The 142,541-nt window shown below is 45.0% G+C and overlaps 5 protein-coding genes and 1 long non-coding RNA gene across 7 annotated transcripts in view; 2 read left to right on the top strand and 4 right to left on the bottom strand.

Annotated features, from left to right (window-relative positions):
- Mgat4b (alpha-1,3-mannosyl-glycoprotein 4-beta-N-acetylglucosaminyltransferase B) overlaps positions 1-8,719 on the top strand; it is a 9,836-nt gene extending 1,117 nt beyond the window's left edge. Inside the window, exons 2-15 of the mRNA XM_020164209.2 lie at positions 4,193-4,378; positions 4,462-4,602; positions 4,690-4,823; positions 5,263-5,309; positions 5,575-5,688; positions 5,926-6,001; positions 6,121-6,235; positions 6,479-6,609; positions 6,724-6,831; positions 6,925-7,118; positions 7,702-7,780; positions 7,863-7,950; positions 8,046-8,158; positions 8,242-8,719. Of these exons, the coding sequence (XP_020019798.1) occupies positions 4,193-4,378; positions 4,462-4,602; positions 4,690-4,823; positions 5,263-5,309; positions 5,575-5,688; positions 5,926-6,001; positions 6,121-6,235; positions 6,479-6,609; positions 6,724-6,831; positions 6,925-7,118; positions 7,702-7,780; positions 7,863-7,950; positions 8,046-8,158; positions 8,242-8,265 (1,550 nt within the window). The 3' untranslated portion in view covers positions 8,266-8,719. The remainder of the gene's footprint in view (positions 1-4,192; positions 4,379-4,461; positions 4,603-4,689; positions 4,824-5,262; positions 5,310-5,574; positions 5,689-5,925; positions 6,002-6,120; positions 6,236-6,478; positions 6,610-6,723; positions 6,832-6,924; positions 7,119-7,701; positions 7,781-7,862; positions 7,951-8,045; positions 8,159-8,241) is intronic.
- A 1,459-nt stretch (positions 8,720-10,178) lies between these two features.
- On the bottom strand, positions 10,179-13,269 carry Ltc4s (leukotriene C4 synthase). Its single transcript, XM_020164190.2, has 5 exons — positions 12,776-13,269; positions 11,030-11,129; positions 10,863-10,933; positions 10,694-10,775; positions 10,179-10,431 (listed from the first exon to the last, which is right to left on the bottom strand). Exons 1-5 carry the CDS (start codon positions 12,831-12,833, stop codon positions 10,290-10,292), a joined length of 453 nt encoding a protein of 150 aa, XP_020019779.2. The 5' UTR covers positions 12,834-13,269; the 3' UTR covers positions 10,179-10,289.
- A 14,371-nt stretch (positions 13,270-27,640) lies between these two features.
- Positions 27,641-73,308, bottom strand: Maml1 (mastermind like transcriptional coactivator 1). Its single transcript, XM_020164210.2, has 5 exons — positions 72,851-73,308; positions 35,744-37,156; positions 34,159-34,404; positions 33,250-33,346; positions 27,641-31,059 (listed from the first exon to the last, which is right to left on the bottom strand). The coding sequence occupies exons 1-5, from the start codon at positions 73,172-73,174 to the stop codon at positions 30,080-30,082; spliced, it is 3,060 nt and encodes a 1,019-aa protein (XP_020019799.2). The 5' UTR covers positions 73,175-73,308; the 3' UTR covers positions 27,641-30,079.
- A 3,058-nt stretch (positions 73,309-76,366) lies between these two features.
- On the bottom strand, positions 76,367-105,585 carry Canx (calnexin). 2 transcript variants are annotated; one of them, XM_020164214.2, is made up of 16 exons: positions 105,419-105,585; positions 104,725-104,828; positions 91,683-91,859; positions 91,110-91,183; positions 90,672-90,730; positions 90,022-90,163; positions 89,480-89,561; positions 88,723-88,915; positions 87,672-87,861; positions 83,224-83,337; positions 82,816-82,972; positions 81,638-81,853; positions 80,829-80,948; positions 79,671-79,797; positions 79,437-79,516; positions 76,367-77,746 (listed from the first exon to the last, which is right to left on the bottom strand). In XM_020164214.2, the coding sequence occupies exons 3-16, from the start codon at positions 91,854-91,856 to the stop codon at positions 77,693-77,695; spliced, it is 1,782 nt and encodes a 593-aa protein (XP_020019803.1). In that variant the 5' UTR covers positions 91,857-91,859; positions 104,725-104,828; positions 105,419-105,585; the 3' UTR covers positions 76,367-77,692. The 2 variants fall into 2 exon arrangements, with proteins under 2 accessions (XP_020019803.1, XP_020019802.1); XM_020164213.2 differs by lacking the exon at positions 104,725-104,828.
- A 7,009-nt stretch (positions 105,586-112,594) lies between these two features.
- Positions 112,595-137,833, bottom strand: LOC141417964 (uncharacterized). The gene is made up of 2 exons (XR_012442563.1): positions 130,650-137,833; positions 112,595-113,383 (listed from the first exon to the last, which is right to left on the bottom strand). It is a non-coding gene; the product is annotated as an uncharacterized lncRNA (long non-coding RNA).
- On the top strand, positions 119,502-120,016 carry Cby3 (chibby family member 3). Its single transcript, XM_020164221.2, has one exon. It carries the CDS (start codon positions 119,588-119,590, stop codon positions 120,014-120,016), a length of 429 nt encoding a protein of 142 aa, XP_020019810.2. The 5' UTR covers positions 119,502-119,587.
- Positions 137,834-142,541: the final 4,708 nt, after the last annotated feature.

Here is a 142,541-nt window from a genome sequence, read left to right as displayed (position 1 = left end):
ACCAGGAAAGCGGCTTCCTTCCGGCCTCCTGGTCTTCCTGCAGGATCAGACTGTGGCCAGCCAGCCCTCTGCTTCCCTCCACTTCCTTCCTACCAACTACTTCCCTGTTCCCCAACAGTGCACTAGATGAAGCTGGGGGAGGAGGTATGATGGGGGAGCTGGAGGCTTCCAACTGTCCCCACCAGGTTACCACCAGCCCAGCCCAGCCTAGCCTTCTGGACTTGTCTCATTTGGGTGGAAGCCTGAACTCCCTTGGGGCTCCAGGATGAAAGTCCATGACCCTGAAGAGAGATCCCCTAGAGTCTAACCCAGATTGGAGACAGCCAGGGCAGAGGCTGTGGGGGTGGGAAGAGCATGGCAGGGCAGAATTCTCTGTAGGTCACCCGGGGGAGGATATTTTGAGTCCTTGGGAGAGTGGCCACAAAAGCAGACTGGCCTGGAGGCCTCGGTAGGCTCATTCGTCTGATTATGGGCCGGGAGATGAGCCCTTGCCCCTAACTCTCAGCAAGGTCACAGTTCCTGTGCACCTCCTGCAGTAGCCTTATGCCTGTTACTCTCGGGGCCCTAGCTTCAAGCAGGAAGCAGAATGAGAGGGACACAGGTGGCTTCACCTAGGGCCAGCTGTGCCTAAAGGGCTTTCAGGAGGCTGGCACTCTCAGGACCTAGAGAGTGTGAGATCATCCCCAGCTAGAGCAAGGTGGGGGCTCAGAGGCAGGGGATCTTCCTTCTGGGACACAGAAGCGCAGGAGCCTGTGGAGCATGGAGAGGACAGTCACCAGGCCTGCTCTTTCCAGGGGCTGTCTCTATTTCTGCAGGGGGCCAGTTTTTGAAGGTCTTGATGGAAGCCAGAAATCTAAACTAGTCTGTGAACTCTTCTTGATCTTCCATGCACAGAGCTCTGTAGTAAGCCTACAGTGGAGCCACACTCAGCCAGTCTGAGGCCACACTGGATCGTAGCTTCCAGTTCGCAGATGTGTGCTCAGAAGAGGGCTCAGTTCTTAGCAAGGAACTGGAATCAGCAGGGAAGGGAGGAGGTAGGAAGTCAGAGAGGAAGGGGGCAGCAGGAATGGATCCATCCTGGAAGCCTGAGTCAAATGCAGGAAGGACTCAGAACTTGGAAGGAAGAAGGTCAGGGGTCTCATTTCATATCCAGCCTTGGTCACATTTGCAAAGCAGCTCTGAAGGGCACAAATGCAGTTCTCAGCCAGGCACTTGATGAGGACCCATCTCTGGGGAGGGATGACCCTGGGCCAAAGCCACACAGTCTTCCCATGTCCAGACTTTAGCAACAATGGACATCCCCTCTGACTCCTGGAAGGGTGCAATTTGCAGCCCTGAGAGGAGGTGGATGCCTGACACTCTCCACAGCCCTGGCACCTGCCTGTGATCCTCTGAGCCTTTCCTCTTCCCCAAGTACAAGGGCTAGACCCAACTTGGCTCGGAAATCTGTTTCCTCGGCCAAGAGGGAACAAGGTAGAATGGTGTGGTATGTGGGCCTCAGGCCATCCTGGTCATTCTGCCTTCAGGGAGGGATGTGCAATCCTGGAGGCCTTATACTGCCTAGAGTGGTCAACATCGATCACAATACTGTGGTCACGCCATAGCCCTTCCCTGGGGCCAGCCCCACCTGCAGTAGGAAGGAAGACATGGGTGAGAATAGAAGCCAAAGTCCTCCAGGTCTCTGGAGCCTCTGCCCTACTTGCTCCACCCTCCCAGAGAAACCAAAGGCTCCCCAGACCTTGCCACCCTCACCACCAGAGCTGCCTCTCACCCTATTCACCATGCAGCGCATGAAGGTTGTGGGGTGCCCAATAGCTTGGCAGAGCCCCATAGTAAGAGAAGGCAGTCACAGAGCTTGAGTTTCTGTCTTTGTGGACAAGGACAGAGTGGACCCCAATCAGAGAAGCTGGGGACGAGGGTCAATCAAGGATCTTGGAGGCGAGGAGCAGGGTTGGGCTGCTGAGGGACAGGAAAATGACAGCAGGTGTGGGTAGGAGCCAGACCCAGAAACTCAAGGGGCCCATTACCTGCTGATAAATAGAGGAAGGTCAGGACCTGGGGAGAAGGGAGGCCCCCAAGGAAGGGAGGCCAGGGCAGGGAACAGCTGTTTCCAGGCCTAAATGTTTAGGGTGGTTCAGAGCATGCCTGGCTGACTGTCCACCTAGGGCAGTTCAATGTGGGTCAGAGCTCAGTAGCCTTAAAGATCAAGGAAGGTCAGGATCTGGGAACCAGGCAGGAATTCAGAGTGGCATGTTCCTACCCTTTCAGAGTAGCCCCACCTCAGGGGGGCCAGTGGCACAAAGCTGCCCCTTAGCCACAGGATCCCTTAGGCACAGGGTGGCCTGGGGGAGGGCAGGGACCCAGCTGCATCCAGACCAAGGGAGACCACTGTCCTGCTAGGCAGCTCTGAACTCCCTCCTGGGGGCTCTGAGGACCTTGCACCGCCAGTTTGTCCTGGCTGTCTGCTATTACTGAGAAGAGGACAGTCCCAGTGCTGCCAGCAGAGCGGTGTTGGGGGTGGCCACTCTGTGTTCTAGGGGTCAGGTTTCCCGGGTAACCTGGCCTAAGAGCCCAGCAGAGAGCCTCACAGATCCGGTAACCTGACTCCCACTCCCCCCCCCCGCCGCCTCCCCCAGGGCTGTCCCAGGAGCAAGGTGAGGCAGGGTGTGGGAAGACTGGGGGGGGGGCTGGCTGCTAGGGTGAGGGGTGCCTCAGGAGCATCCCACTTGGCTTCCCTGTCCCCCAACCCCTCCCTCCAGCCAGCTGTTGCACTGGGGAAGGTGTGTCCTGAAGTGACCCAACTGGCTTTGGCCTATAGGGCTGGAGAGGAGGAAGGCAGCACCATTCCAGGGCGCCCTGGGATCTGTGAACCCACCAGAGGTCAGGCAACAACAACGGAAGGGCCTCCGGGATAGGAGAGGAATTCTGGAAGTCTTCCTAGACATGCAGACTTGGAAACAAGGCTTCCAAAGGCTACATACTCTTTCATTAGGCCCCACGAAAAAAGGAGACTCAGGCAGAAAAAGCAGCATGCACAGAAGCTCAGCATTAGCCAAGGAAGAGGAGGTGTAGGTGACGGACAAATAAAGAGGCCAAAAGCCAGACTAACAAAGGCCTTGAGTGCTTGGGCTGGCAGAGCAGCTGGCACCCAGCCATAGAGATGTTGTTTATCATTCTGGCTCTGCCAGACCAGTGGAGCCAGGTGCTTGACACCCCGGGGATTCCTCTCCACTGTCAGGGCTGCTCCCAGCCTGCCTCCACCTCTCCTGTCTGAGCTTAGCCACTGCCAGCTGGGGTCCAGCTGGAGGTTCTGCCGTGCATCCCCTGGGGTGGCACACAGCCCTTTGAGGTAGCCCAGGCTTAGCACAGGTCCTCAGAGACACAGGCATGAGGCCATTCAGGCTTGTCCCAGGCTGTTGACTGGTTGAGCAACCCCTGGGGTAGTTTCTCAACTTCATTTGCTTATCTGAGCACAGGGGTGGAGTGGAATGTCGGGGGTGGGGGGAGGAGGGCTGAAAATCTGTAGCAGCTGCACCTCCCACCATCTCCCACCCCCTACAGAATCCATTGCAGAGTGAGCAACTAGTACCCACCATGAGGTCAGTGAAGAACAGGTTCCCTAGGGCACACTGTTGCAGACTCTGAACCTAGGCTCAGCCCCACTTGGAGGGTGGGAGTAAGAATCCAAGGAGGCAGACTGTCCCTAGGGTCCATAGAGGTGGCCTGAGGGAGAAGGAAAGCTGGGACTTAGGAGCCCCTGGAGGAAGGGTTGAGTCCTTGCACACTGGATGGGACCTTGAGTGTCCTGCTCCAGGAGCACTGCTGCAAGAAGCAAGAAGGAGCTTTGGGGAATGAAAGCACACCAGAATTCAGTCTGAGGCTGTTCACCGCTGGCTTAGGATTCCCTGTCAGGACTGGAAGTGACTCACCGCCTGCCCACTTCAGATGCCTCCTCAAGGAGAACATAACTGAAGTTGAGAGACAGTACTGAGAGAAGGCTAGGTCACCTGCTGGGGCTTTTCTATCCCAAGCGTGAGCATCATTGTGACCTTACACGGACCTTCCCGTAACCCCAGATAGCTTGTGCGCTGCAGGCAGGAGAACAGATGTAGACATGCTCTTGCACAGATGGGCACTCATCTGTATTTTTTCGCGACCGCCCCCTGGTGACGGCTTGCGTGTGGCCCCGCAGGCGACGTGGTGGACATTTACCAGCGGGAGTTTCTGGCGCTGCGCGACCGTTTGCACGCTGCTGAGCAGGAGAGCCTTAAGCGCTCCAAGGAGCTCAACCTGGTGCTGGACGAGATCAAGAGGGCCGTGTCGGAGAGGCAGGCGCTGCGAGACGGAGAGGGCAATCGCACCTGGGGTCGTCTAACAGGTGAGCTCTCGGGCGGAACACGCCTGCGGCACGGGCCGATTGCAAGCCGTTCTGACTGACTCGTCCCTTTCCGACCCACCCAGAGGACCCCCGACTGAAGCCGTGGAACGTCTCCCACAGGCACGTGCTGCACCTGCCCACCGTCTTCCACCACCTGCCGCACCTACTGGCCAAGGAGAGCAGTCTGCAGCCTGCGGTGCGCGTGGGCCAGGGCCGCACTGGAGGTAGGGGTGTGGCCTGGGAGGGGCGAGAGGCAGGCAGTGAGGCAGCCCCTGGCGCCCTGCCCAGTGTCACCCTCCGCGCCCCTGTAGTGTCCGTGGTGATGGGCATTCCGAGCGTGCGACGCGAGGTGCACTCGTACCTGACAGACACGCTGCGCTCACTCATCTCCGAGCTGAGTCCCCAGGAGAAGGAAGACTCGGTCATCGTGGTGCTGATCGCCGAGGCGAGTGGTCCAGGGCGTGGGAATGGGGTAGGGGACATAGGGGTAAGACCCGCCACGCAGATTAACCGGGAGGAGAAGTAAAAACAACATTCCAGAGGAAAAAACAATCAGAAGTGCAATCGTCAGTTTCATTCACAAATTTTTGAAGACAAAGTTAAAAAGAAAGAAGCATTAGCGCCCCCTCATGGAGATGCCAGTTATCTGGTCCCAGTTACCCTCTCCCCCGAACTCCCTACCCCCATACCTGGCCAGGGTTCTATGTATTCCAAAGGGCTTTTTCTGACATACCTGTGACCCAGCAGGCCCAGCCTTACTGGGCTGTCAGGACGAGAGGCTCACTCCCTCCACATGTGGGGATACTTGAAGCCTGTGCTCCTCTCCCTCTTCAGCCATTTGGGGTGGCAGCTGGGCTAAGAGAGGGTGCTTGGTCTTCCCACAGACTGACCCACAGTACACGTCAGCAGTGACGGAGAACATCAAAGCCCTGTGAGTACGGGCAGCCTGAGAAAGCTGGTGGAGGAAGGGCTGTCAGTTGGGTGTTGGGCAGGCAGGGACTTGCCTCCCCAGGGTGGTGTCCTGTCTCTGGGGGAAAGAGGCTCAGAGCCCCAGTGCCTCGGTAGACTGGTTGTGGGGGTGGGAGGACGTCTGTCTGGTGAGCCTCCAGAAAGGGGCAGGGAGGGTCTGATCAGCTTGGCACCCCTCTTTTGCCTTAGCCACACAAGCCCCTGAGCCTTCCTGCTCCTCCCCCCAGGTTCCCCACAGAGATCCATTCTGGGCTCCTGGAAGTCATCTCACCTTCCCCCCACTTCTACCCTGACTTCTCCCGCCTCCGAGAGTCCTTTGGGGACCCCAAGGAAAGAGTCAGGTACTTGTACCCCACCCCACCACCCCAACCCCCAGCAATCAACACCTAGGCTGAGAAGCCACAGTTGGTGTCTGAGTGCAGGGCACTTGCCTACAGTGCCTCTGGTTTTCCCTTGGAGGCACCCCCTGCTCCACATGTGGGTGGAAGGCAGGTCCTGCCCACTCAGTGGCTTTGCTGTGGTGGTCACACTGGAGTTGGAGAGGTTTTAACTGCTGAAGCCCCTGCCCCGGCCCACAGGTGGAGGACCAAACAGAACCTCGACTACTGTTTCCTCATGATGTATGCGCAGTCCAAAGGCATCTACTACGTGCAGGTCAGCCCCAAGGCCCTGCTCTGCCCCTGCCCACCGAGGACCAGCTGGGCCTGGGTGAGGCACCCTGTCTTGCCCTGCACCCATCCTGAGTCTCAACCCCTCCCACCTGCCCCATGCAGCTAGAGGACGACATCGTAGCCAAGCCCAACTACCTGAGCACCATGAAGAACTTCGCCCTCCAGCAGCCCTCGGAGGACTGGATGATCCTGGAGTTCTCACAGCTGGGCTTCATTGGTGGGCCCCACCCCGCGGATCTGCCCTCAGCCCCATCCTCACCCACCCCTCTGCCGCCATCTGTCAGCCCGCTCCCCACCCCAGCATGGGATGTCCGTGCTCACCAGCGCTGTCTTGACATTCACCTGCGAGAAGCCCCCCTCAGGGTTTGCTGTGGGCCCCTCCCCATGACCCCAGAAGAATTCAGAGGAAGTAGTGTCCAGCAGTGTCCCCACTCAGAGCCCCTGTCCCCTCCTCCCCCAGGGAAGATGTTCAAGTCGCTGGACCTCAGCCTCATTGTGGAGTTCGTCCTCATGTTCTACCGGGACAAGCCCATCGACTGGCTCCTGGACCACATTCTGTGGGTGAAGGTCTGCAACCCCGAGAAGGATGCGGTGAGCAGGGGATGCAGAGGTCACAGAGGAGGTGGCTGATCTTCCGTGGGAAGCCCCTGGTTGTCCTTGGAGGCCGGGTTGAGCTGAGCCCTAAAGTGTCACCTCCCTTCACAGAAGCATTGTGACCGGCAGAAGGCCAACCTTCGGATCCGCTTCAAACCCTCCCTCTTCCAGCATGTGGGCACACATTCCTCGCTGGCGGGCAAGATACAGAAACTGAAGGTGGGGTGCAGCGGCGGGGCTTAGGCAGAACCCGCCGGCCTGGGGCGGAGGGCGGGGCTCACGCTCGCTGCGGCTCCTGTGCTGCCTGCTCAGGACAAGGACTTTGGGAAACAAGCCCTGCGGAAGGAGCATGTGAACCCGCCAGCGGAGGTGAGCACGAGCCTCAAGACGTACCAGCACTTCACCCTGGAGAAGGCCTATCTGCGCGAGGACTTCTTCTGGGCCTTCACGCCCGCCGCGGGGGACTTCATCCGCTTCCGCTTTTTCCAGCCACTGCGCCTTGAGCGGTCAGTGCTCCTGGGGGAGGGGGAGGGGGACCACCCGGGTACAAGGCCCGGAGCAGATTTCTGGGCCCCTAGGAAATTGGCTAACCTCACCATTATCTAACCCCACCGTGCCTCAGGTTCCTTATTTGAAAAGGGGCTCACAGCGCGTGTTCCCACCTACCAGCCGAGGTATAAGTAGGAGGAGGCCGCCCAGGCAGAAAACGGGAGCCCCTATCCAAAAAGCAACGCAAAAAAGGGCTGGGGCGTGGCTCGAGTTGTAGCGGGCCTGCCTAGCATGCGCAAAGGTCTGAGTTAAAACCCTCCCATTCCACCCCCCTCCTCCAAAAAGCCGGGCTGGTAGTGGTACCGTACTACCTTATAAGGACTGTCAGGCAGGCCCATCACCATTGTCCCAGGCAAGGCCCGGCTGCCTCGCACATCACATAAACATCACACGCTGGTGCCCGGCCTCCCCCACCCGGCATCTGCGGCTCGCCAGTACTTTCCTGGACCTGGCCTAGCCTTTTCTCTGCTGGTCCTGGGCAGTGTGCCTGGCAGTGCCCCACCCTTGCATTAACTCACTCGCCTGCCTGGCGGTCTGTAGGTTCTTCTTCCGCAGCGGAAACATCGAGCACCCAGAGGACAAGCTCTTCAACACATCCGTGGAGGTGCTGCCCTTTGACGTGAGTGTGGCAGGGTGTGGGTGCACCCCAAGGCCTCCCTCTGCTGGCCACCTGCTCTAGCCCCTTGATTTTTGTCCTCCAGAACCCACAGTCGGAGAAGGAGGCCCTACAGGAGGGTCGCTCAGCCACTCTACGGTACCCCCGGAGCCCTGATGGCTACCTCCAGATAGGTGAGTGGGAGAGCCAGGCTGGGCTGAGCGGCTGGTCAGGTTGGGCTGGACACTTGGCTTTGGCTGTTTTACCTCTTGGCACTGCCCTCCCATAGGCTCCTTCTACAAGGGTGTTGCAGAAGGTGAGGTGGACCCTGCCTTTGGCCCCCTGGAAGCACTGCGCCTCTCCATCCAGACTGACTCCCCGGTGTGGGTCATTCTGAGCGAGGTGAGGTGGGCAGGGTGCAGGGAGCAGCCTGCTAGACCATGGCCGGGCAGGACCTGGGCTGACACCGAGTTCAACTTTTCCAGATCTTCCTGAAAAAGGCAGACTAAGTGGAGGGTTTCCGAGGGTGCTCTGTGGCCAACTCTGAAGCCCACGATCCGGAGGATGTCTTTGCTGCTGCCCCTGGAGGGCCAGGCGCATCCACTCTGCCCAGAGGGTTCAGCCGGCCTGGGGTCCGCCGCTGGCCCGGAGGCCCCAGGAGCTGGTGCTGCCCCCGCCTGCCCGGCCGCAGGAGGAGGCAGGCGGCCCCCACACTGTGCCTGAGGGCCGGCCCGCTGCCGCCCGAACCGAGAACCGAGAACGAACCGTTCGCACCGGCTGGCTTGAGCCAGGCCGTTTTAGAAGAGCTTTTTCTTGGGCGTCTGCTGTCTCTGGCGCGAACACTGGAATGCATATACTACTTTATGTGCTGTGTTTTTTATTCTTGGATACATTTGATTTTTTCACTTAAGTCCACATATACTTCTATAAGAGCGTGACTTGTAATAAAGGGTTAATGAAGTATGTGCTTCTAATGGGCAGGCACCTTCTCGTCTGTCTCTGCCCTTGGCCTAGCCCCAGGAGGCCCTTAAACCTTTGGATTGTAAATTGGGGGTGTCCCCAGTGGGAGACCCCCCCCAACAGTGTCTGCTGAGCAGTGGCTGCAGTGACTGTGACCCTGCCTTCTTTAGGCTAATCTAAGGACCCAGACTGGCCTTCCATGTGTGTGTGCCAGTGCTCCTATGACTCAGATCAGCATGTCTTCACCCCCACTTTGAGGAAGGGACCTGGCCACCCACTCACTAACTCAGAAACCATGTCCAGGTGCCCAAAGTTTTTCCCACCCTAAGCATGCCCCTTCCTACCTATATACATGGGCTGGCCTCACCCGCCCCAGATGCCTTCCAGCCTTCCCTCCTTCCCTTCATGCCTCAAAGTCCCAAATCTCCCTGTTCCCCCACCTTCATGGTTCTCTGTCCTTATCATGGGTCCCCCAGGTTCCTGCTCACCTCTCTTCGCTGGTTTCCTGACACATAATAGGGTCCTCTTCCCTAAAACAAATGCCATCTCTACCCACTTCAGAGCCTTTGCACACATTCTTGGCCCTGCTGGAAAGCTTTTTCCTCCCTCTGTCAACTAGGTTAAAAGGCATTTAGCGATGTATTGTCAATAGGTCTTCTGTGTGTCTGGTCTCCTTCAAGGCACTCTTACATTTACTTTCAATTTTTTTTTTGGTAGTACTGGGGTTCGAACTCAGAACCTCACACTTGCTAGGCAGGGCACTCTACCACTTGAACCACTCTGCTAGACCTTCCCTTCCCCCTTTACATTTTCTTGAGAGAACCTATCAGGGGGCCCCGTGGACACCTATACTTTTCTTTTTTTTGTGACTAAGTCCCACTTATGTGAAGCTGACGATGAACGCACCATCTTTCCGAGTGCTAGGAACTACCTTGCCGGCCTACCTAGATTTACTGTTTTTGGTGTGGGTTTTTTTGTTTGGTTGGTTTTTGGCGGCACTGAGGTTTAAACTCAGGACTCAGGACCTCACGCTTGCAAGGCAGACGCTCTTACCACTTGAGCCATTCCTCCAGCCCCATACTGTTCTAGACGGCCGAAACTTGGGGAGACCAGCTCTGGTTGTAAAGGAGGATTGGGGGGTGCGAGGGGAAGGCTAGAGGCATGTGGGGGGAGGGGGAGACCAGATGGGATGAGGAATAGGGCAGCCGAGGATCAGAAAGGGGAAGGCCTGAGGGGGGAAGGAGGAGAGGGGTGGTCACCCCTGGCCAGAAACGGTCCACGCGAGCTGCCCCAGAGGCTGAGAGCAGGGCTGAGAAGAATGGGTCGAGCCCCGCCGTCTCCTTCGCGTCCCTACCCACGCCGCCTCCGGAAGCCCGGGTATCGGACTGCCAGGGTCCGGGGCTGGGCCCCTCCGGGCCACCTAACCCGCGGTGCACGACGCCCAACGACACCGACAATGCAGCCGGAAGCGGTCACGGGAACTTTTAATAGGGACTGGGAGGCAAGGGTGGGTACACCTCCCTTGTGCACCGGCTCTTCTTCCTCAGCTCCGCCAACCCGGCGGTCCTCGGTCTCAGGCTATCGGCAGCAGCGCCTGGAGCCATCTGAGGAGCGCGACGCGCAGCGTGGCGGGGAGGAAGTGGACGAGCAGGCCAAGCGCAGCCATTATCACGAGCAGCCAGAGCGCGCGCGCGCTCGCGTACATCGGAGCCAGCCTGCGGGCGGTGCTCAGCGGGGGCGGGCGGTGCTCAGCGGGGGCGAGCGGGGGCCCCGCCCCGGATCTCGGCCCCGCCCCCGCCGGGCTAGGACCGCCCACCAGCCCTACGAGGGCCCGCCCACCTGCTGCCTATCAAAGGTAGCCACTCGCAACCCGCCGCTCGCCGCCCGCTCTCTCCTGGGGACCCCGGCCGTCAGAGCCGCACTGACGAGAGACCCTTCCCCGGCCCCGCTTTGCCGGGAGTGTCGCCCGGTTCTCACCTGAGCTGCTCCGAGCGCGCGTAGCCCTGAAAGTAGCGGAGGCGCGCGAACAGGTAAACCAGACCGCACAGAGCCGACGCGCCTGCAGGGGTCGGGCAGGGCGGGGTGAGCAGGCTGGAGCTGGCACCCAAGGAGGCCCAGTGCTTGCGCCCCAGTCCTGCCCCCAGACCTTCGTGGAAGAAGATGCCAGCGACCCAGAGGCTGGAGAGAAACAGCGGGAAATACTCGCTGCAGTTCACCCTGCGGTGGAGGCGGGGAAGGGTGAGGGCGCCGGCCCGGCTGGTCCTCCGACCCTGACCCGCGTGGCACTCGTTCGCACCCTCCCGCCGGGCTCACTGGGCTCGGTAGACGCGCTCGAACCCCGGCGGGCCGGTGGTGAGCGGCGGCGACACGCGGAAGGCCCTGCGCGCGGAGATCACCTGCAGAGAGAAGTAGGCTGGGGCAGAGGGAAGGCGAGAGTCAGGTGGGGACACCCTGCAAACCTGGGGCGGGGCTCATCCTCCAGTCTGGCTCCACTCTTTCCCTTCTCTTCACTTCTCCACGCTAAACGACCCCTCTCTAACTCCCTCCTGACTCCTGTCCCGCCTGCCCTGTGTCAGCGATGCCAATGGCGAGGGCAGAGCTAAGCCCCTGGGCGCAGAGAGGCTCTGTCACCTGTGAGAGTGGAGGGAGGGTGATGCAGATAACAGACACCTGTTGAGACAAGGGCCCCTGTGACTTTGCAACTGGACCATTTGACTTGCAAAACACAGGCAAATCCTAGCTCCCAGTCTTGGAATGGACCTCAGCCTTTTAGTCCTTAGGTCGGTAGTGCCACAGGGCAAAATTGGCTGTATTTCTTACTCTGTGGCTAAGGGACTCTGGTTGCCCATCCACAGAGTCAGTCAAGAAGAACATCCTGACTCTGTCTTAGGCAAGCCTTGGGTTCCCAGGCCTCCAAACTGTGCCCTAGGTCTCAGCTTCTCTGTTCTCTGTTCAAACATAAGGAATTCAGCCTTACATCTGGCAGACATCTTTTCCCCTGCTCCTAAAGGGTTCATTTGGGACTCTCCCGCCCTAACCCAGTGCAGGGGCAGAGATGTGGGGCTCCAAAAGACCCTTCTCTTGGCCCTGAACATGCACACAACCCCACCTATCTTCCTGTAAGTTTTGTGGCCCTGGTACCTTTGATACTAGGCCCTCTGTACACATGTACCATTCCAAGTGCACTGTGGGTGCCAAGGGGTGGCCATGCCAGCACAGTGTAGGATCTGGAGCCAGGCCTGTGTCTACCTAAGGAGAAGCTGAGGGCCTTCCTTTCTAGGGTAGTTGCAGGACAAAGTTGCCCTGTCTGTTCAATCCCTTCTGGGCTCCCACCCACCAGCTGACTCATCCTGGCCCATACACTGGAGCACTGGTGTGCTCAAACAGTAGGAATGGCTGACCCAGGAATGTGTCCCTATGGCCTCCTGCGAAGGGCACAAGCAGGCACCTCTTAGTAGGCTAGGGGGCTAGGGTAGAAGGTTCCCACCCTGTCTAGTTCGACATTGTCTCAGGATGGAGAGTGACTTTGAAGGCAGGATCAGGGATGCAGGCTTTTCACTGAGCTGTCCAGAGAGGGGACAAGTGAAAAGGGCAGGGTCCAGCTGCCCCATGCTTATGACTGTCCCACAGTTCATTGGTTCATCTTGCATGTTCCCACCCCAACTCCACACAGCTGCATGCCAGACCTAGGTCCCAGAAAGCCCTTGTCCCTAGCCCCATGGCAAGTACCTGGCATACCTACCTCAAAGGTCCCTCAGCAGTCTTTGCTATCCTACTGCTTGTCCCCTTGCTCAATCACCCCTCTTAGCCTTGGTCCCTGCTCAGAGCTTTCGCTGCTCACCCTCCAGGGTTTCCCCTTCCCTGCTCCAGGAAAGTGCGAGCCCCGAATTGGTGCTCAAACCCTCGCCACACAGTCTCCAGTAGCCCTGGAAGACCTTAGGCCTTGACCCCAGGAACCAGGGCTGGAGGCCCACTTTGCCCTTCACCTGGGCCTGGAGGTCACAGAGCAAACTGCTTGCGTCTGAGGCCCACCCACCTCCCAGACAGGAGCCAGCCCACCTTGCAGCAGGACTCCTAGGAGGGTGACCGTAGCCAGAAGAGCCACCTCGTCCTTCATGGTGCCAGCAGTGCAGGGCTAGCTACAGAGTTCTTACCAGCCTGTCTGCTCAGAGGCCAGCCCAGGACAGGAAGAGCCTCAGTGCCCTCCCCACTGCTTCTTAGGGGGATGGCGGGGCGTGACTATGCCCACAGAGGCAGGGAGCCTGGGCAGGCTGGGAAGGCGGAAACCAGGGCTGGGGAGAGCCTGGCCACTTCCCCCTTGGGTTGTTCTTGCCCATTTAGAGCCTAGTTCTGTGCCCATAGAGCCCAAGCTCTCCAGCCAGGCCCACTCCTAGGTGTGTCTAGCTGCCCTGTGCCCCAGTCTCTCTCAGACCCTACACTCTTAGTAGGTTCCAGCTGACCCTTCAGACCTCCCTTGCATTCTGGGTTCAGTCCCAGGCTCTAGGCTCCTGGGCTTCCAGCCCAGATTCCCCCCAAGACACATACAGTTATCTATTTCCACGCCCCCCCTCCCCCAGCCAGGGCTATTCAATAACACAGCTCTGACTGAACGCTGCCCAGCTCTCTTTGGCCTCATGATGGAGTCCAAGTGCTCCTAGCTACACTAGGCCTGGCCACCTTCTCGCTCCTTCCAGGCAACATTAGGCACCAGCCTCCTAACCTCCATTCACAAGGGTCATCTTGTCTCAGGCTATAGAGGAGGCACCTGTCCCAAGGCCTCCTGGCTGGCAAGGTGGTCAACCTACTTGAGATGGCTGATCCCATCACTGTCAGGGTGTCTGACCCTGCAACAGTCACCTGGTATTTCTGCCTTCCCAGCATCCCACTTGGCTCAGGATAATGGTTCTTTTCCTGAGGCCCCAAACCGCCCCACACTTAGATCCTGTGGTCTAGATACAGCTGACTTCTACCCTTCCCCAGGCCTGTGGGATGGCCATAGGAGCCAAAATTGTGTGAGCCAAGGCTGACTCAAGATAGAGAGATGCAGTTCTGGAAAGTTCTTAGCAGCTTGGAAGGGAAGCTTAGAGTAGGGAGGGAGACTACTGGGGCACCTGAGAACTCATGGAGCCCTGGGGGTCCACCTTGCCTCGCACACTCCCCTGGGCTGTTCAGGGGACAGGACAGAACTTCCCCTTTAGGCTGATGGAGCTGGTTTGAGGTGAGTTTAGTCACCCAGTGGTAGAAGAATCTGGACTGATACAGATGCACCACAGGAACTGGTGGAGGCTAGGCTGTGGGAGAGAGGGGACAGAGCAACTGTCACTTGGCCCAGTCCTGGGCCACTAGGATGTCCTGCTCCCTCACTCTGCCTGGTCACATTAAGGGAGTCTGAACATGTCGGGGGTCAAGTGCTCTCAGGAACTGCACCCTGGCTACCCAGCCAGCCTCCTTCCTTGCTGCCCCAAGCTCAGGTTCCAGCCCCTACTGAGCTTCCCTAGATTCCCTTTCTTTCTTCATTGGCCCAGTGCCCAGTCCTCTTTGCTCATCATCGCCCCCAGGAACTGACCCGCCAGCCCTGCCTGGCCTGCCTGAGGAGTACTGCTACCCAGCACTGGTACAGGTGCTGGCAGGCCTTGCACCAGCGTGTCCATGTGACCTGTGCGGTTGTCTGCCACCTGTCAGTAGAGTGCTGCACACCCATGTCTCTGTGCTTGTATTGGAGCTTATCCCTGGGCCCACAGGCATGTCTGGGTGTCTGTACAAGTTCAGGCCCTCTCTGCCGAGCTCTCCTTTCCTCCAAGGTCTGGATGTCCTCCCGTCCAAGTTTCATTCTCTCTACCCTGGCAACAGGAAGCCAAGGCCTGACATCAGCAATTTCTGAGGAAGTCCCTAGGCAGATGTGCAGGGCAGGGACCCCGGTCTCAGCCCCCGAGTTCCTCCCTGGGTCCCTTAGTCCTCACCTCCTTTATTCTAAGCTTGCCCAGCCTCTCAGGGCCCTGACTGGACTTAGACATGCTCAGAGGGATAGAAGGACCAGCCTAAGGCCCTCCAGGCACCCTCCATCCTCCCGTCCGGCCCTGGAGGCACCACAAGGGAAGTGACAGATCCTGGCTCAGCTCTGCAGGATGTGTCTTCTGTGACTTTAGTTTCTACATAACCCTAAGGAACCTTCTGAATGCTGAACTCACCAAGAACCTGTCGCAGGTAGAAAGGGCAGCAGAACCATGAGACTGAAAAGAAATCACAACATAAGTACAATAGACACCAGCAGACCCTCAGCTTTAAAATATAAATATATGTAAATATATAAATATAAGGGCATGGTAGTGCACACCTTTTTACTGGAGAGGCTGAGAGGAGGACCTTTGGTTGGAGGCCAGCTTGGGAAACATAGAAAGAAAAAGGTACGAAGAAGGAAAGAAGGGCTCTACCCTTCAACTGACTTCCTCTAATGTGAAAACATTACGTGGCATAACCATAACACCATTATGCAAGCCAAGAGGAGTACCAGCATGCATCATCAAGCAGTTTTTCAGATGCTATCCGAGTGTCACCAAGCATCCCTCTGAGCTACTACAAAGACCTCGAAAATATGATGCTAAGTTGCACCAGACACAAAGGACCATAAACTGCAAAAGGCCAATCTATGGAGATGGCCGGGGACTGGGAGGGTAAGCAATCTTTTTTTTTTTTTTTTTTTGCCTAGCAAGCATGAAGCCCTAAGTTCAAACCCCAGTAACACCAAAAGAAAAAAAGAAAAGAAAAGGCAAATCAAATGTCAATATCATTTTTGTTGTGCGAGGGTGCTGAGGATCAAACCTCGAATGCTAGGCAAGTGCTCTACCACTGAGCTATACCTCCAGCCCTCAATATCCTATATAACAACAGTACAGTTATCAAAGCCAAAGATTAACACTGATACAAGACTCTGAACTAATCTACAGATTATTAGGCAGCTTTTCATTATGATCACAAAATACTCAAGGCAGGCTATTTTATAGAGAAAAGTTTATTTAGCTCACAGTTTTGGAGGCTGCAAGTCCAAACTGTGGCACAGGTTGGCGAGGGTCTCCCTGTTCACATCACATCACAGCAGGAGGGCATGTGTGTGTAGTCCCTGCCTCTTCTTTAAAGCCACTAGGATTCAGTCATGAAGGCACCCCCTCTAGAGAATGAATCTAGTCTGTTGCTTGCCAAAGCCCCCATCTCTGGACAACATAGTCTGATCAAGTTTCTGCACACTTCATACCTTTAATATGGGATTCAGGGAGTGGGGACAAAGTATACCCAAACCATAGCATAGACCGTACTCGCTTTTCCACAATTGTCCCTTAATATCTTTTCTCTGGCCCTTAGCATTCAGCTGTAACGTGCCCTTAATCTTTAGTGTGGGACACAGGTTCTCAAACTGCCTTTTTTTTTTTTTTCCCAGTGGTACTGGGGTTTGAACTCAGGGCCTTGAGCTTGCTAGGCAGGCACTCAACCACTTGAGCCACTCCACTAGCCCTTTTTTTTTTTTTTTTTTTTCATTTTTCTTTTATTATTCATATGTGCATACAAGGCTTGGTTCATTTCTCCCCCCTGCCCCCACCCCCTCCCTTACCACCCACTCCACCCCCTCCTTCTCCCCTCCCAATACCCAGCAGAAACTATTTTGCCCTTATTTCTAATTTTGTTGTAGAGAGAGTATAAGCAATAATAAGAAGGAACAAGGGTTTTTGCTGGTTGAGATAAGGATAGCTATACAGGGCATTGACTCACATTGATTTCCTGTGCATGGGTGTTACCTTCTAGGTTAATTCTTTTTGATCTAACCTTTTCTCTAGTTCCTGGTCCCCTTTTCCTATTGGCCTCAGTTGCTTTAAGGTATCCGCTTTAGTTTCTCTGCATTAAGGGCAACAAATGCTAGCTAGTTTTTTAGGTGTCTTACCTATCCTCACCCCTCCCTTGTGTGCTCTCGCTTTTATCATGTGCTCATAGTCCAATCCCCTTGTTGTGTTTGCCCTTGATCTAATGTCCACATATGAGGGAGAACATACGATTTTTGGTTTTTTGAGCCAGGCTAACCTCACTCAGAATGATGTTCTCCAATTCCATCCATTTACCAGCGAATGATAACATTTCGTTCTTCTTCATGCACTAGCCCTTTTTTTGTGATCGGTGTTTTCAAGATAGGGTCTCACAAACTATTTGCCCAGGCTGGCTTCAAATGGCGATCCTCCTGATCCCTGCCTCCTGAGCAGCTAGGATTACAGGCATGGGCCACGGGTGCCTGACTGTCAGTCTTCCTTTATCTTTCATCATCTTGACACTGTCTAGTGTCTTTATTAATACTGTGTACCACAATCATTGATTTTTTTGAATGTGGAATCAACTTGCCATTCCTGGTATAATTTCCACTTGGTCATGGTACATAAGCTTTTTTTTTGTTTTTGGTTGTCTGAGTTTGAACTCAGGGCCTCAAGATTGCTAGAGATGTGTTCTACTATTGGAGCCACTCCCCACCAGCTACATAATCGTATTTATATATTGCCACATTCAGTTTGTTAGTCTTGGTTGAGAATTTTTTTTTTTTTTTTTTAAGAAACGGTCTTGCTATGTAGCCTAGGCTAGCCTCAAACTTGAGGCCTCAACCTCCCATGTGCTGGGATTACAGGTGTGCACCTCCATAAACAGTTTGTTGAGGATTATTACCATTTTTTAAAAAATCTTTAAGGCAAACTTTGTCACTACCATTAAAACAGACCCAATATTATTTGTCACAAATATATAGCAAGGTAATTAAACCCTGCTTGGATATTTTTATTTGCCCATTTTATGCACAAGCACCTCCAGCATGGAGGGCACTCAGCACCTGACCTTGACCTCCCTGGCTCTGCTCAGTGAGGAGCTTGGTCATTGCTGAATCCTTTCATGTACTGAGAATTTTATTTTTTGGCAGTACTAGGGTTTGAACTCAGGGCCCTGTGCTTGCTAGGTAAGCGCTCAACCACTTGAGCCTCTCCACCAGCCCTTTTTTGTGATTTTTTTTTTTTTCCAAGATAGGATCTGGAGAACAATTTGTCTGGGGCTGGCTTTGAACTGCAATCCTCCTGATCTTCTCAAGTAGCTAGAATTACAGGTGTGAGCCACCAAATCCGAAGAAGCAACACCTAGTAAGAAGTGACTGGGTGACTGGTATATAACAAGAAAACTTGCACCCCACATTTTGCAATCCGTGATGACATCACAGATCTAGTGTGGGCCACTCACAGGTGCTTAGTCTAACAAGTGAGACTGGAAAAGGGACTTCCTGAGGGAGGGGCAGGCTGTCACCCCCTTACAGGATGAGCAGGAAGCCATCCTAGCCTGGGTTTTTTGGATCAAACTTCTGTTTACCGGAAACCTGGTAGAAGAAAGAACATCACAGGACGGGCAGACCCAGAGCTGGCTCTGTTTCAGTGTTACAGAGCCTGAGAGATAGCACGTACGACACATTCGGGCTAAGTGTCGCCATGTAAGGTGCATGTCACTGGCGTCTGTTTTGAAGAAACCACAGAGGGTCACACAGGAAGTTTGTGCCCAAGGTCACCAATGGGAACCCAGGGCGGAGGGGCTTCCCTGAGTTGGGGCTGTGTCATGTTCAGTGTGTGTGTGTTTGGCACTTGGGAGGTGCCTGGCACTTACACCATGCTCTGTGAATGAGTCATGGCCAGCTGTGGCTGTCATCCTCCTCCTTCCTCTCCTCCTTGCACTCATTCTCCTCTTCCTTCTCATTCTCTTCCTTCTGCTTCTCCTTTCCCTTCCTCTGAACCTCGCCTGACCCTTCTGCAAAGTAGGGCCTTGGGCATACCTAGCAAGGAAGCATAAAATGACTTAGTATACGACATACAGTGGCACTTGGCACAACAACATTTAGAAGTAATCAAAAGAGTCTGGTAGTTGGGTGTGGTGGTACGTGCCTGTAATCCCAGTCCTCAGGAGGCTGAGGCAGGAAGATTGAGAGTTTCAGCCAGCTTGGGCTACATACTAAATTCCTATATTATCTTTTGAGGCCTGATAACTGTGTTAGCTTACTGTTGCTATGAGAAAATCAACTTTAAAAGAGGAAAGGTTTGTTTTGGCTCATGGTTTCAGTGGTTTCAATCCATGGTCAGCTGGCTTCATTGCTTTTGGGCCTGTGGCAAGACAGAATGCCATGGCAGGGAGCATGTGATGGAGGAGAGCTGCTAGCCTCATTGGGGCCAGGAAGCAGAGAGAGAGAGCACGCGCACGAGAGAGAGAAGGACGAGGGTCCTAGTACCCCCTCCAAGGACATGCCCCAGTGACCTAACTTCCTTTCACTAGACCCTGCCTCCTAAATGTTCCTCCACCTCCCAGTGGTGCCACAGGCTGGAAACCAGACCTAAAGAGCCTTTGGGGGACTTGAACATCCAAAGTAAAACAGTAAGTTTTGCCTCACAGTCAGGTCTGTGATCCATGTGGAGATAATTTGCTTATGGTATCAGGATGGGGATGCATTTTTCCCTAAATGTCTTTTAGGGGTGCTGGGGATTGAACTTGCACATATTAGGCAAGTGCTCTACCACCAAGCTACACTACCAGCTTGCAGAGCTTTCAAAAAGCACATTCCAGACTTTGAATTCACAAGACTAGTGCAAAGAATTGTGTCTACCCTTCACCCAGGTTCTTATCATTGTAGCACATTTGATTTATATCTGATTCTGTTTGTCACAATATAAAGTACACACACCCACGCACACATACGCACATGTATGCACACTTTGTTTTTTGGAACCATTGGAGGGTGATGGGTGGATAAAATGCTCCTTTATTCAGCAATACTTTGTTGTATATTTCCTACAAATGAAGAAATTTTCTTCATTTGAACTCAGGGCTTTGCGCCTGCTAGGCAGATGCTCTACTGCTTGAAAACATATCTCCAGCCCTTTTTACTCTGGTCATTTTGGAGTTAGAGTCTCACTTTTTGCCCAGACCAGCCAGGACTGGGATTCTCCTGTTTTATGCTTCCTGCTGTTATGGGATGACAGGCACACTCCACCTCACCCAGCTATTGCTTGAGAAGGGGGTCTTGTGAACTACTTCCCTGGGCTGGCCTTGAACTGCGATCCTCCTGATCTTAGCATCCCAAGTAGCTAGGATTACAGGTGTGGGTCATTGGCGCCTGGTGACACTTTCTTATATAGATAGCTGGGGTATAGTTACCAAAATCAGTAGATAACACTGTCAGAACTTAATCAGCTATTACCAGCTGTCCCAGAACTGTTTGCATGGCACAGGAAATGCCAGGATTATACACTGTGTTTAGCTGTCAAGAAACTTTTTTAAAGCCAAGCACAGTGGCTCACACCTGTAATCCTAGCCTCTCAGGAGGAGGACATCAGGAGAATCAGGCTCAAGGCTACCTCAGGCAAAAAGTTCATGAGACCCCATCTTAACCAATAAAAAGCTGGGCAGGGTGGGACTTGCCTGTCATCTCAGCTACAAGGGAAGCATAAGTAGGAGGATCCAGGGGTGTAAACTCAAGACCCTGTTCTAAAAATAACCAAAGCAAATAGGCTTAAGTGATAGAGCAGCTGCCTGGCAAGTATAAGGCCTTGAGTTCAAATTCCAGTAACACCAAAAAAAGAAAAGAAGTTTTACTTACTTTCCCATGCTGGGAACCAAACCCAGGGCCTTGCTCATGCTAGACAAGTCTCCAGCCCTGAGCCGCTCCCAGAGCCTGAGTTCTGAAGCATCTCTAGCTCCTTCAGTCTGAAAAGCTGTGAGGAGGTGTCTTGCCTTCCAGGCCGGCCGTTTTGCAGAAGTGCATGGGTTTGGGTGGTCTGACTGATGGTGCACCTAGAGATGAGTGATGCTGGGCTCATCTGCTAGTGTGATGACGGGAGCTGTGATGGGGATGCTGGGTACTTGGTTGCTCCACTGTGAAGGAAGGACCTAAACACTGGGCAGAGAGGGCACCCCCAGACCCACGCCTGAAGGACTCAGTCTGTGCCTACTGCTGCTTCTTGTACCTGGGATGACCCAGCCCTGCTTATTTCACTGTCTGCAGAAAGCTCAAGGTTAAGAATTTAAGGGCTGGCGGAGTGGCTCAATGGTAGACTGCCTGCCTAGCAAACATGAAGCCCTGAGTTCAAACCCCAGTGCCACCCAAAAAAAAAAAAATGCCAGGCACCAGTGGCTCATGCCTGAAATCCTAGCTGCTCAGGAGTCAGAGATCCAGGGGAATCGAGGTTCGAAACCAGGTCAGGCAAATAATTCGCAAGACCCCTATCTCAAAAGAATAGGGTTGGAGGCTTGGGCAGTTTCTGGCCCGTTTTTCTAGCTGACTGTTATGGTAGATGATTTCTGTGAGACCCAGGGTCTGACACTGAAAGTGCCCTGTTTGGAAAAGGCTATGAATAATCCCCACAGAGGTGAGGCTCAAGTGGTAGAGAGGTTGCTTTGCAAGCTTATAAGCCCTAAATTCAAACCCCAGTCTCATGTACAAAAGAAAATCACCACATTACACTGATATTTTTAGTTTTAAATCTGAAACTACAGGTCCTTTCTACCCTTCCTCCTTCCCATATTTATAACTTGTTTCTCCAACAACAGTGGAGACGAAAATTTCAGGTGAAGGTATGTAATTACACTGGTTGATTATTACATAATGTCTACATTAATCAAAACATCACATTGTGCTTCATTATTGCCATTAAAAACAAGACTATACTACCCCAAAATATACTGCTGTGACATTCTGACAATTTTACCTTAAAGGAACTTAGAAAAACAGCAGGTTTAAGAAGTCCCTCTGACCTTCACTCTGTTTCTGAGAAGCAGGAGGTGAAACCCCACGTGAAACATCACCTTCCTACCAAGGGGAAAATGACTGTCCCAGTCAGGCCCCTTTGCCTGCTGCATGTCTCAGCTGACGTTCTTTGTACAAGTCAGGACAGACGTGATGGACTCCAATGCCCCTGGGGCCTTCATTTCCTTAGGAGTGCCCCTGTGCCACACAGAACTCACCTTACATGCATTTGTATGCTTTCCTGTGGCTAATTTTCCCCATACAGAGGGAACCCAGGACATGTCCCATGCTAAGCAGAGACTCTTTCACTGAGCTACACCCTTAGTCCCTCGTTTAATTCTTGTGCCTAGCCCGGACAGAGGTGGGAATCCCCCACCCCCAACATTCTTCTCCTCTCCTCCCCTCCCCTCCTACTGTCTCTTGGCATGAGGAGCTCCAAGGGACCAGGCATCAGCTGTCACTATTTTTCTTTGTGAGGGGGGAGGTTCTGGGGTTTGAATTCAGGGCCTCATGCTTGCTAGGCAAGTGCTCTACCACTTGAGCTCTGCCCCCCAGCTCCTTTTTAATTTAGCTATTTTTCAGGTAGGGTTTGCGCTTTTGCCCTGGGCAGCCTCAGATAGCCCTACTTCTGCCTCCCCCAGAGCTGGGATTATATGTGTGTACCATCACACCCTGCTTGTTGGTTGAGATTATGTCATGTTAACATTTTTCCAGGACTGGACTTCAACCATGACCTCCTGATCTCTACCTCCCAAGTAGCTGGGATTACAGGTGTGAGCCACTGTGCCACATATCCAACTCGTGTGCCAACGTTTTCTAAAGCATCAATCCAGATGTCTCCATCTAAAGTGTCAGGGTCCCACCTTGCTAACCAGGACAATGACCTTGGTGTGGGAGACTTGGCAGGGTTGGAAGTTCAACCTGCTTAGAGCTCTGATGCTCTTAGTAACAAGTCCTGGGCCTGCTCCCCTCCGCTGTATCCCGCTTCCTCTTTTTTTTTCAGTCCTGGGGTTTGAACTCAGGGCCTACCTCTTGAGCCACTCCATCAGCCCTATTTTTGTGAAGGGTCTCACGAACTATTTGCTCAGGCTGGCTTTGAACCTTGATTCTCCTGAGTAGCTAGGATTACAGGCGTAAGCACCCAGCTCCCAGAATTATATCCCCCTTCTTACTGATGGCCAAGAAGGCTCTCTGATTCACATTTTGCCTCTGGTGATTGACTCATCCTGGATGGCTCTTTCTTGTCTTTCTCCAGTGCACCAGTGGTAGCTCCCCCACCCCAGTCCTCAGATGCTACAGTTCTTAGGGCTACTACAGCCTAAGGTAATACCCTCACTTCTCTGTATCCTATCCTGGCGTTACCATGGTGAAAGTGCTAACAGTGTCCCTTTGCAGCGTGCCAGCTGCAATCCGAGTCCCTCCTGCCACTAGTGATCATGCCCAGCTGGCTGGCAGGAAGCCACCTCCAAGCTCCCAGTTGAAAGTTGGCTTTCTAAGACTACTCCTGCTACCCTGTTTTAGGTCCCGCTCCCCAGATGCAGGTTTCGATGGTGTCAGCATCACCCACGGTAACAAAGGCAGTTGCCCCGGTGGTGGGGGTGGGGGTGGTGAACTGAAAAGCAGTCACACTAGTCCATCCCACAGATGCAGTGGAACAGGAGTTGCCCTTTGGAGATGTCCCAGAATGAGCAAAAGGTCTGAGTCTGCCTACCCCATACTGAGCAGGCTCCAGATGTAAGCTGCCCCGGGAAGGAGCATCACCTTGGGCAAGGTGGCCTCTTCCGCAGAAGGCAGTTCCTGGAAAGACTCAGCCGTGACAGCTGGGGGCAGGGAGGGTGCCGGGTGCATCGCAGCCTCTACTACAAGTGTCACTGACTCAACCTCTCCACTTTGGGTCAGGAATGGAGGGTGGTTCTACAGCCCATCCACAGTGGCAGGCTGAGGTTTAGGCAAGCCCGATCCTGGAGGATTCCTATAATGCCCTGGGGTCGTCATAAAGGGGGCTGGGGAGAGGAGAGTCTGCAGAATCAGTTGGATAGGACCGGTTAAATACAAGGAATGACAAGAGGCAACTGCAGAGTTCAAGGCAAGGGAGTCACGTCATTGAAGGAGAAATGACTAATAAAGCAGATTTGAAATTTTCCTTAGGCCTCCAGCTGTAAGCATGGATGATAGGATGGTCCTATCTTGAACTTGAAGATGACTGCATGCTTCTGAGCTCTGTCTTGTTTTGTTGTTTGTTTGTGGCACTGGGGCTTAAACTCTGGGCCCCACGCTTGCTAGGCAGGCACTCTACCAGTTGATTCACTCTGCCAGTCTCATCTGTCTTGCTCTATAGAAGAGAATCTGGGTACTTAGGACAGCATAGACCCAACCCAGAATGTGACGAGGCCAGGCGATGGTGTCAGTGAGCCATCCAAAGGCAGGCAGCAAGCATTTCCCTCTGAGGTAGCCAACGTCTTAGTTCTCCTGACCTAAAGAATGTAAAAATCCCAGCTTTTTCTTTCCCTTAACCTTGCAAAGTTCTGCTTTTCCAAAGAAAACTGGAACCCTCTGCCTTGACTCCTTGTAGCAACCTGTTTTGAGCTGTAACCTGTGTGGTTAGCACTTGCTTGGTGTGGCCTGCGGTGCTGAAATCTGGCTTGGTGACATTCTGTGGAGCAGCTGCTGTATTCACATCTGTAATAGACAGCATCTCCCTTTTCCTGAGCTAGGCTCAGACTGCATTCCAGGAAAGAGAGAGCACTGGTTCTGTGAATTCTCTTTCTGCAACACTGGCTTCTACCTTGGGTGAGCCTTAAGTCGCTTTGTCCAACTTCTATGAAATGGTCCCCAGGCAGTGACCAGACAGATGCTGCAGCTCAGCTGACCACCACCATTCAGAGGGCAAGTTGTCCTTGAAGGGGGGGGTACAGCCAATGTGTTAAAGCGGTTGAAGACACGTTAAGAATGTGGACAGAAGGGAGGAGGTCCAGTAAGGTGAATGTGTCATGGCTGCCCATTGCTTGTGCTGGAATCCACTTTAGCCAACTTCACTCACTAGCCCTGGACCCAGATTGTAGGCAGCTGCCATGCTGCACCTTCTGATAGCTTTGCAGCCATATCCCCCGCTCCAGGCCATGTCAGGTGACTGGCCAGTTGTGACCTTACTGGTAGTGCTGCTGAAGATGGTGTGGCAGTCCCAGTGCACACTGGAGCATGAGACCCGAGCTTGCCTTCCCATACCTGGCCCAGGCCTGTACTGCAGGTGCTGGCACCCACAGGCACCTGGAGAGGACAAAAGCCCCTGGATGTGAGCGATATCCTTTGCTTTTTAAACTTAATGTGTGGAGTCAGCTGTAGTGGTATCTGCCTGTAATGCCAACACTCAGGAGGCCGATGCAGGAGGGTCACCATGAGTTCAAGGCAAGTCTGGGCTACACAGTGGGACCTGTCTCAAAAAAACAAAACAACAACAACAACAAAAAAAAACAGGGGAGGAGGGGATAGAGAAGGTGGAGGAGTCAATTCAAGTATGATGTATTTGATAGATTGTGAAAATCTTTGTAAATACCACAATGTGCCCCACCCAGCACAATAAAAAAAAAATTAAAAAAACAACAACAAAAACCCATGTGGAGTGGGAATCTGTTCATTTCGTCCTCTTAGCATCCTGTGCACCAGCTCCCCCACCCCCCAGAATTCCTCTATTTTTTTTGGCAGTACTAAGGCTTGAACTCAGGGTCTCCCACACACACTCTACTATTTATTTGAGCTATGCCCACATGCCCCCAGCGCAGCAGTCCTCTTCTTTTGGGAGAACTGTCTTTCCTGCTTCATGTGACCCCTGGGACTTTGCCTTTCATTACCTGCCCCTCCTCCGTCAGAGCTCTGGCTAAAGGGCTTCTTTCCAGCATTCAGCCTCAGTTAAATTTCACCTTCTTGGAGACCTGCCCTGACCACCATCTCTAAAGCAGTCTGTGGTCCTAGCACCCTCTACATTATCCTGCTTTAGTTTCCTCTCCAGAATGACCTTGGTGACCTGGGGACAGCCCATGGGACTGCTATCCCTGTGACATGCCCTGTCCAGAATCAGTGCCTGCACAGGTGCTCCATCACACTGCTGTTCAGTTGATTGTGACTTATGGAGCCCTCCACTACCCTGCTAGCCTGGCTGGTGACTTGTAACACAGGAAGGTGGCAGAGCTGTCACTTTGGAATCCTGATTCCCTCACCACTCCTGAAGTCCAGCTGTTGAACACCTCTTTTGATTCTGGAGTTACACCCAGTAACCTTAGAAAGGGCCAGGGGGAGGCAGTTTTTAGGGTTATAGTAGCCAACTGGCTTGCAATGTCAGAGCCACAGCAAAAGCTTTTTCTTTTGTTTTGTGGTTGAACTCAGGACCTCACGCTTGCTAGGCAAGGCATTCTTACTGCTTGAGCCACTCCGCCAGCCCTTTTTTGTGATGGGGTTTTTCAAGATAGGGAACTATTTGCCTGGGGCTGGCTTTGAACTTCAGTCCTCTTGATCTCTGCCTGAGTAGCTAGGATTACAGGTATGAGCGACCAGCACGTGATTCCAACAAAACCTTTAATCCAAGTTACCATGGTCAAACTGTCATAATTTTTATTTTATTTTTTATTTGTGGCATCAGGGTTTGAATTCAGGGTCTTGCTAGGTAGGCACTCTACCACTTAATCCATGTCTCCAGCCCTTTTTATCTTATTTTTCTGATATGGTCATGTGCATTTTAGACCGGGTTGGCCTGGACTGTGATTCTTCTACTTATGCCTCCCAAGTAGCTGGGATTACAGACAGGAGCCACCTTGCCCAGCCAAAACCTTCATAGCTCTTTTAAATAGCTGTATTCTATATCTTGTGAAGTGACAGCTATGTAGGTCACCCTAATTCTCTGCAGTTCTGAACAGGACTCCTATGAGCTCCACTAAGATCTGAGCTTTTCTTGTTTCTAGAATTGCTTTCAAGGGTGGCTTCTGAGAATCGGACTTGTGGGCCTGGATAGCATCAATATTTTAAGGAACTTGAGGGACACTTTTTACAAAACATCTTCCCATAAAAAAGTGCAGCAGCCTGCTCGCCATGCTGCAGTCAGCAATCAGTGCTGCTCGCTTGCTGAGCAGATCAGCTCCTGCTCACCGTGGGCCGTGTTCTCTGGTTACCACTCGTGCAGTGCCTTCCTAGCCGGCTTTCTGCACAGGATGGAGTTTTCCCTATTATTGCACCACGAGCAAGGCTGTGAACACAGTTCCATATTTGTCACAGATATGCCCCATTCTTGGTGTAATCTAGCTCACTTTTTCTTTTCTTTTTCTCTTTTTGAGACAGGGTCTTGCTCAGTAGGCCAGGCGACTTGGATTCATAGTTCTCCTGCCTCCACCTCTGCTAGGGTGACAGTGTGTGCCACCACGCCCAACTTGTAATCTAGCTTTCTGGTCCTACAATGGGACATGTTTCTCTTGCCAGCCTCCCTGCAGGCTGCTCTTCTCCACCTTTTCAGCCTTTCCCAGGTGGACAGAGCAGGGAAGAGGCCTGAGGGGACAGGGGCAACCCACCCTGCGGACCTTTCGCAGTGGGACGCTCGCAGCAGTGCAGTGGACTCACAGAGCACGCTGTTCTCACGGTGAAAAAGCCAAATCCTACCTGCAGACGGACTAAATAGGACCTGGAGAAGAAACACTTTGAGAGTATAGTGCAGTTTTAAATACAACACCAGGACCACTACGAACTTAAAATATCCTAGTTACCTACTCCTCCCTCCCTCTCGTCATACAGGAACATGGGAGTGCCAGAGAGGCAAGACAGCCCGATTTCTCTGAGCAGAGCTAGCACTAATTTAATACCTAGCATCATCAGAACAGTGAAACCTGTTGAGATTATTCTAAGAAGGGGGGAGGAGGAAAGAGGGAGAGTGATGGAAGGATGAATCAATTAAGATACGTTGTAAACACAAATGTAAGTGTCACAATGACCTCCCGTACAATACAGATCAATAATATCATCATCATCAAACAGATATTAGCCCCCTCAAACAATAACGTGCAAAGACAGCTAAGTTAAATCGGAGAAGAAAATCCATGACTATCAAACTTCCCTTGCTATCCTGCCCCATGGGAAGTTGAATACACAGGCAGTTTCCATACTAGCAAAATATCTTTATTACTTTTATAATGATAAAACAAGGAAAGTAAAGATTTCTTTTTGGTATATACCAGAGTCAAGGGAAATAGAAGAATAAGGGGATTAATAGCATTTTTATGTACTTTTGATGACATAAAAAGTTAACAATACCAACTGTTTGCCATAAAACTTATCATAGCTCCCCCAAAACACATATATAAAGGATCATAGTTTTAAAATCTATAAAAGTAAAAAATATACAGTGGGAAGCTCTAACGCTTATTCCATCTTCAATATAAAATTGTAAACATTTATTTACACAAAGCACGTGTGTATAACAGAAGTCCGAGCACCCTTTTCTTCTGAGTCTTGGCTCTGGGAAGATGGGGATGTGCACGGAAACAGTCATCTCCTCCCTGGACTCCCCAAAGCCAGATTCATAAATAAAGCCATGGGCAGCTCTGTGGGGGGACCCCAAGAATCACATTTTATTGCTATGACACTGCAGCAAGTAAGACGCCCACTGTTTGTGTAGCCAGCCGGGGACTAAGGCAGAGTGCTGGGGCCAGTGAGCGCCCTGGGGATGGATGGGGGCAGCAGCCGGGGAGACCACCAGAGGAGTGAGGACCCATAACCAGCCTTCAGCCCTATTTTTGGTAGAAAACCTGCTGAAGTCACCCTCTTCCCCTACAGATTGGGGAACTTGCTCAGAGGGCGGCATCTTCACTGGCTTTATAACTCACCCCCTTCTGTGAGAGCTGAGCATCTGAGTTGAACATCTGGGGAGGGCGGAGAGGGCAGGGAGGGCAGGGAGGGCGGTTAAAAGGGGAAGTGGCTCATGCACCACTGGTGGTAGCTAATGGCTATTAGGATCCGAGGGGCCCAGTACCCTCAGTGTAAAAGGCACTGCCGGTGCAAACTAATTAGCAATGTGTGGACAACCCTTTATCTCCTCAAGAACGACTCAGGCTAGTCACGTGAGCATTTTCCTTGTCTTAAATCTTTATACCTACCATACTCCTTGAATGATCCATCTGGAGACTCCAGGGAAATAGAGATGGGGTTGTGGTTTCTCTACAGACCATTCTGTACATAGCCACTCCTCAGTGAATTCCTTAACTCTTTTCCCTCCGCCATCCTGCATTAAGGGTCTTGCTCTGCGTCACCATCTTGCTTTGGATCTGGACAAGTGCTCTCTTCCTTGTCTCCCACAAATAGCCCACCTGCCACATTCTAGTCTGTGGGCTCTCAGCTCAGTCAAGTCCATTAACTAATAGACCTTCGGAGAAAGTCCACATGAATCTTTAGAAAGGGTATCTTAGTGTTATAAAGCAATCTTTAAAAGTGCAAGTCATCTGAGGAGGGAGTGGCAGAAGTCAGCAAACACAGAGGAATTCCTTGCCCTGGGCTGGCCTGCAGCCTTCTTCTCCTAAGCCTTTCCTGCTAGGGTTCCCTAAAGAATTTTAATGACTCCTTTTCCCTCTCCAATGTAGTAAATCGCTGTTTCCCATTTGGGCTGGAGAGAGGAAAAGAGGAAGCAGAAAGAAAGTTCATGGAAATGAAGCCTAGGTAGAGGAAAGCCATCTGTGCACACTGAACAACCACGCGCCTAACCATGTTAATACAAGTGTCAGAAACACTGCAGAAGGTGGGGGTCACTGAACCCCTGAATCTCCACCCTCAGCCTGGGGTCCTCAAGAGTGAGTGACAACCAGGAAGGACAGAGCTCCAGAAGGAGGAGGAGCTGCTAGGAGGACCCTATCTGAGTCACCAGATCCATTATCTCACGGCATCCTGTTCCTTTTTGGCATCTGCAGTCACAGCCTGTGCTTAGGGAAATAATTTTCCAGTGACCCTCCTTCTCCCCTGGAAATTGTTGACAGAGCAGAAAAAAAACGGCTCTGAATCAAAAGAGAACCTTAGATTCTCAACGCCACTTAATCAATACAAACCACCACCTAGCCTAATCTGCTTAAAAACCTTTCTTAAAAATTTTTTAAAAAATCTCTTCTATGCTACAAATTGCAAAAAATTCTGCTATTTAAAGTTTCAACAAAAACTTGTCCCCTGCACTGAAGCAAGTAGAGATACCTTGGATAATGTCAACATGATGGCACAGGTTTTTTATAAGCCTGACACCATGGGGTTTCACTGCTGCTACTGTTGGTTTTTTTTTGGTCATCTGGGTAGGAAACCACTTCAGAACCCTATCCTGCTGTCCCAACACCAGGCAGTGATGCCAGCAGAGGGGCTGGGGCCAGCCCAACAGACCACAACTGCTGGCCTGGGAGCCCTGCAGATCTGACCAGAGCTGGGCCTCAATGAGGCTCAGGCTCTACTTGCCCAGCTACTTCCCTGGGCATAGGCTTTTGGTCCAAAGTAGTTGCTCTTCCTTGAATCTGAGAACAAAAATACACGATGTCTGAACACTAAAAACACCAAAAACCCTTCAATTACTGAGACCCTAAAAGGTCATCCAAGTCATTCATCCATTCCTCAGAAGTCCTATTCTTCAGCAGGGAGTCGATCAGGTCGGCATGTCCAGCCACACTGGACAGCCCACTGCTGCTCGGCTGCCCACTGTAGGCAAAGGGCAGCTCCTGGCCCGAAGTCCGCACAGGGTAGGCCTGGGCGCAGTGCAGTCCCGTCCGGCCGCTTATCTGTGAGGTGGGGCTCTGGCTGAAGCTCCCTAGATCAGGCCCTGCTGGGCTCAGGCCAGGCAAGCCCTGCTGCGGGCCTGCCTGGGGTGGAGCGGGTGCTGGGGCACTGGTCCTCTGATGTGTACTCACTGGGGGCAGCATGGACCCTGCAGCAGCTGCAGAGCTCATGGGGGCCATGGGCCTGCTGGACATCGCCTGGGAGAACTGTGGACTGGACATCTTCAGGTGAGCCTGCTGCATGTGGAAACTGGAGGCTGCAGTGAAGGGGCTTACGTTGCTGTTCCCTGGCGTCTGGCTGCTCAGGTTCGCCATTCCCTGATGTTGCCATGAGGCATTCTGGCCTCCCATGGCTGCTGACATCCTTGGGACCTGTGGCTTAGTTAAACCAGAGGTCAGGGTTCCCTTATTGTGCTGCTGGGAGAGGCCAGAGCTCCCCAGAGAGTTCTGTCCATAGGCAGCTGGCACCGAGGTATTCTGACCCACACTGGTCTGCCGTGAAATGTGGGCATGTCCATTGGTGGCCTGCGGAGGGGGCTGGGCAACTATCTGGGTTATGCCAGAGGCCATGCCATAGAGGCTGCTCTGAGGCATGCTCTGGGAGCCGGTGAACTGGGCCACGCCCCGGTCCTGCTGGCCTGAGTTGGTGGGGAGAGAGGAAACGGAAGTGTGTCCAGGGCCCATTGGCATCAGATTCCCAGGCTGGGGGAACACTCGAGGGCAGCTGGAGTTGGATGGACCCAAGTTGTTCATGCCAGGCACAGCAGCAGAGGATCCTAGAAGACAGAAAAATCTGTTAATGAAGCTGGCGTTTTTTGGTTGGACTGGGGTTTGAACTCAGGGCTTCACACCTGCTAGGCAAGCACTCCACTACATGAACCATGTCCCTAGGCCGCTCCTTTTCCTTTTTTACCCCCAGGCTGGCACTTCTTGATCACCACTGTGGAGACACCTCTGAGACCCAAGTTGCAGGATGCAGTCCTTCTTTTCCACAGGCAAGAAAAACAACATCCTAACATGGACAGTGGTACACTGCCAACAAGAAAGTGCTGCAGGGGAGTGGGGGGAGGAGGGCTGAAGGGGCAGAAAGTCTCCCACAGAGTAGAATGGAAGCCATGTCTGGAACAGTGACTGGACTCAGAAAGACAAAGAGGAAAGAGGGAGAATCAGTTGGCTTGTCCATTCACCTTTCAAATACCCACCAAAGTTTTGCTCAGTGTGGGCCTATGCTGGGTACTGGGGATTTCAAAATGGATCTACCCTGGCATCTGCTTTTGGGAGGCAAAGTCACCACAGCGCCTGAGAGTTACAGCCTGAGCAGCAGGCTGCAGGAACGCAGGGGCCTAAAATCTTGGTAGCCAGGAAGATTTGGGGAAGGCTTCAGAAAGATGGTAATAAACCCACGGGGGTTTAGACGTAATATATGAAGGAGCTGGTAGCTTGCTCAAGCAGTAAGTACAGCACCTGCCTCCCAAGCCAGAGGCCCTAAATTCAACCCCCCAGTACTGTCCTCCAAAAAGTAGAAGCTTAGCAATTTTACAGTTTGGAAATAAAGAGCATTCTAGGCAGAAAAGAGTGAGAACACACAATGTTGTGAAAGGCGTCTACGTGGGGACGTTAACAGGGTAGCTGTGGTTGGACTGGGGGGACAGTGTTTAGCTAATTACTAATAAGACAGAAGAGCTAGAGCAGCTAGACTAGCAGACACTGAGGATGGTATGTGAAGAGCAGGACTGGAAAGCCAAAGGGGAGCTGGTCTGAGGTTGTGGTTCAGGCCCTGCTGGGGAGAGGCTATTCTGGCCATTTGCTGAGGCAGAGAAACACGGGAAGACACTTCACCAGACCCATTGTCCATGTCATAAAATCACAAAATGGTCAAGAGAGGGAGGAGCCCAGCATGGAATCACCAGGTGTTTACTGAGCATGGCTCTGCAGAAGGTGCCATGTTTAGGACAGCAGGGAAGGCTCTTATCCTTAGGAAACTTGCTGTCTAGGGCTTCTGATCTAAGCAACAGACACATAGTGACACCACTATTTACTAAGATAGGCTCTTCTGAGTATGAGAGTCACTAGTCAAGAATTGTTATAATTTAGTTTTTGTCTTTTCTCTTCCTCGCTACTAGCATATAAAAACTAGGTTGAGGAAAAGAGGAGAGTTGAAGCAATCTTTTATTCCTGTTAACAATCTATGACAACATGAGATGGAACTGAGGCAGGAAACATGCCAGACCTGGGCTCTGGGACATCTGCAGATGTCCCCATGTCCCCATGTCCCCAGCTAACACACACAGGAAAGCTCACTAATCTCCTCCAGAACATATGTAGGCTGTGGTCAGTTGCTCTGGGACACTTTATAGTGAGGGCCACTGACCAAGGAAGGAAATAGGTTTTTAAATCTCCCACGAATAGATAAATAGGCCCTATTTTACTCTGAAATCTCTGAAATCTCTATCCTCTTCTGGAGTCCAAGCAAGCTACCTAGCACATCTCAGAGGTGACAGCTGAGACTTTAGTATGCTTCCTGTCCTTTCCTGGCTAACTGTCCACTGCTGATGCTGCTGCCTGTGACACCAAAGTGAGAAGACAGGAGGAGAGAAACCAAGCAAAGTCCACACAAGTATAGTAAGTCTTTCCTCATCTGGAGAGTTACAGAGGGGTATTGTTTGAAAGGATACCTAAGGGAAGAAGCAAATAACTCTCTTAAGAACTACAGAAGTCATTTCCTGTTGACAAGATGTCCTCCAACTCAAAAGGCTGCATAGCCAGGACCAAGCAAATGCATTGTCAGCTGTCTGTCTCTGAGACCCTCTTCTCCAGGCTTCTTTGACAGACTAAGGCCTCTAAATCTAAGTAAATTCACTTTGCATCTAACACAGGCTAGGCAGGGAGCGAGAACTTGATCAGCACTGGATAATGACCAACAGGGAACTGAGATGGTATGTCTGGTCCCCACTTCATTCTCTTACCTGTGAACTGTCCAACCTGTTGTGGGAAGGTGCTTTGTGTCGGGTCTTGGTACTGAGGGGGCGGGCGGGTCAGATGACGCTGAAACTGCTGCTTCTCCTAGAAAAAGCCCAGAACAAAACAAAACAATAAAACCCACTCAAAGAGGAAAAACAAAAACAAATGAGCAGAGTCAGGTAAGATAAAAGCAAAGTACCCAAGTATGTTACTCACAAATGGGCTACTGTAGGTTGTACTGTGCTCAGGGTACAGGCTTTGTTCTAGGTGAGGAAAACACTCTAAAATTGATTGTGGTGATGGCTGCACAACTCTGTATAAACTATAAACCACTGACCTGTACTATTTAAATGGGTGAACTGTATGCTATGTAAATTATATCCTAATAAGGCAGGTATTTTTTTTTTTCTAAAGGTAGAACTGAGGCAGTGCTCATCCTGAATCAACTGCTCTCTCTGGAGTTGGTTCCTGAGTCTTACAGGCATAATTTAAAATCCTGAGAACTCTCAGTGGTAGTCTGGGGCCTGTACGATACACCTGGTAACCAAGTGAGTGAACTGTGCATCCTGAGTCTACAACCTCAGAACCTCAGGGACATCTTCCCTCTTTACATCTTTGTTTATAACACACTTCATTTACAATAAACCTGGGCCCCATGCAGACTGATGGAGTTCAGTGGTCTGGAAGCTGCCAACCAATAACGTGGAAAAATGTCCCTTATATGTGCAGTTTCGTTAATCCCCACTAAGGAACACCAAGTGGCTTCTGATATAGGCCACCTGTCTAAGAAATGTCACACTCCTGAAAAGAGAATTTGAAAGAACAAAGCACTTGACACCAAGCATGCGAACAAGTCAGTGCAAATCACAGGCACAAGTGGAGCCTGTGTGGTTTTCTTCTGTCTTTCTCATTACCTGCTCTGCCAGAAGGTGCTGCTGTCTCTGCAGGAACTGCTGCTGTTGCTGCTGCAGGTGTTTTTGCTGCTGCTCCCTCTGTTTCTGCTGGTCCAAGAGCAACTGATGCTGCTTCATCACAGCCACCTGCTGCTGGCTGCTGAGATATGGGGAGCTGGTGTGAGTGCTGGCCACGGACACAGAAGGTGGCTGGGTCCCCACACTGGTGGCCTGGGCTGGCACCGGGACACTGGAAGGGTTCTGCTCCTGTCAACACAAACAAACGGGACAGACAAGTCAGGTGGGACAGCTGATGTCTCTGGCTGATCAGGCCAGATGAGTTTCACCAGTGAGAGCCTTACTGGAGTCTGTCTTGATGCTGAGTCTCTACTTCCCTGTTGAGCAGAGGTGGAGCCCCAAACCCACACTGTCCAAGCATCCAGGCACCAAGCAATGAACAACACTTAACACTATAGTTTTACATCAAACATGTTCAAGCTCTCCTATTTGCACAATTCTTCCAGTAAGCAATGACAACTTACAAGTGCTTGCATACTGGAATCTTTGAGGGCAGGAGCCCGCATTCTAAAAGGGGGTCTGCTGGATGGAAATGCTATGTCCTGATGATGTGAACCTGGTTCCGGGGCTATCCCTGAACAGCTTGAGACTGTGTGTCCACCCACTGTGTAGTACAAGCACTTTTCTGGGGAGAAACTGGTTAGCTTTTGTCACAAATTTGTGCTAAAAAATACTGCATGTCAATGAGAACTTTAACAGGCATTCTGCTAATACATCAACCAAAAGTGAGAGTCCTGTTGTGAGCTAACACAATGTTATTCCAACATCATTACTTATAATTAGAAGAAAAGGAGAAAACTTAACACAAGAAAAAAGCAAAAAGCAATTGTTACATAAACAAGCTTAACTTTTCTGAGCTCCTTTGCAGTTATTTGTTTGTATATGTAATCAATATTCTAATCTTAGACCTTCAGATGGTGTAATTCCTTACCATGCCCCTAGAAGCTAAGGGTCTTCTGAGCGGGGGTCTGAAAAGTGCAAAGCAGTAATCACCATGCTACTCTTCCTTTCTTCGGGTCATGTTTACTAGCTGTGTAACTTTTTTTACTTGTGTCTGTCTTCTGAGACAGTCTTTCTATGTAGCTCAGGCCAGCTCTGACTTTGAGATCCTCCTGCCTCAGCCTCCCAAGCAGGTGGGACTACCTGTATAGCTCAAGAGATTTTGAACACAGATCTGAAAGGTGGCAAAAAAGCAAAGTCTCTAAAAACCACATTAAATGAGACCATTACCTGCAAAGCACAGCCACAAATGACTTAATTGTGTGGCAGGAAAGAGACACTGGACTAAACAAGATGATTCCTCAAATGTGCAGTTAAAAATCAAATTATACTAAGAATTTTCACAAGGTTTTTGCTTATTAAAAAGTCAACACTAGATTTATTTTATACATTGTCATTCCCAAAGGAATCAAAGGACAGCAGGAGCTGCTCCCTCCTCCACTGTTCCCACACGCCCTTGAACCCAATTAGCACGTTTACCTCACTAATGGCTGCAGCAGAAGAACAGCAAGGGAAGCCAGGCACTTACCTGGCCAGGTGGAACCAGTGAACGGAAAGGCATGTTTCCTGGCTTTGGTTTCATCAGAAACAAGGAGTTTTGCTCATTATTCAGATGAGGGAGCTGCTGGGGAAGATAGGCCATCAAGGCTGATTTGGTCTGGCCAGACCCAGGGCCAGCTTGCCCACAGTCTGCTTTGTAATGAGAAAGGGGTTTTGTATTGCCGTAGTCCAACACTGACCCTTGGTTATTGACGGAGCTCTGATTCAAGTTACTCGGTGACTGGTGACTCAGCAGGTTCACATGGCTGGGCTGGAGGTAGGGACCTCCAGGTCGGGGGGAACTCTTGGTCACACCAGACATCATGATCAGTTTGGAGTTGGGGAAGTCTTGCTTGTAGCCAGGAGGGCTGGCAGGCTTCTCCATGGGGTAAGGGACATCTAAGGGACTGTGGGATGGCCCTGTCTGCTGCCATGTGGCCATCTGGCCTGGGGCTGGTGCCACGGCCTGCTGTGGGTTCTGGAGCATCTGCTCACGCTTCTGCTTGGCAGCGATCTGCTGGAGCTGGTGGGCAGAGGAGAGCTCTGAGGCCCCTCCTGGGCCCTGGCTAGGCAACACCACACTTGGGAGGGCTCTTTGTGCATTCTGGGCCTGGGCTGATGCCAGCATCAGGTTCGAACTGGGATTGTCCGCCCCGGGCTGACCAGAGGTGTGGAACAGGGTCTGAGAGCCCCCAAGGCTGGAAGAATCTGTGCTCACAGGGGCGGATGAAGGCCCCAGAAAGGTCTGTCCTGCAGACCCGGCCCTCACTTGTGGAGAGCCTAACTGTTCTTGCTCAAAGGCTGCTGGAGAGAATTCTGTCTTAATATTAATGTCCTGGGTCAGAGGTGTTTGTGTGGCAGAGCCAGAAGGCTCTGGTTCCTTCTTCTCCTCAAAATCCTCAGTAAACAGGTCTTTCATGTCTTCATCGGGCACTGACCTGTTCAGCTCCTCGATGAGTTCCTTCCATTCCTGCTCATTAAGGTTGAGGTCTGGCATGAGGTTACTCTGTGATATAGAGCCTCCAGTCCCAGTAATCATGCATGGCAGGTCATCAACAGGTTCCTGCTTCAGTTCTTTATTCAGGCTCAGAGGAAATGACTCACTGGGGTTGCTGCCTCCATTCAAGTGGAGGCTGGAGTCTGCCAGACATTTTTTGTTGATGGAGTCTAGCCCCAGCGAGTGCTTCCCACTGGACTGCAGGGCATCTCCCCCAGGAGGCTTGTCAGGCTGACCAAGGGGCGAGGCTGGAGGCAGTCCATTAGCAGACACTGCAACACCCAGAGGAGCTTCCCGGCGGGTTTTCTTATGCCCAGGAAAGAGGTCTCCATAGCCATTTTGTTGATCTCCATTCTGAGGGGATGCAGTACTGTCAAGGTTCCTCTTCACTGTATCATGAAGATGCTGAAAAACATGGAAAACACAGACTTTGGTATACTGCTACCAATAGTGACTTAAACCAGGAGCCGAATTCTTGCAATGCTCTCCTGTGTTTATACCCCCACTTATAGGAACACACCCCCATTTCCCCTTATGGCACTGCCTGGTCAGTTCAAGTTTTATCTGACCCTGGACTTGTGCTGCCCCTTCTTTCTTTCTTTTTTTTTTTTTTGGCAGTACTGGGGTTTGAATTCAGGGCTTCGTGCTTGAGAGGCAAGCACTCTACCACATGAGGCATGCCTCCAGTCCCTCCCTGTCAAATCTTAAGCATCTTCCAATCAATAACTCCTACTCACCACCCTCACAAGTCTTACCACCATTTTTTTTTTGCGGGGGGGCAGTACTGGGGTTTGAACTCAGGGCCTCATGCTTGCTACACAGGCATTCTCCCACTTGAGCTACTCTGCCAGCCCTTTTTTGTGTTGGGTATTTTCGAGATAGGGTCTTGTGGACTACTTGCCCAGGCTCACCTTGAACCACGATCCTCCTGATCTCTGCCTCTTGAGTAGGTAGGATTACAGGTGTGCACCCGGCCCTTGCCACTTCTTACCAAGACCCTTCCATGAACACAATCGTGTCTGCTCTGGCACTGTTATTCTCTGCTTCCTTATTTTCTCAACTATTCATTCAATTAACTTCATTTAGAGTCCACCAGGGCCAGTGAGAAGGACTGTGGGGGAATACTAAAGACAAATAAGGTGTTCCTAGTTCTTAATGGGCATCCAATCTCCTAGAAGATGGGGTAAAAGCAGACATGGCTATAGAATAAGGCAAATGCCCTATGCAAACAATATAGCAGTAAATGCCCTGATAACTCAGGGGCAGGAATTTCACAAGAACATGACAGTAGGGTGGGGAGGAGAGGTGATATCTCTCCACTGCCTCCCTAGCTTCACCTTTAACTGTCAGGACCTGACTCCTCCCCTGCCCAAAGGAGGAACCAGCAAACAGCCTCAAATCTTGTGCTGCTTCTTTCCTATGTTTACCTTTATTATATTTTGTTCTCCATCCCTCACCCCTAATACCATCCCTTCCTCCCATTAACTGTAAGCACCTATAGTGTGCTGTTAAAAATGTTCATGCCAGGCATGCTGGCGTACACCTATAATCTCAGCAGTTGGGAGGCTGAGACAGGAAGATCATGAGTCCCAGGCCAGTCTGGGCTACACTGCAAGACTGTCCCTTAAAAAGAGTCGGGGTGGCATGTGGCAGTCCGTGTAGTTTCATACGTTGCAGAGAAGGGCTACACTGCCGCCACACTTGTCCTAGCAGAATGCAGATGTACTTTGACCTGGGTGTCCTACCGGAGGCAGCTCTCTGGCCCCACCTCCCAGAAGAGGTTATCTACTGGATACACCAAGGGTGGTTTTTTCAACCTCTTGGTCCCAAATCTAATGCCCCCATTTCTTTTGTCTATCATATCAAGCTTTTCTTACTTCTTAACTGTTCAAGTGAACTGTAGAGTTCTATACATCTCAATTGAACATTTCTCTTTTTTGGTTGTACTGGTATTTGAACAGAAGGCCTTGTGCTTCCTAGGCAGGCACTCTACCACTTACGACAAGTCTCCAGGCCTTTTTGCTTTAGGTATTGTTTGAATAGGGTTTCATGTCTATGCCTGAGCTGGCCTGGACTGCCATACTATTAATGATTCCCATGTAGCTGGGATGACAGGCATGTGCTGCCATGCTCAACTTTTATTGGTTGAGTCGGGGGTCTTGATAACTTTTTGCCTGGGCTGGCCTCAAACCGAGATCCTCCCAATCTCAGCTTCCTGAGTAGCTAGGATTACAGATGTGAGCCACCATGCCCGGCCCAGCTAAGCATTTTTAAATCTATACATGGGTACCTAAGTTTGTCTGGGAAAAAAAACTTAGGAACGCCTAACAAATGGAACTGTAGGGCAGAGGTAAGCAACAGTCTTAGCAACCAGTTTAACAACAGGGTCTTGGTCACTACAGGACATCTGCTTTGCTTTCAAAGCAAAGTAATTGGGTTTCTTTTTTTCCTTTCCCTTGCTTCCTACTGCCACCTATGGGTAGGCTCCTAGAGTACACTCCTTATAAAATCCATAGTTTGACATTTCCTTGGAGAAGGTAAATTCATCCCCCATTTAATAGGTCAGAGGAAATAAAAACAAACTGCTAGTACTTCTTTTGTTCCTTTGAAGAAAAGTCTCTATATGTGGTCTAAGATGGCCTCAAACTCTTGATCCTCCTGCCTCAGCCTCCCGAGTGCTGGAGTTACAAGGCATGTGCCACCACACCAGGCTATATTTCTTTTATTCTGTCTTTTCTATTATTTTCTTTTGTTCCATGGAGCCAGGTCTGGGCTGGTCTGTAAACTCAAGAGCTCAATTTTCCATTTTCCTAAGGGGGAAGATGGAAACGTGAGGGGTCAAGGCATTTGATGAGTCAGCTGGCTATCCCAGATTAGAAACAGAATCCCTCTTTGCCCTAACCATTATAAAGCATGCCACTCCCTCTTTCAATAGCCACATGCAAACAGCTGCAGACAAGTTCCAAAGGAACAACTCAATTTTGCAATACCAATTGCTTGTAGCCAAAGGAAACACTCGGTCTTACTCTCAACTAACAAAATTTAAGTGGAATGATGTAGGCGGGGATGGGAAGTGTGGAATGTGGTGGCTCTGGCAGATTTTTAGGCCTTGATCATTTGCAGGAGTGCCTGATATGTGCAGGGCACTGTAGGAGAGCAAAAATCAGTATGTCTTAAAGCCTGATCTCTAGGCATTTGCAACAGAGATGGGAAGACAGCCTGAAAAGGTTAAAAGTTATATAGGAACCAACAGTAGGTGTTATAAAGTAAACGAGTCCATGAGCCCGTGCTGTACATTTGGTACTTCTGGGTGCTCAGTTCGAAGGTTCCTGTGGAACACTGAATGGTCTCAGGAGCATGCAGGATTCTAAGAGGATCCAGTTCTGAGAGATGGCGCAAGCCCATGCTTGTGGTCTGCTGGAGAAGAGTGCATGCTCAGAGATGGCTCTCCACCAAGGCACTCTGCAGGCCCACCTCTCCTCCAGCTCTCTCATGAAGAGGCTTCAGCCTCTGGGTGTTACCTGCCATCTTCTGCTCTGGATCAAGCTGGAGCCAGCCACACCTTGGGGACAATAAATCACCATCCTGCCCTCTACCCTGACCGCACTAGCTTTTCACAATGGTTCCTTGCCTCGTTGCCACTTCCTCCTTCTTTAAACCACTCAGTGTGTATTGTGGTCAAGCTCACTGAAAGAAAATGACAACACCTACTTGCAGGAGGGGTTCTCTCTTATCAGTTTCCTTACAGACTCTGAGCCATCTGGGACAGCCGCCAGTGCTTCCTACCCCTCCGCACTGGGAGTTCACCTGTCCTCCTCCCTTGTCCTAGTCTCATCTGCCCCTACCCTATCAGCCAAACACCACCTATCTCATCCCTTCCAGCTAGGACCTCGGTCCTCTGCAATGTGGCTTCCATCCCTCACAAACTGAGAATGGACTGGATGTGGGGGAAAAGTAAGGCAGGAATTAAGACTGTCTCTACAGTCAACAATGGTCTGCTGTTAAACACAGGCCATGCTTTCAGTCCTTCCCTTCCATTCCCACACCATCTGCCAGTTAGTAATTCTACTTACTTGCTTCCATCTTTAAAGTTCCCTTCCTCACATTCCCTTTCCACTCTCTCTTGCCTTCTACTTCTCAGTTCCTCTGAGAACTATCCCTTTCTCCTGCCTTCCATTGAGCATTGTAGTCTTCTTTCCTCTACACACTCTTCCTCAATGTTCTCACCCATTTCCACATCCTCATGCTCCTAGGACTGAATAGTATACCCAGAACAAGCCCAACTGCCCAGGGACCAAATGCTCAGTTAGCCCTCGCCTCTCCAACCCCCTTGGTGCACCTCAGTCACCCCGACCTTACAGTTCCTCAAATGTGTGGCTCATTCCTGCACTAGGGCCCCAACCCTCACTCTTCTCTTTGCCCAGAACACTTCTTCACTCTGCTTGCTCCAGGATGACTCATATGTAATTCAGGTCATTTTTTACTCAGTCATTCTCCACCACCTGCTCCTCCCCAGTTACCCTCTCTCCTATTTCCTTGTTGATGCCCTACCAAGGCTCCCATTAGAATAAAGAGCAGAGGCCTCTTCCCTACAACAGTAGGTGACTGACTGTGCTGTCTCTAGTCCACTCACTACACAGCTCCTGACTCCTGTCTACCTACCTGGCATGATTCTACTCAGGGCCTTACTGATAATGAGAAGAAAATCTGTCTGAAGCTGGAGTCAGCTTCTCCCAGTCCTGTTTTTCTTTTTTTTTTTTTGCCCTTCCTTGTTCCTAATCTCAGAGAATGTACTACTAGCCACTCAGTCACATAAACAAGAAACCAGAGCCTCCCCACGCCTCTTCTTCCAGTGAGTACCCAGGCTCCTGCCTCATGTACTCATCAACCACCTTAACTTTGTTTTTTTTCTTTTATTCATATGTGCATACAATGTTTGGGTCATTTCTCCTCCTTCCCTCCGCCCCCTCCCTTACCTACTCCTTAACTTTGTTTTTTTGTTGTTATTTGTTTTGGTTTTGCTGGGACTGAACCCAGGGCCTCCCTCATGCTAGGCAAGCATTCTATTACTGAGTTATATCCCCAAACCTAACTTTTCTTTTTCTTTCTTTCTTTGAACTCAGGGCCTACACCTTGAGGCACTCCACCAGTTGTTGTTTTTTTTTTTTTTTTTTTTGTGATGGGCTTTTTCAAGATAGGGTCTAGAGAACTATTTGCCTGGGCTGGCTTTGAACCACCATCCTCCTGATCTCTGCCTCCTGAGTAGCTAGGATCACAGGCATGCGCCACTAGCACCTGGCTTCTAGTTTTTCTTGATTCCACCCACTTGTCCCCATCTACTTAACAACACTAGTTTCTCTTCCCTGGATTATTTTTAACTGTGTCTACAGTCAATCTTGTCACAGCCCCGACCCAACCCCCATCTACATTCCACACCATGGTCAAATAATGGTGCTAAAGAGCAAATCACATCATTCCATTTCTTAAAGCCCTTCAGCAGTTCCTGTGTTCATAGTCCCTGAGTTTAGCTCTGCTGTCCTTCGTGATTCTCCAACCATACCCAGGCTGTAATAGGGGTGTGGTCCCCTGGGACTCCCCAAAAATGTAGGCTGAAACATATAATCTGAATTTTGTTTATTAATTTTAATCTTTGCTTAAGATAGGATCTTGCTACATAGCCAGGCTGCCCTTGAAGTCCTCCTGCCTCAGGCTCCTGAGTGCTGGGAATACAGGTGTGTACCACCACACCCAGCCAGAATTTTTAAAGTAACAACTGCTAAATTGTCAATTTCAGCCTAACATCACGCTCCTTCTTCCACATCTCATGAGCTGTACTGGCACCCTGTATGTGTACTCAGAGGCTCCTCAGGAGTCCTGCTATTTCTAGATACAAGTCATTACTTACCAAGTGTGCCATGCTGACTACTCATTACCAGTTATGTAATTATTGTAACAACTGACCACTTCCAATTAGTTCAGTAAATCCCATTCAACCTTCACACCAAGCATGAGGATGAGGATTAATGTTCCTGTGTTATAGCTGATGAAGTTGGTTGTAGTAATTAGCTGTCTTGGGAGGATCCCTTGAGAATGTTGGGGGGTCCTGCCCAACCTAGTCACCTGTGTCAGAACAACAACTAGGCCTAGGAGGAGCTTAAGTGAAACACCAGCAGCTGAGTGGGGTGAGTCAGAGTTTCAGACTGCACAAACAAGGAGCACCTTTCCCAAAGCTAAGCGGGAAGAGCCCCATCAACGTGTCATTACCAGAAAAACGGGCTTTGTGTGATGAAATCCCACATACCAGGGCCACAGTGATTCTTTTTAAGGTAAAGAAAAACAATAAGAAACTGCCCATACCTATTGCTAAAAAGTCCCACTTTTACAATATTATTACAATATTAGTAATAGTTTAAAATAGTCATCAACTTAGAATGTGAACCCAGCTTGGGGAGCTCTAAAGATCTCTGTGGGCTCCACTCTGTTCACTGAATCCAGAAGAAGACGCACAAAAGATGGTGAGTTTGTTGTAGAATGATGCATTTTCCAGAAAACTTTATAGTTTGGGGACATAAACATTTTCATCACTTTCTATTTTTATTCTGAAACAGTTGCAGGTTATCAGGAGTTACAACGTAGTACCGAAAGGTCCTGCTTAACTTAAGCACCTCTACCACCAGCCCTGACTGGAGTTTATCTTTTTCTTCCCAGCACTGGGGGTTCAACACAGGTCCTTGTGCTTACTAGGCAGGCACCCTACCACTTGAGCCACTCTACCAGCCCTGTTAAAAGCTTTTTAAAAAGCTACTTTTAAAGTTGGGTGTGGTGGCACACATCTGTAATCCCAGCTACACAGGAGGAGGAGGCAGGACAGTCTTGAGTTTGAGGACAAACTTGAAAAAACAAAACAAAACTCAAACTCAAACAAACTCAAAAAACAAAAAACCCACAAAAACCCAAAAAAGGCTGGGGCATGCCATGTGCAAGTCCCTGGATTCAATCCCAACTGGGGGGTGGGGGGAGGTTAAAAAAGGCTATTTAAGAAAACAAGGCTGTAGGGTGTGTTGGATAATAACTAATCCCAGAATGTGGAAGGCTGAGGCAGGAGGATCACAAGTTGGGAGGAAAATCTAGTAAACACAGCAAACCCCTATCTCAAAAACAAATCAAGGGGCTTGATTTATAGCTCAAAGCCCTGAGTTCAAACCCTAGTACACCAAAAAAAAACAAGGCTGGGCGTGGTGGCTCATGCTTGTAATTCTAGCTACTTAGGAGGCAGAGATCAGGAGGATTTTGGTTTGAGGCTAGACCAAGCAAAAAGTTAGTGAGATCCCATCTCAAACAATGGTTGAGCATGGTTGTGGGTGAGCACCTGTCATCATCCCAGCTACGCAGGGAAGCACAAACCGGAGGACTGTGCTCCAGGCTGGTCTGGTGAATAAAGTGAGACCCTATCTCAAAAATAGCAAACACAAAAAGGACTGGCAAAATGGTGTAAGTGGTAGGGTTTATGCTTCACAAACACAAAGCCTTCAGTACTGCCAAAAAGAAAGAAAAGAAAAAAGAAAGGTTATGTAAGCATTTAATACAATATATTCTCCAGCATGATTATAAAGCAGAAAGCTCGAATTCACCGAGGAAACTATACTGATGTTTGTATTCGACAGGCAGTCAGTATATTCTCTTCACTATAGAAAAACCAACATGAGAAACCAAATTAGGCTCAGAAGCTTGCTTGACAAACGAGAAAACAAAGCAGGCTAACATTAACTGGCTGAGTGACCTTAGTTAAGACCTAAGCCACTTAGGATCTGCTTCTTGAACTTTAAAATGAAGATGCCAGGGAGGCTTAGATAATGCTATGCTTCTAGTATCAATTATTTCCTCCTATAGGGAAATGCTCTTAGGGGTTCATCAAGGTCCTACTACACACACAGACTGTGAGTATAATAATTTTAGAGAATACAGTAATTTAAAACAATCCATTATTCCTTTTCACTATGTTCTATGCAGGGCAGTAAGACTCCGGCATAAAAAGATCAGTAAGACACAGATCTTGTTTCCAACCCTCTGGGATGTGACAAAGAAGCTATAGAGGTGGCAACAGAGTACTAAAGGATGAAGAGAAGGGACAATAGGACAGTGTGGGGATGGCAGGGTGGTCTCAGAGAAGGGACACCTGAGTTAGATATTTAAAGATCAGGGAAGTCATTCAGAAGAGAGGAAGTCATCCCAGGATGAGAGGAAAGGTAAAGAACAAATGAATACCAAGTGGCAGTGAGCAGAAGGAGGCAAGTAGAAAATAAGAAGTAATTTAACGTTGCTGAGGACAATGGGTATGATAGGGAGTCCTGAAAGAGAAAGCCTGGCAATGGATCGCAATGGCAAGGTCATTTAAGGAGAACTTCAAAGTACACAAAACCACAGAGAACAGTGTGATAAACCCCCAAATAGCTAGCACCCAACTTAAATCAGTACTTGAATAATTTTGTTTCATTTTTACCTAACCTCACAAAAAGGATTATGTAGAAGACAAATCTTAGCATCATTTAATCCACAATCTATCTTAGTGTACATATATATATGTCTTCTAAAAAAACTCTGAGTATCCCTCCATGCTATAAAAAAACTCATGTGTAGATACATATGTATATAAAAACACAACATCCTTATCACACCTAAAGTACTAACAGTTATTTATTATGCTGCATCCTGTCCGCCATGAAGAAGCTCCTCCACCACCCTCTCCCGCCGTCACGATGTTCTTTCTGCCCAAACACAAAGCCAAGCGACCACAGATTGAACCCTCTGAAACCCTGACACACAAAATGACTTTGGGGCTACACCTAGGATTGGTAAAGTCTCAGAAATAGAGGGCATACCACTACAGGCAACACATGGCAAGTGGGAGAAATGGTCACCAGCAGCGCTCATGTCAGTACTTAGAAGTGGAAGTGCTGGGACATGTGAGAGAGGGCATGCAACAGGGGTCTGAATCTGCTTTATTTCGTTTGGCATGATCTCCAGTTTGACCCATTTTCCTACAGGTGACGTGATTTGGGGTTGTTTTGTTTTTTGGTGATACTAGGGATTGAACTCAGTGCCTCATGTTTGCTAAGCAAGTCCTCCATCACTGAGTCACAACCCCAGTCCTTTTGCTTTGTTTTTCAGATAGGGTCTCTTGTGTTATCCTCCTACCTTCATTTCCCAAGTAGCTGGGATTACAGCCATGAATCATCACATCAAGCTCGGGTCTCACTAATTTTTTTGTTGGGGCTGGGCTCAAACACTGATCCTCCTATCTCTGCCTTCCAAGTAGCTGGGATTACAGGAGTGTTCCACTATGACCAGCTTGTTTTTTCTTTTCTTCTCTTTTTTTTTGCAGTACTGGGGCTTGAACTCAGGGCCTACACCTTTAGCCACTACACCAGCCCGTTTTTTGTGATGGGTGTTTTCGAGATAGTGTCTCACGAACTATTTGCCCAGGGTGGTTTTGAACCGCAATCCTCCTGATCTCTGCCTCCTGAGTTACTAGGATTACAGGCATGAGGCACCAGCATCTGGCCTCTTTTTTTGACAGCATTGAGGTTTGAACTCAGGGCCTCACACTTGCTAGGTAGGTGCTCTACCACTTGAGTCATACCTCCACTCCATTTTGCTGTGGTTATTTTGGAGATGGAGAGTCATGAACTATTTGCCTGGGCTGGCTTTGAATCATGATCCTCCCAATATCTGCCTCCCAAGTAGCTAGGATTATAGGAGTGAGCTATCAGGTGCCCAGCTGTTTATCTTCTTGATTATAGCCACTCTGACTGGGCTGAGATAGAGTCTCAGTGATTTGCATTTCCTTGATGGCTAGAGATACTGAACATTTTTCATGTATCTGTTAGCCATTTGTATTTCTTCATTTGAAAAGTATCTGCTTAATTAATTTGCCTATTTATTAACTGGATCATTTGTTCTTTTGGTGTTCAATTTTTTGGAGTTCTTTGTATATTCTGGATATTGGTCCCCTGTTGGATGGCTGGGAGGGATATTCTCACATTCTGTTTATTGTTTTGAGATTGTACCATTAAACAATCCTATCTATCCAAAGGCTTTTCTTTTGAATTTCATTCTAACCAATATTAATATTGCCACTGCTTTGTTTTCCCTTTATCTTTCTTTCTTTTTTGGGGGGTGGTAGTGGTGGTACTGGGGTTTGAACTCAGGGCTTTCTGCTGGCTAGGAAGTCTCTCTACCACTTGAGTCACGCCCCCAGCCCTTTTTGCTTTAGTTATTTTTCAAATAGGATCTTACATTTCTGCCCAGGCCAGCCCTGGACCTCGATTCTCCTAATTACACTTCCTACATAGGTGGGATGCCAGGCATCATTACAACCAGCTTTTATTGATTGGGTCTCATGAACTTTTTGTTTGAGTTGGCCTCAAACAACAATCTACCCCTTATCTGCCTCCAGAGTAGATAGGATTACAGGCATGAGCTGCCACACCTGGCTGTTTTGCCTTTTTTATTTAAATATGTATTTGTTTTATTTTTGTCTGCTTTCTCTCTGTCCTGCATTTGTAAATATTTTGCATCATTTTGTTTTGGATGAATAAAGCACATGGTTATACTCTGCTTTAGATGTTAGGTCTCTGTCATCTAAGAGAGGACTTTACATTTGTTTACATAAATGTTATGAGGTCTTGTTTTTCTTTTCTTACTTTATGGTTTCTGTTTTATTGCTTTTTGATGCTTCCTTATTTATTCTGAAAGTACATGTACTAATGTCTTACCAGAACTACATTTCTCTAATTATCCATGCCAAGCATGAAAACTTGAATCTCTCCCTTATGTTTCCACCAATTTCTTTTGAAAAAGGAAATTTATCAGCCACTCCTGTAATCCTAGCTACTTGGAAGGCTGAGATTGGGAGGATCATGGTTTGAGTCCAGCTCAGGCAAATAGTTCATGAGACCCCCATCTACAAAATAACCAGAGCAAAATGAACTGGAGGTGTGGCTCAAGTGGTAGAGCGCCTGCATTGCAAGTACGAAACCCTGAGTTCAAAACCCCATTTCTACCAAAAAAAAAGGAACATGGTAGGCCTCACCTATTTGTTTCTAAACAATCATGCTTATTTAAACAATCTGATCCAGCTGACAGAATGGTTCAACTGGTAAACAATCTGATCCAAATAACACACACAGTCTTTTTTTTTCTTGTCATTCTCACTGGGGTTTGAACTCACAGCTTTGGACTTACAAAGGAGGTTCTCAGCCACTTGAGCCATGCATCATGTCTATTTTGTTCTGGTTATTTTTGAGATTAGAGGGGTGGGTGCCTGGCTGGTCTTGAACGGTGATCCTCCCAAGTAGCTAGGATTACATGCATAAGCCACCTGCACCAGGTTATCTCCATTTTAATTTTTACTTTATTTCCACTTGAATTATTACTCCATTTGAATTGCAGAACTGAATTACTGATGACAACTTCAAAGCTCAGTATTTGGAAGACTGAGGCAGGAGGACAGGATCGATAATTCAAGACCAGTCTGGGCTGAGCTCTTTGGGACTCTTATTTCCTCAAGCAATTTATTTCTGGAACACTTCTAAAGTAGATGGGCCTACCTAGTTCTCAACTGCTGACACCCCACTTCTCCAACATGAATGAGTTCAGATCACACTCATTCCTATTACACTCAGGCTACCAGATGTAACCTTGTTAAGTACAGATGCTCAATGAAAATACACTGGTTGACTTAATAAGAAACTAAACTCTTGGGCTGGGGGAGTGGCTCAAGTGGTAAGAGTGCCTGTCTAGCAAGCATAAAGCCACACACACACAAACACACACACAAAATAAATAAAAAAATAAACTCTCCAAAGATGCAGTCGACTCCAGAATCTCAGTATCTTTACATTTTTGAAAACAAAATTGTATATTTGCTTCTCCATTTCAAGTCTGAGCTCCCATTCCTTCCTTGCCATGAAAAGCAGGAAGGAAGAGGTTAGCTCTCTTTTCTATTAGAAAAGCCTAACTCTTGACTCTGGAATTATCTGCCAAGCTCTGCATCCCTTGTATGTTTTTGATTCTTTACTTGTTCTTATCTTTCCACAAGAAAAACATTTTACAGCAGAGACATACAAATCTCTTTGGGCTTTTGTTTCCTTACCTGAAACCAAAAGGTATAGAAATACATGTTCTTTAATGGCCAAAAAAAAAAATACTTGTTCTTTGTAACCCCTACCTCACAAATACTAGGATAGCCACAATGAAAGAAAAGAAAGGAAAGGCCCAGAAAATAACAAGTATGGGCAAATAAGAAAACTGGAACATCTGTGCACTATTAGTGGGAATGTTCCCTGCTGTGGAAAACGGTGTGGTGGTTCCTCAAAAAGTAAAAAAATAGAATTATCCTATGATCCAATGATTCCACTTCTGGGTATATACTCAAAAGAATTAAAAACAGAATCATGAAGAAGTATTTGTACACCCATGTTCACAGCAGCCACAAGTGTCTTCAGTAGTTGAATGGATAAACAAAATGTGGTATACACATACAATGGGATATCATTAAGCTCTTAAAAGGAAGGAAATTCTGACACATAGTACAACATTATGTTAAGTGAAATACGTGAGTCTCTAAAGGACAAATTCTGTATGATTCTACATGTTCAAGGTTCCTAGAGTAGTCAAAGTCATAGAAAGCATATGGTAGTTGCCAGGGGTTCTGGGGAAGGGAATTATTATTTAATTGACACAGAATTTCAGTTTTGCAAGATGAAAAGAGTTCTGGGGGTGGATAGTGGTGATGGTTGCACAATAATGTATGTACTTACAGACACTGTTTTGTATATTTAAATATGTTAAGATGGTAGATTTTATGTTTGCATGTTTTAGCATAATACAATTTAAAAAATAATTGTTTCTCATTCTACATCAGTTTTCAAATTTCTCTCTCTCAGTATCTTTAAAAAAACAAACACAATAATCCCTTTCTTATTATGGAAGATTTCAAACATACACCAAAAGCAGGTAACAGTATAGTGAAAGCTCACATACCCAATGCCCAAGTGAGTCAACACACCTCTGGGCTAACTTGGGAATGACATCATTTCTCCTGAAATACTTTAGCATGTATCTTTAAAAATAGCCACATTATTACTGAATGCTTTAAAAAAATCAAATTGTCTTTACAGTTCAAATAAGGATCCAACACACTACATCTGGTTAACATGCTCTTACGACTCTTTCAATATGTAACCTCTCTTCCTCTTCCTCCCTGGCTTTGCCATTCATGTGTTTGAGAAGCAGAGTCACTTGTCCTGTAGAATTTTCTTGTCCCAAAATTGGCTGGTTATATCTCCATGTAGAAGTACAAGTTCTTCTACCCCCTGTTGATTTCCTGTAACCTGGGAGTTGAGGCTTGATCAGATTCAGATTTAGGGGGAGGGCATAAATATTCATCAGTGACATAGTGCTGAATATCGCTTTAACAGGACCTTAGCAGATGTGATCAGATTTGCATTTTTATAAGCTCTCAATGAGGACTGGGTGGTGAATGGATTTCAGGGGGAGAGGCTAGTCAGAGTGAGCAAGTAGCAAAGTGCTGAAGTAGTTCTTGAAAGAGATGAAGATGTGTCTGTAGGATGATTTTAGAGTTAGGTGGAAGGAAATTCAGTAGGTATCAGTTTATCTTAGGGGTAAAGGAGAAAGGACTTTCCGTCTAGTCTGAAAAGAAAAGCGAGGTTGTCTCGTAGATGGGGAGGCGGACGAGTTCTATTTCAGCCATAAAGAAGTGACTGGGACATCCAGGTCTTACTAAAAGGCAGTGAGTAACATTGACTATGAGCTCTGTGGACAGCCATCAGCAGGGCATGAACTGGAACCATTACCAGCAGATCTGATCATTCAGGAAGGTAGAACTCAGCCAGCAGGCAAGTGAAAAGCCCATGATGCAAACAGAGCACAAGGCAGAGTGACGGTTAAATACTTCAGAAAGGTAACCTGGCAACTGGAGGGTCACTGATGATGATGTCCAGAGCAGTTTTAGAAGAGGTGCAGAGTAAAAACTTAACCTGAGAAGTGACTGGAAGGTGAGTCCATAGAGAAAGTATGGATTGTTCATTCATAAGTTTAATTTAAAAAGGAGATAAAGAGACAGAATAGATTAATGGCTGCCAAGGGCTGGAGTGGAGTGGAGGGACTGATAGGTGACAAAAATGTTCTACAACTGACTGTGCTGATGGTGCATAACTCTGTGAATGTATTAAAGACCATTGACTCGTACACTTTAAATAGGTGAACTGTATGGCATGTGAATGATATCTCAATAAAGCTATTATTTAACAGGTGAGGGACTGGTTGGTAGCCAGAGAGGGTCAAAGGACAGTTACTATGAAATGACAGACATGAGCTCACTTAAAAGAACAGCAGATAATTACTTGTTGATTCTACTAGATCTCTCTGAAGCCCTCTGGAACTCTTATCACTCTACAAATGCAATCAGGCTCAGCTCTTCATTTGACAATCACTAAACGTGTAAACACATTTATGGGAAATTTTGACTTAATCTAGGGCTCTGCATGTAAGAAGCATACCCTTCCTTTCTGAAGCCATGCTCTCCCCCTGGGTCCTTTAGGCTATTCCCATTCAGGCTCTTCTACTTCTTGTTTATTCGATCACCACCCTTTTTTTGGGGGTGGGGGAAGGAGGAGGGTGGCGGTATTGGGGTTTGATCATCACCACCCTTTGCTCTGTTTTCCATTCACCTTCCTTTTTGCTGATTCTTTTCTCCCGTAGGTACTAACAAATGCTCACAATACCTTCATCTTTTAACCCCATCCTACTCTGTAGCACTTTGCATAGTGCAAAGAGCACAGCTACAGCAGGGAGTGGTAGTGCCTACATGTCTCAGCCACTGGGGGGGGGCTAAGGTTAGAGGATCTGCTGAATCCAAGAGTTTGGGGCCAGCCTGGGAAACACGGTTGGGACCCTATCTCCAAAACAGGGGGCAGTTATACCTTTTTTGGTCCTGTTTTGGATGCTATACTACTGTATGCTCACAGGCAAATTACTTCACATCTTGAGAAGCTTTGTTTCCTTATCTGAAAAGAAGGTGGGGTGGATACTATTTACTTCTTGGGGTGGCTGTGAGGTACTTTACTACCATTTACTGAGTACCTGGTAATGTTCTTACTGTCCAGCTAATCCTCTTCCTTCACAACTTTTAGAGCTTCTTCAAAGACAGTCTCTACTTCCTCATACTCACGAAAGACCAACTGATTCTTACATCCAAGGGACCCTTTTGCAGACCCTTTTGACCACTGGGAGGCTCTGGGTCCTCTACACTTCTTCCTCCTATAATGCCCATGCAATTACTCTGGACTTGTTCCTGCCTCCAAGACTACTCTTTTCAGGCTGCCCCTTCTCTGCATCTTAAACAAAAATGTCTTCAGGGCTTTCATTCATTTTTACTGATGTCATCTCCCTAGGTAACCCCATTCACATTCAGGGTCTCAGCTACAGCCTGATAATCTGGTAGAGCAGACACTTAAAAATAAAACAATTTCTTTTCTTTGTAGTACGGGGATGGAACCCCAGTACTTGTGATATCCCAGGGCCTTCCTAAGCATATACTCTACCACTGAGCTACAAACCCAGCCCAGGCATTCAAATATTTACTGAGTGAACATTTCCCTCATCTTCCTCTTTTGTGCTCTGCTCCCTCTCCTCTGTTCTAGACTTAACTCCTTCAGTTGTAAACTGGGAAGCTCCATGTGGATCTGACATAGGATATACTCTAACCTGGGTTCTCTGCCTCCCTCTCAAAATCCACACCTTGCCCTTATGCTCCTTGATTCAATGCAGGGTTGAATCCTTGTCCTCTCTGATGACTAAGCACTAAATCTCTAAATCTCTCTCCACTGAGAAACCTTCATATCACTATTATAGCTTAATTCCTCATTATTCTTTATCTAGATTACTGAAATAACTTCATGCTGATTTCTATTTCTATTCTCTCTCTGATGTAACTCTTTTTTGGTACTGTCAGCATGATCACTAGAAAACACATCAGAACCATTTTAAATTCCTTATTTCCCCATCATTACAGATAAAGTTCAAATTCCTTGACTGGCAACAGAAAGGCCAACTTGATCTGATTCTGATTAACTCTCCATGTAAGCCCCTGACATTCCCTTGCAGCCCTGACTTAAACTGAATTATTTTCAGGACAGAATATAATCCCTAGACTCGGGGCAGGGAGATGATAGCTCAAGTATCAACTCTACCATATTTCTTCCCCCACACCCACTCAAGTTCCTCATTCTATCCCTAGTGCTCTAACAGTACTCTGAACATAGTACTTACATTTCACATTCATGGTAAAGACTGTGTCATACTTAAATATTCACTGACCTCGCTCCCCATCCCTGGAAGACAAGAGCCTTGCCCTTTTCATTCCCACGTTACAGGTACCCAATGATTGAACATTCAAAGAATTAACCCTCCTACCTTCTTCATCATACCCACTTCATGGTCACTCTGTTCACAGTCACATAAACTGAATGACTTTCAGAATGACTTTCATTAATACTTATCTGTTTCACAAACTTCCACCTCCACGACAGGCAGCAGTAATAACTCACTTAATCTTCATAATAATCTATGCGGTTGGTGCTGTACTATTATTCCAAATTTCAAATAAAGACACTAAAACTTAGAGAAGCGAAACAACTTAGAATATGTATTCTTAATCAGGACTGAACACCATTCTACTTGATTGGAAGCTGTTTTCCAAAGTACAACTTAGGTGGATCCTTTAAATGTGACTCTTTCACCTAAAAACTTCCTAGTGTCTTTTCAACTCTTTTCTTTCCCTCTTCTTTGAGATAAAAACATCTCTCCTTGCAAAGGTTAGCTCCCTTCATCTGGCGCCTTATTCTCCTCTAGACTTGCCTCATCTGAGTCTTTCTCCTTACCTTTCTTCCCTTCCTTATCTCAAAACTAACCTCCATCTCTTTTTCTCTAGAGCAGCGGTTCTCAAACTGTGGTCCCACACCAGCAGCACCAACACCACCTGGGAAGATATTAGCGATGTGTATTCTAGAAGACTGTGATCACTAGGTCTGAGAACCACTGCACAATTCACATTCTAAACCAACCCAAGCACAGCCCTACTCCCCATCTCAGCTGCTACTGTCCTACTGTGTTGTCATTAGCTCCTCAGTGAGGGTACACTCAGGTCCACAATATTCACTGATTTCTCAAACCCCTCTGATGAGCTGGGGGCCCTAATTCCCTTTACAGACAAGGAAATTGAAACTCTGAGAGCTTAAATGACTTGTCCAAATGGATATGGGAGTTATGCTCAGCAATTCTTACATCCTAACTTAAGCAGAACCATTTCAAGTATTGTAAAGGCTCCACAGAGGATAATAAAAATAAAAATATACTAAAGATGTCAAAACAGACTGATTTAAGAAGAGTAGGGAATACAGAAAGCAGACTGCCAGAAGCCAGAGAAAGCGAAGGCAGAGCACTTCCACCCCATCACACACACATACACCCTCTATAATAAAAAAAACAAAGTCTAAGATTTAGGCAAGCAAACTGCAATTGGTGTAAGAATAGTCTTCTATGTTCCTGTGACTGTAAAGTGACAATGAGTTGGGAATATCAGTATTTAATTAAGTGTCAAACTCAATATAGCAAAAACTTGCTTATTATTGATAGCCAGCTCACAAGAAATGTCAGCTTTGAATTTTCTGGTAGTTAGTTGGGCATGATGCTGCACACCCCTAACCCAACAACCCAGGGAGGCAAAGACTTGGGGGTCTCAAGTTTGAGGCCAGCCCTAGCAAAATTAGCGAGATCCTATCTCAAAAACAAGATTAGGGGCTGGCAGACTGGCTCAAGCAGTAAGAGCGCCAGCCTAGCAAGTATGAGGCCCTGAGTTCAAACACCAGTACCGCCAAAAAAAAAGACCTAGAAAACAAAGGACTGGCGAATTAGCATGCAATCCTAGCTGCTCAAGAAGCAGAGATCAGGCATACCACAGTTCAAAGCCAGCTGTGGGCAAACAATTTGAGAGACTTTATTTTGAAAAAAATCCAACACAAGAGAGTGGCTCAAGTGGTAGAGCTCCTGCCTAGTAAGCATGAGGCTGAGTTCAAATTCCAGTACTACCAAAAAGATTGGAGTACCTAGCTCAAGTGGTAAGGCACTTGACTAGCATATGCAAGGCCCTGGGTCCAATCTCTAGTACTGCCAAAAAAAAAAAAAAATTCTAGCAGTCACAATAAAAAGAAACAGGTGAGCCAAACAAAAAAAGAAACAGGTGAGTCTGATTTTAATAATATATTTTATTTAATATTTACAATTTTAGCAGGTAATCAATAATTAAAATTGTGATTTTTTTTGATACTTAGTTTGCAAAATCCAGTATATATTTTATACTTTTAGCACAATTCAATTTGGACTAAGCACATTTAAAGCACTTAGGACCCCTATCTGGTTGGGGGCTCCTTAATGGACAGTGCAGTCCTAGAAACTGGCTTTGAATATAAGTTTTCCAAACAGTACCACAGACAGAGGAGAGCATTCCACACCTGTCTGTTTTGGTAGCAGTCTCCTTACTGCCACAGGGCCCAACACACCAGGTACTTTGGTGACCCTACACAAACTGCTTCCTTGCCCAAAATACTCAACCTTGCCCCTTTCCTCTCATTCAACTTTTCCAATAGGAATCTACTGAGAGCTGACTGAGTCATCCATCCACTATCCAGGCTCTAGGGCTACAGCAAGGAAAAGCACAGACAAAACCCCTGGCTCTCCTGGGCCCTACACCTTAGTTGGGGAGTACTTCTAAAAAAACACAGCACAGAGTTTGTAGGATGCATGATTTTAAATAAAGAGCTCAGGAAAGGCCTCAGTGAGGGTATGAAGATTGGTCAAGAATCTGCAGATGAGCGTGTAAGCCATGCCAACACCTACCAGGCTGAGGGACAAGCAGTTTTGACAAAGGCTGCCGTGAAAAAGTGCCTGGTGTCTTCTATAGGCAAGCAGCCAGTCTGGCTGAAGCAGAAAAAAACAGGAGCAAAGAGTGTGGAGATGGTGCCAATGAGCAGTGGGACAGGTAGACCAGACTGCCGCATAGGGCTGTGTGAGCCCTAGGTAAGGGTAATCTTTTTCCCTTTGTTACAGGGGAGGAGAAACAGGGGTCTGAGCAGAGGAAGGTCATTCTGGGCTGACAGCACACTGAAAGATAGCTACAGCCAATGCGCAGCAAAAACCAGTTTAAAGAAATGATTCTTCAGAGCTGGGTGGGTGGCTCAAGCCTGTAATCCTAACTACTGTGGAAGGCAGAGATTGGGAGGATCACATTTCAAGGCCAGCCCACAAAAACTTTGACCAATGAAAAAGCTGGGCACAGTGGTGTGTGCCTGTCATTCCAGCTACGTGGGAAGCATACATAGGAGGATCACCATCCAGGGGGACTGAGCATAAAGCAGAGACCCTGTTTTAAAAATAACCAAAGCAAGGCACCCTCTCTTTGGGACCCCTCCCAGCTCTGGAAGCGCTACTCTTTGCTACTTTTCAATCTCAATAAACTTTTCCGCTTTATGCCCCTTCCCCTCAAAAAAGCAAAAAGGGCTGGGGGTGTGGCTCAAACAGTAAAGAAGCTGCCTTGCAAGTGTGAGGCCCTGAGTTCAAACTCCCAACCACTAAAGAAAAATAAATAAATAAATAAATGATGGCTCAGACTGGGGTGGTAGTGGCAGAGGTGGTAAGAAGACACTGGAAGAAACCAGCCAGGTTTTGGTTGTGTGGTAAAGATGAAGCAGGCAAGGTCTGCTGATGGATGGGCTATGGGACTGGGCTTAGGATCTCTCAGGTGTGGCTAGAGTGAAATGAGAGATGGCAGATGGCAGCAGAGAGGTACGGTTCATCCACATCATGAGGAAAAGGGGATGAAGGATGGAAGTGGGCAGAGAAGAGGTTTTGCCAAGACCACAAGGGGTTCTGTGGACATACCCTCACACTTGACAGCGGACAGCATTCAGTGCCTACCCTGAAGCCTTTCTCAGTTTCCAAACATGACTGGAGTGTGCCACTGGCTCTCCCTAGTACCCACAGCTTTTGCCACCCTCCACCTGGCACATAAAACAGCACATTGGTGGCCAGTCTCTGTATCTGTCCTCACTAGCTCTGAGCACAGGGGTAACTCTTTCACGAACCTGTCTTTCCTGCTCCCAAAATGGAACTTATTATCACTGTTCAGAAACCAAACCCTAAATTTTGCCTCTTGATTAAAACTGGCCAGTTCGCCAAGCAAGAGAGAACTCCATGGTTGGCCAGGTCTTCTAGCAAAAGTTCATACCTGATGAACAGAGGTAATCAGGGCATTCAAAACAATAGCAAAACAGACAAACACTTAAAAGACATCCTTTAGCTCACGACTGTAATCCTAGCTACTAAGGATGCAGAGATCAGGAGGATCTCAGTTTGAAGCCAGTCAGGGGAAATAGGTTGCAAGACCCTATCTCGAAAAAACCCATCACAAAAAAGGGCTGCTGGAGTGGCTCAAGGTGTAGCCCGAGTTCAAGCCTCCCTAAACCATTAAGAACTACCACTTATTAAGCACCTCTTCTGTGCAAGGCAGAACAATGTAATTTTACAGGGATGGAAACTAAGGCTTAGAGAGAGAAAACAGAGCCTGGAGGAAGAGGGTCAGAGGTAACTGTAGCTTTGAAGCAATATCGAGGTGTGTGTGAGTGTGCGCATGTGTGCATGTGGGGCTTGGACATGGAAGGGACAACTTCTCATATCTTAGCAGTCCTTGAAGGAACAAGAAAAGAACACTTGATGGGCGTGAACTGCAATACCTATCTGCAGGTTCCTAATTCCCAAGGGTAGCTCACTGTCTACCATACAAAAGACGGGGTAATTTGTAAAATATACACATGAAGTTCTTAACTCTAAAAATGATTTACAAAGGCTACATGCTATGTTCAAGTTGTATCAAAGAACCTAACTTAAGAAATGGATTCTAAACCTTCTCTAATAAAAAAGGACAAGGCTGAGCATAGTGATATGTTCCTGTATGCCCGGCACTAGGGTGGCTGAGGAAGGACCATAAAGATTTCAAAGTCAACCTGAGCTACACAGTGAAAACCCGTCTCAAAAAAAATGTCAGGGGGTCAGGGGGAAAGGGAGAGAAATGACCCAAACATTGTATGCACATATGAATAAAAGAAATTTTTTAAAAATGTTAGGACAAAAGTGTAGAACGGTTATAGTCTCTTGAGGTGAAGTGGGCACCTGGAGGCAACTTGTGTTAAAAGTAAAAATGGATCAGTACATTAACAGTGCCCCAGAGACAAGTCTCCAAAGTGGCTGCACTCAATACCTTTGAACATGTGGAACTGTGGATTAGCTCTGGATCCCAAGTCACACTCACTACTCTGCAGCTGCCCTACCAAAGATCACTAGGGACATCCACATGGCCAAATCCTGTTTCTCAGCAACCCTTAGTATGGCAAGCGCTCTTCAGACCAGGGCTCAGTAATTAAAATCTCAAAAAAATCAGAAACTCTTAATTCATCCTAAGTCCTCTTCCTTGACTAGATCAATCACTACATCCAAGTACCTCTGAACCCGGCCTTTTCCTCTGTTCCCTCACTGCCACTTTCTGGCCCATCATTTCTTGTCTAGTACAATAAAAGAACATTTTAACTGGTCTTCTGGCCAGCCCTTCTCTACCACCTGCCTGCACCTTTAACCCACCCTGAACACCACTGCAGAGTCTATGTAAAGGCACAAATATACTTGTGTTTCATTATTATTTAAAACCTTAAAGTGGCTCTCCACAGTACATAGAAAGACTCAAGTTCAAGTTCCTTCTCAAGGTATATACAGTTGATTCTGTGTGTCAACTTGACTTGGTCTGGGGATGTCCAGATACCTGGCCAAACATTATTCTAGGTGGGCCTTGAGGGTGATTCTGGATGGATTAATGTTTGAATTGCCCTCCCTGATTTGGGTAGGCCTCATTAAGTCAGTTGGGGATTTGAAAAGAACAAATCTGCTGTATAAGCCAGAATCATTGCCTGACTGCCTTGAGCTGGGACATTGCATTTTTTCCCATCATTTAAACTCCAACTGGGCTGTAACCATGGCTCAAGTGGTAGAGCACCTGTCTAGCAAGCACAAAGCCCTGAGTTCAAACCTCAGTACTTCTCCCTCCCCAAAACAGACTTAAACTGAAACACTGGCTCTTCCTGGGTCTGAAGCCTTCAAGCGTTTGGACTAGATCTACACCACCTTTTGTCCTGGTTGTCTGGCCTTCACACTTGGATTGGAGCTGTATCATCAGCTGTCCTTAGTCTTTAGCTTGCTGACTACAGACTTTGAGACTTCAGCTTCCATAAACACGTAAACCAATTTCTCATATTTACTTTTATTATAATGACACTCATGCAAGTACACATCCTAACAGTTGTTTTTCTGGAAAACTCTAATATAATATTCCAGGCTTTTATGATTTGGTACATTTACCTCTTCAAGTTTATTGCTATATACATCCTTCCCACACTAAATTTTCTTTTGCAGTTAGTTTTTGTGAAAAATATTACAAACGAGCATAAATAACTGCAAAAAATAATTATAAAATGATAACCATGTGCCCACTGTTCAAGGTAAGCAACAACAGCTCAGCTCTTTACCTCATTACCTCTTCATTCAGTACTGAAAATATGTCTTCAGGATCAGTTGAACTGGCATCACCTGGAAAATTAAAAATGCTGACAAGCAGATGGGCACCCGTGGTTCATGCCTGTAATCCTAGTTACTTGGAAGGCTGAGATCAGGAGGAGAAGCATAGTTTTAGGCAAATAGTTCACGAGATCCCATCTCCAAAATAACCAGAGCAAAATGGGCAGGAGGTTCAAGTGGTAGAGTGCCTGCTTTGCAAGTGTGAAGCCCTGAGTTCAAACCCCAGTTACACACACACACACACACACACACACACACACACACACACACACACACAAAATGCTGCAGAGATGGAGCTAAAGCTCAGTGGCAGAGCAATTGCCTAGCATGCAGGAGGCTCTGGGTTCCATCCCTAGCACCAATTTAAGAAAAAAGCAAACTGAATCTTAGTCTCCTGCCTTAGAATCAGCATTCCTAACAAGATCTCCAGGTGCCTCACGCTCTGAGAAGTACTCCTTAGAAGCCCTGCATTACTTCTTCACCTTCTCCCAAAGATGACCAACATCCTGATTTGAGATTAACTGCTTTCCTTTATGGTTCTACCATTCCTCCTCATGTATCTATCCCCAAACAAAACACTGCCTAGTTCTGAGCACACAGCATAAGCACACACGAGGCATATAAAGAGAGGGTGGCCCACTCCTGCTGGATAGAGGCTCTGAGGAGGTGAGCAGCTCAGTCTCCAGGTTGTGGATGAATTGCATTTCTCAGAGTCTGACAAGCCTGTTCTGGAGAAATCGTGAGCAAGGTCACAAGAGTCTTTGGAAATACACAGTTTATGCAGCTGAGTGCCTGGCAGGGCTGAAGTGTGGACCAGGTCCTGTACATGCAGCAGAAATATGATCAGAGGGAGGGGGCTATTCGGTACATTCTGCTTTTAAGCTCATCATAGCTTACTCTAGCTGTGGGAAGAAAAGGTGAAAACTGTGAGTGATATTTGTGTCCTCAGCAAAGAAGGTGGGGAGAAACCCTTGTCAGCACACAATAAGACAAACCAAGTACTGTTGACAACTTGGGTCAAGCTCTCCTGGACAGTCTCTCTTTGGGTTAAAAAAGATAGCCCTAACGCTAGGTATGCAGCTCAGTGGTAGAGTGTTTGCTTAGCTTGTGTGAGGCTCTGGGTTTGGTCTCCAGCACTGCAAAAAAACCCAAAACAACAACAAAAAAATGATGGACCTATGGAAGTGGGGGGTCTTAGTGACTATCTACCACTTGGATTACATTGCTGTAGTATGGAGCCATCCATATGTGGTACAGAACTGTCATGCCAGGATCACTTCCCCCCATCTCTGTTAGATTGCCTTACCATTTCTTATATTTCATGTCTTACTCTTTCTTGATTTAGTCTTTTAATTTGGTGGAGTACATTTTCAAGCATTTTCTTGAGAAGGGGTATGTGACAGTTAAAATTTTAAACATTCAATCTCTAAAAATGACTTTATTCAATACTCATTCTTGTCAATAGTTTGGCTAGTTATTAAATCCTAGGTTGCTAATCAGTTCCCCTCAGAATTTTGAAAGCATTGTTTCAACTGTGTTTTTGCTTCCTATGTTGCTGTGAAGTCCAAAGGCATTCTGATTTTTAAATTGTGATTTAATACCCTACCCACCCTGGAAACTTGTAAATCTTTTATTTAAACCCAATGTTCAGAAATATCATGAAATTTTTTTTTTCCTCAGTGTTTGGGGAAGAGACAGATGACCTGTTTATTCCTCTAAAATACAGCCAGGATTGGGTAGATGTCCAGGATTTTCTTCAGCTTAGATCTGTTTATCAGACTTAGCTCACAAATCTGGTTGTCCTTTAGTTTCTCACAGCTCTTCTCCATAGGGATGCAGGGGACAGAGACCTAGAACGTCACTGCTGATTTTTTTGTGTGTGGCGGTGGTTACACTGGGATTTGAACTCAGAGCCTCCACTTGAACTACATCCCCAGCCCTTCAGTGACAATCTATGTGACTGCATCACCTGTAGTCCTGATGTAGTAGCACAACCAATTCTCTTTCTTTCTTCATGTTTTTCAAAAGTGGCTGGTAAGAATGTGACATCTGTCTTTGGGATCCTGATAAATCTTCCTAGGTAAGAAACACAGTGCCGGGTATGGTGTCACATGTCTATAATCCCATCTACTTGGAAGCATAGATACGAGGATTGTGGTTCAGGCTGGCCTGAGCAAAAACCATAAGACCCAACTTGAAAAATAACTAAAGCAAAAAGGGCTGGGATGTGGCTCAAGTGCTTCCCTAGGAAGCACAAGTCCGAGTTCAAGCCAGTACCGCATCAGAACAGAACAGACACCCTAACAAACTGTGGCCTCGGAACTTCAGCCCCGGCTGCCCAGCAGCATGCTCACAGCCACTGCCACACAGCCCATGCACAGCCCACATCCTACTCTGCTGGTCTTTTTCTTTACCTTTTGGGAGAATTTCATATATATACATATATATTATATTTTAAAAAAATTTCCAGGACTGTATTTTCTGAATTTTAAAAATTATTTTTCTGTAAATATAGTATTTTGTGTTCTATGTTTCAACTTAACATTTTATTGGCCAAAACAAGTCATATGGCCATGCCGAAAGTAAAGGGATGAGGAGGTATAGCCTGCTTCCTATGAAGCCACCACCAGAGTGTGGATGTATAATGTGACCTAGAATGACAAAACTGAGACCTACCACTTAACCCACACACTCATCAGCATGGTGGTTGCTCTGCTGGAGATTAAGTATGGAGATGGCATGGATAGGATTCTGAACGGCAAAAGGTCCAACATTATGAGACTGGGGAAAGGACATACGTGGGAAGGCACTAAGAGCAACTTGACCATTTCCTGCGAACCACATTCCAGTACTTCTGGGATCATGGAGTAGGTATCAAAAGAGCTTTATTTCCAAGGTACCAGGTGTCACCCCAATGCATGCTGACGCTGCTCTGAATGTTCAGCCATGTACTATAGTCTCGCCTGCTCCTCTGCTCTGGCAGCTGCAATAGTTCTCCACTGTTTTAAGGGCATTTAAGTGCCAAAGTTCAGCCTGTAGGGTATGGTTCATGTGGAAGAACGTCTGCCTAGCAAATGTGAGGCCCTTAGTACCACAAAAAAAAAAAGACAGTTGTTTAGCCTATAGGTTGGGATCTCTGAATTCAGATACTGAGCAGAAGGAATAAATATTTTTCCCCTTTTGGGTCGATGACAATGACTGGAGTTGAACTCAGGACTTCATGCTTGCAAAGCAGACACTACCACTTGAGCCATACCTCCAGTCCATTTTGCTCTGGTTATTTTGGAGATGGGCTCTCATGAACTACTTGCCTGGGCTGGCCTTGAACTGAGATCCCTCTGATCTCAACCTCCCAAGTAGCTAAGATTTACAGGTGTGAGCTACCAGTGCCCTGCTAGGAGTGGGTATTTTTCATTCGAAGATATTACACTTCAATCTCAACAAAGGAGTAAGAGATAGGAAGGCAACGCACTTTATGTGATACAGGCACCACTACTCAGGACAGGTCTTTCTGTTCTTTAACTGTCACTTTTGGAATCCAACAGTGAGAGCCCAGTGAAGGACTGGGGTGTGGCTCCAAAGTAGAGTGTTTGCCTAGCACATAGGAGGCTCTGAGTTTGAGTTCCACCCAACCCGGGGTGAGGGGAGGGAGAAGGTAATCATGGAATATATATTATGTATATTTGAAAAATGAAGTCAAATTTCAGTTGAGTCTTACTTGGATGATTAATGTGACAAGGAGAAATGACTGTGTACACTAGATGATACAGCAGACATCTGCCATATATTAATCGAGCTATACAGTCCCAGCTCTAAGGTTTTGATGAAAATACCAAAACAGATAAAAGTTAATGAGAAAGGGTTTGGAGTACAGCTCACTGGTAGAACATGTGCTTAGCATGTGCAAGGCCCTGGGTTCAATCCTCAATAACACAAAACAACTTACTGCCAAAAGTATGTTGAAATGAACAACATACCTTTTATTTCCCCATGAGTTTGAATACACTAGGCTAAACAAGTGAGAGTTAACAGATATAATTAATAATCAATTGATAAGCTTCAGTAAAGCCTTTTTGTTATGTTTTTCAGTAATGGAGTAATGACTGGTTAAGTTCTTTTCTAGGCCATCTGATGGTTTCTTTCTTTCTTTATTTTGCGGTTCTGGAGCTTGAATTCAGAGCCTACACCTTGAGCCACTCCACCAGCCCTATTTTTGTGATGAGTGTTTTCAAGATAGTGAACTATTTGCCCTGGCTGGCTTTGAACCACGATCATCCAGCCACTCTGTGAAGCACAAATAGGAGGACTGAGGTTCTAGGCCAGCTTGGGCATAAAGTGAGACCCTAGCTCTGGCTCCTGAGTAGCTAGGATTACACGTGTGAGTCACCGGCACCTTGCTGGTTTCTAATTCTTTATGTTCAATAAATAAAACTGAAGGACTACCTAACCAAGTCATTAGGTGATTAGTAAAAAAAAATTTTTTTTTTTTTGGCAATACTGGGGCTTGAACTCAGGGCCTTTACCTTGAGCCACTTCACCAGCCCATTTTTTGTGTTAGGTATTTTTGAGATAAGGTCTTGCAAACTATTTGCCCAGGATGGCTTTGCATTTCGATCACCCTGATCTCTGCCTCCTGAGTAGCTAAGATTACAAGAGTGAGGCACCGGCGCCCAGCAGCACTGGGGTTTGAACTCATACTTGCTAGGCAGGAGCTCTACCACTTGTGCCACTCCATCAACCCTTTTGGCATTGGGTATTTTCAAGATAGCGTCTCTTCAACTATTTGCCCAGGCTAGCTTTGAGCCACAATCCTCTTGATCTCGTCCTCCTGAGTAGCTAGGATTACAGGCATATACCACTGGAGCCCAACATTTTGATGGTGTGGAATGAAACCAGGGCTTCCTGCACCCTAAGAACATGATCTCATTAGTAAATTAATTTTTTTGGTGGTGCTAGGATTTGAACTCAGGGCCTCCCACTTGAGTCATACCACCAACCCTTTTTTTTGCTTTTAGTTATTTTTCAGATAGGGTCTCGAATTTTTGCACTGGGTCACACTTCTACATATGCCTTTCTGCATAGCTGAGATCACAGGCATATCACTTTGCCTGGCTTGTTGATTGAGATGGGGGTCTCCCTAACTTTTTGTCCAGGCTGCCCTTGCACCATAATTCTCCTGATTACTTCCTCTCAAGTAACTGGGATTACAGATGTGTACCACCATGTCCAACTTTTTATTCGTTGAAATGGGGTCTTTCAATCTTTTTTACCCAGAGTTGGCCTAGAACCTCAAACCTTCCAATCTCTGCCTCCCAAGTAGCTATAATTATAGGTGTGAGCACTGCCCCCAACTATTTTTGATGATACATCACAATGTTAGTTTCAGCAAACCACCCAGGTTTCCAAATACTGAATGACATTGCTATAACTAAATTTCTCCCTCTCCTTTATGTGAACAAGGATTTCTGGGGCTTAAATTCATAAAAGCAAAAAATGAGAACTGAAAGAGCACCTACCTGCAAGCTTGACGCACTGAGTTCAAAAACCAGTATTGCCAAAAGAAACAGGAGAACTGAGTTTTGAAAGGGGATATTCATCCATGTCGGATGAATAAGTCAAGAAAGGAGGACACTTCACCCATGCCATTAAGGAAGGCATTTCTACTCAACTGTGCTTTTGGCTTAATTACTTAAAAACATTTGCAAAGCACTTGTTGTGTACTAAATTACAGTGATGCGACTTACTGAAATAAGAAAGATAGCATACAGAATCTTATAAATCTACAGATAGCCTTCTCTATGAGTCAGATTCAAAAGAGCAAAAATGTTACGTATGGTGGCACAGATCTGTAATTCAAGCAGGCAGATGGTGAATTTGAGGCTGTGCACAGCAAGACCCTGTCTAAAAAAAAAAAAAAAAAAGGAAAAAAAAAAAGACACATAATGGTTTTAAGTCAAAGTAAATTTAAAACCTTAAACTTCAATTTACATACTTATTTTTGTTGCAGAGAAATATGTTAGAGTGGCCAATAAAAAACTTTCATACATACTATGTTAAAATAAAACATTTATTATGTGGGGTAAGTGTAAAAGAAATGTTAAGCTCCAAGAAAAAAAGGAATGATTTAAAATTTTTATTAAAGAAAAGCGTTCTCAGGCTGGCAGAGAGGCTCAAGTGGTAAGAGCACCTTCCTAGCAAGCATGAGGCCCTGAGTTCAAAAGGAAGGGAGAAAGGGAGGAAGGAAGGGAGGGAGGGAGGGAGGATAGGAGGGAAGGAGGAAGGAAAGCATTTTCAGCCGGGTACCATTGGCTCATGCCTGTAATCCTAGCAACTCAGGAGGCAGCGATCAGGAGGATCTTGGTTCAAAGCTGGTGGAGAAGCTCGAGGTGTAGGCCCTGAGTTCAAATCCCAGTACCGCCAAAAAAACCCCAAAACCCACAGTTGCATATTACTAAGATATTCACTGGCTATATTTAAAATGTTATGTAATCACTTATTTTTAAAAGTTAATATTTATAATTCTTTAGAAGTCACATCCCCTGCAAATATAAATAGTACTTTTACCTTTTTCTCTTTTTAGAGTTGATTCACATTAAGCATATGTAGCACTTTTAAACTGTATTACATAATTTTTTTTTTTTTTTTTTTTTGCGGGGCTGGGGTATGAACCCAGGTCCTGCTGCATGCTAGGCAAATGCTCTACCCCTGAAGCTACATCCCCAGTCCATAAATTTCTTATTTCATATATTTCACTTAATAAATTAAATTATGGCAATTTAGTATACCACTGGTCAACAAAATAAATGCATTACAGCATTTGATAAGCTTAAAAATTTAGGATGAAGAAGTTTTCAATGTAAAGTTTTATTCCTTGAACTCAGGCCTCACACTTGCTAGGCAGGCACTCTTCCACTTGAGCCACTATGCCAACTCTAGCTGTCAATTTAAAAATGTGTGAGGGGGTTGACAGTGTTCCAAATTATTTGGTCTAAACAGTCAATCTCAAATACACAGAAAGCTTTTCAGGATCTGATGCCTACATTTCCAGCTTCATCTTCCAACCTCTGGCACTTCAGGTGACAAATTCAAAGGACACACTATCTTAGTTTTGTGCTTTTGCTCAGTTTTCCAAGGGAATCAAAAATCCTATTTGATACCCCTTGGTAAGATCTCAACCTTATGCACATCATCATATTAAAGGTCTGAAATATGCTAAATAAAGGAGCCTGTTTAAATTTATTTAGTCCAGTATTTTCTAAAAGTTTCACTTCAGGACTTTCCCTTTTTGTTCTGGTTATTCTGGTGACATGGTCTCACTTTTTGCCCAAGCTGGCCTGGGACTGTGATCCTATTTTATGTTTCCCACAGATGCTGGGACAATAGGAGCAGAATAACCCCCTCACCTACCCACTCCCGCCCTGCATCCAGCTTTTTAGAATTTTTTTTTCTGTAGTGTTGGGAATGGAACCCAGGGACCCAGGGGCTCCCACATGCTAGGAAAGCACTCTACCACAACACTTGAGCCATGCCCCCAGTCTTTTTGCTTTTTTTTTTCCTTTAGTACTGGGGTTTGAACCCAGGGCTTCATGCTTGCTAGGCAGGCCCTCTACCACTTAAGTCACTCCATCAACCTTTTTTTTTTTTTTTTTTTCTGAGATAGGGTCCTGTGAGTTATTTGCCTGGGGCTGGCTTCGAACTGCCATCCTCCTAATTTCTGCCTCCTGAGTAGCTAGGATTACAGGGTTTGAGCCACTGTACCGTCTCAGGTGGGTTTTGGATGACTGGGCTTCAAAATTTGTATTTAGAAGAAATATAAATTCAGTATGAAAAAGGGAGTCCATTTTGGATAGGTAGGAAATAACTATGGAAATGGCAGACCACTGGAAATACAGGTCTGGACTGGAGATTCGGAGAATCTTAGTATAGGTGATAAATGAAGCCATTATCCAGGGGGTAAAATTAGAGTGCAAAAAGTAGGGGATATTTTTTCCCAGGGAACATCTCTTTTCCATCTCCATGAGTACTACCAGCCCCAGCCCTCGCATCTCCAATAAGTTCAGACTACTACAAAAGCCTTGACTACTTCTCCTCTTGGCCACACCAACCTGAGATCCTCCACAAAGCACCAGAATGATCTTAAAAAAAAAAGTCAGGTGGGCATAGTGGTACACACGTGTAATCCCAGCTACTCAGGAGGCAGAGGATCCCAGCCCAAGGCCATCCCTGGCAAAAGCAAGAGACCCTATCTGAAAAACAAATTAAAAGCAAAATGACTGGGGCATGGGTCAAGGGCTAGAGTGCTTGCTTAATAATCATGAAACCCTGAGTTCAAGTCCTAGTACTGTTGAGAAAAAAAAAAAAAAGAAAAGACAGATCGCTTTACATTTCTGTGTCAAGTCTGCTGTGGCTTCTGACTGCACCTGACCTAGTCCTAGCTTATCAACCTCTCATACTAGTTGCCTACCTGCTAAGCTATTCTGGGCATACTGACTTTCTTTCTGTTCTTCACGAAAGCTCAGAAAGCTCCTGCCTCAGACTTTGTGCTAGTGTTTCGCTTTAACTAGAATGTTTTTTCCTGAAACTTTCAACTGACTAATGAAAAACCTTCCATCCTTCAAGTTCAAGTAAGACAGAGCATCTTATGTTAAACTGCCACTGTCAGTCACTTGGTATCACATTATTCTTTCAATTTCTGCTTAGCATTTAACATAACATAAAATTAACTATGTTTTTTTGGCAGTACTGGGGTTTGATCTCAGGGCTTCATGCTTGGAGGCAGGTGGTCTAGTGCATGATCCCTTTTTGCACTGGTTATTTTGGAGATAGGGTCTCACTTTTTGCCCAGGCCAGCCTGGATGGTAATCCTATTTTAAGTTTCCCAAAGTTGCTGGGATGTCAGGTGCACTCCCACTCCCACTGAGATGCAGTCTTGCAAACTCTTTAACCCAGGCTGCCCTTGAACCATGATCTTGGATGTCAGCCTCCTAAGTAGCTAGGATTACAGGCATGAACTGGCACCTGGCTTTTTTTTGCAAGCACTAGGCAAGCGCTCTACCGGAGTTGCATACCCAACCCTTTTTTTATATTTTGAGACAGGGTCTCATTTAGTTGTCTAGGCTGGTCTCAAACTCAAGATCTTCCTGACTCTGCCTGGGATTATAGATATGAACCACCATGCCCATCTAAAATTAACTTTTAAAATTAGTCTCTCTCCATGATGGCAGAGTTTTAATTTGTCTTGTCACTGCTGTGTACTAGTGCCTAGAATACTCTGGCCCACAGTAGATGCTGAAACATTTATTGTGTGAATTAATAAGGTAGAGTAAAGGGAAAAAAAACCCCACAAAACTAGAAATCAGAAGAGAATAGAAACTAAGAGAAGAGCCTTATAAAGGAGGAAGTCAAGAACAATGACTAAGAAACCACTGAATTTGGCAATTCCATCCTTGGTGTCCTCTAAGGGGACAATTTCAGAAGAGTAGAAGAGGTAGAAGACAGATTACAATGGGCTAATAAGTAAGTGGGAAATTCAGGTGGAAAGGGCAAAGGGAAGGAAGAAAATGGAATACTATTTTGAGAGAGAGAAAACAAAAGATTGTTCACTGTGGAGGATATCTGCTCACATTTTAAAGCTGACAAGAAGGACCCAGAGGGAAAGGAGACAATAAATATGAAGAAGGTAAAAGGGAGCTGGATGGTGGCTCATGCCCGTAATCTTAGCTACTCAGGAGGCAGAGATCAGGAGGATCATGGTTAGAAGTCAGTCCCATCTTGAAAAAACCCATTAACAAAAAAGAGCTGATGGAGTGGCTCAAGGGGTAGGCCCTGAGTTCAAACCCCAGTACTGCCAAAACAAAACAAAACAAAACAAAACACTATTAAGTGTTTAACTTAACTCTTAGTTATCACACACTGGGATAACTGGGGGTAGACAGCCAGGAAGAGTGCATCTTCAGGTGGCTCAGAGAACAAAGCAGAGTGGGGAGGAGTGGAGGAAATGTGCAACAATAAAGCAAAGGGAGACAATAGGGCAAGAAGTGAAATCTAAGTAAAAGGCCTGCAGATGTTCACCTTAATATTGGTGCAGCTTTTCTCTAAGTCTGAAATTATCTAAGAATCAAAGGTCAAGCTCGTGGAGTGGCTAAAGTGGTAGAGCCCCTGCCTAGCAAGTTGTGAGGCCCTGAGTTCAAACCCCAGTGGCACCAAAAAAAAAAAAAAAAAAATTAAGAAAGTGAGAAATTTGCACACCTCTAAAACAAGGTGGAAAAAATGGCTTCCATGATGAAAGGGTGGCATGCAATTGTCAACTATCACAACCACTTAGGAGTAAGGTCCTCTGGATCAGCAGCAAAAGTCTAACAGCCGTTGATAAAAAGAATGGGAATAAACCTTTACGGCATTTCACTATAGAAAGAAAATGTCCAAACTGCTTTAAAAGGCTATTTTCATTTATAGAATGAACATTTGTATGAAGTGAGTGGATAATGCTCATAACCCAGAAATCCTAGTAAAAAGAAGTCAATCCTAGTATTTGTTTTTTAAGAGCACAGTATAAAGAAAACCTAATATGCTCATTCCTTAAAAACTAGGAGAGAAAAAAGCCTGAAGCAGGACTGATTCACCTCTAACAGAGGAAGCAGATGGTATTTAAGCCTTGGCTATGGGGCATGAGGGGATGGATATCTTAAGAAAAATAACCTGAAGTAAGGTGTATTTTTATTAGTAATACCCGATCCCTTTTCAAAGTCATATAAAAGGTCTGCTGATTAAGGAACTTTGGCTATGCAATGACCACCTAATGGTATTATAACACACTTGAAAAAGACTAAAAACTAGTAATATTCCTTCTATAAGGAATATTAATGAGATCAAATACTTGTCAAAAGTAACAATGACTAGGAGTGTCTTCTTTCCATCTCCTTATGCAAAACGCTGCTTTCCGAGTCAATATCTTACACAGTCAAGGACTCTCTCCCTCTCTGAACTGAAGGAGTTCAGAGGAAAACACCACTGTTTTCTTGTGATACTTATCTTCTGGCCCCCATTCCAAGGCTGAACAGCTCAGCTAGGATTTGGAGCCTGAAATGAAAAGGGTCCCTCCTCCCAGAAAAGACAAAGAAGAGTACTACCTACTTCAAAGTTGAAGCTCATGAGACCTCCCAGGACAAGTTTAATGTAGGAAGACATCAACCCAACATGGCACATGTGATCAGGTTCTGACATCACAGGAATTACTTGCAAGACAGATTCAAGTTCTAATACAGAATTCATTTCTCTTCAAGAATTGGATGTGCTCCCAATTTCTCGCTAATGATTTAGAATTAACAACAAAGAAATCCATATAGGTTCTAAACTCTTACCATAACTAAACAGAAACTGAATCTTTCTAGGGGGTGTTCAAGACAACTATTTGTTTGTAGAAATACGATTTTTATGAGTTTTCATTATTTTGTTCAATTGAAATGACCACCCACTACTCTTAAAAGTCTTTCCTGGGCTGGTGGAGTGGCTCAAGTGATAGAGTACCTGCCTAGCAGGCCTGAGTTCAAACCCCAGTACCACTAAAAAAAAAAGTCTTTCTTTAGGGCTGGAAGTTTAGCTTAGTAATAGAGCACTTGCTGGCATATGAAAGGCCGCAAGTTCAAATCTCAGCAGGGGGTGGTGGTTTAGGTGTCTTTCCTTAAAACAAAAACTGTTAGTAAAGGTGACTCATGCAGTTAAGTCATTTTGGAAGACTACAGAGTAAAGCACCACCAAGTTTAATATCACTCAACAACATGCACCGAGGGCCTGAGACATGTATGGGACTCTGAGCCGACCTCTCTGTCTCCAAGAGCTTACAATTTGCTTGGCAAGACACAATGTGACGAAAGTAATATGTGACTCGGTGCTAAAAATAAGTAGCATGGACAATATGTGTCATAAATGTTTTGACACAGGAGATTCTGATTGTTGTGGGTGAGGGTTTTCAGAAGCTAGCTGTGAAGCAGAGGGAGGGCTGAGCTGGGACTACAGGGTTGGCAGGAGTCTGCAAGGTGATGAGAAGGTCCTACAGGCCTTTCAGTGAATACTTTCACATCCTCTCATTTCTTTTGGAACTTACAAGACTCTTTCTAAGAAGCCAAACATATGGGCCCACCCCTCCACACCTCCTGACAGGCAAGAAAAGTGAGGATGAGAAGGCTTGGCCAGTAGACACAATCAGCTATGAAACCCGGTTTTGAACCCAAGTATTTATTCTGTCTTCAAGTCCAGCAGCTGAAGCTAGTTATGGGAGAGACTGAAAATTCAGCCAAAGTAGCAGATCTGTGGGGGACATGGAAAGATAGATTAGATCAGACTGATCCCAAAAGCCCAGCCAAAATGATTCAACTTCATTCCTTCAAGCAACAGAAGAGTTTCAAGTAGAGAGAGAGAGAGAGACTGAAAGCCTAAAGACTAGTTAGGGAAAAGTACTGAAATAGCCTCGGTTGAGAGACAATAAAGGCACGAATTAAAAATACACTAAGCAAATTAGAATAGTAACACTTTGATTTAAACTTTAAATTACCAAGAACCCCATACCAAAAAGTCCCCCGACTCACCGTACATAAAATTTGCCTCCCCTTTATAAATTAGTTTCAGGGAGGAACAATTCCTAACCAACAAATTTCAGTAATATTTACTAAAAACCCGAAAGGCGTAACAATTTACCAACAACTAACAAACATCATCAGATTTAAACAGGGCTCATCGATTAAAATTGCAATTGTCAACAATACTGCAGGAATCTCAAGTTCACAAATTTCAGGATTGCCTAAATAAGGAATCCTTTCGTGAAACCCAGCAGCACTATGCATTTCACTTGGGTTCCCAAAGACTTTTAGCTTTCCCATTCCAGACGCAGTTTGATATTGTCAACTGAAGGCCGACTTATTTCCATTTTAAAGCCCCAACCCTGCTTACAGCCCAGGACCTTGCAAAGATCAAGGATCCAATCAACATTTGCAGAATAAATGAGGTCAGGCCTACTGGGCTAGAAGTCCTTACGTCTCAGGCCACCCGAATGCTGGTCCGTGACAAAAGTTCTCAACATTTTGGAACAAGTCTGGAAGAAAACCCTTGCAGAGAACGTTCTCCTCCTGCCTCCCCAGCCCGGGCCTCTTGCAAAGTCCCAAAGTAATGCCACAGTGCCACTTCCCGAAGATGACAACCGCTTAGCCAGCTCCCTGCCAGGTTAGTCTCCCCGGAGCCAGGCCCGAGATTGGGGCGCACGGATAGGTTTCCCCGAGGCCAGATGGGCGTCGCGGGAAGCGTTTTCGGGAAGAAGGGACCGCTGCGACAAGTGACTTCCCTACTCACCGCGACCGGGCGTCCGTGCTCGGGGCCGTCGGCTGCGTCGAGGCGCGGGGCCGGGGCGGGCGCGGCGGGCGCCGGGGCCGGGGCCGCGGCGGACGGCTGCCGGTGCTTGCCGGCGCGCTTAGCCTTGGCCTGGATGCAGCGCTGGTGCAGCGCGAAGGTGTGCTGGCGCTCGAGCTCCAGGCGTTCGGGCGACACGGCCTCGTAGCGGGCCTCACAGGTGCTGTGGTGGCGCCGGCAAAGCTCGATGCGCCGGCGGAGGCGCTCCATGACCGCGCTGTGCCGCGGCAGCGCGAACTCCGCCATGGGGCAGGTGGGCAGCACCATGGGCCGCGGGCTGCACGGGCCGGGCCCTGGCCTCTCGGGGCCGGCTGGCACTGTGGGCTCTGCTTCCCCCCGGCGGCCCCGGTCCGCCTCACGGCCGCGCCATGTCCCCGCGGGCTGCGGAGCGGGCTCACGCGCGGCAGCGGATCTTCCTCCTGCCCCGCTCTGCCCGACTCCGGGCCGGCACTCACTGCCCACCTCAGGCCTCGGCCTGTCCCCTCCGCCCCGACCCCATTGTTTTCCGCGCCGCCGCCGCCGCCATCTTAAAATTGTTTTCGGGGCTCTCGGAAGAGGGCGGAGCCTGGGCCGGCGAGCTCACGCGTCATGGCGGATGGGCAGGGGCTCCAGCCAATCAGAAAAGGAAGAGCCGGCCGCCGAGGCCGTGGGGGCGAGCACGTAAGGAGTCCGGTTGGCCTCCAGAGCGGTATTTAAAAGGAACTCTCAAGTGCGCTGCGAAGGGAAGCCCTTGGGCGGGCCTGAGTCCTGGACAACGAGCTGTGACTGACAGGAGCCCATGCAAGAGCGACACAAGTTTCTAGCACCGCCCCCTGAAGGCAGGCCCTTCCGGGTCTCCGAGGAAAGCCGGATTCAGTCCGCCGAGTGCAGCTAACTGCTAGACCCCCATGCCTGCCTGGCGCTGACTGGCTACACCATTTACTACTTTTCGAACTCGGCTTTGATAAACTCAAGTACCCACGCTATTTCCTTTGACCTCATTACAGCCACCCCCGTAATTCGTCAGTTCTCGAGCTGGCCGGTAGAGGTTTCCCTCCTGCACCATTCTCAATCACTGGGGCCCAGTTTCCACTTACAGAAGTCTGAACAAGTCTCATTACTTATGAAAAATAAAACCGGCTCCGTTAGAGAGGACTGCAATTTCAAAGGGCATTTCAATCAACAGGGAGCACGAACTGCATGTGTTTAAAACATGGGGCTTGGTAAGATGGACTCGCTCAACAAAATCCAACTGAAGAGTGGGTTGCGGTGATGTAACCAGTAGGCAACGGGGCAGAGGAAGAAACAGGAGCGCCGAGATCGTGCGAGCACTGCAGTTAGCTAGCACGTGGGGTCAGAGCCTGGGAACCCACATCGGAGTCATACTGCTGGGGAGGCTGCACACTGCTGCTCAAACGTACTCTTCTTACTGGGGCTCACGAAAAGGGTTTAGTCTCAAAATCAGAAGTATAAATATGAGCCCTTAGCCAAATGTTTGCACACAACTGCAGTAGAAAAATAGGAATTCTGTCTAGCTGGTGGAGTGGCTCAAGCGTTAAGAGCAACCGTGAGGCCCTGAATTCAAACCTCAGTGCCACCAAAAAAAAATCTGATTTTTTTAATGGAGGAAATGGAGCAAAGGCAAAAGTGCCTAGGGCCCATGAGAGCCACAGTGCACCCTGCTTACCAGTCTTCAAAACAAAGTTTACACCACAGTCTTTAAAAACGCGTCTGTTTTGCAGGGACCCAAGTACTCACGCATTCTAGTCAACGACTCTAACCACCAACCCTAAGCCTTTTTTTTAAAGAAAAAACAGCAACAAGAAGCACTACGTGTTTTACGTACAACCACTTCAGTAAGCACTCTAAAAGCTGGTGAGTGCATAAAATACCCTGGGCGTAACTGTTAAGTCTGATGCTGAGTAAAATTTTCTGATAAAAATTCAAAAGTTCAATGGCTCCCATAATCTCAGAAGAATGTTACGTACAGGGTTGGGAGTATTACTGCAGCGGCTGAGCTCTCAGGGCCCATCCCCACATCCCGGCAAACATTACCTACAAATAACCAATAGCATGCCCTCTCACATAACAAACCGAGCAACTGGGCAGGAAGAAGAGGCAAGAGCTAAACGAATCAAACTCGTGGTAATTATTTCACTGTTTATAGTAGTTTCCATGAAGAAACTCAGATAGTGGCCACTACTGAAACAGAAAAACACACGTGGAAGGTTAAAGAACTTCAGTCAAAAGCAGTCACTTAACACAGGGCTTTAATGTAACACCATTTAGTAACGTGACAACTTGAAAAAAGTGAAGGGTGCTTTGTGAATAAGAAAAATGGAGAAACGTATCTGAGTTGGCATTTTATGACAGTGGAGCAGATAACCAGCATGTAAGAATCTGACAGGTCATTTTTTGGTGCTAGGGATCCAACCAGAGGCTTGCACATGCTAGGCAGGCTCTACCATTGAGCTACATCCCCAGCCCCAGAAGTGCTTTTTTTTTTATTTTAATTTTTGGCAGTATTGGGGTTTGAACTCAGAGCCTCACCCATGCTAGGCAGGCACTCTACCACTTGAGCCACTCCACTAGCCCTTTGTGTTGGGTATTTTCCAGGCAGGGTCTTCTATGAACTGCTGGCTTCAAACTGCAATCCTTCTGAGCTCACCCTCCTGTGTAGCTAGGATTACAGACGTGAGTCATTGGCCCCCTGCTATAAGTGTTTTTTTAAAAGCTGCAAACTGTTGGTTATTCATTAATGTGTCAGGCCAGGAGGCTGTATCTTCAACAAAAACTGGAAAGGAAAAAAAAAAAAATCACCAAGAAAAGGTGTTTCTTTTGGTGGTAGTTGTAGAAATTTTGGTAAATAACCCTGGAAAGAAAATGAACATCAATGATTTAAATCTGTCTTTTCACAGCTCAGATGGGAAAAAAAGTGGGCATAAAATACAGCAATCCCCACCCATTTGCTTCAAGGAGAAACCTGCAGGCATATTTTCAGTTCTTGCTAGGTAACTGTTTATTTGCACTCCATACATTTGGGAAAGTCTGCTACATAGCTAAGGTCACTGTGACCACAGAACAACAGATATGAGAAGGATAAAGCACTGAATAGCAAGAAAAATGCATCCGAACCTCAAAAGAATTTAAGTGAACCAGTGTTAAGTCAAAAAAAAAGAGAAAATAAATGGATACAGTCTTCATCTTTAACAAATATACTTCCTTCTCAGTATCTTCCCAATATAAACACTGTGGAGTGTTTATATATTCAGTGCAAGGAACAGTATCTTCGGTATGACTGAAACGCCTCTTAAGAAAGAATAAGACTGAAACAACATCTGTTTCTGAATACATTTCAGTGTGGTATAATAATGATATTATACTATAGTGATGGGGGAAGAGGCTCTGATAGCACCCATCTGCATTCCACATGAAAAAAGCAGATCTAAAATTCACTTGAAAAAAATTCTTCAAGCCACATTAAAAAAAAAAATTGAACAGGACTGCTTTATTGTGTAAATTTAAGACACAACTGTTACATGAATTGCAAATGAAGTCTTAAAATACCCTACAAAAATCAGATAATTCATGCTATATGTCACTCTTCCCATAAATACTTTTAGCATGTGATCAATTACAGTCAATTCTGAATTGGCCCACCTCTGAATTAGACTTCTGAAGTCTTTACACAGAGAAAAGAAAATGGATAAAAATGAAAGTTTGTATTCTATCTTGTACTTTGACCCTGGAAAGGCGTGGGTCTGCTTAAAAAGAAACATACACAAAATCACAATAAGCTTTAACACTATGCAGAGCTTTATAATCATTTTCAGCAACGGACTGCAAGCTGCGCTGTGAAGAAAATGCATAGCAGGAGAAAGCTGGGGATGGGGGGATAGGTAAGGAAAACAGTATTAACACAGTGGAACAAGTGATGAACACATCTACTCTGGACCCCACCTGCCCTGTCCCATCCCATCCCTTAAAAAGCCACACACTCCAGGAGGCTGGAGCACAGACACTCCCTATGTGTCAAGTACAAATGCCTGAGTGCTGCATTAAACCACCTCCTCCACTAACTGCAAAAGCTGCCTTGAGAACTGAGCAGTTTGAAGGGCAACAGAACACACAAACTTTATGGTCTAACCAACATCAAGTGAAAAGGGTTTTTTTGTATGTCTATTTTTAATACAACTTAAATGGAACTTTTATATATAAAATTGGGCTTCCATTCAATCCGTCTCCCTCAATTCCTTAGGAGGAATTGAGTAATGGAAGTTATCAAAATGAGATTATAACCACAAATAACTTTACTTTAACATGATTATCAGTTTTAAGGGACATTTGAATGTTTTATAATACCAAACTTAAAAAAAATTGTTGTAAAAACTGCAATTCACCCTCCCCACCCCCAGCATTTCTAAATGTTGGTGTTATTCTGCATGGACAGATTAATATATTAAATTAAGCCAAGATTTTAGACTGACAAAAATTCTATCATTCTATTTAAAAAAAAAGTTTAAAAACAAAACAAAAATGCAAGTTAGTTGCTTCATGTTACATTTCACAACCATTATGTTAAATGTTTTCTTTTCTACAGAAACAGGGCCCTTTATGTCACAACTGCAATTATTTACTGCTAGATGTTTAAAATTACACAGACTAGTGTTCAGCTGGAACCTGTTGGTGGTGTCGTCTTGAGGTTTTCTGAGTTTCAACCTAAGATATGCCAGGCCCTCTCCTAGGACCACACTTGCAGGGAAGGGGAGGGATTAGGAAATCACAGATCAAGTTCTTAAGATTGTTTCACTCTCTTCGTGGCTTTCTGTTTCTTGGTGATCTGTTCAAAACTTCATCCTCCTATTGGTTGAAAAAAAGAAAAATTCACTATAACTGGTACATTTAAAAAGAAAACTTTACCAAATTTCTAAGAACAAGTAAGACTAAGAGCAAGCCATTTGAGGAAAAAAAAAGAAAGAGAAGAAAACACACAAAACACACTGCTTGTCACCCACAGTAGTAGCGGGAATATATGTATTCAGTTTGTACTTTTCTCAACCAAGTCCATAAACATTTTCTTTAAAAAGGATCAGACTCTCTACTTTTACATGTTACCTTGCTTAATCCTAAACAAACTACTTGCCTGTGGGCACGTTAGCTCCATTTTGATCCAAAATAAGATGGAAGACAATCTGTAGATTATAAACCCAGTGCTGTTTCTACTCTACCACAAATTCTTAAGATTGTCAATCACTAGCATTGTAAATGCTACCTTTACTTAATCCCAGGAGCAACATTTTTTATTAAATGAGACAGTCTGGGAGATGAAAAAGCATGTGAGATGTGGTCCCTACCTTTAGGACCTGCATTCTACTTAAGATAGAACACATTCATTAAAAACGCAAGGTAAAAACAGCACTGACCTTTATCAACAGGAAGGCAGAGCTAAGGCAGCTAGAAAAGAAACCTGAATAGTTTTGCACTATGAACCACACACAGAGGTACTGGAGAAAAGACAATGGTAAGCAAAGGTATGGACAGTTAAGTATTCTCTCTTGCATAACCCACAGAACCTAGATCCAGAAACCCTTCAACTACCCTTTTCTCCTATCAATCTCTTCAGAACTATCACAGCTTGTCTAGATTATTACAGGACCTCCTAATTGGTCTCTCCCTGACCTAGAGAAACCAGAGTGATCAGATCCTGTCAAATCTGTGCTCCAAAGCCCACAATGGCTGCCCATTATACTAGGAGGAAAAAGCCAAGTTCACATAATGGCCTGTGAAGCCCACCACATCTGGAGCCTTTGCCATCCTCCTTTCTCCACTCTTACTCACTACTGGCCATCCTGGCCGTTTGCACTACTGCTTTAGGCCTCATTACTGACTGAACTCTACCTAGAATGCTCTTCCCATAGACATCCTAACAGAAAAGTCCTTTTGTCTCATTCAAGTCTTTGCTCAAATGTCATCTTTCCAATCAGGTCTTTGATACTGTAACCCACCCCACCTCCAGCACTTCTGCTACCATTTCCCATCCTAACTTCTCATAGCTCATCTAATATAGTGTCATTCCTTCTAAATGTCTAGTGCTTATTATCTAGCTTCCCCTACTAGAATTTAAGCCCCCCAAAGGCAGGGTTATCTTTGAATGCCTGCTACATAATGGGCACTCAACAAATAGTTAAGTGAATGAATGAACCCATGAGTAGGGACAAAGTTAGGATACAGTAATTTGTGCAGAAAATACTTTTGAGGAGAGGTAGACAGATAGATAACACTCTCATCTTAGAATGCATCTATTATATTGCCCCCGACACTTCTGCTTATCTCAGAAAACCATGTTCAGCACAGAAAAATACTTTTGAGAATCAGATGTAGCTTAAAATTATCTAATGAAATGCTGACCTGTACCATTAAGATCCTACTTTCACAAATTTTTTTTACTGCCACAGCTATTGTAAATTACCCTATGAAAATATCCCCTTTACTTAAAATGTACTTTCAATTTAGTTGTGTGAAATAAAAAAGGTATTACCCCTTCTTTTACCTCTGCTTTAGGTTTCCTATCATCCTCCTCTTGACTGACAGTACCACCATCTTCTTCAGCATCACTTTTTTGTTTCTCTTCTAAGACAGAAATGAAACAACTGAGTAAAACTTTACACTTGACTTTGGTGACAATTAGTGTCATCTAAACCTGCATTGCAAGTTGTTTATCAGGGTTTAAAACAACATCTCGGTCTCTTCATTTAAAGCAGATTTTGAGGGGACTACTTCTTACCAAGTTTTTCTTCACCTTCTTCCTCCTCATCTCCCTTATCCTTATCCTCCTCCTTTTCCTCTTCTTCTTCCTTCACATCTGGTTGGGGAGCATCTGTTTTCTTGTACTCCATAGCAGTGGGCTGTTTCTGAAATGTTCCCCAAAATATAACTTTGCTCACATTTTCATGTATTACATTATCATATAATCACTGAACACCTCTGGGCAAAGTTCTGTACCAGGCTGTATATGGGGCAGATTTATAGAAAGATGTAACTCCTATCTCAGAGAGGTTTCTCTTCATGAGTACATGTGTGGTAGGTAGAAGAAACAGTAAGAACAAAGGGTCAGGTGGGAAAGTTCAGGTCTAGCATGTCAAGTTGACTTAGGCACAGAAATAGTGATGGCATAAGGCTGAAAAGAGAACTCTGGATCTGGTTACAAAGTGCTATGAATGCCAAGTGAAGCATAATCCTCAACAGAAGCAGAGAGCTTTCTACGAGGGCTAAACAAGAAAAACAATGAGGCTGTGGAACCCTACATGTATTGTTTTTGACTGGGTGGGGGCAGTAAGGGAGAAAACGATAATGAGAAATCAAAGGTGAAATTACAAAGTAGAACTGAAACAGCAATGCCAAGAGGAAACAAAAGTTTGTGCCCAGATGGCTGATTTTATATCTAAGTTGTTATTCTTTTTTCTTAGAAAGTTGCCACCAGGGGAGGGGGTGAATTGAAGTATCACATATTTGATATACTGTAAAAATTTTTGTAAATGCTACAATGTACCCCTATCTAGAACAATTTAAAAATTGGAAAAAATTGCAACAAATTTTGAGTAACAGAGTAAGTTAAATAATAGTGACAACAGAGGGACATAAATCCTACTCCTATCTGGACAAAATAAGTGGCCACCAAATAGTAGTGAATGTTTTAGAAGTCAACACAAAATGGGGCCCAGTCATTATGTAGCTGCTACAAAGAAAACCTCACTGATATAGTTTATTTTCTTTAACCTTTTTTTTGTGTGTGTGTGGGGGGGTGGGGGCGGAGGGGGTTTGAATTCAGGGCCTCATGCTTGCAAGGCAGGCTCTCTACCACTTGAGCTAGTCTACCAGCCCTATTTTAGTTATTTTTAACATCACAAATTCTTTCTAAGTGGTTCCAAAAAACCATTCCTACCTTTCCAGAACAGCAGAAGAGGATAACAAGGAACACAGGCAGAGCTACAGTCAAAATGTAGACCACCCAGAGCCATGGGCGCTCCTCAGCTGCCTCCAGCATCTGCCCCACTACACCTGGCTGAAAGACAAGATAGCAATGATGCAAAATACTGGCTTCTGACACCAAAAACAAGTTGTTCTGCTTGTCCAACTATTCAGTAACAGCATGGCACTACTTAGGCTCCTCCTTTTAAGAAGGGGTCAAGCTAAGATTTTCATATAATGTAAAAGGGAAATTAGAATTTCTTAATTTTAGTATCTCAGTCACATCACTAGTTGTTTGAAAATTGTGTACACAGGATAAACAAAGATTCTTTAAGAGCATACCCTAAATAATAAATTGAGACATATATGTTAAACGTAGGAAAAGATGTTCAATTTCACTCAGAATAAAAGAAATGAAAACTGAGTGGAGGTGCAAGCATGCAATCCTGGAAGTACGTCATGAAGAAGGGTGGTCTCTGGGTAGTGTCAATTTAATAACTCTCTGGTTAGGGTCTGTTTAAAAAAAATGAAGGCTGTCTTATAAACTCTTGTGGCAAACACCCTGCACATAACACAAAAAGAGTCTAAAGTCACTACATCAGACTAATGAAATCCTGTCCAAAACTCCAGTATTTTGTCTTTAGCAGGCATATATAGCTATACTTTCTTGTGACACTATTTCCCAAATAATGGAAAAGACAAACACTAAGAGGGCTTTTCACAAACTTTTGTAGTTACCTATAGTAGCAGATATGAATGCACTGGAAATGAGCAAGCACAAACCTCAGCAGCCCCGTCGGCAGCTTTCTTCAGGCCCCATCCATCACTGGCCCAATCGTCAACAACTCTTCGATCTCCACTAATGATAAAGTTGTCAAAAAAAATGTCAGAAGTCATGGACCACAGCTCTAAACCAATAGCACTAAAAGGAGTCATTCTGAAAGGTTCTAGATCTTCAAAAAAGTCTGGATTTGGTATTTTCCTGGGTTTCCAGATTCCCTAAAAAATAAATAAATAAATAAATTTTTTTGAGAAATTTACTTCAGATGATGATCAACAAAAAAACAACTATTTTGATGATTCTGCATCATCAAGGAAGTGATGATTTTTTATATACTGTTTCTTGGATTTCTAATATTCATGACCTTTTCCAAACTAATGCCTTGTTAGAAAAACTTACTACAGAAATCAGACATATACAAAGATGATTTACTGCTACACAGACTCTAAAAGCAAAAATGGCAATTCAGTACATGGCCACTAAAGAACAGCTAAATGGCAATTATTGAGTGAAAATTTTCATTTTATCTTAACTGTTTAAGTGCACAATTAAATACATTTTACAACAGAAAACCATACACCTATTGTATGCATGGATAGGCATATACCGTAAATCTTAAAAGTCTGACAAAGGAGAAATCAATGATTATAAATAGTTCTATTGGTTAGAAACAGAAAAGAGCAAACTCTAGTATCGCAAAAACAAACAAAAAGCAAAACAACAAGAAACCCAGAAAAGAGGTCTGAGTGAGTACACTTCCACAGCAAATGTGGCGCTCCCTAACTCCACTACAGGCATGCTCATCATCTCATGTGAGCCTGTGTTTCACAGATGAAGACATTGAGGCCAAGAAGTGAGCAGACTTGACATATCAAGGTGCCAACCCCTATCACAGTCCCTTATACTCTATGTCACAAAGAGGGCAATCTTAAAATCTAGATCCTAAGGCTGCCATCTGACAGGTACTGAGATAACAAACTCTCCATTTCTCCTCTCTTTACCATAAATCACAAAGCAATTCTACATTTGGTGTTGTAACATTTAACTCACAAACTTTACTTTCTGCTCTCTATTCAACAGTTTGAAAATAGTGGCCACCTGGCAGTCCCACTACAGATAAAAACTTCTATCTAGATACACACAGATTAATGAAAGCACTTAACTATCAAAAGGCACAAACCTGGTAGTTAGGATTGTCAATCATGGGAGGCTTCCATTTGCCCTTATAATTGGGGTTGTCAATCATAGGTCGCTGCCAGACACCACACCCAGGAGCTGACTCACATTTAGGGTTGGCAATCTGAGGAGCCTCCCATTCTCCATCCATGTCCTCATCCCTGTGGAAATGTAAACAACAAATTACAAATAAGATGCAGAACTATGAACATCCAGCCAGTCCAGCACTCCTGAGACCTGCGTAATACTACAGAACACCATCTTCTCTTATTTCTCACATCCAGTAACAAATAATGAAATACAATTAAAACTGTAGAGCTCTCTCCTTAAGTTCAGGTACTTGGCTGTATATAAGTATTAAGTTTACTTTAGTAACAAAATAATAAAAATAAACACTAACTCAAATTCTTACCAATCCTCTGGCTTCTCTGCATCTGGATCAGGTATATACTCAGGCTCGTCATCCAACCAGCCTGCAGGTTTTGTGGCCTCTTCATCTGGAATCTTAGCAGGAGCATCTTCATCCCTTAAACACAGAAGCACCAGTTATGACAGCACTGGCCAGAGAATCACAGTGTACTGTCACTCTGTGCAACTGAAACAGCAGCCCAAAAATATTTAGGTCCTAATATCAAAATTTAAAATAATTCCTCCTAGAAAGTATTTGTAAATCATATTTCTGAAAAGGGCCTACTATCCATAATAAGGAATTTTTACAATTCAGCAAAAAAGACAACTCAAAATTATTTGAGTAGACATTTCTCCAAAGGAACTACAAATAACCAAAAATGAGTATCACATGAAAAGATACTTAACACACATCAGTAGTATCATAAAATATAACATCTGTGAAGGCAGAGGATATAAGGATATGTATTAAAAGCTGTTGAAAAAGGAGGGGTGGGAGGTAAAGGAGTAAGGGAGAGTAATGGAAGGGGCTGAATGGGCTAAAATAAAGTATACCCATGGTGGGGATAGAGAAACTCTTTTGAACATCAACTTGAATATTAATAATGAAAGACATGACTGTAAAATAGGTACAGTGTGTCTGGGGATGTACTAGTGGGACCAGAGAGGGTGAATTAAGGAGATTAAGGTAAAGGTATATATAGTTGATGGACCTCATATGCTATATAACAAACCTCTTTCAATTGCTTTAAATGGGGCAGGGAGGGAACAGATGGGGTGAGAAGATGGGGATGATCTAACCAACGTACAATAAGCTTAATTGGAACTGTCATTATTAATTCCTGCCCCCCCCCAGGTAAAACAAATATATATAATAAAAAATTTTTATAATAATAATAAAAAAGAAAAGCTACTCAACATAATTAGCCATCAGGGAACTGCAAATCAAAACCACATGGAATGCCTACAATAAAAAAGACTGATAGGGGGATAAGGGAGGGGGTGGGAGAAGGGGGGAGAAATGACCCAAACAGTGTATGCACATATGAATTAAAAAAAAAAAAAAAAAGACTGATAAAACTGGGCACTGGTGGCTCACGCCTATAATCCTAGCTACTCAGGAGGCAGAGATCAGGAGGCTCGAGGTTCAAAGCCAGCCAGGACAAACAGTTCTGTGAGACCCTATCTCAAAAAAAAACATTCACAAAAAAGGGCTGGTGGAGTGGCTCAAGTTGTAGGCCCTGAGTTCAAACCCTAGTACCGCAAAAAAAGAAAAAAAAAACAACCAAGGGTTGGTGAGGAAGATATGAAGAAACTGGAAGTCTTATTCACTGCTGGCAGAAAAATTAAATGGTGCAACTACTTTGGAAAAGTTTTGATAGTTCTTCAAAAAAAATTAGTTACCATATGACCCAACAATTCCATTTTTAGACATCTACCCAAGAGAAGTGAAAGTACATATCCAAACAAAACCCAGTATGTGAACAGTCATAAGTACATTATTCATAATCACAATAAAAAAGGGGTAACAACCTAAATGTCCATCAACTACCAAAGGATAATTAAAATATATTATCTACATAATGAAATATTCAGTTATAAAAAGGAATGAGTTATGTGTACATGTTTCAACAAAGATGAACCTTAAAAACATTTATGTTAACATTTCATCTGCCTGAAATAAGACACATATCCCATACTACTCTCTTTACATGAAATATCCAGAATGGGAAAATCCACAGAGCAGGTTAGCAGTTGCCAGGAGCTGTGGCAAGGGGACTAAGTATATGGGGGGTGATAAACATACTTTTAAAATTAGTCTGGGCACTGGGGACTCAAGCCTGTAATTATAACTGTTCCAGAGGCAGGGATCAGGAGGATCTTGGTTTGAAGCAAGCCTGGGTAAATAGTTTTTGAAAATACAACACAAAACTGGGCTGGTGGAATGGCTCAAGTGGTAGAACCTAGCTAGCATGAGGCCCTAAGTTCAAAACCCTAGTACCACCAAAAAAATAAAATTAGACAGTCGTGATAATTGCATAACATTGGAATACAATAAAGACCACTGTTTGTATACCTGAAAAAATTACTCCTAAGATAAAAGTTAATCGAAAGTACCCATTTCAAAGTTTTATGCAGTTGCTGTAAGATAATATCACTTTAATTGATAACCAGAGATATCCTCTATCCTTGGCAAGACTGTATTGCTGGGGATTGAACACAAAGCCTCATTGCACTCACTGAGCAATAACAGTACCAGGTAATTTGTTTGCGGAACTGGGGTTGAGCTCAGGGCTTTGCACTTGCAAAGCAGGCGCTCTACCACTTGAGCCACACCTCCAGTCCATTTTACTCTGGTTATTTTGGAGATGGGGGAGTCTCTTGAACTATTTGCCCAGGCTGGCCTCAAACTTCCAATCCTCCTGACTTAGGCCTCCTAAACAGCTAAGATTACAGACATGAGCCACCAGCACCTAGCCCAGGTTTTCCTGAACTGTTTTTTGTTTTTTTTTTTTGTGACTGAGATTTGAACTTGGCCTCAATTGCTGGGCAGATGCTGCAACCACTTAAGTTACCCCTGCCAGTCCAAGTTTTAAAGTGTATGAGAACCTCAAGAATGTCTTTCAACTGATCTTTTTTTTTTTTTAATCCAACATTTCCTCCCATCTATCCCTAGAACAAAACAGCTAGTTAGGGAACACAATACTGAACAAATCTGACTCTAAATCTAACACCATATACACAAATAAACCACATTTATACTAGTGCTTCATAAAAGTTCAGATACATTTAACATTTTTTTTTTAAAGTAGTACTGGATTTTGAACTCAGGACCTTGAAATTGCTAGGCAGGCACTCATCACTTGAGCCACTCCATCAGTCCTTTCTGCGTTGATTATTTCTGAGATAGGGTTTCTATTTATGCTCCAACCAGCGTGAACTGCGATTCTGTGATTTGTGTTTACCTGTGTTGCTGAGATGACAGATACATGCCATCACATCCAGGCATTAGTTGAAATGGGGTCTCAGAGACTTTATGCTTGGACTGACCTGAACTGTGGTCTTCCCAATCTCTACCTTCTGAGTTGCTGGACTACAAGATTGAGTCCCTCTGCCTGGTCCATATATCTTAACTTTCAAGAAGGAAAAGATCAACTAGAATTTAATTGCTAAGTACAGGATACTCAGCAAAGTATTTTTATTTTATTTTAAAAATGGTAAGACCTGCTTTTTTATTATTTCTTTGCTCTTCTGACATTTCTGCAAGTTACTAAATTGGAGTTCAAATGTGGCCGTATGAGAACATGACCCCACTTGTCTTATTTTTCATCATTCTCCCACTTTCACCCTACACAAAAGACAATGTAATAGTTTATTTCTCTCATCCATGTTAAACTCATGCATGCATGAGCTGCTCTACTTCAGCACATGTTCTTCTTCAACTAGGAATGCTTTTTCCATCTCTACCACTTAGTTAAATCCCACCGAGCTTTCAGATCTCAATTTGCTTTACCCTAAGCAACCATGCCTGGTACACTGGTGATCTTCTCCTAGCCTATTTACCACTCTACAAACTAATGGTACTTACCTGTGTCACAACTGGACTGGGAACTCTGTGTATTGAAACAGTGTTCTTGGAGCTCTGTATTATCCCATCCCCCACACAGCAGAGATCATAGAATATTGATTAGGTAAAACATTTTTTTCCAAATTAAAATTTAACATTTGAAGGCTTTAGCTTTAAATGTGAATTCAGACACAGTGGAGGGGCTGAGGGTGTAGCTCAGTGGCTGAACACATGCTTAGCATGCATAAAGCCTTGAGTTCAATCCCTAGCACCAAAAAAAGGAGTAACAACCAAAACAACAACAAAGAGCACTTGAATGGCTGGGACAAAAGAATGTCACCAACTAACTGTATCACAAAAGACAAACTATATCACTGATTTTGCATTTTATGGTTTATAAGATCCTGTGTGACAATCTAGATTATCACTATTGGCCCCTTTTCAGCTATAGTAATCTAATTTTCTCCTGCAGATTGATGGCATCATAGATTTTTCTTTTTCTTTTTTTTTTAAACAGTACTGGGGTTTGAACTGAGGCCTACACTACTCCACCAGCCCTTTTTTTGTGATGGGTTTTTTCAAGATAGGGTCTCACGAACTATTTGCCCAGGATGGCTTTGAACAGTGATTGTCCTGATCTCTGCCTCCTGAGTAGCTAGGATTACAGGTGTAAGCCACCAGTGCTCAACTCCTTTCTTTCAAGACAGGCCCGCTAGGCTGGGGTAAACTCTTGTTCCTCCTGCCTCAGCCTGAGACATGAACCATCTCTCCCAGTTTGCATCACAGAACATTTAAATGATCAGATCTCATTCAATCAGCATTTGGATGCTTAAGCCATGTGGAAGATACTCCCTTATACTCAAAGGTAAGTCCCCAAGTCTCACCAGTCATCTGGCTTGACAGCATCTGGATCTGGTATTTTGGGTCTTTCATCCCAGTCTTCAGGCTTCCGGTCTTCTGGGTCCTCAATTTCACGTGATGGATTTACAGCAGGGGTCATGTCATTTAGTAGATTTCCACTGTTCACAACAGATTGGTCAACTAGTATTTCAAAACTATTATCTGGATTCAAAACTGAAAAAAATACAATTAAAAGCAGTTAATTAACCACTCATTTCCAAACTCCCTTCATCACTATGTCACAACTTCTAACAGAAAGCACCACTGTGGAAGCATCAAGCAAAGAGCTCAGGCACTAGAATCAATAATGCCTGGTTTGGGGGCATAGGACAAGATAACCCACAGATTTTTATTTGTAAAATGTAAATGTCATTTCCTCAGGTTTATAGGAATCAGAACAAAGGATGGTTTAAAATTGTGCTGGGGATTAAACCCAGGGCATTGTACATGTTAGGCAAATGTGCTGAACTACATCCCTAGCCAGACAGGTAAAATTTGTAACACAAGTTAGGTATGAAGGTGTACAACTTCTAGCACTTGAGAAGCAGAGGCAACAACAACAAAATCAAACACGCACAAAAGAAATTAAACAACAAAGAACTAGTCATGTGAGTTGATGCATCTTAGTAGTTGGGAGGCTGAAGCAGGAAAATCAAAGAGCTCAAGGTCATCCTGGGTTATATGGTGAGATCCCATCTCACAAACAGAAATAAAAGACAAAGCAAAAAACAAAAAAACACCAAGACATCATTTATGGACACTAAAGAAATCAAAAACCTACATAAACTGATTTGACACAAAAGCACCAGTCAACAGTTTTTTTTTTTTTTTAGTTCATTTCTGGATTTTTTGTTTGTTTATTGACAGTACCAGGGTTTAAACTCAGGACTACATACTTATTAGGCAGGTTTCTACCGCTTGAGCCATGCCCGCAGCTCTCAAAGACTGTTCTTAATCTCCAGGTATACAATCTCTACATTAAACATATGACAACCCGTAAAACCTTAAAATACCCAAACTACTGTTTTTTCTTACTTAATGTGTAAAGATGTGTTTTCTTATCAGTAAAATAAGTCTTCAGATCTGCATCTGGCCTCTTAGCGTGCTTTTCTTCATATACACCCGTCTTGGGGTTTTTGTGGCGGAAGATGAAGTGCAATTTATAGTCTTCTCCACATTTATCTGGACCAAACATAATTGTATATGGGGTCTTGTCGTGGAACTGATCCTTTAAAACAAAGATGGATTATTTTAGGTAACTCAAGTCAAAGAGTTCAAAATTAACCTTTCAAAAGTGTATGACACTTCCTCTTATAAACCTCCAAACAAATTAGTCACAGTTAAAGAAAAGCTGATTCCTTCATAGGGTTTGTTTGAAAAGGAATAAGCAATCATCAGAAAATTTAAAATACTGTATTTATGTGGTTTAGAAAAACAAAGTAATACATATATTTAGTTACCGGATCTTTCATAAAACAAACTTGCTAAAACCAAAAAATAGGTCAGTAACTAGAGATCACATACAGTTGGTAATTGTTTGAAAAGTTGTATTTTAAGTAAAAAGCACTGTAGTGGCAAAGTCAGTATTTTCAACCCTCCAAAAGGTTAACAGCAGTGGAGTAGACTTTTATTTTCATAGGTCTTACAAAACCTTCTTTTGTTTCTCTCTCTCTCTCTCTCATCTCTCATTCACATGCTAGGCATGCATTGGGCCACTGAGCTACATTCCAAGCCCTAAGACTCGTAAATAATTTGTGTGTGGCTAGCTACATCAACAAACAGAAGTACCTACCAGGTTGAGTTCTGGTGTTTTGGAAAGCAGTTTCACATAGGCACCACCACATTCTATTCCATTTTGGAAATTAACCTCATACCTAATTTCAGAAAGAAAAGCAAAAAAACTACATGACATTTTGAAAGAGCAAATCTTGTTATTTCTTTCCCCCATGCTGGTCGTTAAATTTTGTCATAGGTCATATGCTTATCTTTAAGAAAGACTCCATCTTCTATTCTTTTGCATGGCTACACAATCCCACAAAAATATTTAAGTAAAACAAAATTAAACCTTAATTCAGATTCCCAGTAAATATTTCTTGCAAAATCCAGATGTTCATTTACTATGAGAAGGATGAATAGCCAATGTGCTCCAAAATAATGTTGAGCAGTTAAAAAAAAAAAACAAAAAATTAATATCACGATGTTTAAATTCACATCCAAATTCTAATGTAATTTATATAATCTCTCTCTTTTTTTTTTTACATAGAGTAATAGCTTTATAATGTTTTCTGTTATTACCCTGCTAGGAAGCTTTTATCAAACAAGCATTTCACTTACTGAACAATGAGGGGCTTGGTATCAAATAGGAAGGGCTTGTTCAGTTTAGCGGAGATGGCGTGATGCTTGGCCCGAGACATCAGTACGAGTCCTTTATCGCCGGGAAGCTTTGTTTCCTTCATTTCATCTACCTCCCACTTTCCTACAAGACAACACAAAAGAGCTTTCTACCCTTTAACTACACCTTCTGGAGGTCTTTTAAACATAACCAACCAAGGAATTTTTAACATATTCCTTTGATCTATTGAGAGTTGGGCTATTAATATGAAGCACACATATTTGCTAAATAGGATAGTTTTTAAAAATAAACTGTAGCATACTCATTACATCAATGCCTAGAAAAGAACTAACATACAGCAGCACAGGTGATTAAATAGGTCTAATCCTATCACATAAGGGAACACAAAAAAGATGGCACAACAGTTCTCAAGGAAAAAATCTTTAATCATAGCTTCTTTTAAACAAGCCTTAAGGGCTGATGGAACAGGTCAAGCAGTAGAGCCCAAGCCTCATAAGCATGAGGTCCTGAGTTCAAATCCCAATACCACCAAAACAAAGAAACAAAACATATAAACAAGCCTTAAAAGATGCCATGGAGACAACACGTCTCCTTAATCTGATATTATATCTAAACCAAATGGAATTCTTACCATCATATTTGGCAATTTCATCATCAGTGTCATCTTTCTTGGCTTTGGATAAAATCCACCTGTAGTTAAGACAAACCCGAAAATTAAGATTCAAATAACAGTTGATCTGTGAAGAGAAACAATGTAAACACTCATAAAAGCAGCACCTATTCTGCTCCTTACCCTACTTAACCACTTTGCTTTCAACATTTAAGTCTGTCACACAATTAATGATAAAACATCATATTCAACTCACAAACAGTAAGAAAAAGTACCAAAACTGAGATTATTCTTTTAAGACTCAAGAGAAAAAGCTTTACCAAACAAAATTTAGGGTAGAGGGTGAACAATGGAGATACAAAGGCTAGAATGTCACTAGATAAAGTGACATCCAAAAGGGATCTATCTTATTTACATGATGTTCACCTATAATAGTTTTCTCCATAGAAAAATACTTACCCTGACAGAGATCCTCTGTCAAATGAATCTGCAAAATAAACTTCTCCTGTTGGAACTGGAGCTTTGTAGGTAACCTATGTTAAAAACATAAAAGTGAATTAAGAACTGAAATTTTAGCTGGGCATAGTAGCTCATGTCTGCAAATCCTAGCACTGAGGATGCTGAGACAGGATAGTCACAAGTTCCAGGCCATCCTGGGACTACATAGTGAGACCACGTCTCAAAAAACTTTTTCAGCAAATTCTTTTCTTAGAACTTATTTTCTTGGCTTGCCAACTGTCACAAAACTCTCATAACAGGCCCTTGAATTCAATCCATACAGATCTTTGGCAATATATAACAAAGGCTGCCAGAAAGATCAGTAACAATTTTAGTTAACTTCTTTTCCTTTGAAAAGGATCCAGTTCGTCCTTGTATTTGTTATTTTTGAAAATATTCTTAGTGCTGGGGATCAAACTCAGAGCCTTACACATGCCAGCCAAGCACTCTACCACTGAACTACACCCCCAACCTCTATCTTCATAATTATTTTACCAAGAGGTAAAAAGAATAGATTCAAAAAGCACTTCAAACCTTTGGAGATGGGGGAGTGCTGGTATCTGGTTTTGATTTCGAATCTTCTACCTCTTCAATGACATCATCGAGATCATCCTCAATATCAATCATATCATCATCATGTCCCTCATGAGCCTGAATGATGGCAGTTCCAAGGGCAAGTAACATACACAGTAACCACTTCCCTTCCATGATCTACATATAAAAAGAATAAAATAAGTAAAATGTGCTGGCTCCTATTCTAAAAATTTCATAAAGACCACTAACCTCTCCCACTTTCCTTTTTTAAAACTAAAGCTTTCAGCTGGGCACCAGTGGCTCACTCCTATAATCCTAGCTACTTGGGAGGCAGAGATCAGGAGGATCATGGTTTGCAGCCAGTCCCAGGTAATTAATTCCCAAGACCCTATCTCAAAAATATGTAACACAAAACAGGCCTGGCGAAGTGGCTTAAGTGGTAAAGAGCACCTGCCTAGCAAGTGTGAGGCCCTGAGTTCAAACTCCAGTGCTATAAAAAACAAAAAAAACAAAACAAAACTAAGGCTTTCAAATCAAAGAACTAAACTTTACTTTACTTCATCCTATAGATAAGGAAAGTGAATCCAGAGAAATTAAGGGGTTTTCCTAAAACCAGATAGTTAAAAGATGCAATTTCAAGCTTGGTATGGTGGCTCACACCTGTAATCCTAGTTACTTGGGAGGCTGAGATGGGGAGGATCCTGGTTGGGGGGAAGGCTAGGGAAGGAGTTTGTGAGATCCCATCTCAACTAATGAAAAAGCTGGGCACAGGCACCTCACCCCACCAAGGTTGTAAAGCATAAAACAGGAGGAACAAGGTCCATGCCTGCCTAAGCAAAACATGAGACACTATCTCCAAAATAACCAGAGCAAAAACTTTTATCAAGTGATAAAGCACCTGCCTAGCAAACGTGATGCCCTGAATTCAAACTCCAATACCTCAAAAAAAAAAAAAAAAAAAAAAAATTCAAGAAAATTTCAAAACAATACTCAAACATTGCCGTTGTGCTCCTACATTGTATGTTTCAAAACATTGTACTCATACATTGCCAACTAACCGCTTGCATTTGTAAATTGTTTCACAATGGACTTAAAAGACCTTTCGCATACTAATTTACAATGAGTACTCACTAAAACATTGAAATAACAGAGGCAATAACTCACTTCCCATTAAAAACATATACGGATACTACCGCTGTTGTTCAAAGATCAAGTGTTAGACACGTTTTCAACTTGGTATTTTAGGATCACACAATAAACATATTAAGCCAAAGACCATCTTCTAAGCAATTAAGTTCCTTGAGTTTTAGTAGGTGGGCCCTCTTTCCAAGGAGCACAGATGTAAAGAAATAAAAAACTGAGCCATGTGAATGCAGAAAATTTGGCAGTAGGTGGATTCTGTTTGGGAGCCCAAGAAGTCAGAGCCAAGAGGTTGGGCAAGAAACAAGTAGAATATGTACAATTAAAAGACCAAGCATGCACATGCACTTACGCATACTTGATACAGACACAATACCCTTTTTTCTTATTTCCTCTTTCCACGAAGACACTCAAACAACTATCTTTCCTCCTCCATTACCAACATCAGGATAACTTACTGGCATCCTGTTATTACTGTGGCTTCATTGGTTCCTCTTTGAACTCAGTAATCCCACACCCAGATGACAGACTCGTTACTCCAAAACTCTTTCACTGGAGTCCGTGTTTGCAAAAATCTAACATTTTCTAGCTAGCAATCAGAGCTACTCCTTTGGGTTGTTCTGCATGGTGTTCTCCCAAGAATCCTCCACTCACCTTAAGACATTTCTCAGCTCCCTTATGCACACTAAAGTTCATTATTCTTTTTCCCCTGCTGCTCCCTTAACATGCCACTGAAAAGAAAAAGAAAAAAAAAAAAAAGGAACAAAAAGCCTACAACGCACACAGTATTGTTTTTTTCCTCTCAATTTTCCCTTTATGACAAACTGTGAATTCTTGCCTTTCTCCAACAGCCACAATTACTTTTGCTCACCAGTCTGCTTTTTCCCTGGCTGATTGCTTCCCATGCTCTAAACTCAGCATGAGCCCATGGGTTCAGCTAAAAATCATTATGACAAAGATAAGAACACAGAGGCTGGAAATGTAGCTCAGTGGTAGAGTGCCTTCATAGCATAACCAAGGCAGTGAGTCTGATCCCCAGTTTGAAAAAAAAACAATTTTATTTTTTGGTGGTACTGGGAACATAGCACCTCATGCTTGCTAGGCAGGTGCTCTACCTTTTAAGGTACATCCCCCAGGTCATGTTTTTGAGACAAGGTCTCACTATGTAGTCCAGTCTGGTCTGGAACTCATTATCACTGCCTCAGCCTCCCAAGTATGGGACTGCATGTTTGTGCCACCACACCAGGTAAAGTCTGAAAAACTTTTAAAAAATTACATTTTTGATAAAAATATAATCCAGGAATAACATACATACAACAGTCAAATGCTTACAGGAATGTGAAGAAGTTGGACCCTTGTGTACTGTGGATGGGATTATAAAATGGTACAATTGCTATAGAAAAGCAGTTACCTTATGATCCAGCAAGCCCATTTCTGGGTGTGCAGCCAAAATAATTGAAAGCCGGATCTCAGAGATATTTTTTCACAGCCATGTTCAAAGAAGCATGATAACTAAGAAATGGAAGCAACCCAAATGTCCATCAACGGATGGATGGATAAACAAAATGTGGCATATACTTACAATGGAATACTGTTCAACCTTAAAAGAATATCCTGTCACATGATAGTATGGGGATGAACCTTGAAGACATCAGACTAAGCAAATAAAAATCAGTTACAAAAGGACAAAAACTGCATGACTAAACTTTTTTCCTTATTTTATTTAGCAGTACAAGAGTTTGAACTCAGGGCCTTGTGCTTGCTTTAGTTTTTCTTTTTTTTGGAACAGTCTCCCTGTTTATGCCCAGGCCAGCCTGGAACACAATCTTCCTATAATCCTATTTATGATTCCCATGTAACTGGGATGACAGGCACAAGCCACTTTGCTCAGCTTTTTCACTGATTGAGATGGGGGTCTTGTGAACTTATGGCCTTGAACTGCAATCTCCACCTCCAAAGTAGCTAGGACTACAGGCGTGAGACACTGTGCTCACTTTTATTTAATTTTTGGTTGAGACAGGGTCTTGATCTCGCTATGTGGCTCAGGCTGGTTTCTCATTCTCCATCCTTCTGCCTCCTTCTCCCAAGTGCTGAGATTACAGGTGTGCAGCACATCAGCCACAAGGTATCTAAAGTAGTCAAATATATGGATACACAAAGTAAAATTGTGAATAATGGGGCTAGGGAGAAGGAGAAAAGGAGAGTTGTTTAATGGTACAGTTTTGATTCTGCAAGATGAAAAGGTCCTGAAGATCTATTTCACAATAGCTAAATATGCTTAACACTACAGAACTGTACATTTAAAAACGGTTTAAAAAGAAAAATTTTAGTCACAATTTAAAAAGATTTTTTAGCTGGGCACCAGTGGCTCACACCTATAATTCTACTACTCAAGAGGCAGAGATCAGGAGAATCTCAGCAAATAGTTCAAGACCCTGTCTTGAAAATACCCTTCACAAAAAGGGCTAGTGCAGTGGCTCAAGGTGTATACCCTGAGTTCAAGCCCCAAAGATATTTTTAAAAGAACAAGAAAAAGGAGAAGGAAATAAAAAAGAGGGTAGAAACAGAACTTAATTTTTTGTCTCTTATTTATAATAGAGAACTTTCATTTTTCAAGCAAAATCTAAAACAAAAAGGAAAAGAAACTGAAAAGATCTCTCCCCAAAACATAAAATAGTTCCCACTCACTGCCACAGTGGCTGTAATTTTGACAAATTTTCTAGGAAAATGGCAATCATCTTATTCTAATGATGAACTCCAAATTTCTTATATATTTCATAATCATTTTAAGTGAATAACAATTCCCAGAATTACACTTTTCAGGTTAGGCATGATGGCTATAATTCCCAGCTACTCAGGAGGCAGAGATCAGGAGGATCTTAGTTGGAAGCTAGCCTGAGCAAAAAAGGAGATCCCATTTCAATTAATAAGCCTGGCATGGTGCACACCTATACTTCCAGCACTCTGGAGGCTGAGGCAGAAGGACCCTGACCCGTTGGGGCTATTTATCCATCTCCCACCTCCCCCCCAAAAAAGTCAAGATCATCAAGAACAAGGAAAACTGTCATGCCAAGAGAAGCCATGACAACTAAATGTACCGTGTTATCCTGTAACAGAAAACGACAGTGAAATAAAAACAGAGGAACTCTGCATTAAGCACATACTTTAGTTATATTATCAACTGGTATCAATATTGGTTCATTAATTATAACAAAAGTATCATAATAATGTAAGTTGCTAATAGTAAGAGAAACTGAGTCTGGGGCATATAAACTTTTAATTTTTCTTAAAAAATAAAGCTTATACAAAAAGAAGTTCTGTCAATGTCCCCAAAGTAATTCTGGAGTTAAAATATGTCCTAGAAATCTAGAGTAAATCTCCTTTATGAGGAAAAATTTAAGTCCAGGGAGCAACTTTCCAAAAATCACAGTCAACAGCAGAATCTGGACCAGAAGCAAAACAGCATAGTTTTCTTGCTATTTGTATATTATTTTTGCCTGAAAGACACAAAATGATCTCACACACACACACATTTTAAGATAGGGTCTTGCTAGGTTGCCGACACTGGCCTTGGATTTGTGATCCTCCTGCTGGGATTACTCCCAAGTGCTGGGACTACAGGCTTGGACGGCCACACCTGGCTGATTTTTTACATGTTCTAATGCCACGAGGATTACACAAGTTTTCTCCCATCATAAATCCTAATTTATCTTTACATTTACAGACTCCTAAGCAGTGTAATTTTCTGTTGTCACCCACAATTTCCAAGACTATCAAAAAGAAATATGTAACAAGAAGCTCAAGAACAAAGCAACAATACTTTTACAAAACAAACAGTAGGTGCTAATAGCCCTCCCATAATCATGGTTAATGTTCCTAAAACCCACTGGACTTTCTGTAAAAAAGTGTGGCAAACACCAACCTCACCAAGTGGCACAGTACAACGGCAAGGATTCTCAGTATACCCAGGGAAAATGGCGTTATGACATGAAGCAGAGTGGCTATAGTAGGCAGACCAAGCCAATTTTTTTGTACTGAGGCTTCAGTGTGTTGAGCCCAACTACAGATTTAAAGAATGCTGGCTATTAAGAGATGCAAGCATTTTGAACTGGGAGGAGATAAGAGAAATGGGCAAGTGATCAAATTCTAAGCTCCAGCTTTTGGTTTTTTATGAAGAAAATAAAATCTTGAGGTCAACTTCTAAATAAATAAAAAACAAACAGCAAGCCAGGTGCTGGTGGTGCACGCCTATAATCCTAGCTGCTCAGGATGCAGAGATCAGAAGGATTGAGGTTTGAGGCTAGCTGGGACAAATAGCTCTCAAGACCCTATCTCAAAAATACTCAACACAAAATAGGGCTGCAGGAGTGGCTCAAGGTGTATACATGGCGAAGTATATATGTATATAAATAACACATTTCCTATAATTCCTACAATTCTCTTCTACTTCACAGCTTGTGCTAAAGCTAGGTTCCTTGCATCCCTGAATTACATTTTTATAGCTTTCCTTAAAGCTATAAAAGCCACCACTTTCTAACTTGAAGCATTTCATTTACTGGTTTTCTTTTCTTGCAGTGCTGGGGATGGAAACCAAAGGCCTGTGCACACTAGGAAGCATTCTACCAGTGAGCTACACACATCCCCAACCCCATTTACCAGTCTTCTTTTAGGAGCCACCCTTCCTCTCTTGAAAGCATGCATACAATTTTGCCATTGTAAGTCCGTTACTTCAAACTCTACAGCACAGTCCCTCTGGGTTAAGACGCAAATGCTGGGTATAACTCATTACTGGGCTACAAGTGCTACACAATTGCTTCATAGCGCGTCTATCTAAAATTTGTCATATGAAAATACAAATTACTACATTTAGAAAAGCCAGCAATTGAAAATCAAAATCAGAAACCTGAGTGCGTTCAGGGGGAGAGAACTCCACCTCAACTTATTATTAGTTATAACGTAACTAATGTACATTATAAGCCTAATCAGAATTGTCACTATGAATCCTGCCCCCCTCCCCCGTATCCTAATAAAATTTTTTTTAAAAACTTGAAAATCTTTAATATCTCAGTCTACTGAAGTGAACACCTTTTCTCAGTAGCATTAAGTTACATGCAAACATGAGTTTTATGTGGCTTTGCCTTATCCCTTAATGTAAGCAAAGCAGTATTATGGGGGCCAACACTATATGGCCCAAATTCTGATTTACATTCCAGAACGTAAACACAGAACCTAGAAGACACGAACAGACTACACATCCTTCAAATAATCTCTCAACTGGGCTTTTGGCAGTACTAGGGTTTGAACTCAGGGCCTCACGCTTGGTAGGCAGATGCTCTACCACTTGAGCCACTCCATCAGCCCTGTATAGTATGGTTATTTTCCAGATAGGGTCTCACAAACTATTTGCTCAGGGCTGACTTTGAACCACAATCCTCCTGGATCTCCGTGTCCTGCATAGCTAGGATTACAGGCATGAGCCACCAGCGCCTGGCTCAACTGGGCTTTTGATAAAAGCTGAAAAAAAAAAGAAAAAGATAAAAGCTGAATGGTCAAGCCCAAGATTAATTTCCCAGCAGTCACATGATCAGAATGAAGGAATTTTGTGTTACAAAGGATTTGAAGGGGAAAAGGCATCTAGTGCCCAGCAGAGTCAGACAGCTGACACTAAATGAAGGTTTGCTGATAGACTAATTCCTCCGGTATCAACTAGGTATCACCTGGTCTTCAGGAGCCCTACCTATACTGAATGGCCATAAAGTAGAGAAACATAAAAATATCTTTAAATAGGTTGAAGGTGATTTGAATGACTTCATGCTTACGTCAAAGTTTATGAATAAATTGTAGTATTAGTTCTACTAATCACGGTTTTAGGGGTAATTTTGGTTGGTAATATCAAAATAAACTCACATTATAACCTGTTTTTTTAAATCTACCTACCTTGCAAAAATGTACATATTAGTTAATTCTACTTAAAATTAATGGTAATACTTCTACAGATTGTACAAATTTAAGTCCCTGATTTTCATGTTACAGTTAAATTACCACTAGGGAAAGTTAGGTGGTGGGTATAAGAAACCCCTCCATACTATTTTTGCCACTTTTTTTTTTTTATCCTTTTTCCTTTTTTTTCCTGTAGTGCTGAGGAATGAACCTAGGGCTTTGTGCATGCTAGCCAAGCACTCTACCAGTGAGCTATAACCCAAGCCCTTGGGTTTGTTTTTGGAGTCAGGGTCTTGCTCTGTAGCCCAGTATGGCCTCAAACTTGAGATTCTCCTACTTCCAAATGCTCGGATTACAGGTGTGTACCACCATGCCCAGCGTATTTTTGCCCCTTCTTCCAGGTCTGTAATTCAAAATTTAAAGTTTTTTTTTTAACCTATTAATAGATCAGTACAATTGGTTCTTTAGATTTAATCCAACTTATCTAGAAATCAGTTTCAAACTGACCTCATCCTCTAAAGCAAGACTCAAAAAAGTGAGCTGACAGAAATGTGAGCTTCATGAAGTTTCTCAATTAAGGCTTTGGGCTGGGTGGCAGTGGCTCACACCTGTAATACTAACTACAGAGAAGCAGAGATCAGAATGATCGAGGTTTGAAGCCAGACCCTATCTCGAAAATACCTAACACAAAAAGCGCTGATGGAATGGCTCAAGGTGAAGGCTCTGAGTTCAACCCCCCAATGCTGCAAAAAAAAAAAAAGAGGAAAAAAAAAGGAAGGGTCTGGGGGCTAGGCGTGTTGCTCAGTGCTAGAGTATTTATTTGCCTAACGTGCAAAAGCCTTAGGTTCAATCTCCAGCACCACATAAAAGGGGAGTTTGTTTTTGATAATTAAATAGTTATCTACCTGCAATAACAGATAATAAAAAGAACAAATGTATACAAAGCCAAAATAGCGAATATTTATAGCATACAGATTTCTGATTTGCTTCCCAACTTAGCAAATACAGAGCAAAAAGACCCAGCTCTTGAATTCTCAGGATCATAAGGAATCTTTAAGAATACCTAACCCCCCCCCCTTTTTTTTTTTTGTGGGACTGGGGTTTGAATTCAGAGCTTCATGTTTGCAAAGCAGGCAGTCTACCTCTTGATCCACGCCTCCAGTCCATTTTACTCTGGTTAATTTGGAGATGGGGCCTCCAGAACTATTTCCCCAGGCTGGCCTCAAACCCTGATCCTCCTGATCTCAGACTCCCAAGTAGCCAGGATAACAAAGCATAATCAACAGGCACCTGACTCCACTCACATTTAATATTTTGATCCAGTCAACTTTTACAAGGGTGAATTATTTTGAATTCTAGAAATGAGAGCTTCCTATTTTATTTCCATATATAGATATATATTTACAGTGCTGGGGATCAAAACCGGAGCTTAATGCATACGAGGCAAGTGATCCACCATAAGCTACATTCCCAGCCCTTAAAATTTCTTATTTTAAAGCTGATGATTCAGAAGATTAATTCTTTATCCAGGAAGCAGCATACCAAATAGAGTGGAATGACCTGTTAAGTCAAAGGAAATGAGGTCCCAGTTTCTCCTGCCCCTGTGTATCCTTGCTTGGCTTATTTAACTTCCAAAAGCACTCCCCATCCTCTATTTTATAGATGTGCTACCGAATCAACAGTTTGCTATGAAAATACAAAAAGCTACTCAAATGTTTTGTTTTGTGCTTTGAAACACAATTCATACAACCAAGTGAGTACTTTTGTGGCACTCAGACAGAACCCAGGGACTAGCACATGCTAAGCAAGTACCCTACCACTATATTACACACCCAGTCCAGGTCAGTAAATTTTCAATTCTCATATTTAACCAAAAGATATACTACGCCTTAATGATTTTATATAACAACCTGGACAATTTTACACAAGAAAAACTTACTTTCCTCCAACTATATCTTATGATCTCTTAACTCTTCTCTCCAATGGTGTACAGGATATAGAAACTTCCATATAGATCTATTATTTTTTTTCTGCTCCATTACCAACAACTTTTCTTTATGAATTCTCCTAAATTAAAAAGATATCCCATATTATTTTATGGGATACTCACACTTAATAATGTACACAAGACTTCCAGTGAATGCAACTATCCCTCTTTTCTTGTGGTGCTGGGGATTAAACTCAAGGCCTTAAACAAGCCTCTGCAGCACCCCATCCCTAAATATCCTATTTCTCCTATTTTTGTTGTTATGTAACCCAGATGGCTTGGAACTCATGCCCCTTCTACCTCAGCCTCCAGAGAGCTAGGAGTACAGATATACACTACCATATCTGGCTAAATATCCTAATTTTAACAGCAAACATACTCCATAAAATTTTAGCAAATCCAGACAACTATTTAGGTCAACTACAGAAATGGGTAAATACTACTAAAGAAAATTACCAAGTGAGAAATCGCCTCCAAGGTAGAAACTTTATCCACAATAAAGGTTCACTCAGAAAAAAAAGTCTTTAAAATAAACAGGGGCTCAAGCTTTTTTTTTTTTTTTGGGGGGGTACTGTTTGAACTCAGGGCCTATGCCTTGAGCCACTCCACCAAGCCCTTTTTTTGTGATGGAGTTTTTGAGATAGGGTCTCATGAATTATTTACCAGGCTGGCTTTGAACTGTGATCCTCTTGATCTCTGTCTTCTAAGTAGCCAGGATTACAGGCGTGAGCCACCAGCACCCCGTCTGATGCTATTTTAAAGTTCAATGACATTTTTATATTTTCAAGTAATGAGATTTTGTTTGTCTCTGAATCAAACTGGGGAAATTCCTTTCTACTCCTAATTTGTTGAATGTTTCTCATGAAAGGGTGTCTTTTCTGTCTACTGAGACAATCATGTGGTAAAATACATTTTTTTCTATGTTGAACCAACCTTGTATTCCTGGGATAAATCCCAGTTGATCATGGTTTATCACTTCTCTGCCTTTTGGCTAAGACCAAGTATAGATCATAGTATACAATTCCTTTTACCCAGTACTGTCTGTTACTGCATTCACTTTGATAACATTTTATTGTAGATTTTTGCATCTACTTTCAGCAAGTCTATGTTTTTCTTGTAAAATCTCTAGCTATCAGGGTAATTCTAGCTTCATATAATCAGCTAGAAAACGCTCCCCTTCCTATACCCTATTGTTTTTTAAGCATTTGTGAAGGATTGTTGCTAGTTCTTACCTAAGTATTTGATGGAATTCATTAGTGAGCCATTTGGTTCTGAGCTTTTCTTTGAGACTTTATCTCTTAAAAATAAGTTAAGAAATTTCAAGTTTAATCTATGAGTCTTAGAATGAGGAACAGAAAAATGACCTAATGCTCTTGGCTGTTTTAAAAATATTAAGCAGTTTTAAAAATAGGTAGTGTGTAATTTGTTTTTTTTTTTTGACATGAGGAAGTCTTCCTTTCATGTAGGCTATCCAGTCACCTAGTATACCCTTTAAATTTTAGGCCTTAGGGGTTTTAGACATCTTAGCTAAGACTCATAATCCTCACAAGAACCCCAGGGTATTTTATCACCCCACTTTACATGTAAGGAAATTAAAACTAAGAGAAAATAATCTGCCCAAGGTCATACCTAAAGATATGTTTATAAGCAGAAATTCAAGTCATGAACCTTGGTCAGCTACTTAATTTGTCATCTGGGGTGAATTACTAACCTCTGGGCCTCAGTTTGTCCCTAAAAATGACATTAACAATATGTACCTCTTAGGAGTCTTATGTAAGCAAAACGCATGTCACCTGCTTCTGACAGTGTCATCTGTAGCATGTGCTCAACATTAGCAGTGATTTTTCTGTTGCAGGACACTGCTAACACTGTGTTCAATTTTAATGCTTCCACTTGCACCTACTCAAAAAACAAAAACATTTAGGAGGGAAATATACACAAAACTCAGAGTGGTCTTTCTGAAAATGCTCAACCATTTAAAAATACATACACTTGGTCATGGTGCCACCCTCCGTTAGTCACAGCTACTCTAGAGGCTGAGGTGGGAAGATTACTTGAGCCCAGTTCAAGACCACCTGAGCAAAACACTGAGATCTGGTATCAATAATTCTACCTTATTTGACGCGAATACTCAAAACACTGAAGATTTTCTAAATTCAGGGCCTCTCATTTGCTAGGCAGGTGCTCTACCACTTGAGCAACTCCACCAGCCTTGTCTTGTGTTGAGTATTTATTTTCAAGACAGGGTCTCAAGAATATGTGCTTGGGCTGGCTTTGAATCTCGATCCTCCTGATCTCTCCCTCATGAATAACCAGGATTATAGGCATGAACCACCAACACACAGCTCCAAATTCATTCCTTTAAAATCTTTCATTTTTATTATCATATATTCATTGTACAGGGGGAATTCATTGTACCAATTCCCAACAGCCTTATATTGAACATTGGTTAGAATGCCCTCCTTAAAAAAATTCTTAAGTAATTTTTACTGTTCACAGTTCAGCTTAACACTTGTTGCCATAACAAAGCATTCAGCCAGCACTTTCCTGTCAAGTTTTCCAGTAAGCAACACAGGTTACAATTAGGCACTTTATTATTAGGCATTTTTATTATTGCCTAGGAGTTATCATGAGCTTCCAATCCTACTTTCATGGTTCATTACACTTTTTCAAAGTAGTTTCATATTCACCAGCTATCTATGTCTTCCAGTTACTCCTTAAACGTGACATCTGGAGACTTTCATTCCCATTTTAAAGACACAAGAACCAAAATGATACATAAGCTAGTTACCATGTTGGGCACTGAATTCAAGTGTCAGAAACCTGGATCTAGCTTATCAACTGCCATTTCATCCCTCTAAGCTGTCTTGAAAGGCAAAGTGATCTCTAACTAAAAGGATGCAACAGTATGATTGTCAAAACTGCAGCAACTTCTGTCAATGTTTGTGCTTTGTGGCCCTTGGAAGATAATGAGCTAACTGAACTGTCGGTTAAGATAGCAAGGTGGAGAAGGAGGAATGCTGACACCCATTTTCATATTGGTCAGAAAGGTGTTGTGTGACATTCACTCCAATACAGGGTTCACTGGAACCTTCTCTTGATCCAGTTACCTCACTTATTTGTGCACCCTGGCTGGTACAAAGGAGAACTCCCACACAACGGTTCTTTTCTTCTGCTATAAGTTTAATAATAGCAGATGTATGACAGGGAATTGACTCTACTCATGACCCTCAAACACTCCTGGAAGATTAAGATACAGAAGGATTGTAAAGATAAATACAATTCTTCCCCTTAAAAAGCTGTACTAAATTGAGTCTCCATCACTCCCATCTCCTGCCTATGAAGCAGGTTTCTCCTTCCCTTTCCTATATCTCCTTACTTTATCCTGTTTTGCTGAAATAAATCCTTGCTAAACTCCAAGAACAAGTATTTAAAAAATTAAGCAGAACCTTCCATTTTCTAAACTAGAGACAAAGAGACTTAACTGCGGTTCACCTTTGTCCTCTCAAGCGTTTAATATTCAGCTCAGTTTAACTTCCCACATCCAGCAATCACTTGTGTCACGCTGAGCAGTTAATGCACAAGGCCGTTTCTTTTCCCCATCATCATAAACGTGACTTTAGGTCCTGGGATACACTTGGTGAACTAACTCAAAGACTAGGCTGGATGTAAGTGTAGTGGATCAAGGCATTCAGACCATCATAATTTACTGCAATTTTTACTCCTCCAGCATTTACTACAGATCTTAATTTGATCCTCACGAATCCATTAGGTTTATTAAATGTATTACAGGGGACTGGGGCAAAACCAGGTAGGAAAACTGCCCACCCAAGTTCACATAGCAACAATGGCTGATGAAGTGCTTGAACCAGAGCCTTAACCTTCACCAAGACATCAAAAACTGCCTAGTCCTCAACTGCAATCCCAATGTGACCATTAAACTAGCTGCGTGACCTTGGGCCAGTCATTTCATACCTGTAGGCCTCTCTCCTCCACTGATCAGCCAGGTGTGCTAGGTGAGCTTTCGGTTTTCCTGCGTTTAAGGTCTGCTGAATCTCCAACTGGATCACTCCCGACACCTAAGTAAGGGCTGCACTTGGTTCCGCCTGAAGTTTTGAAAGCACTGCGCGTTCCAGTACATTCTCCTTGCTCTCCAGGGTGCTAGGATTCAGTCTCCGCTTGGAGAGCTTAGTTTTCAAATACTGAACCTGTAACGCTAATCCTATATAATATCTCTGGGTCTAATTCAGCTTTCCCTACTACTAGGGGGTACCTACTAGGCCCGCTCCCAACTCCAGACCTTTTACCAGGTTACTCAGCGCCCCTCGAGGTGGCCCGGGCAGCCAGCAACAGGCTTTAAAAAAGCCTTGGAACCAAGGCCATAAAACAAATTGGCTTTCTCGGAGGTCAAGGGGGGGCGGGGGGCCTAGGACACCTGCCACGCCTCCCGACCCTGGCGGCGCGGCCTGGGCCTGACTCCCCAGATTCAAGCGGCCCGGGTTCGGATCATTCTCCTCACTGCCGGCACGTTCGCCTGGGCCAGCGCCCTCGAAACCAGCCCGGCCCTTCAGACCCCGACCACGCCCGACCCCCCAGGCCGCGGCGCCGCGCTCGCAGGCCCCCGGGAGTCCTCACAGGCCCGAGGACGCGTGCAGGCCTCCCGTCTCACCTCGAGCCTCACGGGGACCACCGGCGGTGCCCGCGCCTTCTCCCACCCGCACACCTGGCCCCGCGCTGCAGTGAAGACAGAGGCGGAGGCGGCCTGCCCGTCACGTGCCGCAGAACCAAGAGGCCTCGGCTATCGCCGCCGCGCGAGCGAGCCCCACTGCACGAAGCCCAGCCCTGAGACCGCCCCTCGCTCCTGAGTAGCTATGATCGGTGCCAAGTCCCGCCCCCCCGCGCATGCTCTGAGATTCGGTTGGTCGATGCGACCATCGCTCTACGTATCTTCCCATACGCCCCCTAGGGCTATTCTTCGTGGAGTGTGAGGATTGGTCGACAGTGAGGCAGGAAGTGGCTGTTGGTTGGGCTGGAGATAAGAGGGAGGGCCGCAATCAGGCGGGCGGGCGCGCGCGTCCCGGGGCGGGGCGGAGTGGGCTCGGTCGGCGTTCTCGCGCCCAGTTGCCCCGGTGCCTTAGTGGGCGCGCCGCCCTGCGCTTCAAGCGCGTTTCCCACCGCACGGATCCCTGAGTCTGGAGCCGGCATCTACTGCCCTTCGCTGCAGAAGCGCATGGCCACGGACAGAAGTGGTGGGAGGCCGGGTCGGCTATCACAAAGAGCCGTTTACCTTTGGCGCAAGTATGGGCCCCGACGGGTCTCAGTCGGATCCCGACCCGGGCTGCCGTGCTCGGCCTGGACTGCACAGACAGCGCTTTGTAAGCAGGCGCCACCGTTCCTGCAGAGTCATTGCTCTGGGCCCAGGAGTCTGGAACCACCTAACATAAAACACAGTCTAGAACAATGTAATCAGATTATTTTAACTTTCCACTTATGTATGCCCCGAAATAAGATTAAACAACCCGATGACAGGGTTGAGATGAAAGAATGGTGCAATGGGAAACCGGTTTTTAGCACATCTTTTTCCGCTTGCTATAATGCTGAAAACCCCAGAAAATGGAAGTAGCCCAGGGTTGGACTAGATCGTTGGAAGTCCTGGTCTCCTCCATTTGTTTGGAGACCAAAACCCTTGACTGCTAGGGGAGGGGAAGTAGAATCAGTGGGTGAATCGCCTGTACCTAAATAAAGCCAGCTCTGTTCTTTCCTGCCACCCAGAAGGAGAAGAGGAGTCAGCGTTTGATGTTTTGAGTGAATTTAGTAACCTGCAACTCTCAGCCCCCAAATTTACATGATAGAGTTGTGCTTTTCTTTATAGAATATCCACTTTTCTAGGGGAGTGAATATTCAAAGCAGAATAGAATTCTGAAGACAGGTGTGGTCCTGTCTCTAGTCCTAGCTACTCAGGAGGCTGAGGCAGGAAGATTGCTTGAGCTCTGGAAATTTGAGACCAGCCTGAGTGAGATAACAAGACACCCCTTCCCTTCTTAAAAAAAAAAAAAAATCTAGAAGACACATGTTCCAAATAATGAGCTTAAAATGTAGTTACGGGAACCATACATTAGCAAAAGAGTTGCTCCAACAAAAGTGAGTGCTAAAAGATGATGGTACTGAATTTAGTAGGAATTCCACCTAGAACGGATAGAGAGAAAGGTAAAACGTGGGCTGGATTTGATATGCAGCATTTCTATAGATTCAGAGTTAGAGGAAGGCTTTAGATGAGGGAACAGTGTATGCAAAGGCAGGAAAATGGGCCTCTTATGTTTGGGGACATGAGGTACAAGAGTGTGTTGCCTGGAGAGGGTGTTAAGGAATGCAAATGATAGGAGGTCAGCTCCAGATTGGATTGGACTGGGCCTTGCAAGCCTAGCCAGGGAGTTTGAGGAAGATATTTTAGATGTTGGTCATGATTTCAAGATTTAGGAAAGTATTGTTTTAATATTATTCCAGGGAGGTCTGAAGGCAGCTGGGACCAGTTAGGAAGCCACCCTGTGTAACCGATAAAAAAGCAGGGCTAGAGAACAGCAGGGCATATACAAAAACTGTTGTTGCTGAAGAAGGGTCCATTGAACTCAGGAGGCTTGGGAAAGGAACCAAAGTTCCTGAGGGTTTGAGCCTGGGTGCCTCCACAGGTGAACTGTGGAGCCCCAACAGCAAGAAAATGCAAGTGTGGCTGAGCCTGGGTCTGGACCTGAGGAGATAGGGGTTTCTCAGCTAACGAATGTTCTTAAAGATGGGCACCGGTGCTCATGCCTGTAATCCTAGCTATTCAGGAGGCAAATAGTTCCTGAGACCCTATCTCGAAAATACCCAACACAAAACAGGACTGGTAGAATGGCTCAAGTAGTAAACCGCCTGCCTAGCAAACATGAAGCCCTGAGTTCAAACCCCAATACTAACAACAAAAAAAATTGAGTGGAAAATTCCAGAACTAAAAACTCGTAAGTTTCAAATAACTTTTATTACAGTGTATTGTTATAATTATTCTACTTTCTTATTAGTTATTGTTAGTCTTACTTTGCTTAATTCATAAATATCGTATGTATGTGTGGGATAAAACATAGTAGAGGCTGGTGGAGTGGCTCAAGTGGTAGAACCTGTTTAGCAATCGTGAGACCCTAAGTTCAAACCCCAGTACCACCAAAAAAAATACATATTATACATAGGATTCAGTGCTATCTTAGGTTTCAGACATCTGAGGAATGTCTTGGAATGCATCCTCCATGGATAAGAGGTAGGAGCTACTGTATAGTGTTGGCTGTCTGACTTCTTTCAGGTTTTTTTTTGGGTGTGTATGTGTATGTGTGAGTGAGTGTGTGTGTGTGTGTGTGTGTGCGCGCGAGAGTGTGTGCGAGTGACACTGGGGATTGAACCCAGGGGATGTGTCTGGCTTCTTTCAATCAGCATGTTGGTCTGTGGTCTCATCTACGTTGTAACCTTAGTCAGCAGTTTCATTCTATTTTAATCATGGTGTGATTCTACTACAGTTTATCCATTCACCAGGTAACCAACACCTGAGCTGTTTCCAATTTTTGGCTATTGTGATATAAAACTGCTGTTGAGACAAAGCTTCACTATATTTATGTTTCTGGTGCACACACCCACACTAACTCTTTGCCTGGGGTGGCCTTGAACCTCTTGCTTCCTGATCTCTGCCTCCCGAGTAGCTAGGACTACAGGTGTGAGTCATGGGACCCAGTTTGTATAAAATTTTTTTTTAGAAATCTTGCACATCCCCACTGAGTGCTGGTGGCTTACACCTGTAATCTTAGCTACTCAGGATGCAGAGATCAGGAGGATCACTGTTTGAAGCCAGCCCAGGCAAAAAGTTCACAAGACCCTATCTCGAAAAAATCCACAAAAAGGGGCAGGGGGGAGTGACTCAAAGTGAAGGCTCTAAGTTCAAGCCCCAGTACCGCAAAAAATAAATACATAACTCCTTCCACCATCTTTCCTGAATGTCCTGGCTGAAGCTCTTGGGAGCACCCACAATGCTAAAAAGAGTTTCGAACTCCAGGTCCTTGTTAGGCCATGTTCCAAAGTCATTGTCTGGTTTCCAACTGTGAAGGGTGATGAAACATAGTTACACAGGCAAATGTGAAACCACCGATGATCACAGAGCTGGGGAAATGGCTATGAACCTCACAGGCAGGTTAAATGAGTGTGGAGTGATCAGCCCAGAGACCTTGAAAGTGGCAGAATAATCTGTTCCCAACCTTTCAGTTTGGTTTCATTGTCCTGACAACCTCAGCTGTAATCATGGACCATGAAGAAGGCAAGATGAAACACACTGGAACTTTGTATTCTTTTTCTAGGGATGTAAAACACACAGGCAAATAAAATGCCTCGATGGACATGGAAAAATAAGTGATTAAATGAATAAATAAAATCTAAACCCAAAATTGTCGATTTTACATTCACATGGTTTTGTTTTGTTTTTGAAATGGTGTCTTGCTATGTTGCCTGGGCTGGTCCCAAATTCCTGGACTCAAGGGACCCTCTGAGCCTCAGCCACTTTTCTGTGCCTAGTTCGACACAGTTGTGCATGACAGTTTTTCATAAAACTTTATTGAGATATAATTTACAAACTATCAAGCTTGCCCATTATAGGAAAGAACAATTTGATTACTTGTGTGTGTGTGTGTGTGTGTGTGTGTGTGTGAGATACTGGGCTGAACTCAGGGCCTACACCTTGAGCCACTCCACCTTTTTGTGATTTTTTTTTTCAAGATAAGGTCTCCCGAAGTATTTGCCCAGGCTGGCTTTGAACCTCGATCCTCCTGATCTCTGCCTCCTGAGTAGCTAGGATTACAGGTGTGACCATCGGCACCCAGCTTGATTATTTTTGAGTAAATTTATAGACTGTGTCACCACAACCGAAACTTAAACTATATCTACCACCAATCAACTTCCAGCCTTCCCCAGACAGCTACTGAAATGTTTGTTGCTCTTTAAATTCCCTTTTCTAGATATTTTATATGAATGACATTAAATCATATTTTGTAGGAGGCCATGGATCTGAACTGAGAATCTGCCCTGGTTCCAACAGACCAAACTGATAGTTTCATTATAGTTACTGAGCTATTGATTAAGCTGCTTTCCATGTCTCACTGTGTTTTCCTATAGATAACATTGCTGGCTGGCATTCTCAGGACCTACTCTGGTTCTGGGAGCTGCTTGACTTCCAAATCATGTTTTTTACTAGGTTTTGCTCAAATAAGTTCTTCTAAATTTAATTGGTCTAAGGAATTTTCCCTTTTTTTTTTTTGTCAGTATTGGGGTTTGACTCAGGGCTCTATATTTGATAGCCAGGAGAGGAATTTTCCTTTTAATGAAGGAATCATACACTCTGTGCTCATTTGTGGTATCTGACTTCTTTTGGATATTTTTGCAGTTTGTATTGTAACATGTATCATCACTGCACCCCTTTTTTATAGTTGAATAATATTCCAGTACATGGATATACCACATTTAATCCATTCATCAGTTGAAAGACATTTGGATTGTTCACAGTTTTTGGCTATAATAGCTAATGCTGCTATGAACATGTTTTCAATTTTCTTGGATAACAACACTTGGTAGTTGAACTGCTGACTTGTAAATTTAGGTTTAGCTTTGTAAAGGAACTGCCAAATTGGGTTGTTCTCACTCTACATATGACCCACTTTCAGTCTATTGAAACTATATTCCTTTCCTAATAAACTTTGCTACCATTTTCACTATATATAAAAAAAGAAATTGCCACATTGCTTTCCGAAGTAGCTGTTGCATTTTACATTCCCATGTCACAGGGTTCCAGTTTTTCTACATCATTGTAACATTTGCTGTCGCCTCTTTTACTATTATCCATTCTAGTGGGTGAGTAGGAGTATCTCAGTATGACTTGTTCCAGGTCCAGTGAGCCCCCTTTGGCAGTGGAGCTGATAGGTTGTATAGCCTGCCCAATTCGTCTTGGTACAACTACCCTGCTGTGGGTAGTTGCAGTGTGCACAGCCCCAGGCAAAAATGCACATTTCTCAGCTGTGTTCAACAGCTTTTCATAAACAAACACTTTGCAAATTCTCATTTGTTTTTGGTCAATTTTCAGAGTCCTAAGTGTCTTTTTTTTTTTTTAAGTTTTCTCCATCTTTATACTTGTAGTAAGAGTTTTCTGGGGAGAGGATTTGCCCATCTCATTCTGCCAAACTGCCACACTCACATACTCAGTTTAAGGTTTTTTCCCTCTGTTTTCTGTTTGCTTATTCATTTTTAATTTTTTTTGTTTGCAGTACTGGGATTTGAACTCAGGGCCTATACCTTGAGCCACTCCACCATCCCTTTTTTGTGGTGGGTTTTTTCAAGATAGGTCTTACAAACTATTTGCCCAGGCTGGTTTTGAACTGTGATCCTCCTGATCTCTGCCTCTTGAGTATCTAGGATTACAGGTGTGAGCCACCAGTGCCTAGTTTCTGTTTGCTTTAAGCTGCTTTTTTTCTGCTTGCTTTTCTTGGTCTCTATTTTACATTGCAAAGGTTGTTTGTCTTGCCGGCAAGTCAGCATTGACTGGGAATCTTTCAAAACCTCAGTGCTGCTGGTACAGCCCTGTAATTCCTGCGCTCAGGAGGCTGAGGCAGGAGGATCACAAGTTTAAGATCAGCCTGGGCTACAGAGTACCCTTTGTCAAGACAACAACAAACAAATAAACAAAAAACAATGCCCAAACCATACTGCAAAAGGTCATGTCATAATTTCTTCGGGAGGAACCAGCCAGTTGAGAATCAAAATAATTAAATGAATTATAAGCCATCAAAAAATAGAAATTGTGCTGGCAGAGTGGCTCAAGTGGCTAAGAGCACCTGTGGCCTTGGGTTCAAATCCCAGTACCATCAAAAAAAAATGCTGCACACTGGTGGCAGCACACAGGTGGCTTGGCTTACACCTGTAATCCTAGCTACTCAGGAGGCAGAGGTTAGGAGGTTCAAAGCCAGCTCAGGCAAATAGTTCACAAACCCTATCTTGAAAAAACCCATCACAAAAAAGGGCTCATGGAGAGGCTCAAGGTGTGGCCCTGAGTTCAAACCTCAGTACCAAAAAAAAAAAAAAGAAAGACATTAAGTGGTAGAGTGTCTTTCTAGCAAGTGTGAGTACCTGAACTCAAACCCCAGTACCACCAAAAATAATAATTGAATAAAGGAGATTTCTTGTTTATAGTACAATGCTGGGAGGCAAGTGGCAAATAGGAAGTCAGTGCTGGAGCTGGAAAAACATCATTTTGTCACCATCATGTAAAGACTGGATCAAGCATCTACAGACATAGCTCAGTGGCAGAGTGATTGCCTAGCTTGCTCAAGAATGAAAGAATGGGGCTGGCAGACTGGCTCAAGTGCTAAGAGCACCTGCCTAGCAAGCATGAGGCCCTGAGTTCAAACCCTAGTACTGCCAATACACACACATGTATAAAAGAATGGAAGAAATAAAGATTGGAGCAGGCAAGAATCATTGAGGAATGCTAAATCTGGGGAGGTTTTGTTAAGGAACAGGATAGTTGCATGGTCCTGAAGTTGACATTAAGAGCCAATCTGTGGAGTTGTTGACTATACTGGGGTTGTGTAAGAGAATACATACTGAAGTATTTAGGGGTAACAGGCTATGATGTATATAAATGGTTCAGAAATAAGGCAAAGAGGGTGAAGTGCTGATGGTAGAGAAATCTGGATAGTGGGTATTCAGGTATTCTTTGTACAATTTTTAAGTTTACAACTTTTTAAAAGTTTAAAGTTCCAAACAAAAAAATTGAAAGGATAAGTCAGGCTTTCACAATTACCCAGAGTTTATTTTGGAAGTCAAAAGCCCAGAAGCTGATTCTGTTTTCTGCAGAATGCCTCAGGCTTTCATTGAAATAACAGGCACCTACCAGGGTAAAAAGAAATTAATCAGGATAAACCAAGCATAAATAGGCTAAAGATTAACCACCACATAATCTCATTTAAAAATGTATAAACATAAGCCCTCTATAAATTCATTCATTTACAAAAACTTACATATAAAACAAACCAGTTAACTTTCTTTCTTTTGGTGGGACTGGGGTTTGAACTCAGGGCTTTGCACTTGCAAAGCAGGAGCTCTATCACTTGAGCCATTCCTCTAATCCATTTTCCTCTGGTTATTTTGGAGATGGGGCCTCGGAACTATTTGCCCAGGACTGGCCTCCCGATCTCAGCCTCCCAAGTAGCTAGGATTACAGGTATGAGCCGCCAGCACCTGGCTCAAATTGCCATTTACATAGGACAACAAAAAACATTTCTGTCTTCTGAAAAATAAGTGCTGTGTGGCCTGTGATCTGGTCCAAGGCCTGCCAGGAGCAGACACTGTGGAGTTCAGTTGGCGAGTGCTGTGGTATGATGCAGATACTCAGTTCACCTTTCACTCTCACAAGACTGCAATCTTCCGTTCCCCAGAGGTGCTCAGGTGCTCAGGACTCCATGCCTGCCTCTCTGTCTCTCATTAGCCTCCAAGTTCAAAGCCAAATGTGGGCTCTGAAGTCCTGCAGCACATCCTGATTATGAAGCAGTTATCCAGAGCACAAGTATCAGATTTTTTTCTGAAATAAAATGACATTGAAACATTTTATTCATCTAGTACTTGCAGATTCTAAGGCACATCCACAGAACTAGTTTTAGGGAACACTGAGCTGGGGCAGTGTAGGTGCAGTGCAGGAGGGGGAGCAGGAGCAACTGCCATCCCTAGCCCATCAACCACTAGGAGAAAGATCAAAAGATGGGCCAAGGAGCAAAACCCTAAGTGAAATTAGTACAAAGTGGATGATAAGTTGGTGTTTCCTAAAAAGGCACCTTGCAACAAAGGGAGAGTAGGGCCAGGGGTATGGCTCAGGGGCAGAGCGCTTGCCTAAGCTGTGAGAGGCCCTGGGTTTGATCCCCAGCAGGAGAAGTGGAGGTGCAGAGTAAGATATGCTTCTCTTTTCATAATAGTTACTTTATGTCTTCTGTATTATTTGGAGTGAAACTTTTTATTTTTGCTGTATGGGACTTCAACCCAGGATCTTACCCCAGAGATAGGATCTCTGCCTCCTGAGTAGCTAGGATTATAGTGTGAACCACCAGTGCCTGGTTTATTTTTCATTTCTTGACGGCCTCCATCCTGATTTCCATAGTGGTTGTACTAGTTCACATTTCCCACCAACAGAGTGTGAGAGTTCCTCCTCCCAACCCAAAATCACTGATAGCCTTTGTTATTGTTTGCTTGCTGGATAATAACCATTCTGAATGGGATGAGAAGGAATCTCAGGGTAATTTTGGTCTGTATTTCCTTTTTGGCAAAGGATGTTAAACATTTATTTCTTCATGTATTTATCAGCCATTTGTACTTCTTCTGAGAACCGTATGTTTAATTAATTTGCCCATTTATTAATTGGATTATTTGTTCTTTTGCTTTTTTTTTTTTTTTTAGTTCTTTGTATATTCTGGATATAATCCATTATCTATTTAATAATTGTTGAAGATTTTCTTCCAATCTGTGTGATGTCTTTTGATTCTAGTAATTGTTTCCTTTGCTGTGCAGCTTTTTTGTTTGATGTAGTCCCATTTGCTTATTCTTGCTCTTATTTCCTGGGCAATTAGAGTCCTATTCAGAAAATAATGGCCATTGCATGTATCTTCTAGTGTTTTCCTGTAGTAGCTTCAAAGTTTCAGGACTTACATTAAGAGCTCTGATTAGCTTTGATTCATTTGGAGTTGATTTTTGTACAGGGTGAGAGATGACGGGTCTAGTTTCCATCTTCTGCATGTAGATAACCAGTTTCCCCAGCAACTATTTGTTTAAGAGGTTGTCTTTTTTCCATGTATGTTTTTGCTAGAGACATTGTTTTCTCTTATTTTGAATCTGAATTGTACAGTTTTCCTTAAATTTCCCCCAAAATCTAGGTCTAAGAGTTAATCTGAAAAATGGGAATTAACTATCATCTCTCTTTAAATTTTCCTCTTCAAATCATCAGATGAAGATTTCCTTAGAGCAGGGTGTAGTAGTACATATCTGTAGTCCCAGCACTCGATTGGTGGAGGCAGGAGGATTGAGGAGTAAGGCCAGTCTGGGCTACATATTGAGGCCCTATCTCAAATAACCAAGGAGTGAGGATGTAGCTCAGTGCTAGAGTGCTTACCTAGCATGTACAAGACCCTGGGTTCCATCCTCAGCATTGCCAAAGTAGGGGCAAGGAGGAGATTTGCTTGGGTTTTGTAGCTTTTCCCTTTTTTTTGGTAATCTTTGCAAATAAGGGAAATAGAAAGTTGTATACCATTCCTGGTAGTCACCCATGATTTGCCTGAAATATGGCTGTTAATGAAAATTTACCTTAAAAATACAGACAATTTGGACAAACAGGAAGAGAATGCATCTCTCACTGGTTTGGTTACAATTCCTGGACTCTAATTCTATGTCTTTCAGACAACCTTTGAGGGATGCAAGCATCCCAAGGGTAAGGGCTCTGAACAGCAAGACTGAGAGGTTATTTGTGGAAACTGACATTCTAATTCTAAAATTCATATGGAAATAGGATGGACCTAGAAATCAAAGCAGGCTGGGGATGTGGCTCAGTGGTAGAGAACTTGCCTAGCATGTGGAAGACCCTGGGAAGGAAGGAAGGAAGGAAGAAGGAAGGGAGGGGAGGGAGGGAGGGAGGGAGGGAGGAAGGGAGGAAGGAAGGAAGGAAAAGCAATAAGCAATCTTAAGGAATATTGTTGGAGCTGGGTGCCACTGGCTCACACCTGTAATCCCAGCTACTCAGCAGGCAGAGATTAGGAGGATCACATTTGAAGCCAACCCAAGTAAATAGTTTGAGAGACTCTTATAAGCTCTTGTAAGACTCTTATAAGAGTCTTATAATAAGGCTTTTATTATCAGCTACAATAATTGAAAAAAAATTATGGCACTAGTGCAAGAATAAAAAAGTCAGATGTTGTCAGGTGCCAGTGGCTCACGCCTGTAATTCTAGTTACTCAGGAGGCAGAGATCAGGAGGATTGAGGTTCATAAGCCAGTCTGAGGCAAACAGTTCAAGCAACCCTATCTCAAAAAAATGGCTGGCTCAAGATGTAGGCCCTGAGTTCAAACCCAAGCTGCCTTATGACTCAGCTATTCCATGCCTAGGTATTAATTCAAGAGAAATGAAAACATACATCCAAGCCAGGCATCGGGGCGCATGCCTGCAATCCCAGCACTTGGGATGCTGAAGCAGGAGGATCTCAAGCTCAAGGCATATCTGGGCTACACAGGGAGATCCCTATGTAGAAGAAAAGAAAAATGAGGAAAAAAGCAAGCACTCATATGTCCACAAAAGACTGGTTAGAGACATGTAATAGCTGCTTTACTTGTAATTGCTCCCAAACTGGAAGAACCCAGATTTTCATCAACAGGTAAATAGAAAAACAAATTGTGTGGAACACTATATACACATAAAATGGAAAGAATTGTTACCAAATGTGACAAGGATAAATCTTAAAATAATTATGCTTCAAGAAGAGGTATGGCTCAAGCATTAGTGTGTCTGCTTTGCAAGTGTGAAGTCTTAAATTATGCTTAAAGAAGCCAATGGGGACCCCCAAAAAAAGTACATACTGAATAATTCCATTTATATAAAATTCTCAAAAATGTACGCTATAGTGATGACAGCAGAGAAAAACATATGGACATAAAGGAGATCTTCGTCGTGATTTTGCAGATGTAACATAACATAATCAAAACATATCAGATTGTATATTATAAATATATGTAGTTTACTTTGCAATTATATCTCAGTAAAACTGTTAAAGAGTCAGGTACAGTGTGTGCTTATAGCTCCAAGCTATTCAAGAGGCTGAGGCAGGAAGATCACTTGAGTCCAGGAGTTCAAGGCCAGTCTAGACAACATAGGGAGACCCCATCTTGAAAAAAAAAGGAAAAAGAAAAATAACTAGTTACAGAAAAAATTGCCAGGTGGCACTGCCACCTGCTGTCATTCCTTGTCTCTCCTGGAGTTGGGTCTGACCCCTCTGACAGCCACGCAGACGGGTTAACTAGGACGCCCTGGGAAGGGGCCCTTGAGATCCAAAATGCCAAGTAGAGAGGATGGCAGTCAACTGGGTGGGTTTGGCAAATAGGGCTGGCTTCACTTCCTCCCATGGTCCCAAATATGGCACTTGTCCTTGCAACATGTCTGCCTCCTTCCTGCCTCTAGCCCCAAGATCTTCAACAGGCTGGGGTTTCATCATTCAGGTCCAAGCATGAGTGGTTAAGTGCCTTTTCCAAGCACCCTAAGTTAGTTCCTACCCCTCACTCTGTCCCAGAGTCACTTTCTGTATTTTCCTATTTTCTTCACTTCAGATATCACCATCAGATTCTTATCCATTTAGTAATTTGTATTTTAATTATCTTTTCTCTCCCTCCCTCCTCTATGCTGTCAGTACCCCACTCAGATCTTTATTACTGGTGGCACATGCATCCCATAAGAGCTTTGTCAGGTGATAACTAAAATGTGGAGAGGGAAGGGGGAGGGTGCAATATGTACTCTAGAGTTCCCCGTGGGATCAGATTGGAGTTAATTTCCACTAAAACCACACTCTTGCTTAGCTTGGTTTTTCCTCTGCCCTGCTTCCCTCACTCCCTTCTCCTGAGAGCACTTACATAACCTGAACAAGAATTTTCATCTTAAGCTGAAGGGAGTCTACCCAAGACACCTCATGTCAGCTTCCTGAGGAACTGCCCTGTTAACTCCCCATATTAAGTTTGTTTTTGGTTGCACCAACAAAATGCTTGAGGCTGTAGGAAAAAAATGCTTGAGGCTTTGTACTTCATATTTTAAAAGAGGTTTACTGAGCTTACAGTTTTGGAGGTCCAAGAACATTGTTTTGATATCTGCTGGCTCTAATGAGGTCTTTCAGGCTGCATCATATCATAGTAAATAAAGTATAATGGTGGGAGCACAGGGAGCGGCCAGTCTTACTCATTTTAATTTTTTTGTGGTACACGGGATTGAACTCAGAGCCTCACACATGGTAGCCAAGTGTTCTGCCACTTGAGCCATACCTCCAGCCGCAGTCATCATAATAACTTAGTCTTGGGGATGGAGGTGTGACTCTGCTTATGACTACTTCGCACCCCATTCCCCTGACAAGAATGACAGTTTAAGCTGGGCACAACCTACTCAGGAGATTGAGGCATTAGCCCAGGAATTGGAGACCAGCCTGGGCTACATAATGTGATCCTATCTCAACAACAACAAAAAAAGTTTATTGAAGGAACATTTTCATTTTCCTAGAACACAGTAAGTGCTCGATAAATTCACTACATAAATGCAGAGGAGAGCCTGGGGTCTGTATTATAGTTCAGCAGTCAGCACTTCTTGTATCCTGGGATGGTCTGGCCTGGAGGCATTGTGAGTCACAGCTAGTACACAGGAGGTTGTCATCGTGAGTCATAGCCAGTACACAGGAGCTTAGTGGTTCAGAGATGGGGCCAGGCTTGGGACAGCAGCTTGGCACCTCCACCACATCTTCCAGGTAGGCACACAAGTAGCGGATTGTTGGGGATGAGTTCTCTGGGGAGTTGCAACTCTTGAGTGTGGGCCTGGATGCTGGCTTCCAGAGACGGCCTCCCTGAACTAGGTGGAGTGGGAGAAGGCGGGTACCATCTAGTCTCTGCCCAGTTGTATGGGAGGAATTACTGTGGAATTAACAAAGGCACAGTGGAGAGAACCCTGCCCTGTTATTTCTCTCTTCACCCTCCATGGGCAGAAGAGGAATTAAAGACACCAATTTTCTCATATAGTAGAATTAGCATTTACCAGGGGTAGAAGAGAAGCAGGTAGAATGGACTTGTCTATCATCTGGACTTGAGATTCCTTGAGGGTGTGGCCAGCTTGACACAAAAGTCTAGAGTGTACATCCTTGTTCCTTGAACTCTAAGCATAGGTCTAGGCCAAGGGATAGGCCAGAATGTCATGAACCCCACTGGACTGTGATCTATGTACACATCTGTCTTCCCAGCTGGACCAGGAACACTTGGGGCAGTGAAAAGCTGTGTGCTGGTACCCGCTTCCCCCACACCCCCTTCAGTCTTCAGACCAAGGCTTGGCAGGGAGCAGGTGCCAGTGAATGAGAGCAAGAAAAGTTGTAGGCTTAGATCCTCTGCAGAGTCCATACCTAACCCTGGGTTGGGAATCCTTCAGCAGTTCCCTTACCCACAGAATGAATTCTATGTAACCTGCTGAGCTTGCCTGCATAGCACCTCAACGTGCCCAGGTCCACCCTTCCAGCCTCCTCTTCTGCTATTTCGTAGGACCCCGTCCAGCTACAGCCCTGAGAACAGGGTCCTAGTCCTACATCTGCATTTCTATACCCAGGAGCTGACACCCAAACAATAGTCTTTGGGGAGGATGGTGTACGTGAGATAGAGAGCAATAGTGCAGGGGTGGGCCAGTCCAAGGTCAAAGCCATTGCCCACCGGCCTCGCGGTTTGCAAGGCTCAACCTCCAGCGAGCAGGCTGCTCACCCGAACATTTGCTCCTCAGCAGTGCCACTGGCTCGCCTTCGTCATTCAGGACACCAGGGCTCCGGAGGCAAGGCCTGCGACCCTGCGGCGCCCCTCCTGCCACCTGCGCGCCTTCCGAGGCCCACCCATCGCTGGCCCTGGAGGCCTTCGAGTGTCTGGCTTCGAGTCACGCAAGCCGCCTGGGGGAGCAGCTGCGGCAATTCTGGGCTGACCACTTTTCGCGGCGATTCTCGCCACGGCGGCCGCCACTGCGCCGCATCTCCTCCATGTCCACCTTCTACCTGCTGGACCACCGCACGCGCCAGGCGGAGCTGGGCCTCAGCTACGGCGCGCCGCGCACGCGCCTCAGCGACGAGGCCTTCGTGTTCCGCGGAGGCCGGTGGGCCTCGGAGTGCCAGCTGACGCGGCCGCGGCCACCGCTGCCCTCGCCGGCCATCGCGAGCTGGAAGCCGCCGCAGGTGCACCGAGCCAAGAGTCAGGTGCTGTTGGAGGAGAACAACTACCTGAAGCTGCAGCAAGAGCTGCTCATGGATATGCTCACTGAGACCACGGCGCGCATGCGCCTGCTGGAGAAGAAGCTCGACCCCGAGGTCAGCCCGACGGCCGCGGCGCGCGCCTGGCAGAGGAAGATGCGCAAGCGCGAAGGCGCCGGCGGCGTGCTCATGATCCAGCCTCGCGCTCTGGAGTCGCGGTGACGCAAATAAAAACCCATGCCGCGCACGCGCGCTTCGCTCGTCCCGCGCACGCGCACTTCCGCCCTTCGCCAGCTGGGGCGCGATCGCTGGGGCGTCTAGGCTGCGCCGTGCGTGCGGGTGGCGGCGCGCCGTTAGGGGCTGACACTGTGTGGGGGTGGCTGATGACCCTGACCCGGCCCAGAGGTCCCGGGAGGGTCTGCGTGTGACACTCCGGGAAACCTGGCCTGCAGCTGACAGTCTCCTGGCGGGGTTGGGGCGGATTGCAGGTCATCCAAGAAAAGGAGGACGAAGTCCCCGAGGCACTTAAGTCCTCGAGGCTCTTAGGGAATGGGGAGCGAGGTGGGCAGAGCCCCAGGCTGTACTTTCCACTTGGTCCTCTGGGCCTCGGGGCGCAGGAGGGGTAGGGCCTAGGCATCCCTTAGAAATTGTGTTTTCTGTCCCTTAGCGAAGTTTTCTCGAAACTTCTCTAAGATGCCATCCCCCACCTGCCTGTGTGGCTTTTTGGAGAATCGTCTCTGTACTGTCCTCCTTTTATCTGTAGAAAATGTGTCTGACCTACGCTTTTTTTTTTAATTAGTTGCCAACATTTAAGATACCACATTAAAAATTCAAATTTGGAGATACTCCCCTAAAATAGCAGATTTGGCCGGGCGCGGTGGCTGTAATCCCAGCTGCCCGGGAGTGGGCGATTGGGAGGATAGTGGTTTGAAGCCAGCTGGGGAAAAAAAAAAGTCAACCAGACGGGACATGGTGGTGTCACTGTGATCCCAGCCATGGGGAAAGCATAGGTAGGAGGTCCTGGGGTGTATGCAAGGGAAGGAGACCCTATCAGAAAAATGACTAAAGCAAAAGGGCGGGAGGCATGGTTCAATTGGTAGAGCACTTGCGTGAGGCACTGAGTTCAAATCCCAGTACCGCCAAACTAATTTTTTAAATATTCTGAACAAAACACTAGAAAAAGCACAAAAGTAGCAGAAATGGGGAAAAATACTAAGTGAAGGAAAGTTAGATCCAAAGGGTACGTATTTATTCAATTTTTATAAAATATCCAGAAGAGGTAAATCCGTAAAGACATCTAATTAATGGTTACCAGGGATTGGGAGGGATTTACTAATAGGGCTTTCTTTTGGGGTGATGAAAAATGTTTTGGAATGACAACACTGTGAATGCTCTAAAAACCACCGAATCGTACACTTTAAAATGGTGAATTTTACCATATAAAAAGAAAGGATGGTATTTCACATACCCATAGCTCAAGCAGGAGAGCGCCTGTGTGAAGACGTTAAATGTGGTATGGCTAAATAGCAAAAATCATAAAGGTAGCCGGAAGCCTATACACGCTTGTAATCCTAGCTACTCAAGAGACAGAGTTCAGAAAGATGCAGGTTCGATGCTAGCCCCAGGCAAATAGTTTGTGAAGCACTATTTAAAAAAAAAAAAGGGCTGGTGAGGTGGCTCAAAGTACAGGCCCTGAGTTCAAACCCCAGTACCACAAAATAAATAAAGGTGATCCAAGAATGCTTAAAGTTTGGAGAATGTTGCTTTGAGTAGACTACATGAAAACAAGCACTATGGAAGAGAAAAGTCCCTGCCCAGACAGGTAGAGCCTCACAGCCTGCAGCAGCCCAGCAGGGTCCTGTTTGATTGGTCTTTCAAGTGATGCAAGGCCCGAATTAAATGGGGCTCGATATTTTGAGATATCTTTGTTCTTTCTGCTCTGGAATTTCACTCCCCTTCCTCTACCCCCTGCCCAGACAGGAAAGCATGAGAGCAAAGAGAAGAACAAAGTACTGTGCCTGGCACCTCCTGCAGCCCCAGACTCTGGGAATAGAGCTTTTTAATATTTTTTCCTTTCTCTGTTTTTATTAATATATTATATTAAAAATAATGGGTTTCGTTATGACACTTTCATTCATGTATTTAATTACTTTGATCACGTTCATTCCCCCCTCCCCCCAGTTGCCCTTTCTTGTCTCCATCCCTCTCCTCTGCTGGGGCATGGAGCTTGGTAAAAATATTTTTGGGCTTGGAGGAGCGTGATTAAAAGTCTGCACATTTGTCTACAGAAGAGGAAAGATGAAACAAGTGTGGGGATCCCAGTGGGGAAAAGTCCTCTCCTGATCCATCTGCCTTCCAGTGGCTCACTCCTTGGCTCCTGTTTGTAATTGCAGTCCCTGAAGTTGGAAGTTGCTTGGAGTCACCATCTCCGATGCCTCCCCTTACTGTTTTCTTTCTTTTTTTTCTTTTTTTTTTTTTTTTGCAGTAGTGGAGTTTGGACTCAGGGTCTACACCTTGAGCCACTCCTCCAGGCCCTTTTTTGTGATGGGTTTATTTGCAAGATAGGGTCTTCTAAACCATTTGCCTGGGTTGGCTCCAAACCAAGATCCTCCTAATCTCTGCCTCCTGAGTAGCTGGGATTACAGGTGTGAGCCTGTCTGGCTATATTAGCTTTGAAGCCCTCTCAGCCTTCAGCTTTTCTCGCCTCTCACTCATTCCAACATGCCCTCGTCAAGGATGGCGTTGACCTCTACGTTAAGTCCTTTGGCCAATTCTGTCCTCATCATGGCACAGCAGTAGCATTTCATATTTCATGCAGCTGACCTCCTCCTCTTGGAAACACACCATGCTTTTCTCTTTTCCTTTCCTTTTTTTTTTTTCCTCCTTGGTTCTGGTTATTGACCTGGGGTCTCTCACATGTTGAGCACATAGTCTACCACTGAGCTACACCCCAGCCCCGCTGCTCTTCTGATCCCCCACCTTTTTTTTTTTTTTTTAGTTTTTTTCCTGAGACACGGTCTCTATGTACCCTATGCTGGCCACATATAGGATTGGATTCTTCTGCTGCAGCCTCCTGAGTGCTGGGATTACAGGCATGCCCCACCATGTCTGGCCCTCTGATTTTCTTTAAGCCTTCTCAGGGTCTTGCTGACTTCTTCACTCACTTCTTCCAGAGATCTGCTTAAATGTCACCTCTTCAATGAGGTGTTCCCCAATCACTTATTTATAGCAGTATGCCTTCTCTCTAACTGCCCCACCCAACCAAACCAGCCAAACATATTCTTCCTGCTGCTTGTTTTCTGGCACTATCACCATTTGACATGTTCCATAGTTCATGTATTGTCAGTCTCCCCATCTAAAATGTCAACTCCACAGGGCTTTTTTTGTTTCCCTCTGTCATCATGTAAAAAAGTTCTTATTCTTATTAGGCCAGCTCCAAATATCTTTAGAATGAAAGGACCACAAGAGAGAGGCACCTGAATCCTAGGGGAGCAGACAGTACTCAGCCTTTGCCATTGTCATTGTTCTGGCCCCCTCAGAGGCAGAAAAGGTGGCAGGTGCTCTGGGAGCTGGTTACATCTGATCAGCCGGCAGCAACTACTGTGGATGGTCTATGTATGGTCAGTGCCTTTGTCAAGTGTCTTCTGTGGGTTCCTCTTTCGGCATCAGAGCCTACTCCTCAGTTCCCAGGGCATGCTCAACTCATGGGCACAGCCTGGTACTAAGAGTTAAGGCCATAGGGGGCAACCTCCTGCTAGTAGGGGACAGATGCCAAAAGACACTCCATTGAATTGTCCTACCTTGTGTCACTCTTCCCCTCTCACCTGGTTCCTGGGATCTACCAATAAATTACACCCAAGTTCTAGGGTCAAACTTTGTTTTTTAGGAACTCAAACTACGACAGCTAGTTCTGGATGTAGCCCTAGATCAGTGGGATAGGAATCTAGAATCCGATACTTATAATTCAGAAGGCAACAAAGAGGAGCTGTAGCTCAGTGGGGGAATGCTTGCCTGACTTACACAAGGTCCTGGGTTCTGTCCCTAGCACTGAAGCAAACACATACCCACACCACACTTCTTGTGCACTTGTGAATGTGGAGAGAAGAGAGTCCCAGCCACTTGTGCCCTTGCTGCACAAGGACAGCAGCAGTAGGGGACATTGGGTAAGGCCCAGAGCAGTGTGCATGACTCATGGGGAGCTCTCCTCTAAAGACTAAATTCACAGCCTTTGGAAGCAGATTCCAGAGTTGGAAGCAGCTCAACAATTAGTAGTGATGAGGTCAGGGCCGCCGCCCTCTGCACCTCAACCTCCCACCAGTACAGGTGCCAGTGGCCTAGGACTGTGACAAGGTTCAGTAAAAACAGCCAGAGATGAATGGAATTCAAGTCGTGAGCCCTTATGTGAGATATTTGGAACCAGAAGTGGTTCAGATCTTTGGGGTTTTTTAAAATTTTGGATTATATGCATATACACAACGAGCTATCTTAGTGAGGAGACCCAAGTCTAAACACCAGATTCATTTATATTTCATATACACCTTATGCTTATTGGCTGAAGGTAATTTTATACAATATTTTAAGTTACTTTGTTCATGAAACAATTTTCAAGGGATGTGTGTGTTAGTCAGCTTTTTACTGCTGTGACAAAAATACCCAGATTAAATTTGGGCCTGGTGGTTCACATCTATAATCCCAGCACTTGGGTGGCTGAGGCTGGAGGATCACAAGTTCAAGGCTAGCCTAGACTAATTAGTGAGACCTTGTCTCAAAACTCAGTTGCTTTGGGCCTGTGGCAGCAAAGCACATCGTGGCGGGAGTACGTGAAGGAAGAGATCTGTTCCTTCACAGAGGCAGCAAAGCAGAAAGAGAATGGGGCTGGCATCCTAATATCCCCTGTGGCAGCATACTTGCCAGTGACCTAACTTTCTTCCATTAAAAGTTCTACCTCTTTAAGTTTCTACTGCCTCCCAAATTGTCACAGGCGGGCAACCAAACATATAGGCCTTTTGGGGACCAAAGCAGTGTGAATTTTCCACTGATAGCATCATGCTGGCCTTCAAAACTTTCAGATTTTGTAATATTTTGGATTTCAGATTAGAGAGGCTGAACCTGTGTTAAAAGTACAAGAAACAGTTTTTTGGTTTTTTTTTTTGCATACTGGGGTTTGAACTCAGGGACTACATCTTGAGCCACTCCACTAGCCCTTTTTTTGTGATGGATTTTTTGAGACAGAATCTGGAGAACTATTTGCCTGGGCTGGCTTCGAAACTAGATCTTCCTGATCTCTGCCTCCTGAGTAGCTAGGATTACAAGCATTGAGACAGAGTCTTGTATATAGCTCAGGCTGAACTTGAACTTCTGATCCTCCTGCCTCTGCTTCCTGAGTACTGGCATTACAGTTATGCAGCACCACATCCAGCAGAACTTTTTTTTTTTTTAAGTTTATTACTTACAGTTCTGGAGACTAAGAAGTCTCCAGAAGATCAAGATGTAGGCAGATTGAGTGCCTGGCGAGGGCTGCTCTTTTGCTTCCAAGATTTAAGAAGCATATATGTGTTTGCAGTGCTGGGGATCAATCCCAAGGCCTTGCACATGCTGGATGCTAGGCATGCGCTCTACCACTGAGCTACGTGTTAGTCCTGAGAAGCACAACTCTCTCATTCATTTTTTTTTTGTGGTACTGGTGTTTGAACTCAGGGCCTTGCGCTTGCTAGACAAGAACTCTACCACTTGAGCCATGCCCCCTGCCCCAGAAGCACAACTCTTAAGAGGGAAAAGCAGACGCGTATCTGGCTAGAAAACAGAGCCTACAGATCTAGGGATAGAAATACTTGCAAGATGTATGTGGGATAAAAGGGCAGAGGCACAGGTGTGACTGCCAAGCCAGCACGTGCAGTGGTCCTGGGTCCCATGGAGGACCAATGCATTGGCCTAGGTCAGCCAGGCTTTTGTAGCAGTCCTGGGCTGTCTGAAGATAGCTGGGCCTGTTTTTCAGAAAGCCACATGCTTACTCTGTGTCCGGCCAGGGAGCAAAGCGTTCATAGCCTTGTCCTCATTTGGCTACTTCTCCTGTTCCAATCTTGCTTAGCTCTGATTGGCTTTTGAGGGTCACTAGAATCTGGCTCCTCCCTCTCCACCAGTTCCAATACTCAAGTGTTTCTTTCAATGTCCATATGATGCTCTTGAGGACATTCCTACCACTAATGCCTTCCCCTCCACCCACCCCCACCGCCCCTGGCTTGGATCAGTCTGGGAAACAGCTTTTTCATGTTCAGACACAGCTAACACAGGGACTAGGGACTGGAGGTGGAACTCAGTGGTAGGACACTTGCCTAGCAGGCACAAAGCCCTGGATTCCATCCCCACCACTGCAAATAAATTAGGAAAACAAGAGAGGGACTAACTAACACAGATGTCTGTGACCACGCTGTCCCATGTAGGGCAGGATGGACGGTGGCAAGGCCCAAAGGCTCACAAGAGTGGTCACCAGGCACTGTGCAAACAAGGAGGACCAAGCCGAGGCAGGATGGGAGCTGCAATGGGTTAAATCTGGCCATTTCCCAGCAGACCTCATTGCTGCAGGGTCAGGGGATGGGGCCTAGTGGGAGGTATTTGGCTCTCAAGAATACATGAATGCCACTCAGGGGAGCAAGTTCTCAATCTCCTGGGACTGGATTAGTTATCATGAGAGCTGGTTTTTATAAAGTAGGTTACCCTTCTACTTGGCCTGTTTTGCAGGAGCCTATTTTCCCTTTAGCTTTTCTATCATAAAGTGAGGTCCTCACCAGAAGGTGAGCAGGTGCCTGTGTCATAGCTTGGACTTTCAGAACCATGAGTGCAAATAAACTTCCTTTCTTTATTAATTACCCAGTCTTGGATGTTTTGTTATAGCAACAGAAAATAGAGTAAGGCAGGGGCCTGTGTGGAACCCTGGGGACAGGAGTGGCCTCAAAGCCTTGGCCTCTGGAGCCACAAAGCAGGAGCATTGGGCCCTGCCACCTTAGGAACAGCAGTGCCTACTGCTTTCTTATCCCCCCCAATATATTGAGCATAGAAAAAAATTAGTATATTTTATCTGGTTACAGAATTATAAGTTGACCTTTTGTGTGTGTGTGTGTGTGTGTGTGAGTGTGTGTGTGTACTTTCACTTGTTGCCACAGTACCTTCTGACAAGTCTGCCACCCTCCTGAAGCTGTTGAGGTTGTCTATTTGTCACTGGTTCTAAGGAAGTTGCTCATTTCCTTTTGGTGAAATTTTCTTCATATTTGCCATCCTTCTTGTTTGTTGAGCTTTGTGGTTTGGGGAGATTATAATTTTCACCAAATTAAGAAATTTTTTGGTGGCACTGAGGTTTGAACTCTGAGCTTCATCAAAGCAGGTACTCTAGTGCTTGAGCCACACCTCCAGTCCATTTTGCTCTGGTTATTTTGGAGATGGGGTGTCACGAACTATTTGCCTGAGCTGGCCTGGAACCACGATCTTCCTGATCTCAGCCTCCCAAGTAACTAGGATTACAGGCTCAATTTTGTGTGTGTGTGTGTGTGTGTGTGTGTGTGTGTGTGGTGCTGGGGATCAAACCCAGGGCCTCAACACATTCGAGGCAAGTATTTTACCACTGAGCTGTTCTCCCCAGACCTGCACATAAGAAAATTTAACAATGCCGTGTATCATCAAATTACTCAGTGTGTTTTCAACTAGTCCGTGTCTAATCTAGATGCAATCAGCCAGGACTGAGTCAAAGTAAGAAGCAGGGTCCTCTCTGTAGCCAACAGGATTCTGCTGTTCTCTGAATATGTGTCCTCCTCCCCAAATTTGTATGTCAAAATCCTCAGCCCCAAGGTGAAGAAGGTAATGGGGGGGTGGATGGTCCTTCGGGAAGTGAGTAGGTTAAGGCTGAAGCCCTCATGACTAGGATTAGTGCTTTTATAAAACCCTGAGGGGCTGGGGTACAGCTCAGTGGTAGGGTGCTTGCCTAGCAGGCACAAGGCCCCGGGTTTAATCCCGGGAACTCAAAAACAAACAAACAAAAAACAAAAACAAGAGCCCATCCATGAACTAGAAATGGGCCCTCACCAAACACTGAATCTGCTGGCACCTTGATCTCGGATTTCTGAGCAATTAAAACAGTGAGAAATACATTGCGGTATTGTTAAATTTTTATAGGTATAGTCAGGCCCTGATGGCTCACGCCTGTAATCCTAGTTACTCAGGAGGCAGAGATCAGGAGAATTGTGGTTCGAAGCCAGCTGGGAAAAATAGTTTGCAAGATGCTAGCTCAAAAAAAAAAAAAAGTCACAAAAATAGGGCTGGTGGAATGGTTCAAGGTGTAGGCCCTGAGTTCAAGCCCCAGTACAGGAAAAAAAAAAAATTGTAGGTACAACATATCAGTGTCTCTTAGAGATACAACCAGAATATTTACAGCTAAAATGACACGATATCTGAAACTCGCTTCCAAATAGTCTAAAATATGAGTGGAGGAATTGAGTGGGTGTATAGATGGCAAAGATTTGGTCACAAATTGTTAATTGTAGACACAGGGTGATGGGTACATTATAAAATTCTCTCTAATTTTGTACATGGTTAATATTTTCCATAACAAATTTTTTCTAAAGGAGAGAATAAAACAAAACTTGAATTTTCCTTGTAACCATTAAAGAGATTTAATTAGTAATTTAAAAACATCCTCACAAAGAACACCAAGCCCAGATGGCTTCATAGGCAAGTCCTACTAAATTATGCAGGAACGCATTAGTCCAACCATAAAAGAACAAATTCTTCTGGAAAACAGAAAAGGAAACAACACTCCTCAACTCACATCCAAAGTAACCTTGATAGCCAAACCAGGCTTTGGGGGAAAAGAATGTCACAGTCACCCTTATCATGAAGAATTGAATTGGAGGGATGGCAGAGTGGCGCAAATGGTAGAGCACCTGCCTGGCCAGCACAAGGCCCTGAGTTCAAACCTCATGCCTCTTAAAAAAAAAAAAAAGAATTGGAATTCAGTAACAGAGATAAATGCAAAAATCCCTACCAATTATTAGCAAATAAAATTCAACTTAGTACAGTGTATTAAAATGGCAATTTGTCATCCTCAATTTGAGTTTATCTTAGGAATACAAAGATGATCAGTATAAGAAAATCTATAAATATGACATACCACATAAAGAGATTAAAGGAAAAAACACATGGTAATCTTAAATACAGAAAAATCATTTGATAAAAATCAAGAAGAGAAAGGACTCTCCAACTAGATAGACTATATTCTCCAAAAACGACAATCATTATTTTAAAAAACCTTGTAAGTATTATGTATCTTACTCTCTCATCCTTTTCTTTTTGGGGGGGAGTACCAGGGTTTGAACTCAGGGTCTTGCACTTAGGGGTGCTCTACCCCTTGAGTCAGCCACCAACCCTTTTTGTGTTGGTTATTTATGTATTTGTGTATTTTTTGTTGTACCGGGATCTGAACTCAGGGCCTCATGCTTGCTAGGCAGGTACTCCACCACTTGAGCCATTCCTTTCTGTGTCTGGCTTATTTCACTTAGCATAATGATCTCCAGTCATCCTTGACCCAAATGACAGGATTTTGTTCTTTTTAATGGCCGAATACTATTCTGTATGCATATTTAATATATATATATACACACATTTGCTTATCCATTCATCTGTTGATTGACACCAGAGTTGCTTCCACCTTTTGGCTATTATGAATATTGCTGCTTTGAATATTTATGTACACATACCTTTTTAATACTCTGCTTCCATTTCTTTTCTTTTTTTTTTTTTTTTGGCCGAACTGAGCTTTGAACTCAGGGTCTACACCTTGAGCCACTCCACCAGCCCCATTTTGTGAAGGGTTTTTTGAAATAGGGTCTTGACAACTATTTGTCCAGGGCTGGCTTCAAATCGTGATCCTCCTAATCTCTGCCTCCTGAGTAGCTAAGATTACAGGTGTGAGCCACCAGCACCTGGTTCAAAATAATCATATAATTAATGCGAGTCTTCCTAGCAAAACTTGTTTTATAATAAAATGTTGAATATCTCCTGCAATTTATTGCATATGGAATGGAAGTGAAATATAGGATGTCCCTAAGAATAACCACTGTATAACACAAATTATTTCCCTTAAATGTCCTGTGGCTGACTGGAAGTGGGCGGGGGGCATGGAGAGAAAGAATATCACACTGCAGAGCCATAGTCCAGAAGAGATCCAAATTCAAATTTCTCAGCACAGTTTCTACTGAACGCATGTCGCTTTTGCACCATTGTAAAGTTAAAAAAATTGTAAGTGGATGGGATTGGGGGAGGTAGCTCAGTGGTACAGCACTTGCCTAGCCCTGGGTTCCATCCCTAGGACTGAAAAAGAGGAGGAGGAGGAGGAGGAATCCTAAGTGGAACTACCCTAAGTAAGTTGAGGACCTTCTGTGTTTTAGCCCTCACTTGGTGACCAGTCTGTGCAGGTGTCTGCCAGCTATGCCCAGGTGCCACTGGACGGAATCTCCCTTAAGACCTGCGCTGGAGGAGGGGATCAGGAGCCAGCAGATAAATGCCTCGTCTCCTGCCCCAGTAGGATGGTTCTGTGACAATTTCACAGAGTGCCCCAAAATGTCCTTGAGACTCAGCAGCCAACACCAAGGGCAGCCCACGTTGGTAAGGTGCAGTCACGTGGTCTAACTCCTCTCCTGGTCATTTCCTGTGACCTTGGCTCCTAAGCTCCTAAATCAGCTCCACACAGAAGCCTGCGGAGTCAGATGAGCCCACAGAGTGTGCACTTGATTAAAATAACACACGCCTATAAACACGTATGTTTAGTATCTAAAGAGCAAGGTGTCAACTGAAAAACAGAAGTTCTTACCATGCCTTGATGCAATGCCACAGAGATATTTTTCAACCAACGCACAAAGACTGCGCTTCTCCGGGGCTCCCACCTCTCCCGGTCCAGCCTGCTCCTGGGTTCGGGCGGGAGCGCGGGATCTGGCGCCCCCTGCTGGCCACAGAGGTCAGAGCGGTTTCCAGCTTCGGAAGGGGTGGCTTCTTCCTTTTTCTGGCACCTAAGGCGGCTTGGAAGTTCTGGACCCCTCCTTCTCCTCCTCTCCCTACTCTTCCTCTTTCTGTCTCGACAGCGGCCTAGTGCTTCTCTATGTCCAACGCTGGGACGTGGCGACCAACTTCTTTGTTAGAGATTGCAACTCCCCTGTTCCTTTTGGCCAGGTGCCCTCGGCTCTCAGACTGCAGTGGTGGAAGGGGCACTAGATTTGGACGTAATCTGAAGTTCACTTCCACGCTGTCCACTCGCTGGAGCGCTGACTGCACCCTCTAGGCTTGTTTCTTGGAGATTTAGGATTGCTAGGAGACGGTAAAGCACCCAGCAACGCAGTCTGGCCTTGAAATAGTCCTTGAAGTCAATCTGCACGCTGACCTTGGTACCCCTCCTCCTGTCCCCCGTTCTCCCCCGCCCCCCAGCCCGCAGCTGTCTCTCCCCACGGCGGTTCATCCTGTTCAATTGGAAGGTACTCCTGATCTACTCACTCCCCTACCAGTCCTGTGATTTTTGTCCTGCCTTTGGACCTGACAGTGGGCTTCAGTTTATCTTTCCTACTTGCCCAGGGTCTTACCTTACTCACACTCCTTGACTCAGTAAAAACTCAGCTCTAAAATAATGGTTTGTGGCCTGGTGCCTGTGGCTCATGCCTCTAATCCTAGCTACTCAAGAGGCAGAGATCAGAAGGATCGGGGTTCAAAGCCAGTCCAGGCAAATAGTTCACAAGACTGTAGCTCCAAAATACCTAACACAAAAAAAAAAGGGTTGGAGGAGTAGCTCAGTCTGTGAGAGCATGTGCCTAGCAAGAGTGAGGCCCTGAGTTCAAACTCCAGTATTGCCAAAAAAAAAAAAAAAAAGATTTAATGAGATTTGTCAAACCCAGGGCCAAAAGATTAGGTTTAGTCATTTGACAGACAGTCCCAAATGGGAACAACCTAGGAGGAAGGGTGTGGAAGGTGAGAAAGGCAAGGGCTTTAGTGTAGTTTGGGTGTCATTGACTAGGCCAGCCTCTCTGGGGACATTGCCATCATTTCTTGATGGATTGATTGGGTCAATATTGACCATTGTAAATAGTTCAAAGGCTAAATGGCATCTAACAAGACTACCACATTTGATTTTTACTTCGAGAGGGCATTTCCTCTTTAATGTGTACATATGAATAAAGGTGACAATCCACCTAGGGTGCTCATTCATATTGTTTAGTGGTATTTCCAGTTCTTCTTCTGGGCCTATGGGAAGGTTTAATTTCTTGGCCTCTTGAAAAAAGGTGTGGCCATGTGACTTATTTGGTTAATGAACTGTTGACAGACAGTAATGGTCACTTTGGGACAAAAACCCTCTAAACTCTGCAGTGATGGCTCCTGATGGTGAAGCAGTGAGAAATAAAGTTTATCGTGTTAAGCCACTGAGGCGTGGGGTTGTTACTGCCGCAGTCCTACCCCATCCTGAAATAAATCAGGGTGCAGTGTGTGCATCCTTTATCTGAAATGCTTGGGACCAGCAATATTTCAGATATTTTTTCTGGTTTTGAAATATTGGCGTACACATAATGAGATGTCTTGGGCGGTGGGACCCGTCTTCCTGTCTTTCCTTTTTTTTTTTTTTTTTTTTTTGTAGGACTGAGGTTGAATGAACCCAGGGCTTTGTGCTTGCAAAGTAGGCACTCCATCACTTGAAACAGACCTCCAGTTCATTTTTGCACTTACTATTTTTGGAGATGGGGTATCTCAAGAACTATTTCCCTGGGCTGGCCTAGAACCAGGGTCCTCCTGATCTCAGCCTCCCAGGTAGCTAGGATTACAGGCGTGAACTACCAGCTCCTGACTCAGAATTTATTTCCTGGATGGCAGAAGGCAGGTGAAAGTACCCTCCAATCAAGGCTGGCATGCCCCATTTTCATGTTGAGCTGAAGATTGTGTGGGCTTATCTGCTCTGGCACAGAGGGCTGTATCTTAACTGTTTAGTAGGACCAACCTGTTTCTCTTTATTGTGCTCTCTCTGCCCAAAGTTACAGGCTATAGTGGACTCTCCTGGGTTTTTGTTCATTGCACACTGTTTTGATAATGAAACAGATGGTAGGGACCTACCTCTCCCTGGGATACTGAGGCAGGAGTTAAGCTTTGTTAGAACGCTACTGAATACTGTTATTGTTAATGATAAACCTTTATTATAAGCACCCCATTTATTTTTTCCTTTAAGTGTTAATATGTTGGGTGATATGACTCCCTAATTGACAGCTGTTAGACCCTTCTCTGGGGTCCCAGCTGCCTTGAGCAAAGGGCTGCCAGCCAGGCAGCCAGACTACCCTCACACCAGCCCTGGCTGCTTTGAACACTCCTTTGAGGAAGCTACATGATAACCACAGCTTACTGCTGAAGTACAATCTGCCTGCTGCAGGCAGTGGCCCAGAAGACAGCCTGCACTGGACTTTTTGCCATCACAATCCTGGATGAGTGCTAGATGACCCTGTAGCCATTTCCACCCAGGACAGAGGGGGCGCACTTGTCCTGATGGCTCAGCAGAAGACCTGTGATTGGGGTAAACACAGTCCTTCATTTGCATAAGAGACTGTGCCACGATTGTTACACCCCCTTTATGGCTATGTAAGCAGGCTGCTTGGCTCACTTTGTGAGTTGGTTGGGAGACACCCTCCTGTGTTGTCTCCTGGTGTTGGAACATTATGTTCAATAGAGACTTCTCTCAGGTGGTCTTTCTTGCCCACTTTTGATTTTCATCAATAGTAGAGCAGCTGAGCTGGTAAATGAAGAAAAGAGAAGCAGCGGTGGAGACAGCTGGATCCATCCCCAAGGGACAGGAGGTGGCTCTCTCCCCAGTGGGAGCCATTAGCAGGAGTGGAATTGGGGCTGACACTGATTGACTGGGGCTGCCCTTGGCATAGGAGCAGAGTTAACACTGGTGGCTGATTGGGTCTGTAGCAGCAGTAGCGACAGAGAGTAGCTGCAGCAAGAGTAAAAGGCAACAGCAGGGTCAGCAGTGACTGGGTTCACTCTGAGAGAAGGTGTCCTTATCCTGGTTCAGAGATAAATCCTGAATTGTCTAAGCCAGTCATTGTAAAGTCTCCTTCCCTCGTCTTGGTTGCCCGAGGATGTGTGTGTGTGTGTGTGTGTGTGTGTGTGTGTGTGAATCAAATCCAGGGCCTTAGGCAGGCTGAACACATGCTCCACCACTGAGTTACATCCCCAGCTCTAGTCCTAACTGTCCTTGATAAAAATGTTAGCAGGACTGGTGGAAAGGCTCAAATGGTACAGTGCCTGCCTAACAAGTACAAGGCCCTGAGTTCAAATTCCAGTACCACGAAAATAAAAATAAAATATTAGCAAATCAAACCCAAGATTAAAAAAAATCTTTAGCATAAATTGATTGTATAAAGAGGTCTCATTGTGAAATTTATGCATATGCATACAGTGTACTTTGATCAAACTCACTCCATCTACATTACTTTTTTTTGGTGGCACTCAGGGCTTTAAGCTTACTAGACCGGCACTCTACCACTTCACTTGAGCCACTTCTCCAGCCAGGCCCAAATCACTTTGGATTTATGGGTTTTTTTTTTTTTTTTTTTTTTTGGTGGCACTGGGGTTTGAACTCAGGGCTTTATGCTTGGTAGGCAGGCACTCTACCACTTGAGCCTCTCCACCAGCCCTTCTCTACATTACTCTTAACCCCTTTTTCTCCTCCCCCCTTTAAAAAAAATTTCTAGTGGATTTCAATGTGCTATTTCATACATATATACACATATACATATGGTTTAACTTCACTCATACTCACCTCCTCCTTCCCCCTCCCCCTTCAAATCCAAGCTTAAACATGAAGCTGTGGTGACCAAACAGGATTTATCATAGGAGTGCAAAGTCCTGTTGCTATGGTTTGAGTGTGTCCCCGAAGGTTCATGTGTTGGGGACTTAATCCTCAGTGCAACAGTATTGAGAGGTGTACCTGTAAAAGGATTCGGTCCTGTGAACTCTGCCCTCAGGAATGGATTAAAGTTATCTCAGAAGTGGGTTCATTATTGAGAAAGTAGGTCTCATAAATTCATAATTTTCATAAATTACCCAGTTTGTACTATTCTGTTACAGTAATACAAGGCAAGCTTAGACAGCTATCTTACTTAATATTTCAAAAGTCACCGAATCCCTGAAAGCCAGGTGACAGATCTATACCCTCTTCTTCAAAATATTAATGCTAGCCGGGCACCAGTGGCTCACACCTGTAATCCTAGCTACTCAGGAGGCAGAGATCAGGAGGATCTCAATTTGAAGCCTGCCCAGAGAGAGTTCTTGAAGCCCTATCTCGAAAAAGCCCATCACAGAAAAGGGGTGGTCTACAAGGTGTAGACCCTGAGTTCAAAACCCCAGTACTGCAAAAAAAAAAAAAAATTAATGCTAACTACCGATTTAATTTTATTTATTAATTTTTTTGGCAGTACTAGGGCTTGAACTCAGGTCCTCAAGCTTAGATATGCGTTCTACCACTTAAGCCTGTTAGTCCTTTTTAAATATTGTTTGCATTGTGTATTTTTGAGATAGGGTCTTGAGGACTATTTGCCCAGACTGGCTTTGAACCAAAATCCTCCTGATCTCTATCTCCTGAGTAGCTAGGATTACAGGCATGAGCCACTGGAGCTCGGCTCTAATTACAGATCTAGAACATATTTTCCAGTAGGTTTCAGAATGCAGAATTTTCTGGATTTTAGGATTTTTCTTTTCTATCTCTTTTTTTGTGTGTGTGGTATTGGGGCTCTACCACTTCAGCCAGGCCTTCAACCCAGGAAAAAAATTTAAACATCCCCGGGGGATCTAGGGCAACAGCCTAGATCATGCACAGCAATTAATGGTTCTGTAGCAAAAATTTAGAATATTTTCACCAGTAAAGACGAGTCAAAATTGCACAGACCCTCACATGATTTCACAGGATAGGTTTTTTTGTTTTTTGTTTTGTGGTGCTGGGGTTTGAACTCAGGGCCTACACCCTGAGCCACTCCACCAGCCCTTTTTTGTGCAGGGTTTTTTCGAGAACTATTTGCCCAGGCTGGCTTCGCACCTTGATCTTCCTGATCTCTGCCTCCTGAGTAGCTAGGATTGCAGGTGTGAGCCACCAGCGCCAGGCTCAGATTAAGGTTTTGCTGCTTAAGTGAATTGACCCCTAATTTCCAAAATGAAAAAAAAAACTTTCTGCTTTTCAGAACTTTATGAATTTTGAATTGGGGTAGGGACTTGAACATGAGTTCTTCTTTGCCAGCCAATGCCTACTGTTGCTTTAATCTGCATCTCTGAATACCTGTGAGGTTGAACCATTGTTTGTAAGCTTTAGGCTACTTACATATCTACTTAGTTTCTTACTGGCCTTTGGTCTTTTTAAAAATTTGCAGATAGTATTGCATATTAGGGATTTTGACTTGGTGCCTCCATATTTTTTATGAATATTTTCAGCCTATTGTAAGCTTCTACATTTTCTTATTATATCTTTCTGCCTAAACTTAATGTGTAGTCAAATGTAGCCGCCTTTTTTTTTTTTTAGCTACTTGTTTTCCAGATTTGCTTAAGGGGGATTCTTTTTTGTTTATTTGTTTTGTATTATTGCCACCCTAGTTTATATAAATATCTTCTTTTTCCTTCTTTTATTGTTTTAATTGTTTTCTTTTAAAATGTTTATTGTGAATCTTTAAAATGTCAAAAAGGCATTTTGGTGTTTTGCGTTGGTTTAGGGCTGAGTTTTTTGTTTTCTTTTTCTTGTAGCCCAGGCTGCCCTTGAACTCCTGATTCTTCTGCCTTATCCTCTTTGCCTTGATGATTACCAGTGGCAGGGCTGAATTTTTCAAACATGACCCTATTGACATTTGGGGTCATGTGATTCTCTCTCTCATTTTTTGTTGCATTTAGAGGGACTGGGGTTTGAGCTCAGGGCTTCATACTTGTAAAGGAGGTGCTCTACTGCTTGAGCCTCACCTCTATTTCATTTCATTCTGGTTATTTTGGAGATGAAATGTCATGATCTATTTGCCGGGGCTGGCCTTGATCCTCTGGGTCTCAGCCTTGAGAGGGTAGCTGGGATTACAGGCCTGAGTCACTGGTACCAGCTAGCACTCTGTCTTCTCTCTCCAGGGTCAAGCTATGTGGCCCACGCTGACATTGAACTCTTGATCTCCCTGTCTCAGCCTCCTGAGTTGTGGGATTACAGGCGGGGCTGCTTGTGCATGGTAGAATGCTTAGCAGCATCGCTGGCAGCTGGTCTCTATGCATCACATGCCAATAGTACCCCTCATTTGTGGCATTACTTTTCCAGTGACATTTACCTTAAAGAGATAAACCCTCCCCATCTCCCAATTGAGGACAACTAGGTTACAGTCCAGCTTTTGTGGATTTTTTTCCCCTATGAAGATGGCCAACTGTGCCAGCACTGTCCAGTTCTTCAATGAGCATGCCGTTTTGGCCGGGCCCTGGTGGCTCATAACCTGTAATTCTAGCTACTTGGGAGGCTGAGATCGGGAGGATTAAGGTTCAAGGCCAGCCCAGGCAAATAGTTCTTGAGTCCCCACCTTCACATCAGCCACAGCAAAATGGACTGCAGGCATGGCTCAAATGTGCTTTTCAAAGCAAAGCCCTGAGTTTAAACCCCAGTCCCACCAAAAAAAAAAAAAAAAGTTAAAATGATAAATTTTTATTTTTGTATATTTTATCACAACCAAAAAATATTTTAAAATCTAAGGAATGTGCCTTGTGCTGGTGGCTCACCTCTGTAACCTTAGCTACTCAGGAGGCAGCGATCAGGAGGATTGCAGTTCGAAGCCAACCGGGGCAAATAGTTCTTGAGACCCTATCTCAAAATGACCCTTCACAAAAAAAGTCTGCTGGAGTGGCTTGAGGTGTAGACCCTGAATTCAAACCTCGGTATCGGAAAAAAAAAAAAAAAAAGTCTAAGGCACGAATGTTCGGCTCAGCCTAAAGAAGACGCGCTGAGTGAACTGTAGAGGGCGACAGTCCCCTCGGTTCCAGTCGCCCGCAGGCCCCGCCCCCCGGGAGTGCCCGCCCCTGAGGCGCGGAGGCTCCGCCCCCGGAGGCGGGGCCGCGGGCCGCCTTTGTCTCCAGCGGGCAAGGCGTCTGCGTCCCCATTGACGGGTTTAAATGCTTACGGAGCCGCCGCTGGGCGTCGGAAGAGCTATTCTATTTAAAACAAGAAAGGGGCACTGGGAAAGACACACCCCCTGGAGGAGCAGACCACACAGCTAGGGACTGGGGTGACCTCGTCTCTGAGCTCTAACCCTGTGCCACCGCCGCGATCTTCCCGGCTCTCTCTTGCTTTATGGAGAGCAGGGTCTCCAGAGGGTGCCAGACGTGAGGATGGGGACCAAAGCTCCATTCCCAGTCCGGCTTTCTGACGATCTTTATCTCAGGACTGTTTTTTGCGGTCTTGGGGCTTGAACTCAGGGCCTACACCTTGAGCCACTCCACCAGCCCTTTTTTGTGATGTGTGTTTTCGAGAACTAGTTGCCCAGGCTGGCTTAGAACAGCGATCCTCCTGGATCTCTGCCTCCTGAGTCTCTAGGAATACAGGGGTGAGCCACCAGCGCCCAGCTTATCTCAAGATTTTAAAGTTATATCTACATGTGTTCAGTATCAAAACGATCACAAATACTAAGAAGAAGAAAAAAAAAAGCAATCCACCCACGCTCCCACCTGAAAGGTAGTCTCTGAATATTCTGGACTGCATCTTTTGCAGATACGTTTTTCTGTGTATGGGGGCACTTAGACGTCTCAGAAAACTGAGTGCTGCTGTGCTGTCTTGTATATTGCTTTTTTCAATCCAGGAAGACTGTAAACATCTTCCCAGTCAAAAGTATACTCATCACCATTTCTAATAGCTGTGAAATAATTTCTTATACAGATCAGATTTTCTCAACTTTTTTTGCATGATCTCCCACCCTAATGAGATATTGTTTCTTAATTTCCCACCACATAAAATTATAATAGCACATATATGATGTGTGCAGTTATTCCTTGGTATTTGAAGGGATTTAGTTTCAGGACCAACCCTTCCCCACTCCCCCCAGAATACCAAAATCTAGTCCCTGATACACATTTTTTTTTTTTTCTTGCAGTGCTGGGGACGGAACCTAAGACCTTGCACCTCTTACATGGGCACTCCTACCACTGAGCTACAACCCAGCTAAGTCCCTTAAGTAGAAAATGACCACAAATCCTCCTCTAGACACAAATTGTTGTGTTTTTTAATTGTTTATGGAATAATGATGAGGAAAAAAGCTTGTGTATATTCAATACAGACACACAGTTTTTTTCTGAATATTTTCAATCTGAGGGACCTTGAATCCAGGGATGGGAAGCCCACTGAGATGGAGAGTCCACTGTCTTATGTTTGTGTATATTTTACACACCACTAGGGTACAGGTTTCTTCATCTCTGTTTCATACGTGTTGCAATTTTTTTCAGTTTATTATTTGCCTCTTGATTTCCATACTTTATTTCATGCAGCATTTTGAAAATTATTTTTGGCCAATGCTGGTAGCTCAAACCTGTAATGCTAGCCCCAGTACTGGAAAGAAAAAATTATTTTTGGACCAGGGATGTAGCTCACTGGTAAAGTGCTTGCTCAGCATCTATGCAAGACCCTGGGTTCAATCCCCAGTACCCCAGAAAAAATATTTTCATGTAATCAGATATATCAATCTTTCCCTTTGTGGTTATATCTGATTTCACACCTTCTTCACCTCAAAACTTTGTAAGTACAGGACTTGCAGGGAGCTGGTGGCTCACACCTGTAATCCTAGTTACTCAGGAGGCAGAGATCAGGAGGATCAAGGTTTGAAGCCAGTTCTGGCAAATAGTTGCCTTTTTTTTTTATAAACAAGTGGTACATCAACCATGTAAAATTATTTATCAATGTTACATTAATTATTGCAAAAAATGTGCAGTCGCTGGTGGCTCATGCCTCTAATCCTAGCTTCTTGTAAGGTTGAGATCAGGAGAATTACAGCTCCAGGCTGTGAAACAAACAAGTTGGTTTTTTTGTGCTGTTAAAAAAAAATTTTATGTAATCAAATTTATCAATCTTTTCCTGCCTTCCTCATCTCCAAACTATTTTTTGTGGCACTGATGTTTGAACTCAGGGCCTCACACTTGCTAGGCAGGAGCTCTTATGGCTTGAGTCACTCCACCAATTGTTTTGTGACTTACTATTATGTTCCTCAGGAGGCTGAGGTAGGAAGATCATGAGTTCCTGGCCAGCCTGAGCTACATAGGGAGAACTTGTCTCAAAAAAATTAAACTATGACATGCCATTGATTTTAAGATACATTTCTATTTTAGAGAGGTCAAACTGTTAAAAAAAATGAACTTCAAAGGTACATATTCATGGCTTTGGTGTCAAGTTAAAAATTTCTGTATCTTTAAACTTTAAAAATCAATAGAACAGCTGGGCGCTGGTGGCTCACACCTATAATCCTAGCTACTCAGAAGACAGAGATCAGGAGGATGGAGGTTCAAAGCCAGCCCCAGGAAAACAGTTTGGGAGACCTATCTTGAAAAAAACCAACAAAAAAGTGTTGGTGAGTGGTTCAAGGTGTAGTCGCTGAGTTCAAACCCAAATACTGAAAGGAAAGAAAAAAAAAAAAAGAACATCAATTAAAAGGTAAGCAAACTAGGGCTGATAGAGTGGATCAAGTGGTGGAGCATGAGGTTCTGAGTTCAAATCCCAGTATTGCCAAAAAAAAAAAAAAAAAGAATTTTAGGGCTGACCAGTAGCACCAAAAAAGAAGAAAATGACACCAAAACCAAAAGATCAGTGAGGAAAGAAGTTTTCTTTTTGAGCCCAGATTTTATGTAGCCCAGATTGCCTCAAACTCTCAATCCTATGTCTGTCTCCTAAATACTGGGATTACAGGCATGATCCACCACACCCAGTCTAAGAAATCAAACATTTTATGTGAAAAACCTTTTTAGGCAGACACCCTACCATGTGAGCTACACCCCCAGCCCTTTTTTTTTGCCTCTAGCAAGGGCCTCCCACAATGATCCTATTATATCTCCCTCCTAGCTGGGATGACAGACATGGGTCATCACTCCTGCCCTATGAGGAACTTTTTTTTTTTTTTTTTGATGGCACTGGGGTTTGAACTCAGGGCCTCATGCTTGCTTGGCAGGTGCTCTACCACTTGAGCCACTCCACCAGCCTGAAACTTTATTTATAGGTCAGAGAATTTACATAAAAAGGGGTTGGCTATATAACACATGAAGTTTAGTTCACCTCATTAGTAATCAGATACAAATTAGGGATACAGTTTTTTCCCCCTCGGTATTAATTTAGCAAAGATTAGAGGAAAGGAAATGGTGGTTAATGGAACCCTGACACACCAGAGAGGATTGTCTAGTGCTACAACTTTTTATTATTAGTAGCCATAAAAACACTCAGAGCCTTTGATTGGCTAATTGTACTTCTAGACCTCTATCCTAAGGAAATGACCATATCTTTCTGTGGTGATGATACATTATAGTTAGTCTTTACTATAGAAGAAAATCCAGAAAGTTTTAGAAAGGAATTAGGAAAAGTAAATATCTTAGGAGTGTGGCATGTTGTTAAAAGATGATTTTGTTATTTTTTTCCTTGAGAGTGTGACCATGCCCAGGCTGGCCTGGGACTCTTGGGCTCAAGTGATCCTCCCGTCTCAGCATGCACAGCAGCTAGTACTACAGACACACTGCTAGGCAGGGTGAAAAAGATGATAAAAACAAACAAACAAAAAAGGGCACAGTAGTGCTATCCTGTAATCCCAGGAGGCATTAAGTAGATGGTCCAAGGCTGCCCCTGGGGAGAAAAAAAAAAAGCAAGACCCTATCTGAAAAATAGGCTAAAGCAAAAGGATTAGAGAAGTGACTCAAGAGGTAGAGAGTGCTTGCCTAGTGAGCTGGGGCGCTGAGCTCAAACTCCAGTACTGTCATGGGGAAAAACAAAACAACAATGCACTACTGAAGGGATTTGGGGCTTCCGCTCATCTATTGGGAAACAGGGGTTCATAGGTATTCTAAGAGACCACAGCTGTCAAGTGCAAAACTCATTAAGGAGAAGAGGTGACCTGTGTCATGTTCTGCTTTTGAATGCCCAGGGATAGACCTCCTGGCTGGAAGACCAGTTGAGGACTTTTCGCCTGTTTGCAGTTGAGGATATTTACTTCCCTGCCAGTTTCATCTTCTGTTTCACACCCAGCAAACTTTCCCTTACAAAACAGCTCCTATTGTTTCCCTGCTGAAGACTGGAGGCACTTTGGCACCTTCCTGAGCACTTGGAGTTAACACCCGTACTAAGATTTAAAGGGATCAGCTCTGCCTATACCTCTAGGCTCCTACCTCTCCTTTGATAACCGTTTTTTTCCTTTGCACTTGGGAGGAAAAAGCATGCTTTGCTAGAGGCTCACTAACCCCTCCGGCACTGTCCAACACTGCCTTATTGTTCATTTGTTTCTTGCCTGTGTCTGTCAGAGCTGGGGTGGGGTGGAGGACAGGCTGATCAGACCCGGAGAGGCTTGGAAGGCTCGAGGAAGGAGCCCAGTTTCCTGTACAGCTGATGGAAATACAAACCTTATTTCTCGCCCTATGTGCACACGGGGTGACCCCGGGGCCTCCTCGTACTCGGTGTCTCCACCTGGTATACGGATGCGCTGGTACTTACTCAGCCTTG

The sequence above is a fragment of the Castor canadensis genome, chromosome 16, assembly GCF_047511655.1.
Source record: "Castor canadensis chromosome 16, mCasCan1.hap1v2, whole genome shotgun sequence".
Lineage (NCBI taxonomy): Eukaryota > Metazoa > Chordata > Mammalia > Rodentia > Castoridae > Castor > Castor canadensis.
Note: the sequence above shows the minus strand (reverse complement) of the source record. Positions and strands in the feature narration are given on the sequence as shown.

Bases quoted from the DNA above. Each gene is read 5' to 3' on its own strand.
- Ltc4s (XM_020164190.2), bottom strand. From the start codon at position 12,833: ATGAAGGACGAGGTGGCTCTTCTGGCTACGGTCACCCTCCTAGGAGTC. The intron at 11,130-12,775 runs GTGGGCTGGCTC...CCTCTGCCCCAG, and splicing joins CCTAGGAGTCCTGCTGCAAG to CCTACTTCTCTCTGCAGGTG. The intron at 10,776-10,862 runs GTCTGGGGGCAG...CGACCCCTGCAG, and splicing joins TGGCATCTTCTTCCACGAAG to GCGCGTCGGCTCTGTGCGGT.
- Maml1 (XM_020164210.2), bottom strand. From the start codon at position 73,174: ATGGTGCTGCCCACCTGCCCCATGGCGGAGTTCGCGCTGCCGCGGCAC. The intron at 37,157-72,850 runs GTGAGTAGGGAA...CATGTTTTTCAG, and splicing joins AGCACGGACGCCCGGTCGCG to CATCTTCATGATACAGTGAA. The intron at 31,060-33,249 runs GTAAGAGAATGA...TCTGTCTTCTAG, and splicing joins ACAGGTTGGACAGTTCACAG to GATCCTCTGCTGCTGTGCCT.
- Cby3 (XM_020164221.2), top strand. From the start codon at position 119,588: ATGTCCACCTTCTACCTGCTGGACCACCGCACGCGCCAGGCGGAGCTG.
- Canx (XM_020164214.2), bottom strand. From the start codon at position 91,856: ATGGAAGGGAAGTGGTTACTGTGTATGTTACTTGCCCTTGGAACTGCC. The intron at 89,562-90,021 runs GTAAGTGAAATG...TTCTGAAATTAG, and splicing joins ACCAAGCCCCTCATTGTTCA to GTATGAGGTTAATTTCCAAA. The intron at 80,949-81,637 runs GTTTGTGCTTGC...CTTGTCTTTCAG, and splicing joins CTGCCGACGGGGCTGCTGAG to CCAGGTGTAGTGGGGCAGAT.